At 41.1% G+C, this 121,896-nt stretch overlaps 4 protein-coding genes, 2 long non-coding RNA genes, 1 other non-coding gene and 1 pseudogene across 15 annotated transcripts; 3 read left to right on the plus strand and 5 right to left on the minus strand.

Moving 5' to 3' along the window:
* The first annotated feature begins 23,266 nt into the window (after positions 1-23,266).
* MYH7 (myosin heavy chain 7) lies at positions 23,267-57,064 on the plus strand. 2 transcript variants are annotated; one of them, XM_074234842.1, is made up of 40 exons: positions 23,267-23,367; positions 25,996-26,057; positions 26,450-26,658; positions 27,044-27,187; positions 28,674-28,830; positions 29,057-29,084; positions 29,510-29,618; positions 29,708-29,800; positions 29,906-29,969; positions 30,147-30,245; positions 30,618-30,721; positions 31,970-32,108; positions 32,822-32,940; positions 33,103-33,252; positions 33,499-33,669; positions 34,774-35,083; positions 35,431-35,498; positions 35,943-36,030; positions 36,274-36,391; positions 36,566-36,689; positions 37,112-37,248; positions 37,490-37,745; positions 39,149-39,391; positions 40,946-41,122; positions 41,631-41,776; positions 43,180-43,270; positions 45,434-45,823; positions 46,475-46,601; positions 46,889-47,007; positions 48,085-48,281; positions 49,033-49,216; positions 50,114-50,279; positions 50,522-50,646; positions 51,461-51,769; positions 52,756-52,959; positions 54,009-54,134; positions 54,231-54,506; positions 55,835-55,930; positions 56,127-56,261; positions 56,926-57,064. In XM_074234842.1, exons 3-40 carry the CDS (start codon positions 26,458-26,460, stop codon positions 56,944-56,946), a joined length of 5,811 nt encoding a protein of 1,936 aa, XP_074090943.1. In that variant the 5' UTR covers positions 23,267-23,367; positions 25,996-26,057; positions 26,450-26,457; the 3' UTR covers positions 56,947-57,064. The 2 variants fall into 2 exon arrangements, with proteins under 2 accessions (XP_074090943.1, XP_074090944.1); XM_074234843.1 differs by having other exon boundaries at positions 56,929-57,064.
* On the minus strand, positions 37,514-54,188 carry LOC141521879 (uncharacterized). The gene is made up of 2 exons (XR_012478077.1): positions 41,595-54,188; positions 37,514-38,460 (listed from the first exon to the last, which is right to left on the minus strand). It is a non-coding gene; the product is annotated as an uncharacterized LOC141521879 (long non-coding RNA).
* Positions 57,065-60,522: 3,458 nt separating the features above from the next.
* On the plus strand, positions 60,523-107,883 carry MYH6 (myosin heavy chain 6). 2 transcript variants are annotated; one of them, XM_074234840.1, is made up of 39 exons: positions 60,523-60,768; positions 63,485-63,540; positions 64,074-64,286; positions 64,924-65,067; positions 65,439-65,595; positions 65,690-65,717; positions 65,978-66,089; positions 66,441-66,533; positions 68,777-68,840; positions 69,439-69,537; positions 69,921-70,024; positions 70,147-70,285; positions 71,974-72,242; positions 73,921-74,091; positions 74,901-75,210; positions 76,979-77,046; positions 77,301-77,388; positions 77,495-77,612; positions 77,770-77,893; positions 78,378-78,514; positions 79,990-80,245; positions 81,132-81,374; positions 81,647-81,823; positions 82,343-82,488; positions 82,805-82,895; positions 88,672-89,061; positions 90,573-90,699; positions 90,848-90,966; positions 91,892-92,088; positions 92,956-93,139; positions 94,699-94,864; positions 94,995-95,119; positions 95,880-96,188; positions 97,367-97,570; positions 100,255-100,380; positions 100,976-101,251; positions 104,162-104,257; positions 105,194-105,328; positions 107,720-107,883. In XM_074234840.1, exons 1-39 carry the CDS (start codon positions 60,762-60,764, stop codon positions 107,738-107,740), a joined length of 5,889 nt encoding a protein of 1,962 aa, XP_074090941.1. In that variant the 5' UTR covers positions 60,523-60,761; the 3' UTR covers positions 107,741-107,883. The 2 variants fall into 2 exon arrangements, with proteins under 2 accessions (XP_074090941.1, XP_074090942.1); XM_074234841.1 differs by lacking the exon at positions 60,523-60,768 and adding an exon at positions 62,523-62,569 and having other exon boundaries at positions 107,720-107,882.
* LOC141521880 (uncharacterized) lies at positions 63,460-87,798 on the minus strand. 2 transcript variants are annotated; one of them, XR_012478079.1, is made up of 3 exons: positions 87,085-87,798; positions 86,488-86,571; positions 63,460-67,381 (listed from the first exon to the last, which is right to left on the minus strand). It is a non-coding gene; the product is annotated as an uncharacterized LOC141521880 (long non-coding RNA). The 2 variants fall into 2 exon arrangements; XR_012478078.1 differs by lacking the exon at positions 63,460-67,381 and adding an exon at positions 83,830-84,239.
* LOC141521877 (large ribosomal subunit protein uL23-like) lies at positions 93,146-94,685 on the plus strand (annotated as a pseudogene).
* LOC141523229 (U6 spliceosomal RNA) lies at positions 103,074-103,180 on the minus strand. The gene has a single exon (XR_012478416.1). It is a non-coding gene; the product is annotated as a U6 spliceosomal RNA (small nuclear RNA).
* Positions 107,884-109,282: 1,399 nt separating the features above from the next.
* Positions 109,283-117,290, minus strand: CMTM5 (CKLF like MARVEL transmembrane domain containing 5). Of its 6 annotated transcripts, XM_074234847.1 has the most exons (5): positions 116,308-116,866; positions 113,822-113,974; positions 112,710-112,802; positions 112,347-112,431; positions 109,284-112,198 (listed from the first exon to the last, which is right to left on the minus strand). In XM_074234847.1, the coding sequence occupies exons 1-5, from the start codon at positions 116,422-116,424 to the stop codon at positions 112,188-112,190; spliced, it is 459 nt and encodes a 152-aa protein (XP_074090948.1). In that variant the 5' UTR covers positions 116,425-116,866; the 3' UTR covers positions 109,284-112,187. The 6 variants fall into 6 exon arrangements, with proteins under 6 accessions (XP_074090949.1, XP_074090950.1, XP_074090948.1 ...); XM_074234848.1 differs by lacking the exon at positions 113,822-113,974 and having other exon boundaries at positions 109,283-112,198; positions 116,308-117,000; XM_074234846.1 differs by lacking the exons at positions 109,284-112,198; positions 112,347-112,431 and adding an exon at positions 117,051-117,290 and having other exon boundaries at positions 112,440-112,802; positions 116,308-116,435.
* Positions 117,291-118,218: 928 nt separating this feature from the next.
* On the minus strand, positions 118,219-121,046 carry IL25 (interleukin 25). Its single transcript, XM_074236233.1, has 3 exons — positions 121,038-121,046; positions 120,356-120,588; positions 118,219-118,494 (listed from the first exon to the last, which is right to left on the minus strand). The coding sequence occupies exons 1-3, from the start codon at positions 121,044-121,046 to the stop codon at positions 118,233-118,235; spliced, it is 504 nt and encodes a 167-aa protein (XP_074092334.1). The 3' UTR covers positions 118,219-118,232.
* Between the last annotated feature and the right edge of the window lie 850 nt (positions 121,047-121,896).

The following is a 121,896-nucleotide window of genomic DNA, read 5'->3' on the forward strand; positions in this document are numbered from 1 at the left end:
CCTATTGTTAACTGTATTTCTCTTCATTCTATTCCTCCTCACTCCTATTTATTCTATTCTCTCTCTCCTCAGAAGTGTGTTGTATCTGACTACCCTCTCCCATGATCTTCCCTCTCTTCTCTCACCTACACACCCCCTCCCCTCCCCCTGTCCCCTTTCTCCTATCCCTTTCCTCTCCTTTTTCCTCTTGGGTAAGATAGATTTCTATACCCTATTGAATGTATGTGTTTTTCCTTTCTGAGTATTTCTGATGAGAATGAATGCTCACCTTCCCCCCTTCCACTCCATTGTAAAAGATTTAGCTTGACTTTTTTCATGAAATATCTTTTTTTTTTAGGTTTTTGCAAGGCAATGGGGTTAAGTGGCTTCCCCAAGGCCACACAGCTAGGTAATTATTAAGTGTCTGGGGCTGGATTTGAACTCAGGTACTCCTGACTCCAGGACTGGTGCTCTATCCACTGCATCACCTAGCAGCCCCATCATGAAATATCTTAACTCATTCTACCTTTCCCTTTTCTTTCAGTACTTTCCTTTTCTCCCATTGACTCTATCTTTATAATATACTGTACTATTATATTCAGCTCTCTCCTGTGCCTTGTCTATATATATGCTCCTTCTAACTGCTCTAATAAATGAGAAGGTTCATATGAGTTATCAGTATCATCTTCCCATGCAGGAATAGATGCAATTCAAAATTATTAAACATGTCATAAATTGCCCTTCCTATCCACCTTCTCTATCCCTTACCTTTGTCCTGTACTTGAAGATCAAACTTTATGTTCAGCTCTGGTTGTTTCAACAGGAAAGTTTGAAATTCCCCTAGTTCATTGAATGTACATCTTTTCCCCTGAAAGGGGATGTTCACTTTTGCTGGTAGTTGCATTCCAAGCTCTTTTGTCTTCTGGAATATCATATTCCACACTCTATGAGCCCTTAATGTAGACGCTGCCAAATCCTGTGTAATCCTGACTGCAGCACCATGGTAATTGAATTGTTTCTTTCTGGCTGCTTGTGGTATATTCTTTTTGACTTGGGAGTTCTGGAACTTGGTTACAACATTCCTGGGAGTTTTGGGGGGAGGATCTCTTTCAGGAGGTAATTGGTGGCTTCCCTCAATTTCTATTTTACTCTCTGTTTCTAGGATATTAGGGCAATTTTTCTGGGTTATTTCTTGAAAAATTGAAGTCTAGAATCTTTTCCTGGTCATGTCTTTCAGGTAGCCCACTCAATTTTAAATTATCTCTTCTGGATCTATTTTCTAGGTCAGTTGTTTTTCCAACGAGATATTTCACATTTTCTTCTAGTATTTCATTCTTTTGGTTTTGTTTTATTGTTTCTTGATTTCTCACAAAGTCATCGGCTTCCCTTTGCTCATTTCTACAATTGAAAGAGTTATTTTTTTCAGAGAGCTTTTTTTTAATCTCCTTTTCCATCTGACCAATTCTGATTTTTAAGACATTCTTCAACTCATTGACCTTTTGGACTTCTTTTTCCCAATTTTTTTTTTTTTTGGTTTTTAACATGTTCTTTTCCTCAGTGGTTTTTTTTGTATCTCCTTCACCAAGTGACTGACTTGGTTTTCATGATTTTCCTGCATTGTTCTCATTTTTTTTCCCAATTTTTCCTCTACCTCCCTGACTTGTTTTTCAAAGTCTTTTTTGAGCTCTTCCACAGCCTGAAACCAATTCTTATTTTTCTTGGAGGCTTTTTGACTTTGTATCTTCTGAGTGTATATTTTGATCCTCCATGGGACCAAAGTAATTTTCTATGGTCAGATTCTTTTTTTTTTCTGTTGTTCACTCATTTCCTCAGCCTATGACCTGATTTTAATGTACTTACAAAGCTTTTGGGGATTTTTGGCACACACACCCAAGGACCTTAATTCCTCCAATGTCTTTTGAGAGCCTCTGACTGCTCTGGTCTGTGGATGACCACAGTCCCTCCTCTCTGCCCTGGAGTCATGAAGAGGGTCCCTGGACCCTAGATCTGAGTATGGGCAAACAGCAGTGTACTGACAGGGAGAGCAGAGAGATCTCTGCAGTCTCTTCTCACAGCCCTTACTATATGTGGGTTGAGCACTTTGGAAGCAGCTACTGAGTGGCTCCATAGGTTCCTGGGATGCCTGCATTTGTCTGGGCTCCATGCTTACCCTGGTGAAGCAGAGTTCTCCCATCAGCCCTTCAAGTCCCTCCATGATTGGACCAAGAGGTCTAGAAACCACTCTGCTGCTATGGACAAGGTGCCCCCAGGGACCCAAGCATCCTGCGGACTGTTCCTGGAAGGTTGGAGCTGGTTGGCTCTGGTGCAGTGGCCCAGCTGCACTGCAGCTCTTTCCAACCCCCATCCCCGTGAAATAGACCTTTCCCTACAGACCTACCAAGTTGTCTTGGACTGGAAAATTTTTTCGCTCTTTTTTTTCAGGCTTTCTGTGGGTTCTGTCCCTCTAGAATTTGGTTAGAGTCATAATTTTATGGCATTTGAAGTTTTGGGGGGAAGAGCTTCTGGGAATTACTGCCTCCATGCCACCATCTTGGCTGTCCCCCAAAGCAAATAATTTTTTAAAAATAGTAAAGATTAAGTCAAATGTAATCATTGTAAGTGGATTTATTTTCCTTTAAAAAGAGATTAAAGGATCCTATATTTCTCTCTTCTTGAATTCCTCACTTCCTCTTTGAAATCTGGAACATTTTAATAGTAACTATGTATAATCTCCAAAAAATCAGTTTTTTTCCAAGTCTGTATTAAAAATTCTGCTCCTATAGAAAGCATTCCTGGATTAACACTATTCCTTTCTGATTCTTCCTTTAATGTACATCCCTTTTTTATGAAAAGAGATAAGAATAAATTCCGAGATATCATTGAGTCTTAATGGGATTGCTCTTATGACATGAATATGGCAATATTAAAAAATGTATTGAAAAAGAGAATTGTACAACCATATCCCTTATAAAGTTGCCTAGCCAAAATAGTTTTGCAATGATATGTGATATATCATAATCAAATCTTGCTTTAAAAGTTATTAAATATAACTATAGTATCTTCAGCCTATGGTCCATTTATGGTATCCATAGCATTATTTCAGCAGTACTGTGCTCCTTCTGATGTCATTTTGCTCAAAATTGTGCTTTTGTGGAACCAGTGAACAACTAAATGTAACTATATGACAAGATAAGATATTTATACATTGCATGAGTGGAAAAAAAAACCTTGAAAAGATTAGGAAATTATTTTTAATTGCTGAGAAATATGAGAATTAAAGGACAAAAATAGGATCTGATGAATTCCACAAATCACTAACAGAAAGGAATTCCATGTTCAAGTTATTCAGAAATATAATTGTCAAGTTCCAGGCTCTCAGATCAAAAAAAAAACTATTGAAAATGATCAGAAAGATACATATCACATATAAAAAGGAGAACAACTTCAGTTAGAATTATGAAATCAGCCTCAGACACTTAATTACTTAGCTGTGGGGCCTTGGGCAAGCCACTTAACACCATTGCCTTGCAAACTAAAAAAAAAAATTATGAAATAAACAACAAAAAAGGAAATATTGGAATACGATATACCAAAAAACTAATAGAAAATGAACTTTAAAAATTAAGTATATACTTATGAGTTAAGGATTTTTTAACAGAATTGAAGTCTTCCAAGCATTTATAATGGGGAAGAAATTCTAGCTAGCAGAATCTTTATTTTTTTTTTTGCAAGGCGATGGGGTTAAGTGGCTTGCCTAAGGCCACACAGCTAGGTAATTATTATGTGTCTGAGGCCAGATTTGAATTCAGGTATTCCTGACTCCAGGGCCGGTGCTCTATCCACTGCACCACCTAGCCGCCCTAGCAGAATCTTTAACATGAAAACATAACAAATAAAAGAAACTTAAATTTGAAAAGTTTGAAAAGGCTGTGAAGATACAATATGAACATTTTGAAAGGAAGAGAAAAGATTTGTTGTCATTTTAGAGTCCTCACTATAAAAGTTAATGAGGGAATATTGAGAGAGAGAGAAACTTCTTGTAAATGGGGTGACATGGGTATGCAAGAAAACTTATAATTATCAATCTTATAAACATTACTCATCTCTGACCTGAGTAAGAGAATTTAAAAAATAAATGTAGTAAAAATATAATAAAGGTAGAAATATAAAAACAAGGTTTCTTAACCAGAAATTGATATTGAATTCAATAATATTGAAGAGATATCAACTGGTCACTAGGTGATTGATATGGGGGAAAGAGGGCATACCATAAAGAGGGCTCAAACCCTAGCATCAGAGGAAGCTAAGTAGTAGAATGAATAGTTTACCAGACCTGGAGTCAGGAAGTTTTGAATTCAAATTCAGTCTCAGACATTTTCTAGCTATGTGTCCCTGGACAAATCATGTAAATTGCTCCAGTTTTCCCATTTGTAAAATGAGGGTAAGGACAGAATCAAATGAGATAATAATTGTAATGCAGTTAGTGCTTTCACACAATATCTGGCACAAGGTTAGTACTATATAAAGACTAGTGATCATCATCATCATCATTATTATATATCAGAAAATGTAAATTATAGTAACCCATTACAGCATACCAAACAATCTCATATTATAAAATAAACAAAGATTCTTAAAGACTGGAAAAACTCATTTTTGGAGGAGCTTTGGGTAGACAGTTTAATTCACCACTGGTGGAGTTGTCAATTGACTCAACTGTTCTGGAAAATAATTTGAAATCATGAAAGAAAAGAGCAAATTTTTCATAATCTTTTACCTAAAAGATGTTACTTTTGGGTTATTGATAGTAAGTTGTTTTTCTTTTTTAAAGACATGTACATAAATGTTCAAAGTAGTATTTTCATAATAATTAAAATTGAAACAAAGTACATTTCCAATGATTGGGGAATTTAACACAGTTATAATGTATATGTATGTGTACTGGACTTTTTTTTTAGGTTTTTTTGCAAGACCATGGGGTTAAGTGACTTGCCCAAGGTCACACAGCTAGATAATTATTAAGCATCTGAGACCGCATTTGAACTCAGGTCCTCCTGACTCCAGGGCCTATGCTCTATTCACTGTACCACCTAGCTGCCCCTATCTATGTATGCACATTGGAACTGAATATTATAATGCCATAAGGAATAACTAATGCAATAATTTCAGAGAAACAGGAAAACTCATATGAGCTAATTAGGGAGAAAGCTGAGTCAAAAGAACAAAACACAAGATGATTATAACAATGTAAATAAAGTCAATATGGAAAGATAACAAAACTGGTCCAATATGGTAGTTAGTGATAGTGCCAAATTGCCCAAGCTAAAGGACTTTACCTTTTTTTCTCTTAATAACCAATGGTTTAATTGTTTGGATGGGGAAAGTTTGGGGTTTTTGATGGGAATTATCTGTTGTGATAAAGAAAATGTATCAATAAAATTTAAAAGAGAAAAGTATAGACATAATATGCTTCAATTTCCACAAGAATTTGATAAGGGTTCTGACTATATCTTTGTGGATGAAATGACATGATGTAGACTAGGTAATAATACAATTATTTGATTTCAGAATTGGTTTAATGATCAGCCCCAAAGGTTTTGTTTTAACAAATGCAGTTTAATTCAATAGATCATTATTAAGCTATCGTTAAATAGTATTGTGAATTAAGGTCAGCCTGGAGTGTTGTCTCCAGTAGAATGCCACAGTACTATCTATCTACTTGGTCCTGTTCTGTTTTACTAATGCCTGCAATAAATATATAGATAGCATGTTTATTAATTTTGCAAATAATACAAAGTTGAGAGGGATAGATAATCTAAGGGATGACAGAATCAGTATCTATGTTTTTGTACAAATAAAAACATGGCAGCTTGGAATGGTAGGCCAAACCTGTTAAAATTACCTTTTGTAGGGACAAAGAAAAATATATTTATGTTCTAAAAAACCAACTTCATAAACATAGATTTGGAAAAATGTCAAAAGAAAGCAGTTCACACCATTGTTGTTGCCAATATTCTAATTATCATCATTGTCTATTAGGCTACATGTTAACAGTATCATGTGGAAACCAAAACAAATTTTTTTTTGTTTGACTCTCAATAGCAATATGGTATCCAGAATGAAAGAAATAATAGTCCCGGTGATTCCTCTTTGACCTCTATGATCGCTACTTTTTTATTTAACTTCTATATGTAATATACATCTTTTGTCCTTCTACCTTACCTCTAAACTCTCTCTCACTCAACAACATTATTAGTTGTCACCTCTATGCATATTACTTCCAAATCTTTAACTCTAGCCCTAAACTCTTTCCTGAGTTTTGGCCCCTTGTGTCCATTTCTGTGCTGAACATCTCCACTCAATGTCCTGTAGTCATCTCAGGATCAATATGTTTAAAACTGTGTTTAACTTCTTTTTTCTTAAAACCTTCTCCTTCCAATAGCCTCTTCCCCACTCCCACCTCCATTTATGGCACTATTACTCTCATAGTCTTATTCAAAACATCAACATCATCTTTGACTTTTCTTTTTCCCTCCCCATGAAGTTCTTTTTTACTCACCTTACTACTGTACACAATTATATAACAACCTCCTAACCAGGCCAGCTCCCTCTTTCTCCCAACTATTCTTTATATTGCCACCAGAGTACTAGCTTGCTAGGAACCCTGGTAATATTTTAAAAAGCAAGACACATACTCTCTGAGAGGCATGAGCTATGGCAGTCAAGAATAAAGCCAGCTATAAAGGAACAAGCTGAATTACTACTTAATTCATAGTATTATGAATTAAGATCAACCTGGAGTGATGTCTTCAGTGGAGTACCACAGGGCTGTCTGTCAACTTGGTCCTGTTTGGTTAAACATGTTTACTAATGTCTTCAATAAATATATAGATAGCATGCAAATGATACAAAGTTGAGAGGGTGAGATGATCAATGGGATAAGAGAATCAGTATCTATGCTTTTGTACAAATAAAATCATGGCAGCCCTTCTTTTGCCCCTTTCCTATGGAATGAAGGTAGGGAAAAGATTTCTCTCTCCTCTCCCCCCATCATTGTCTAGACTGTCCTGCTACTTACCGTGGAGGGTCAACCATAGACCGCAATTGGAAGGTACAGAGCATCAATTGGAAAGCCCAGAGCATCTAGAGCTTGTAAGTCTGGCTCTGAGTCCAATTGTCTCATTTTACAGATAAAGGAATTGAGACCCAGGGATGTTAAGTCCAGCTAGTAATTATTTGAGGGGAGGTTTGAAAGCAGGTGTTTCTGATTCTAAGTTCTGCATTCAATTCATTGTCATATTGCTTCTCAAGAGATAGTTAACCCTGACTGTAGAATTAAGGAGCAGAGAAGAGTAGGTCCAGGGGCACCAAGCAGAGTGACCAGTCCACCGGGGTCCTGAATAGAGTGGGAGCAACATGAGGACCAAAGAAGAAAGAAAAGGAACTCAAACCCCTACCATGCTAAAAGTGTACTTGTCTAGGACACATATATTCCCTATATGTAGACTTCTCTACTAATGCAGCACGGATGTGTACCCATAATGTTCAACCAATGATGCTTGTGTGTTTATGAAAGAGAACCCCAAGATTATGGGGAATTCATTTTATAGCTATCATTTTTATCTTTGCTTGAACCTATATTGTAAACACTCACCTGTATATTTAACTTTATTAGTCAACTAAATGATACAAAATATGAAAAAGGAATAGTTAGCCTCCCACCCTCCCTAACATCCCACTCACCCATCCTGTTCCAAACTGCAAGTACAAGTTAGATTTACAGAAGGGGTCTGTACTTATACCATACTTATGTTTATATTTTTCTTCCCCCATTAGGGGTAGACTGCTAGATTATACTAGATTGTAGTGCTAAATTATAAATTCCTTAAGAGACATAAAACTGGGGGCAGCTAGGTGGCACAGTGGATAGAGCACTGACCCTGGAGTCAGGAGTACCTGAGTTCAAATCCGACCTCAGACACTTAATAATTACCTAGCCGTGTGGCCTTGGGCAAGCTACTTAACCCCCTTGCCTTGCAAAAACAAAAAACAAACAAACAAAAAAAGAGACATAAAACTGGTTTCATCTTTGTTCTAGCTCCTAGGACAGTGCCTTGCATACTGTGGGTACTTGATAAACATTTGTTGGATTGAATTATGTTGGATTAATAAAAGTATAATATCCACAATGAGTGAGGAAATGTTTTTTTCCCCTGTATTCTCTCCCAATGAAACCCTTTTGGGGTGCTCTATTATTTTAGAAAAGGACATTTAACCCATATGCCCAGAAGATGGCAGTCAGTGAAGTGACTCAAATCACATCTTAGGGGATATTCAGCTCAGAAAAGAAAAGAAAATTAACATTTTCTTCCAAAATTTTAAAGGCTGTCAAGGAAAAGAGGGAGTAAAACTTTTCTGCACTCTAGGAAAGAATTATGGAGAATGGAGTAAAAGCTATATAAGGAGGCAGATTTTGGTTTAAGTATAAAGAAAATTTGCTAATGTGTTGAGTTATCCAAAAATCAAAGGGCTATTTTAAAGTGGGTTTTGAGTTTGCCCTCAATAAAAGTAACCAAAGAGAAGCTATGCAGGGTGTCTCCAAAGCTACAAAGTTTAAAACTATGCTATGTCTGGACACACACCAGAAACACGGAGAGGATTCAGGCTTTCTGAATGGTTTGACTAAAGTGGATTACTTCTGAGGTCCCTATCCCAATCCTGGTCTAAGAGTCTGTGATTTCAGTTTCTATCAGAATTTTTTATTCTTGACATAAATATATATGTATGCCTATGTATATACATACAGACTACAAACTCCACAACTTTATTCTTTTGCAACTTACATAGATCTTTTATTGATTAGCACTGTTCTTCCAATGCAGCAGGTAGGCAATAAATCCTTATAAATTAACCACCTAATTTTCTTTCTGAAGACCCATCTCCTCCCTGCTGTTCCCCAGAGTCAGGAGCGCAGAAACCAAAGGGGCCAGAGCTACATGATGATTAGGCAGCTATGGCTGCCCCATTCTGGCCAAGGGCAAAGAGGTTAAGAACAGAGCCTGGGGACCTGTGGCCTCCTCTCTAACAGGACACAGGGCTATTAATAGGAGGAGGGAGATTAGTGAGAGATTTGGCCTGCATTGTTATCTCAAAGGAATGGAGTTTGAGAGCCTTTCTCTTAGCTTTTTCATGAATGCCACTCCTCCCTCCTCTAGTCCTTTCTATTTATCCACTCTCATTAACTCTTTCTCTTCTCTCATTTTAGCCTCTTCATTCAAATACTAAACCCTATTTTTGTCCCCTCACCCTTCTTCTTTCCCTTCTATTCTTATTCCAATTCCTGGTTTTCTTTCCCTTATACCACTTTATCTGCTTTCTCTTCTCTTTTCCCTTCTGCCTGCCTTTTTTTTCACTACTTGCCCACCTCATTTTCTTACATTTACCCTTCCTCTTCATTTTTAACCAAATCTTTTCCTTTCTTTGCTCTATATTCAGTCTTTTTTTTTCTACTTGATCCCATTCTCCAAAAGTTTCCAGATCTCAAGTTTTAACATATGTATCCTTTGTCCTCCTATACTTTCTTTTGTTTCTTTTAATTTTATTTTTTCCTATTACATGTAAAGATAGTTTTCAACATTCATTTTTATAAGATTTTGAGTTCCATATTTTTCTACCTCCCTCCCTACCTTCTCTATGACAGTGAGTTGATCTGATATGGTTTATAAATATATAATCACCTTGAACATATTTTCATATTACTTATATTGAGAAAGAAGAATCAGAACAAAAGTGAAATAATCATGAGAAAGAAAAAACCTATAAAACCAATTTTTAAATAGTGAAAATATCATGGTTTGGTCTGCATTCAGATTTCATAGTTCTTTCTCTGACTATGAATGGCATTTTCTATCACAAGTCTTTTAGAATTGTCTTTGATCTGACAGCTAAGTGGCATAGTGGATAAAGCACCGGCCTTGGAGTCAGGAGTACCTGGGTTCAAATCTGGTCTCAGACACTTAATAATTACCTAGCCGTGTGGCCTTGGGCAAGTCACTTAACCCCGTTTTCCTTGCAAAAAAACCTAAAAAAAAATTGTCTTTGATCATTACACTGCTGAGAAAATCCCAATATACCTTTTTTTTTTAGGTTTTTGCAAGGCAAACGGGGTTAAATGGCTTGCCCAAGGCCACACGGCTAGGTAATTATTAAGTGTCTGAGACCAGATTTGAACCCAGGTACTCCTGACTCCAGGGCCAGTGCATTATTGACTGCACCACCTAGCCACCCCCCCCCAATATACTTTTTAAAAATTTTTTATTTTTTTAAGGCAATGGGATTAAGAGCAACTTGCCCAAGGTCACACAGCTAGGTAATTATTAAATGTCTGAGGCAGGATTTGGGCAGGTGCTCTATCCACTGTGCCAACTGGTTGCCCCCTCCCACTATACTTTCTAAGTAATTTTATCCATCTCCCAATATCCCTTTGATTATTCTCATCAACAAACTCAGACCCCCCCTCCCCCTCTTCTCCCTGAATTTCCCCAATCCAGGTCTTGTGCTACAGGCAAGAAGTGGTTACAAGGGAACTAGCAGGAGGCCCCTGCTCCTGCTGACAATTAGGTATCATCACCTCTGGAAACCAGACACAGGACACCTCTAGAAACAAGACACAAAACATGCGAACAATAAGACACCACCTCCCCCAGCTCAGCCACAGCTATTCTTAGAAGCACATAACCACAAAAGGGCCTTAGTGTGACTCTCACCACCCCCATGGAGCCATCCTTGGCAGCCCAGGTTATAATCTCAGGGGCAGAGAGGCCAGGGGGCCAGACCGGACAACACGTGCCCCTTCCTCTGCCTGCTCAGGGCCATGAGACTCTCTGCCCTTGGGTTTGGCTGGACAAGGTCACTAACCTCACATATACCATACTGCTTCATAGTTACTATTTTCCTGCCATCCCTAATCTTTTCAATCTGCCACCTGCCTTCATTTCCCCCTGAAGAACCATTGCTCTTTCAATTCCATCAGATCCCCTGCCATTTCTTCCTTTCTTTCCCTCTTTGGTTTCTAGTCTCCTTATTGTCTTTGCCTCCCACTGAAGTCCCCTTACATCTTCAACTAGCTTCCTCTCCCAACAGTACTTCCTTTTTCCATCCCTTTCCTTATACTCAGAACTACTTCTCTCTAGTCATTTTTGTCCTATGAATTCAAAGCACAAAGATATAAGTAGTAGAAGTTGTTTTTTTCCACTCACCACTGACAAAAACCAAAAGTAGAATTCCCAAATCCATCTGAGCATGAGATTCAGTTGACTGACTAAAAATATTTAGTTTCCCAACTTTCTCTATCTCATATCTAACCTCCATGGGCCTCAGGGAAAAATACTATCATACCTTCTCTTCCCCTAATCCTCTTTTGTAAGTCCTGAAACATTCATGTTAGTATTCCTACACTTGGGTTTCCAAAATTTGTTGAAGTAGAATGTGGGGCACATATATTCCAAATACTTTTGTACTTTAATAGACCCGTGATTTCATCAGTTAGGTTACTGTCTCCTCTGATGAGTATTACAGCCCTTCTAATCCTTCTCTGCAGGTAGTTTTTGTCCATATTTTCTTACAAACCTCCAAGATTCAAATAAAAATACAGTGCTAAAAATACATGCACATACTCAGCACTGGAGAAACTGCAATGCTACCAAAGACCAGGAAAAAATAAACCAGCCAGTATTTTGCCAGTCCCTTGGTGTACTGCCAGGTGGTTTCTTCTGAAAGGTTAGAAAGTTTTCTGGTTGCCAGGCACAGGATGGGGGCAAGAAGAAAGAACTGACAAACTATGCCCTCAGATGGAGAATGCTGACTTTCTGAGGAAATAAACAAAGGGGATAAGCAAGAAGATGCTGAATCATATGGATCAGATTTCCAGACCACCAGCATCACTCCCAATCCTCCAGTCCTTTCTTTGCCATCTCAGACAGATTGATCAAGTTGACATTGCACCCTGGACTTAAAAGAGAACTCTGCACAGGCACAAACAGTCAAGAGACTGAAAGATGAGAACCACTTTTTGAAACAACTTTGCTGTATATTCCCAATTTGCACATCTGGGAGCCAAAAGTGAGAAGCCAACAGTTGGATTAATGACTGTGAGATAGGGCAGAGGAATGGCAAGAGACTAACAGACTAGGAATCAAGAGACTTAGATTTTTTTTTTAGTTTTTTTCAAGGCAAATGGGGCCCAAGGTCACACAGCTAGGTAAATATTAAGTGTCTGAGGACGCATTTGAACTCAGGTACCCCTGACTCCAGGGCTGGTGCTCTATCCACTGCACCACCTAGCCTCCCCCAATCCTTGCTATTCTTTCAATAAATTTTTGAATTAGGTAATAGATGAATTAACTCAGTGTATTGATAAGAAAACTGAGACACCGAGAAGTAAAGGAACTTTGTTCAAAATCACATGATTAATAAATAATAGGGTCTAGACTCACTCAGCCCCATTATTCTGACATCAAATCCTGTGCCTTTTCCCCATATATCATACTAATTTCTCCCCATCACTGGCTCAAATGTGTACAGGGTACTTCAAAAAGTATTACTTCAATTAAAACTGCACTTATTATGATAAATTTCACTATTATAGTCTCCTTATTACTACCAAAACCCCTGAGCATGGAATATAAAGCCCCCCCCCATAACCTGATCTCACCTTCTTCATCTGACTTTATAGAATCATGAAATTTAGGACCTGAATAGAAGAACTTAGATTTGAACCTAGGTTCCTCTCTCTCCTAATCCAGGTCTTTCCGCATACCAATACACTGCCCCTATGTACACCGTACACTTTCATGTGGATGGCCAACTCTAATGAAACAAGTGTCTCCATAGTCTCCATCGGATACACCAAGCTCACTCTAGCTTCTTGTCTTTGATGATGCTAGTTTCCACCACCACCTTTCTCTCCAGTCCACTGCTTATCTTAATTCTACCCATCCCTTCAAGGACCAGTTTAAGCCCACTTCCTCCCTGAAATCTTTCCTCATTACTTCGACTCACTGTGATCTCTCCTTTCACTGAATTCTTTTCTCCTTTAGCATTAGGAGACACAGGATATTAGTCTGCTTAGAGAGCAGCCTTCAAGTCCAAATCTTTCTTTCTTTTTTTTTTTAGATTTTTCAAGGCAATGGGGTTAAGTCGCTTGCCCAAGGCCACACGGCTAGGTAATTATTAAGTGTCTGAGGCTGGATTTGAACTCAGGTACTCCTGACTCCAAGGCCAGTGCTCTATCTACTGTGCAACCTAGCCGCCCCAAGTCCAAAGTCCAAATCTTTCTGCTAAACTTCCCTAATTTCCCTCATCACATCATTATGGAAGAATAGATAAGAGTGTTGGACTTGGAGTCAGGAAGACCAGGGCTCGAATTCCACTTTTGAACCCAGTTATATGACTGTGAGCAAATCACTTAACCTCCTTGATCCTGTATCCATATCTGTAAAATAGGGATAATGATACCTGCTATATATAATTTTGCAAAGTCATTATGAAGCTCAAATAAGATTATACAGATAAAGTGCAATGTACACTTTAAAGTGATGTATAAATGTTGGGTATTGTCATTGCTATTGTTATTCTCTGTCCTTTGCAACTTAGATTTGTTTCCCCAAGTAAATTGGAAATTAAAGCACAAGGATCATGTCAAACACATATTTGTATGCTCTGTATTAATAGGTATGTAGTAAGGGATCAGTAACATACTTTTAGATTCAGTGATTGGGGGTACACTTAAAGACTGGGAAATGGAGGACATGGGGGCCCATAGAAAGTGGAACAAGAACTCCAAGAAAGTACTTACCATTGGCAGATTCTTCTAGCACCATTGTTGACCCTATTGCTTTTCCTCTGGACAATGGCTGAGGCATATTATATCTTAGGTTCTGATTAATGGTAGGGCATGAAGAATGAGTAGTGAAGGTAGGGGAAAGGAATGATATCCCAGGAAGCTCTACTGAGGGAAAAGGGGTTACCTCTGGGTAAGGAGAGTAGGTCAGTGGAACAGATAGGAAATCCTGTCTCCCCCCCAGCAAGGGGTATACAAGCCAACTCTTAGCTCCCCAGTCTCTTGGCCCCCTCATCAAGCACATTCCCCTCAGGTCCCAATAAATCCCATGGTCTCTGCCTGATCCAGGTTTGTTCCAGGCTTGGCAACCCTAAGGGAAGTGCCCATCAGCACCACCCCAAAAACAGTCTCAATCAGAAAGAAGAGAATGGTGCAAGGCTCATGAGATGATAAAGGAGAGACATAGAGTTGGATCCAGATTTGGACTCAAGGATGAGTATGTATAGACAACAAGGCTTCAAACCTTTTAGCCTAAGTTTCCATAGTATTGACTTTAAAAGATTGTTTTTATATGTAATTGGTATAATTGCTTCATGACAGAATACTTAGCTTCCAGAACTTTCTAGACATGTCTGCACTGGATCACATGATCAAGTAGGCCTTGTGTGCCTTGATATCCCAAGTCAATCTAGATCCACCCCCACCCCCACCCCCGCCTTCATTTGACCCTTCTCCCTAGGAGATCGTTCTTCAATCAGTAGATGAGCTTGTCCTGGTCTTCTCTTGAGGGTTCAATCCTTGTTAGGCAGCCATTGGAATTTATTTTTGTCTTCTTATCCTCCCAGGACCACTTAGGCTCCCCTTTCAACAATTCAATCTCACAAAAAAGCTCCAGTCTTAAGTCTTTCAAGCCAAAGATTTCAAAAGGAATATCCTTGAACATGGCGAACCAAACAGTTCCCTACCAGTCACCATTGCAGTAAATTAGGGATTGATCTAGCCTAGGAAACTGATGATGTCAAAGTGTCCTCATCTTTTGAGCCAGCTATTCCACTATTGCAACACTATACTAAAGCAGTCGAATAAAGAAGAAAGGGATCTATATGTCCAAAAAATATTTATAGCAGCTTTTTTTCATAGTAGTCACTTAAAAACTAAGGGGTTTCTGAGGAATGATTTTTTTTTAATAAGGCAAATGGGGTTAAGTGGCTTGCCCAAGACCACACAGCTAGGTAATTATTCAGTGTCTGAGACTCCAAGGCTGGTGCTTTATCCACTATGCCACCTAGCCGCCCCATGATTTTTTTTCCATTAGAGATTTTATTTATTTTGAGTTTTACAATTTTCCCCCTAATCTTACTTCCCTCCCCCCACCCCCCACAGAAGGCAATTCATCAGTCTTTACATTGTTTCCATGTTATTCATTGATCCAAATTGGGTGTGATGAGAGAGAAATCATATCCTTAAGGAAGAAATATAAAATATAAGAGATAACATGATCAGACAATAAGATATCAGTTTTTTTCTAAATTAATGAAAATAGTCCTTGGACTTTGTTCAAATTCCATGGTTCTTTATCTGGATACAGATGGTATTCTCCATTGCAGACAGTCCAAAATTGTCCTTGATTGTTGCACTGATGAAATGAGTGAGTCCATCAAGGTTGAACATCACTCCCACATTGCTGTTAGGGTGTATAGTGTTTTTCTGGTTCTGCTCATCTCACTCAGCATCAGCTCATGCAAATCCCTCCAGGCTTCCCTGAATTCAAGTGTCCCTCCTGATTTCTAATAGAACAATAGTGTTCCATGACACACATATACCACAGTTTGCTAAGCCATTCCCCAATTGAAGGACATTTACTTGATTTCCAATTCTTTGCCACCACAAACAGGGCTGCTATGAATATTTTTGTACAAGTGATGTTTTTACCCTTTTTCATCATATCTTCAGGGTATAGACCCTGGACCAAAGGGTATGCACATTTTTGTTGCCCTTTGGGCCTAGATCCAAATTTCTCTCTGAGGAATGGTTAAACAAATTGTGGTATATGAATGGAAAGGAATATTATTGTGCTATAAGAAATGATGAAATGGACAATTTCAGATGAAAGTGGAAAAAATTTTATGCAGAGCAAAATGAGCAGAGTTAGAATAACAAAGTATGATAATTATAAAAAAACAAATTTTGAAAGACTTTAGAACTCTAAGGCAATGCAAGTATGATACTAGTGACAATGGTTAGAGAGGGGATAAATGGAGGTAGTCACAGAAAAGTAATGGCCAGGGAGATGTTATACTAAGTCCTTGAGCCAGGTCAGGCATCTCTATTCCTCTAGACTAAATCCATCACATTCCAACTTTTTTGAATGAAGAAACAGGGCATATTCACCCTGGCTGCTTGATTTTAAGCATTTATTTAATATTATTCAATATTTATTCAATGAACAATAGCAGGTCCAACAGTCCACTGCAAATCAAAAAGAATGAAGATGAATCATACCACTCATCTCATGATAGAGAGGCAATGAACTTAAAAGTAGGAACAGATAAAATTTTCAAGCATACCTAATGCTTGAGAGAATTTGTTTTGTTGGACTATGCAGTTATGGATTGAGGGGTTTTTTCTTTCTTACAATTTGCTCAATGGAGGGGTATAAAGGGAAGGACAGATTAATTTAAAATGCCAATTAAAAAAAATAAAATGGTACCTCAGTAGACCCTGCTCATTAACTAGAATGGAAAAAATGCTTAAAATCAAGCATCCAGGGAAACCATGCCTTGCTTTTCCACCCAAAAGAGTTGGGGTGTGACCTGGCTTTGGTCTGAAGGGGTGATATGTCTGGCCTGACCCAAAGCCATAATTTGACATCTCCATGGCAATAACTTTCCTGTAACTACCTCTACTTGTCTCCTACCCTCAATGAGGAAGGGAGCATCTCTACCAACACCACCACTAATTCAAAGAAAGTCCCAGAGCCCTGTCTCCTTGTCCCCAGAACAACTCTGCTAATCACAAACCCTCCCCTCCCCCTATTCTCCAGCTGCTGGCTGTCTATCTGAAAGCAGAGATTGAGGGATGGGGGGATGGGGGGTGAGTGGGTAGAAAATACAAAAGAGTTGGGAACAGGCTAGTAGACAAAGAGGGAGAGAGAAGAGCAGCTGTTTGGAAAAGGAAACCTGAGATGGTCTCTGAGCTCAGCCCTCTAATCCCTGGCTCGTGTGGAGCCCTGCAAGGGGGAAGGGGGGGGGGGGGACTTGGCCCTCCATCATCAGAAACTCTATAGGGTGCACTGGACCCCAAATTACCCATTGTCTCAAAGCTGGAAGGCTCAAGTTTCCTTTCTTCTCTGCCTTCACAGCATTTTCTCTGTCTCTATTTCTTTCTCTGAGTGTCTGTAAGCTTCTATCTCTCTGTCTCTGTTTCTCCTCTCTTTGTCTCTGCCTCTATCTCTGTCGCTCTGACTCTGTCTCTTTGTCTCTCTCTCTGTCTCTCCTCTCTCTGTCTCTGTTTCTCTCTCTCTTTTTCTCTGTATCTGTCAGCTTCTGTCTCTCTGTCTCCATCTCTCTGTCTCTGCCTGTCAGCTTCTGTCTCTCTGTCTCTGTCTCTCTCCTCTTTGTCTCTGTCTCTCTGTTTTTCTTCTCTTTGTTTCCATCTCTATGTCTCTTTCTCTATTCTCTGTCTCTATGTCTCTGACTGTCTCTATCTCTCAGTGTTTGCCTTTCTCTGTCTCTGACTCTGTCTCTCTCTTTTTTCTGTATCTGTCAGCTTCTGCCTCTCTCCATCTCTCTGTCTCTCCTCTCTTTGTCTCTGTCTCTCTGTCTCTCCATCTCTATCTCTCTCTGTCTCTCTGTCTGCTCTCTCTCTATGTCTCTCTCTTTGTCTTTGTCTCTCTCCTCTGTCTCTGTCTCTATCTCTCTCTCTACTCTCTGTCTCGCTGTCTCTGTCTCTCTGTCAGTGTCTGTCTTTCTCTCTCTGACTCTCTCTCTGTCTCTCTGTCTCTCTGTCTCTCTGTCTGTGTCTGTGTCTGTGTCTCTTTCTCTCTCCATTTCTCTTCAGCTTTCTTCTGTTTCTTCCCCCCAGTGCCTTTCCCTTCTCTTGCTTCCCTTTGGGTCTCTGTTTGCTCTTCCCCTTGTCCTCCTTTCTCATCTTCTCTAATTGCCCTAACTCTCTCTTCTACATGAAGGATAATTTTAGCTGCTTTCCCCACAACTCCAGCAAACAATCTGTGTTTGGGGCCTGACATTTGATCTCTGGGGTGGTGACACAGAGCCCAGACAAAGTAGGCACAATATAGGGAGGAGGAAAGAGGATGCCTAGATTCACCTTCCTTCCACTCTAAGCCTTATTTGGCTTTCCTCAGCTGAGTAGCCCTCCCTCCTGGACCTTTTTATTTATAGCATTTGTGGCCATCTTTCTTTTATTCTTGTCCATGACTTTTCCCCTCCCCTCCAAACCAAGCAATTCCCCCTTTCTGTTTTCCCCATATCTGCAAGGCTATTCTTGCTTGGGAAGTGAGTCCCAAAGATCCTGGGATGACTTGAAGCCATTAGCTCTGGGTTTATCCCCATATTTTAGCTTCTCCAAAAGATTTGTAAACCTGTTCAGTCTGGACAGCTGCAAAAAAGGGAAGATTTCCCTGACAAGCAGGGGTGTGAGATACTAGAGCAGGTGTCTGAGGGGCCTTGTAGGGGTCTTTAAGGACAGCAGAGATTTCCAGCTGTCTGGGATAGCTTAGGTGGAATAGAAAGACTGGGAGAAACAAATTCGATGACTCCTAGAAAGTTTCTGCTATCCCCAGTATGATTAGGCCCCAAGGTATTGGGATTAATTGGAGAACAAAAATGAGAAACCTTTCTTTTTTCCTGCCTCTCCCAGCAGGCTAATAGCTCCAAAACCAAGAATTCAACCACAAATTTCATTTGGGTAAATAAAGTTTGATAGGCCTATGTTGAATAAAATGTAGAAAGGTAAGGTCTCAATCCTATCATAAAGGAAACAAAAGACACCCATAATTAGGACACTGACTTTGAAATGAACAAGTTATCACCTGAGATCTTCTCTTGGACCTGTCCCTCAGGCTAGAAGAGAACAGGGAGGGAGGTCTCCTATGTCTGAAAAGTTTAAAGGGACAGAAGGAAAGCATTTTGGAATTCCTTGACCTCTTTAATATATTTGACCTTTCTACAAAAAGTCTTTGCAGAACCAAATTCAGAATCATTGGAACCTTTCCCAGTGTGTTTGCCACCAGCAAAGTCAACTAGATCAACCAACAATTCTATGAGGCTAATGGTACAAGTAATATGGTTTTCATTTTATGGAATGATGAAGATGATGAGGAAACTGAAGCTCCAACAGGTTAATTGAATTGCCCAGGATCACCTGTCAGTAACTATCTGATGGAGAAGTCAAAACAGGTCTCCTGGCCCTACCCCCATTATACCATCCTGCCTCTTCTCTAGATCAATCCTCTCTGATGTCCAAAGGGATAAGAGATTTTTAAAGTGAATTAATCCACACTAGATGGGAAGATATGTTCAGGTAAGGGGGCTTTCAAATTAGACCATCTGAAATATCAGACCAAAGAAAGAGCTGGAAGGGAACTCAGACATCCCATTGACACAGAGTCACCCTTGCCAGTACCAACTGTATGAAAGATCATGATATAGAATCATGGAGACATGGGACCATGAAGTCTAATTCAATCCAACCCTCTTCCACTAACAGACACTGGCTATTTTCCTTTGGAGAGGGGAGCATTGATTTCTCTGCAACACCAACTTTCCTTTCTGCCCAAGAGCAGAAACTACTTGTTAAGAAGTGGAATGGATAGAAGTAGCTTTGATGGAGAGATCTGCTAAAACTCTCCTCTATAGCCCTTTGGGGAATTCAAGGTTTCTTGGATAACAAAAGGAGAAACTGAAATTTGGAGAGATTAATTGTAATGGAAACAAGCATCCAGACTAGGAACCCAAAAACCTGGATTCTAGTCCTATTTCTGCCTCTAATGAGCTCAAGTGCAAGCTTTACTGAATCACTTATCCTTGGATCTCAATTTCCTCATCTGTAAAATGAAGGTAGCAGTGCCTGCATAGGTCTTGTGAAAATAAGAGTGATGTGGGTAAAGCATTTTGTGATCCATAAAAGGACTCTAAATAAATGTCTTCTAGCTAAAGCCTCTTCCAGTTCTGAAATTCTACAAGCCTTTATAAAGTGACTAAATAAGTTAGGGACAGAGATAGAGTTCCTATCCCTATAATTCCCACGTAACACCCTTTCTCTTTCAGAACTCCATACTTCCTTCTAGACGTCCCCTTCTAGCTGCTTTTACTATGTCACCTCTTTCCCCCTTTTTTCTCCTTCCCACCCCAGCCCTCCCTCCTCTGCTCCTCCCCAACTCCTCCATCATTTAGTTTTTTTAGAAAGATTATATTTATTTTGAATTTTACAATTTCCCCTCATTCTTGCTTTCCTCCCCCTACCCCCCACAGAAGGCAGTCTGTTAGTCTTTACATTGTTTCCATGACATACACTGATCTAAGTTGAATGTGATAAGAGAGAAATCATATCCTTAAAGGAACAAAAATAAAGTATAAGAGATAAGCAAAATTACATAATAAGATAACAGGTTTTTTCCTAAATTGAAGGTAATAGTCTTTGGTCTTTGTTCAAACTCCACCGTTCTTTCTCTGGATACAGATGGTATTCTCCATCTCAGATAGTCCAAAATTGTCCCTGATTGTATTGTTGCACTGATGGAATGAACAAGTCCATCAAGGCTTTTTTTTTTTTTTTTGCAAGGCCATGGGGTTAAGTGGCTTGCCCAAGGCCACACAGCTAGGTAATTATTAAGTGCTAAGGCCACATTTGAACTCAGGTTCTCCTGACTCCAGGGCTAGTGCTCTATCCACTCTGCCACCTAGCTGCCCTCCATCAAGGCTGATCATCACCCCCATGCTGCTGTTAGGGTGTACAGTGTTTTTCTGGTTCTGTTCATCTTGCTCAGCATCAGTTCATGCAAATCCTTCCAGGCTTCCCTGAATTCCCATCCCTCCTGGTTTCTAATAGAACAATAGTGTTCCATGACATACATATACCACAGTTGTTAAGCCATTGCCCAATTGAAGGAGTCATTTAATTTCCAATTCTTTGCCACCACAAACAGGGCTGCTATGAATATTTTTGTACAAGTGATGTTTTTACCCTTTTTCATCATCTCTTCAGAGTACAGACCCAGTAGTGGTATTGATGGATCAAAGGTATGCACATTTTTATTGCCCTTTGGACATATAATTCCAAATTGCTCTCCAGAAAGGTTGGATCAATTCACAGCTCCACCAACAATGCATTAGTGTCCCAGATTTCCCACATCCCTTCCAACATTGATCATTGTCCTTTCTAGTAATATTAGCCAGTCTGAGAGGTATGAGGTACTCAGAGATGCTTTAATTTGCATTTCTCTAATACATCATTTAATTTTTAAAAAAATTTTTGCACCATCACTTCCCAATATCTACAAGATCCATATGGTAGGTATTTACTAATTACTTGTTCCCTTGACCAATAAAATTCTCCTTTCTAATAAAAAGTACAGTTGGACAAAGTAAATCCATTCCCTGGCCATCTCTGACATCCTGTAGCTTATTCTGCACCTCCAGCCCCACCATTGTCAAGAAGTATGATTCACATTCTAAAGTCAGGACTAGTCATTACATTCAAATTACTTGCATCTTCCTTTTTGCCCATTTATTTCATCTAGATTTTTTAGTTGTGAATTTATTAATTAGCAAAAAACAAACATATCAATAGCAAAAACCAAACATATCAATATACAAAAGTTCAAGAAAAAAAGGATTGTATGAGAAGCTGTTATCTTTTGATGATGTTTCCTTCTACATTATTGTGCATAAAGTCTTCTCCATTCTGCATTTTTCATTCTGGGTCAGTCCAAACAAATTCTCAAAGTTTCTCTGAATTCCTCTCTTTTCACTGTTTTTTTTCCCCTGTATATAAAAGAAACAAAAATCATAGAGGTAGCAGGATTGGCATAGTGGATAGATGCTGTACTGAGTTTAAATCCAGTCTCAGACTTGAGTATATGATTCTGGACAAGTTATTTAACTTCTGTATGCCTCAGTTTCTTCAACTATAAAAGGGAGTTAATAATAAGCATCTACCCCCAGGATTATTGTGAGGGTCAAATGAGAAGATAATAAAAAGCATTTAGCACAGTGCTGGCAATATTTATCAAATATTCATTTCCTTTTCCCTAGATTCAAGTGAGATAATGTATTTAAATGAGTAGATACTATAGAAATATCTATTTCTCTTTCCTCTATTGCATGGATGAGGAACCTTTTTCCTGCCAACAGCCATTTGGATATTTATAACAACTTTTGAGGGCTATACAAAATTATCAACTTAAAAATTAGCCTGCTATAGTAGATCAAACAATTAATTCCTAGATTTATTGAATTTCGAGTCCCATCTGTGGTTGCCATGGCAATGGTCATTCCCCACCCCTACTTTATTGTATAATAATATTCTATTATATTCATGCACCACAATTTGTTCAGCTATTTCTCAAACAATAGGCACTTAATTTACTTCCAACTCCACAAAAGAATTCCTATAAATTTTCTTTCTTTTAAAAAAAAATTATTTATTTAAGGCAATGGGGTTAAGTGACTTGACCACCATCACACAGCTAGGCAGTTATTAAATGTCTGAGGTCAAATTTGAACTCAGGTTTTCTTGACCCTAGAGCAAGCACTCTATCCATTATGCCACCTAGCTGCCCTTTATAAATTTTCAAGCATATAAGGGGCTCTTTCTCCTATATACTTGCCTAATATAGTATTAATAGGACATAGTATATATACATTTGAGCATATACTTCCAAATTGTTCTTCAAAATGGCTGGGTCACTTTAGAGCTCTTCCAACAGTCAACTCGCTTTTGACATTCAGCTCCCCATGCTCAAGTCATAAAGTTGGAAGAAAGATCCAGGAATGTGGAACAAGGAGACTACAGTGAGGGGCAGTGACAGAGCTAGGGGCTTGAAGGGGGTAGAGATGGTGGAAAGTCTAGTCCTGGAGACTCCAGAGTGAGGTTTTGGGAGAGTCTGCCTGTTTTCTCTCCTTTCTGGTGGGTTCCCTACTCCTGCCAGCTGTGGAATGTGAGGCTTGGCCAGGGAGATATTTTTGCTCCCTTTGGAGCTGCCCCCGCCCTCTGGAACTCAGACCCTGCGAGATCTCCATGCCATAACAATGACGACCACTTCCAATTGTTTCCTATCCCTCGGGGGGTGGGGGGGGGGGGGGGGGGGGGGGGGGGGGGGGGGGGAGAACATTGCTTGGAAAGGGGGGAGGGGGACTGGGGAAAATGCTTCTGGTGACAACAGCCCTTTCTAAATCCGGCCAGGGACGGGGTGCGGGTGGGGGTGGGAGCACCCTTCAGTTCCATATATAAGGCCCCTGAGACCAGCGCTGGCTGCTTCCACATTCTTCTCTCCTTCTCTCTCTCTCTGTCTGACTTGCTAATCTCAGGTAGGAGTGGTAAGCCTATGACCTTCCTCTGATGTGCCTGGGCCACCAAGGATTGGGAAGGGGCAGAAGGTGGTCACAGGGAAGGGATTGGCTTAGACAGATAAGTCTACTGATCCCTGTGGGTCTGTGCACCTCTGCAGGTGTATCTAAAAGGTGAAGGATAATTATATATAATGATTCTATGGGATCCTATTTATGATGAGGAGGGCTGTGTGTGTGTGTGTGTGTGTGTGTGTGTGTGTGTGTGTGTGTATTTCTGAGGGAATTGTGAGCATGTGGAGAGAGGTTTTTCCAAGAAAATTACGTCCCAGGTAAACCACATGTCACATATTAAATATATTAGGTGTGGGTGGAAATTACATGTGAAATTTTATTTGTATAAATTTGTGGATTGATGTCATGATAAATTGTTTTAGAGAAGGGTATTTACAAACATGTGTCTCTATGGGTATGTCCCCTCTTTATGAAGTAAGGATAGGATAGAGAATGAGATTTTTTTTTATAATTTATTATACTTGTTGAACCCCTGAAAGTATGGAACACATAAAAACATGTATCCAGGTATGTATAATGTATTCCTATGGGTATTATGTATTAACCCCACCTGCATGTATGTATTTGTATGACATCAGGTATACATGGGATATAGATCAGGGATATAGATCAAGATTGAGATAGATATTGAAACTCAGATATAGATCTATATCCCCGAGCACATGTTTATACTCGGTGACATCCATATATGCACACAAGTAGGATTCATGTATGTGTGTGCATGCACATGCATGTGTTATATATATATATGGAATAATACTGGTCTTGGAGTCAGAAAGCCTGAATCTAAGAAAATACACTGGATTTGGAGTCAGACTATTTGGATTTGACTCCAACTTCTGCTACTTATTATGTATGTGACCCTGGAAAAGTCATCAAACCTTTTTAGATCTCGGTTTCCTCATCTGAAAAACAGAAAGCCTTAGATAAGTTGATCTTTTAAATTCTTTCCAGCTTTAGATCCCATTGACCCTATGACTTGAATAGAATTTATAATCTATACAGCCCTGAGCAAATCACTCAACTTTTCTGTCTCATTTTCTATATTTATTTTTGAAAAAAAAATATGACTCCTCTATTCCCTAGTTTCTAGGGCTGTGGGTGAAAGGTTTTGCAAACTTGAAAGCATTATAAAATCAGGAGGTTGTAGTAGCCCTAGCAGCAGTAGCTGTAATAGTAAAGTATTTTTCCCATAGCACCCCATGGAGCTGGGCAATGAAAATGTTTTTGCTCCCTTTTAACAGATGAGGGAACTGAGAAACAAGGTAGTTAAGTGACATGTCCAAAATTACACAACTAATTAATGAAGAGCTGGGATTTGACCTCTTGTTTCCTTACTACAAATTCAGCTCTAACTCCTAATGGTCATTATGTAACTATGTCAACAAGAGATATATGAGTCTTCTTGGTGAGTTTGTTGGGGAGGGATGGTGTCTGGATGTGTGACTTCCTCCTTGTGGGGAAATCATAGTGTGATAACAACTTTCACTGATGGAGATTGGCAAGACCAGTAGCATTCCCTAGAGCACTAAGAGGCTGAGGGATCAGGCTCAGGCTCATATAGTCAAAATGAATGGAAGGCAGGGTTTGAATTCAAGTCTTGCTCCAAGACTGGACATTTAGAATAATAGCTGGCATTTATATAGCCTTTAAACTTTCTAAAGCACTCTACAAATGTTAACTTGTTTGATCCTCATAATAATACAGTGAATCAGATGCTATTAAATATAAACATATATATATATGAGGAAACTGAGGCACAGAGAGGTTAACTTACCCACAGTCCAGTAGCTAGTAAGTATCTTAGTCAGAATTTGGACTTAGATCTTCCTGCTCCCAAGGGTGGAGAATTATCCATTGAGCTACCCTGTTACCCCCTAGACCACATGGCTTTTCATAGGAAGCACAATGGTGTATTTTGGAAGTACAGGTATTCATTAGAAAGTGTGTGTATATGTTTGGAACTTGTATCTGTTGGGGGGGGGGAGAGAGAGAGAGAGAGAGAGAGAGAGAGAGAGAGAGAGAGAGAGAGAGAGAGAGAGAGAGAGAACCTATAAGGAGATGTTTGTGATGGGTGTGGATGGATGGTGGGCAGTATTTGACTGGGGATGCACAGTGTGGCTTACCCTCTGAGTAGCTGGGTATACCCAAAGATAATTCAGTTTAGCATACTCTAGCTATCTTTCTGGTAGGATGAGACTGATGACTCTAGTGGTTTATTCATTAATAGCCACACTTTCTATAAACTGTGTCTGAAGGAGTGAAGAAGATTAAAACTCGAGGTTTAAGCACCTTCAAGAAACCAGCTTGCAGCTGTTGGGACTAAAGCTTTGATCTGGAGAGTATGGTGTCTGGGAGAAGGGAAGGTGAAGATGGGAGCAACAAAACTGACTACCATCACTCCCAATCCCAAGGGTTGGGGGCAGGGGAGACACACACAGGCTCCTGAGGATAACCAGATTGAAGGAAAATGGGGGGTAGGACCAGAGAAAGGCAAAACTGATGGGGTTTGTCAGGCTGTGACGTGAGGGGCCTCCTTTTCCTATCCTTTGATATTTCCTTTCTGCTTTCCAGGTCCCTCAGTAGGCTTGTGTTCTTCCCTCCTCTCCTGTAGACTCTTTTGAGGAGAAGCCAAGGTAAGTAGTTGGGAGAGGGCTATTGAGATGATAGAACATGAGAGGAAGTGAGTGGGGAAGGAAGTAGAGTCCAGCAGTCCCAGAGCTTGGGAAGTTAGGGAGTTTTTACTTCTCCCTGCCTTCTATCTCCAGTCACATCACCAAATAGTGACTTGAAAACCATAGAGAATTTACCCATGAAGGGATAAAATCAGGCAAAGGGAGAGGAGAAACCCTCCAAACCACACAGTTCAGACCTAAAGCACAAACACATCTTCCTAATGGGGGTGTCACCAGTCTTTAGGAAAGATGTGTTGTGCAAACAGGAGGTGGACCATGGAATTTAATCTTGTGGTAGAGACTGGAAAGAAAAAAGAAGAGAAAGGGAGATCACCCTGTTTGTCCCCACTCAGGTGTAGCCATGGGTGATGCTGAGATGGCCGCATTTGGGGCAGCCGCCCCCTTCCTCCGCAAGTCGGAGAAGGAGCGGCTAGAGGCACAAACCCGGGCCTTTGACCTCAAGAAGGATGTCTTTGTGCCTGATGACAAGGAAGAGTTTGTCAAGGCCAAGATTGTGTCTCGGGAAGGGGGCAAAGTCACTGCCGAGACTGAAAATGGCAAGGTAGGTCACGGGGCAGTAAAGGTCAGAGGTCCAAAATGGGTAAACTCTGTTGAATATAACCAAGACCACATCTCATGAACCCAAAGGTACCCCATTCTTCCCCTGTTTCAGGGACCTAGACTATCCCACTTTCATTTAAATAACCCCAATCTCAAACTTCCCTTTTCCTTTAGAGATCTTGATTCTCCCTCCCTCCAACCTCCAGGTTGTCTACCTCCCTCCAAAAGATCTGACCCAATTCTTCAGCCATCTCCAATCCTCTCAGCCATCTTTATCCATTCTTTCCTCAAATAATCTTAATTCCTGATATTCTTCCAAAAATATGAGAAGGAGAAATCGGGAAAGTGTATCCTGCTGATGGCAAATGGGGTGGAATCTATTGTAGACAGTGACAGTGAAAGAAGACCAGATCATGCAGCAGAACCCACCTAAGTTTGACAAGATTGAGGATATGGCTATGCTGACCTTCCTACATGAGCCTGCAGTGCTGTACAACCTCAAAGAGCGATATGCCTCATGGATGATCTATGTGAGTGCTCCTTTCCAGGACTAGCCCTCTTGGTTCCCTCTTGAGATAGTTTCTGCATATCAACCCATATCCACAATGGAAAGTGGCATCATTCTTGGCATTATCATTATTAATTCTAACTCCAGACTCTCCCACCTGTCCTCTTCCTTCTATCCCACTGTCACCACCACCCTAATTCAGGATGTGATTATCTCTTACCCAAACTATTATAATAGTCTCTTTATTAGTCTCCCTGCTCCACTCCTCCAAACTCACTCCCTTTCAACACATTGCTGTCTGATTAATTGTCCTAAAGGACAACTCTGACCACATCACTCCTGAATTCTAAAAGTTTCAGAGCTCATATCACCCAGTGAATCCAATCCAAGCTTCTTAGCCTGGTATGAAAGACTTTCTACAAACTGTCCACTGGTCTAATTTTTCCAGCTTCATCCCTTACAACTGAACTTTATATATTCCATGCTCCAGTCAAGCTAGGCTATTCATGTATTCATAAACACATCTCATACTTTCTAGGAGGAAAAAGTGTCATAATTGGGATTAATAAGATTGGAGTTCAAATTCTATCTCAGATACTTACTTGCTGTATAACCATGAGCAAGTCCCTTGTAGTCACAATTCCCCACTTATAAAATAGAGATAATAATAGAACCTATTTCACAAGATCATTATCAAAATCAAATGAAATAATATATTCAAAGATTTTAAAACCTTCAGTCAATATGTAAATATTAGTTATCATTATTTATTATCATTTTCAGCTTCTAAGTCTTTCAGTTTCTATGCCAATCCCCACACCTTCATCTTACCTCCATCTATTGAAATCCTATCCATTCTTCATAACCTATTTCAAATATAATCTCCATAAAACTTTCCCTGTTCTCCCAATTACACATTTTTCCTAAGAAAAACTTATCACATTTTATAAATTTCTCATGAACTTATTATATTCTATTTTGTATTATATTATAGCTATTTGCATATACTTTTTTCCCCTACTGATTTGTGAGTTCTTTGAAAGAAAAGACCATATCTTTTTTATCTTTATAATTTTCTCCCTCAGCACATAATATGGTGACTTGCACATAGTCAATACCCCATAACTGCTTTTTGAACATGCAGAATTCAGATGTAGCCTTTGGGACCCAAATGTTTCTGAGCTCTATGTCCAGATGCTATTATTCACTTAAATTGCATATAATCACCTTTTGGTTCAATTCTTGATAGTCATAACTTTTTCTTCCTTTAGTGAACTCAGTATTTTCCCCCTTTTTTCTCTTTTTAGATCCTTTTATATAAATATATATATATATATATATATATATATGTGTGTGTGTGTGTGTGTGTGTGTGTGTGTGTGTGTGTGGTGTGTGTCTGACATGTATGTGTGTGTTTCCCATGTTGGAATCCATGAGTCTTCTTTCCCCTGTCTGCCTCACCTCCAGCATCTCTGACCCTTCTCTCTGTGTCCCTCTTTTGGCTACAGACCTATTCTGGCCTCTTCTGTGTCACTGTCAACCCCTACAAGTGGCTGCCAGTGTACAATGCAGAAGTGGTTGCTGCCTACAGGGGCAAAAAGAGGAGTGAAGCTCCACCCCACATCTTTTCCATTTCTGACAACGCCTATCAGTACATGCTGACTGGTAAGGAAGCATCCCAGACTCTTTTGAGCATGGTCCAAAGGAGCAAACTCCTATTACTCACCTCCTTCATCCTCAGAAAGAAGTGTAGGAAATCGGGAGATATTGGATGAAAGTCAAGGACAGTGTTTAGTTGGGTGGAGGAGGACAGAAACAATGTTAGACAGGATGAAGAAGTGAGGGTTACTTCTGCCCTTCCTGACACCTTCCTTCCATTTTCTTATGGCAGATAGAGAAAATCAGTCTATCCTCATCACGTGAGTAAACGTTTTCCTATCCTGGTCCTCTCTAGAATCTCTCCCTACTATCCAACCCCAAATCCAGGATCCCAGATCTAATGTTTAACCATTAAACCCTCTTTTTCCCTCTTCACTCAACTCCATCTCATCCTCTCTCCTTTAATCATTCCTTTCTAGTTTCCCCTCTCTTTAATTCTTCCCTTTTCTTCTACGTCATCTCATTTTTTTTCTACCTTCATGTTTTCCCTCTTCTCTTTCCTCCCTGCTCTCATTCTCTCTACTTCTTTTTCTGCATTCCCCTTGTCTCCTCTCTCCCTGGCTCATCTCTCATCTTCTTGTTAAACCTTTCCTTCCCCCTCCTCATCTTTCTGGTCCCTTGAATACAGTTGGTGTATACTAATCCTTTTTGACTGGTCCATTTGACCAACTGATTGTCTCCACAGTGGAGAATCCGGGGCAGGGAAGACTGTCAACACCAAAAGAGTCATCCAGTACTTTGCAGTCATCGCAGCTATTGGGGATCGAAGCAAGAAGGACCAGACCCCAGGAAAGGTTGGTTTGTCAGTGTCCCAGGGAGTTATAATTCAGAGAAGGAGGGCTGACATCCCTCACCTCTGACTCCTCTCTCTCATTTGCTCTAGGGTACCCTGGAGGACCAGATCATCCAAGCTAACCCTGCCCTGGAAGCTTTTGGCAATGCGAAGACAGTGAGGAATGACAATTCTTCCCGCTTTGTGAGTAGTACTTGCCTCCCACTTTGGGACTTGGGCATGACCTTTAGGATGGCCTTTAATCTGAAACTTCCTCTTAATTCTCTTACACTTCTCTCAACTCCACAGGGCAAATTCATTCGAATCCATTTTGGGGCAACCGGGAAGCTGGCATCAGCTGACATTGAAACCTGTGAGTGATAGGAGTTTTTCAGGGCTAACCCCAGCCTGCTCCATCTGTGACTATCTCTCTTGGTCTTCCTATCCCTGGCTCTCTGTGATTATATTTATCTCTTTTTCTTCCTCCTCCATCTATTCTCCTGTCTCTCTCCTTCCTTTACCATCCTTTTTCTCCCTTTCCCTCTCTCAGACCTCCTGGAAAAATCCCGGGTTATCTTCCAACTCAAATCAGAGAGAGATTATCACATTTTCTACCAGATCCTGTCCAATAAGAAGCCAGAGCTGTTGGGTAAGTCAGAGTTCTTGAAGAAGATAAAACCTTTTCTGGGACAGCATGTGCTCCTCTCCATTTGTGCTTGGTTTTTGTGTCTATTCTTGCCTGGTGGTGCCTCATTCACCCCCTCTGCTGAGCTGATTTGTTTTTGTGTCTTTTTTTGGTTGCTTTGGGTTTTGGGGGACAAGGCAATGGGGTTAAGTGACTTGCCCAAGGTCACACAGCTAGGCAATTCTTTTGCGTTAGAGGTTAGATTCAAACTCAGGTCCTCCTGACTTCAGGGTCAAGGCTCTATCCACTAGCTGCCCCTGCTGAGCTGATTTGAATGGGGCTGTGGGAGAGGCAGGGGCTGGCATAGCTTCCTAACTCATATATCTTTCTCTCCAGACATGCTGCTGATTACCAACAACCCCTATGATTATGCATTCATCTCTCAAGGGGAGACAACTGTGGCTTCCATTGATGACTCTGAAGAGCTCATGGCCACTGATGTGAGTGAGGGGTAGGGGAGAGTGGGTCCTGGAGTTCCAAAGAATTGGAACAAGTGGAGTTAACTTAGTTCCCTTAGACCATTCTGGGGGCCAGGATTGAAACACTAGAGCTCTGTAGAGAATCCTATTGGATCAGAGGATAAGAGCTGGACTTAGAATCAGGAAGGCCTGAGTTCAAATTCAGCCTCAAATACTAAATTGTGCCTGAATTCTGAGCAAATCATTTAACTTTTATCTAAGGTTTCATTCTCTGTAAAAAATGAGAATAATAATTATATATATATATATATATATATATATATATATATCTCCTAGGGTTATTGTCAACATTAGATATGTTTTATATATATATATGTATGTATAAATATATAATGTATAAACATATATGTATTAACATATATATATATATATATACATATATATATATAAAACCTTGGAGTGCTACATAAATGCTAGGTATTACTATCATTATCATCAGGTAGATTAGGTTTGCCCTGTGGCCTTGAGATAATAGGATCATTTGCTTATTGTAGGAAAGGACTTTAAAAGCCATTAGCCCAAGACCCTGATTTCAAAATGGAGAAACTGAGGCCTAGAGTGACTTTCCTAAGGTCAATCAGGTAGACCCCTTCCTTGATGTGGGTAGACAAATCCAAGCCCTCTGACTATAATCTTGAATTCTTTTCACTGTTACCAACTATTTTGTCACAGCCCTGCATGGGAGACTGGTCAGGGAGTATCAAGATTAGACCCCTCCTCTCCCCACCTAGCTAAGGAGTCTGTTGTTGGCCTAAGCAAGTAAGATGAAAAACAGGGACTCAGATAAGGCAGGGGAGGACTGACCAGCAGGTAAAGGTTAGAATCCAGGAGACCAGGCTAGACCTGTAGGTCTAGGCAAGAGAAGCAAAGGGAAGAGAGAGTCCAGGTCAGCAAAGTCTATGTCACTAGCAGGGAGGCTAATACAGCACTAGAGAAAAGAGCTTTGACAGCTGATTCAACAGGAGAGACAAGATGTTTTTCCCTCTGCTTCCGAGCTCCCTGCTAGGTAAGGAATACCTCATCCCATAGATATTGATTCCATCCAAGAGGAAGTCCAAGGCCCACAGGAGGAATCTTGTTCTTGAATGAATCTGGGACAGAGAAGTTAGGCCTAGTTCACAAACCTGATGGACATGCATTTATCAGGGACCTTGCAGAAAGCTGCCCAACTTGTTTTAGAGGAGTGTCAAATCTTGTGCTTATCCTCAGAATGCCTTTGATGTACTGGGCTTCACTCCTGAAGAGAAGAACTCCATCTATAAGCTAACAGGGGCCATCATGCACTTTGGGAACATGAAATTTAAGCAAAAGCAGAGAGAGGAACAGGCTGAACCAGATGGCACTGAAGGTGAGAAGACTGGCAGCTTGGACTCTGGCAGTAGCCTCCTTATTGTTCCCTAATCAAATCTCTCCTCTCTCCAATCTGCCCTCTTTACTGCTCCCAAAATTTTCCTAAACTATAGGTTTAATGACATTACTTCTTACTCAATAAATTCCTTTTGCCTCTAGGATCAAATATGAACCCCTTTTGGGGGGCACTTAAAGCCCTTCACTGACTGGTGCCGAACTACCTTTCCAGACTGACTACCCATTATTTCCCTTCACCCTTTTACAATCTAGCTAAACTGCCTTTCTTACTCTTCCTCACACTTAAGACTATATTTCCTTCCATCACACCTTTACCAGGCTATCCTCTATTCCTGGAGTATATGTCATACTCTTAGATCCCTTAATTTCCTTCAAGATTCAAACTAAGAGCTATTTCTATACAAAGTCTTTCCTATGGAGCCTTGGTTTCCTCATCTGCAAAATGGGATTAATAATAGACCTGCCCTCTAGGGTTGTTGTGAAGATAACATGAGATAATATTTATAAAGCATTTTTTCAGATTTTAGAATTATATAAATGGCAACTATAATATTAGCTATTATTAATATCATTATCTCTAGTACATAGTAGGTAGTGAATAAATTTTTTTGATTGACTGCTTCATGAAGAAACAATTGAGTTGATCTGAATGAGTCAGTTCTCACCATCTATCTCCCATGTCTTTCTTTCCAGAGGCTGACAAATCAGCCTACCTCATGGGCCTGAACTCAGCAGATCTCCTAAAGGGGCTTTGCCACCCAAGGGTGAAGGTGGGCAATGAATACGTCACCAAGGGGCAGAATGTCCAACAGGTGAGTCTTCTCCTAAGGGCAGTAAAATCATGCATTTTAGTGGGATGGACTGGGGCTGTCTATTCTTAGGATAACAAATTTGATTTCCCTAAATCTTGACTACTAATTCTATCTACTCTCTCTACCCAAATCATTGATTTCCTTCTCTTCTCTTACCTCTAGGTGGCATATGCCACTGGCGCTCTTGCCAAGGCTGTCTATGAGAAGATGTTCAACTGGATGGTAACAAGGATCAATGCCACCCTGGAAACCAAACAGCCACGCCAGTACTTCATTGGTGTTCTCGATATTGCTGGCTTTGAGATCTTTGATGTGAGTGAGAGGAATGGCAATAGCTCTGCTGCCTTCCCTCAACTGGAGGAAAATGATAATAATATTTGTCATCAAGAGTCCTCCATAATCTATCTCTGATTTTTTCAGCCCTCTTTGCTCCCCAACAAATCAGTCAATTGCAATAAGCACTCTGCTGAGGGGAGGATCCTGCTCATCCCCCACATTTGCTATGTTTACTCATTGACTGAGTGACTCACCTGTTCCACTCTCTCCTTTTTACCCCAGTTCAACAGCTTCGAGCAACTCTGCATCAACTTCACCAATGAGAAACTGCAACAGTTTTTCAATCACCACATGTTCGTGCTAGAGCAGGAAGAGTACAAGAAAGAAGGCATCGAATGGGAGTTCATCGACTTTGGCATGGACCTACAGGCCTGCATTGACCTCATTGAGAAGGTGCCCAGTCCCTACCTTCTTGGCCCAGCCCCCAAACAGAGGGACAGTATCATGTCCCTGCCAAAGCATAAAGTTTAAGGACAAGAAATTAGAATCACAGAATCCCAATCCCTTATTCTCAGTTCCTTTCTTTTTAAAAAAATATTATTTTATTTTATTTTTTCCAGTTACTCAGACCCTTTCTTTTAATCCCTTCTGGAATTACTAGTATCAAGAGAAGCCCTTCCCTTCCCCAGGATCTGTGGTCTCAATCCCTCTTTAACCCTTCCTCTACATCAGAGTACCCTTTCTCCCAAACAACTGATCTATTATTATTTGTCTAAAGGAAATTTGGGGGAATGGAGCAAGGGGCAGGGAGGGTAGCTCACACTTTTCATATCCAACACTTCAAGATATTGGAGAATATGGTGATAGCAAAAAATAGTAGTGATGATGATGGTGATGATGGTAATTGAAAGGATGATGGTAATAACCATCATCATCATCATCATCATGATAATTAGTTGCCACAGTCTCAGATTTTCACATGGATATCGTAGGATTTCAAACAGGAAGAGACTTTAAAGGTCATCATAGTTCAAACTTCTTTTTACAAATAGGGAAACAGATTCAGAGAAGTTAGGTGAATTGCTTACATAGGTAATAAGGAGTAGATCTAGGATTCAAACCAAAGTGTACAAGTCCAGATCCATTGCTCTAAAATACACTGTCTCCTAGAGAATAGATTTCCTCTGTCTAGCGCAGGGATGGGGAATGGCTAATACAGGGGCATATAAGGCCCTCCAAATCATTTGGTTTGGCTCAGTCATGGAAGCAGCAGGAAGGACTCAAAATTCAAAAAATCTAGGAGCTTTTCACGGGTGAATTAATTAATTGTTTGACCAAATATAGCAGGCTAATTTTTAAGTTGATAATTTTGTTTGATCTGTGAATGATTATAAATATCCAAATGATGCTTGGAAGAAAAAAAGTTCCCCATCCATACTCTAGAGACTTTGTAATAAACTATTCAGTATTCACCTTTGGAATCAGAATTCTACTCCCCTGTCATCCTTATTTTTTCTCTTTCTTCCCTGTCTCATTTTCTTTCTTCCTTCTCCACAGCCCATGGGCATAATGTCCATTCTAGAGGAGGAATGTATGTTCCCTAAGGCCACTGACATGACCTTCAAGGCCAAACTCTATGACAACCACTTGGGCAAGTCCAATAACTTCCAGAAGCCCCGAAACATCAAAGGGAAGCAAGAAGCCCATTTTGCCCTGATACACTATGCTGGCACTGTGGACTATAACATCATTGGCTGGCTACAAAAGAACAAGGACCCACTCAATGAGACCGTGGTGGGCCTTTACCAGAAGTCTTCCCTCAAGCTGCTGAGCAACCTATTTGCCAACTATGCTGGGGCAGATGCACGTAAGAAGAATGGGAAACAGGAAGGAAATGGGAGGGAAACAGGAGGGAAACAGGATTAGTCAATGGAATCTGAGGAGATGACTCCTGGCTAAAGAAATATTGGGTTGTTATGGAAATCTTTGTATTGTTATACTCCATGGTTCACATATCCACTGGAAAATATGGATGAGAAAAGGATGCCAAAATATCAGCATTTGATCCTTGAGGGAGAGAGAATAGTCAGTTCAACAGGTTACCTGGTTGGTGAAACTGCAAAATAATAGTCAATATTTGTCATTTCACCACCCATGTTTCTGTCCTTGCCTTCATACTAAGACTGTTTCCCTTTTTGGCCATCTTCTCTACAGCTGTTGAGAAGGGCAAAGGCAAAGCCAAGAAGGGCTCTTCTTTCCAGACCGTGTCTGCCCTGCACAGGGTGAGTTCCCCCTCTAATTCACATCACATGAATCTCACACTTTCCTGATAACTAGGCACTTTTCTTCTTTCCTCTTTCTTCTTTTTCTCACCTTCTTCCTCTTATTTCCCTCCACATGTCTACTTTATCACTATTTTCTCCTCTTTTCCTACTTTTCTTTATTTCTCCCCTCCATCTCCATCTCTTTTGCCTCTTCCCACCTCAACTCCCATCTCACCTTCTCCTCACTTTCATTCTCTTTTCTTTTTTCCTTTCCTACTTTCTTTTCCCTTAATTCTGCTTCTCTTTTTTCTTTTTTCCTTATTGCCTACATGCATTATTTTCCTTTCAGTTTTTTTGGCCTCTTCTTATAATTTCTCTTTTCCTCTCATCTTTCCCTCCCCTTTCCTCTCTTCTTTTCTTTCTCATTTTGTCCTCTTCTTCCTCCTTCCTTTCTGACTTCAGGAGAACCTGAACAAACTCATGACCAACCTTCGTTCTACTCATCCCCACTTTGTGCGTTGCATCATTCCCAATGAGACCAAGTCTCCAGGTGAGACCATGACCTCCAGGAGTCCTCAACCCATTTTGGGGCATGCATTGCCCAAGGAAAATCCCTTGCTGAGACACATCCCAAATAATTATCCTAAAGGGACATTCTAGAAAAAAGGGAACTCTGTTCTCTACCATCATTCTCACCTAAATCACATGTTTTCTACCAATAGGTTTTCCATAACCTCTAAGTTTCTCTAGCTTCTCACTCATCTATCTTTTATTTCTCCTCTCTTCATCACAGGAGTGATGGATAACCCCTTGGTGATGCACCAGCTACGTTGTAATGGGGTACTTGAAGGGATCCGAATCTGCAGGAAGGGTTTCCCCAACCGCATCCTCTATGGGGACTTCCGACAGAGGTGGGTGAGGGCCCTTAGGAAAAAAAATTTGGTTCTAGATAATGGGGTAGGTCACAGGTGGGGAGGGAAGTTCCTGCTCCTATCCTTCTGGGTTGACACCTAGGGAAGGGAAATTCTCCATTCAGATAAGGACCACACAAACAATGAGATGACCATCTCCACCTCTCCCAACAGATATAGGATTCTGAACCCAGCAGCCATTCCTGAGGGACAATTCATTGACAGCAGGAAGGGGGCAGAGAAGCTGCTTGGCTCCCTGGACATTGACCACAACCAGTACAAGTTTGGCCATACCAAGGTGAGGGAGGCAGGGCCATAGAAGAGAGGACTGGCTGGGAAAATATAAGGGCTCCCCTAAGGGGAGACAATCTGAGGTCACAACTGGAAACAGAGGAAGGGAAAGGCATCCTGATAGTACTTCACTACTCACATCTCACCAGTGCCATTTTGTTTCTTCTTTTTCCTTCTATTCCCATGAGGCAGAGTCCTGTCTATGTCCCAACTCCCCTCTGGTGTCCGGAAGAGCATTCTACAAAAAAGGGAAATGAAATATGTACCACTACACTTTAGAATCTCATATATCTTCTATGATGGATAAACATCCTCAGTTTCCCTAGTTCTTTATTCCTCCCCTGCCAATTTTACCTGGGAATATCAAAATTTTTCCCACTGAGATAACATTCACTTCCCCTCTCTCTAACATACATACCTTCTTCTCAGGTGTTCTTCAAGGCTGGATTGCTAGGTCTTCTGGAGGAGATGAGAGATGAGAGACTTTCCCGTATCATCACCCGAATTCAGGCCCAATCCAGAGGGGTTCTTTCTCGTATGGAATTCAAAAAGATCCTGGAAAGAAGGTGAGAAATATTATGGGAAAGGCTTTCCAGCCCCTATTTCAACAACATCAGGGAAAATGTTCCCACAGGTCTTCAAAAAAGAAGAAACACAGTGGCAGTGTCCATAGGGTTAGTGGCAGGGGTGGGCACATCACATTGTAGGAACTAGAAGGTGTGTAGAGGATATTTTTCAGGAACCTGAGAAAAAGGGGAGTGGATGTGAGAGGCTTGCCTATTGACTCCTCTCTTTTGGTTTCCACAGAGATTCCCTGTTGATAATTCAATGGAATATTAGAGCTTTCATGAGTGTCAAGAATTGGCCCTGGATGAAGCTTTTCTTCAAGATCAAGCCCTTGCTGAAGAGTGCAGAGACAGAGAAGGAGATGGCCACCATGAAAGAAGAGTTTGGGAAGCTCAAGGATGCCCTGGAGAAGTCAGAAGCAAGACGCAAGGAATTGGAAGAGAAGATGGTGTCTTTGTTGCAGGAAAAGAATGACCTCCAGCTACAAGTCCAGGCGGTGAGACCCAAGGGCCCCTCCAGCTTTCTCATTCTCATTCCCTTTCCTCAATTTCCATCTAAGTTTCCCCATATCCACAATGTGAACATGCCCAGTGTCACTGAATCCCCCATCTTGGCTCCTTCCTCCTCCAAGAAAAAGGTTTCTAAAAGCAACACATTCCAAGAGCATTAGCAGAGAGTTCTCACTAGGCAATGAGTAAATATCCCAAAACTCCCTAAACTCCCAAATATCCCAGACTCCCAAACCCAAACATTTCACATCTCTCCTGCTTAGATCCCAATGGAACTGTGCTCTTCTAATAGGCTTATGTATCTGATAATCACATTTTTATTATCTCAAATGCTTTCCAAAGCAGCTTAACATCTAATTTTTCATTTGGTCTTCACAACAGCCCTGTAAGAAGAGATATTATAAGCTTCACTTTTCAGATAGGAAAAAAAAAGTTTCAGGGAGATTAAATTACCTGCCTCAGTAACTGCTTCAGCAAGTGGGAGGCAGAGCTGAGGACAGAACCCAGGTCACTTCATCCCTAACCAGAAACTCCCTTCTCTAGAATTAAATAATTGCCTCTTTAGGATAGTTGCAATCTGCACTGTAGGAGAACTTACCCACATTGTTGAAATCACATATCTATCGAAATAATGAATCAGGGTAATTTTTTGAAATTCTTTTCTTTCTTTTCCTTATCCTCACTCATTTCTTTTTCTTCCTACTAAATGGAAAGAAAAAGGAGGAGAGAGAGAGAGAGAGAGAGAGAAAGGATTAGATCTATATTTTCATAAATCAAGAAAATTCCCTCTAACAATGCAAGTCAGTACCTCCTCTTTTACCTATAATCTTAGAGAATTGCCTATTATAATGAGAAGATAAGTGATTTGCCCACAGGCATATACCAGTATGTGTCAGAAGCAGGATTTAAACTTTCTTTCTATTCACCAGTCAGCTAGGTGGCGCAGTGGATAAAGCACCAGCCCTGGAGTCAGGAGTACCTGGGTTCAAATCCGATCTCAGACACTTAATGATTACCTAGCTGTGTGGCCTTGGGAAAGCCACTTAACCCCATTTGCCTTGCAAAAAAACCTTAAAAAAAATCTAAAAAATCTATTCACTTCAAGAAAGCCATGCTCCATTGCCTTACTTCCTCCTTCTAAGTCACACTACCCCAGTTTCTTTCTCCTTCTGCCTTCTTTGAAACTTGGTATAAACTGGAAACTCCTGGGAAAGCCTGGGAGCGAAAGATGGTGGGGGGGGGGGGGGCTGTCCCTGTCCTCCCATCCAACAAATTCCCCTATAAAGGTTTGGCTCTCTTTCTCCTTCTCTCATCCCCCTCCTCCTTGGGTGAAGACATAGCCCCAGCTAATGGGCCTACAAACTATTCTCACCCTTGAACTTGCCCTCAGGAACAAGACAACCTGGCAGATGCAGAAGAGCGCTGTGACCAGCTAATCAAAAACAAGATCCAGCTGGAGGCCAAGGTGAAGGAACAGACAGAGCGCCTGGAGGATGAGGAGGAGATGAATGCTGAGCTCACAGCCAAGAAACGAAAGTTGGAGGATGAGTGCTCAGAGCTCAAGAGGGACATAGATGACCTGGAGCTGACCCTGGCCAAGGTGGAGAAGGAGAAGCATGCAACGGAGAACAAGGTAAGCAGGGTTTCCCACCTCCCTGATTCCAGCCAATATGACTACTAGTGGTAGCCAGGTTCTCAGGATTTTAAATTCTCCAACTGTCAAAGATCTCTTCATAAATTCATGGTCCACTCATAGAATCATAAGTTCATAGATTTAGGGTTAGAAGTGTCCTCAGAAATCATATGGTCCAGTTCCTTCATCATATAGATGAGGAAATAAAATGATTTGTTTATGATCACTCATAGAGCAACCATCACAGCATTGCACCTAACTCAGACCAGACCAATGGAACCATATCCTCTTCTTAGAGCTCTGGAAGGATGAATCTTCTACTGCTTCCCTGTATCCCTCAACTCAGAACTTGAACTCTTCATTATCTACCAAAAGAGTCTTCCTTATGGTTAAAAAAATTTTTTTAATCCTCCCCTGAAGTTGGAGAATAGGGCATCCCTTTATTTAGTTCCACAGAGCTGAAAAGAGTTTATTATATTCCTCTTTGGCCTTCTCTTTTCCAAACTGACATTGGAACTCAATAACAACTCAACAGCTTGCTATCTACAGTAGATAGAATGCCAGACCTAGAGTTAGGAAGATCTTTCTGCCTGAGTTCAAATCTGGCCTCAGACACTTATTAGCTATGTTACTCTGGACAAATTAACTCAATTTCCTTATCTGTAAAATGAGTTGTAAAAAAAATGAATGGCCTACCACTTCTATATCTTTGCCAAGGAAATCCCAAGCTAAGTCATGAAGAACTGGATATGACTAAAAACAACTAAACAACAATAATATCAATTCATTTACTTTTTCCTTAGGACTACCATTTTTCAACCTAATAAATCCCTTGAAAACTTTCTTTTCAAATTCCTTTTATATTTGCTATCTCCATCCATTTCTATCTCCTGAATTTTCCAATTTCTTCATATCCTTTTTAAAACATAGTCTAAAACTGGTCCAAAAACAGTTCACCATTAAGGAATAATTTCCCAGCTTTTTGAATCATACTCTTCATAACAAAATTCAATATCACCCTACTTTCTTTCACATCATTTCACAACAGACTTTCCACTAGGACAGCTATGGTTTACTTTACCTTAATGTCTACTTTTCCTAAATGTACATTGAGCATGTTCACATTTACTGATGCCTTCCCCTTCCTACTCCTTCCTTTCTTCTCTTGCCTCCCAGGTCACTAGACTAGGTAGGAGAAGTTATCATCATCCTACAGGAAATACATCCATATTCCTGCCTAATCCCCATCAAATTCCCTATGGAAAATCAGGAAAAAAAATTTAGGAGAGAGAGGCAAAGCTATTTCCTTTTAGTCCATTGCCTGATTTCTTTAATAACTCTGACCTCATGAACCTTACTTATCATAATACATTGAGTTTTCCCACATATAAGAAGTCATCATAATTAACCATGTTTTACCTCTGTTCCCTATGGTTTTTGGAGACACATGGTCCCCGGTATTGAATCACTAGGAACTCCCTTTGAATGCAACTTGTACCATAACTAGTGTATCACTAGTGGCCTTAATGGAATTGGGGCTTCTTGGATGCTTAGGTCAAGAACTTAACAGAGGAAATGGCTGGACTGGATGAGATCATTGCCAAGCTAACCAAGGAAAAGAAGGCATTGCAGGAAGCCCACCAACAAGCACTGGATGACCTACAGGCTGAGGAGGACAAGGTCAACACCCTAACTAAGGCCAAGGTCAAGCTGGAACAGCAAGTAGACGATGTAAGTATGGGGACTGGTCATATTAGTCAGGTCTTTGCAGGGTGTTGGGTATAACTAGGGGAGAAGGATCTTTCTTTTTCATGATACATTCTCAGGAGAGAAAACAGGAAGTAAAAAATTGAGTGAATGAATCTTAGATCTTAGTCATTAACCTAACCATTACTGTTAAAAGGGGTGGGTCAAGGAATTTCTTTTGTCACTCAGATTCAAACCCATTTTTTTCTGCCTTGTTCAGGAAGTTTGGGAGATTTGATCCACTGGAAAGGATTCAAGTCCTTAATAACATGAAATCTAATTTTCAGTAATGATTCCATATAAATTTTAGGGTTCATCTATAGCACACTGTTGATGTATGTTCAGTAGAATCCTGGTCAACATCTTTCTAAAACTGTATGCTTCCTAATCCAATATGTCCTACCCTGTGATTTCTCAATTTCTGAGGTGATTGACTTCATAAGATCTTCCATCTTACCCTGAGTTCTTGTCCTATTTTCTTTCTCCATGCCAGCTGGAGGGATCCCTGGAACAGGAGAAGAAGATTCGGATGGATCTGGAACGGGCAAAGCGAAAGTTAGAAGGTGACCTGAAACTGACTCAGGAGAGCATCATGGACCTGGAGAACGATAAGCAGCAGTTGGATGAGCGACTGAAAAAGTACAATGTCCCCCATCAACTTCCCAACCCTTATTTAGTTAGGAAAGATTATTTTTGTATGGCATCTTATATAGGCCTAAGCTCCTTTTCTACCTTCTTAAGGGGGTTATCAGTAAAGTCAAAGGCTGTCTTTTTGTTACCCTTTGCTTGTCTGACTTAATAGCCCATACATCTTCTTCTGGTAATATGTGTCTTTGATTATGTATTTTAAATAACTTCATGTACAAGAGTTGTCCTTTATCCCCACTACATATCTCTCTATTATCCTTTGAGTGAGCCTCAATTTCCATCTTTTAGAGATTGTGGTATTCTGATTCCTAATTACCTAACCTCACTAAGAAAATATCAGTATTAAATAGATGGAATCTCTTATAAAAACAATATCACAACATTCTGTGGGACTTCAGGGTTATGCCGATATAAAGTATCATTATTTTTATTAAAATCATTATTTAGAACTATGGGTAAATGAATAAATGAAAGAATAATCTTACTAGATTTTTTAATGAGAAATAATTAAGTATATAAGGGTTGAACCCATTTGACAGATTAGGAAACTCATACCTGAAAAGGTTAAGTGACATCCAAGATCATAAAATTACAGAATTAGAAGAATAGAGATCATCTGAATTAGTTGTTTTATTTTGTTTTTTTAATTTTTTAGGTTTTTTTTTTTTTTTTTTAGGCAATGGGGTAAGTGGCTTGCCCTAGGCCACACAGCTAGGTAATTATTAAGTGTCTGAGACCGGATTTGAACCCAGGTACTCCTGACTCCAGGGCCGTGCTTTATCCACTGCACCACCTAGCCACCCCCATCTGAATTAGTTTTAATGATTTTCTTCTACAAGAAACTTGGACATAATTTAGTCTGATTCCTCATTATGCATATGATGAAACTGAGGCATAACTCCCCAAAAGTTTAAGTGACTTGCTTCAGATTACATAGGTAAAGACAGAACCTTGATTAGAGCCCTGGTCTACTGACTCTCAGTAAAAATATCTTTCCTCTATGATAGTGTCCATTTCTCAATGGACAGAACTTTAAAAGATGTAGGTGATTAGGCTGCCTCTGTAGTGACTCCAGTGTACCCTGAAGGTATCTGTCACCTTTAAGTAGTTTCAGTCATATCCAAATCTTCATGACCTCATTTAGGGTTTTTTTGGAAAAACTACTGGAGTGGTTTGTCATTTCCTTCTCCAGCTCACTTTACAGATGAAGGAACCAAGGCAAAGAGGCTTAAGTGACTTACCCAGTGTCTGAGGCCAGATGTGAATATTGATTGAATTTTCCTGATTTTAGGCCCTGTGCTCTATCCACAGAACCACCTAGCATAAATAGAGAGGCCCTTTCAGGACACCTGCCTACTATTTCTCTCTCATACTCATGCCTCCCTCTTCCATAGGAAGGACTTTGAATTGAATGCTCTCAATGCAAGAATTGAAGATGAGCAAGCTTTGGGCATCCAACTGCAGAAAAAACTCAAAGAACTTCAGGTAAGACCTGGAAATGATGTGGGTATACAAATCATGAGGCACAAAAATCCTTTGTCAGTTCTTGGCTGCCCCAACCAGTCCTTCCATGAATTTCCCTACCTTTTTGGATAAGGTTGAGGACTAGAACTTCATTGTGAACCTGTCAAGAAGAAAATGACGATACACTAACAATCCCATAAGATTATCAAGCCCTTTCTTGGATGAAAAGCAGAAACTTCTATTTCATTCCATTTAGCCCCAATAAATATCATTACTACAGTGAGTTAGGTTGTGGGTGAGGGTAGCAAGTCATCACAAAATGGACACCCAACCCATCAGACAGGGTTCTAATTTGCTTTAAAGTCCAGTATTGTGGGAATTCAGAGGATGATAGGACTAAAGGAGAGATCATTTAACACAAGTCTTTCATTTTTACAACTGAGGAAACTAAGGCTTAGGAAAGTTAAGTGATTTTCCAAAGACCATTCAGGTAGTAAGTAACAAGTTCAAGATTTGATTACTGATCCAGCAGTTTTTTCCTACTAGACAATGTTACTTACTCCTTTCCTCCTGAGAGCAGTTCTATTGCCTGATATTACAAACCTCCTTAGGGAGGACATTGAAGTCTATTGATTCTGCTATGACAATGGGAACAAGTGAACTATAACTCTTGCCAGTAATAGCCATTCATACACTTGTAGCCTGTTGCCTTCCTCTTTCCTCCATCTTCAATTCCTTGAGCCAAAAAAGACAAGAAGCCCAGAGCTTTTTCTCCACATGGCTTATATTTCCCAGAATTATAGTCATAGGTATTCTTTATTTCTTTCCTATCCATTCTCATCATGACACACTCAGAATTGTCAAATTGGAAGCCCCTTAACAATCTTTGAGTCCAACCCCAGCAAGATTTATCTTTCATTTCACTATTCTTTCATTTGACCTTTATTACCTCTCATAGGATCAGAGATTTAGCCCCACTTTCTCATTTTATAGAAGAAAAAACTAAAATCTAAAGAGGTTTAATGACTTGCTCAAGGTTACAAAGGTAATAAGTAGGAGAAGATGGATTCAAATCCTCTCTTACATTCTCCCTTCCTCTCATTTTCTCTTTCTTCCAAAAATATCTATGAAAACTCAGCACTGGACTTTGCCTAGACTAACTGGTCTTCTATACAATAGCATTTGGTCAGTGACAGAATAAAGTTAGACCTATTTTCTTGATTTCTAAGAATGTGTTGAAAATGATGATAGCCTTCTCAAGAAGGGGCTGATCCTTGTTTTCATCCAATAAATCTTAGTTTTAGAGGCATTTGGACCAAAAAATGTTGAAATATGATCTTCTTGTGACCTATGGCAATCAATAGTTATGAACTTCCCTCTGGAATACAGAGAGTTTGAATTCATTCTCTGAATGAAAACTCTTTCACTAATAAAGAATATGACCTCCCTATATCTCCAAAAGTTAATGCTTCATCCTGATTCTTTGACTTTTTAAAAGTTCTGGAAAAGACTGTTGGTCCATCTGGTCTTCAGTAAAAGATACAATACTTTCCTTCTTCCATTTGATATGCTACAAAAAAATATTTTAAATGACAGTTGCAGACAATCCTCTTCAAGAGTTAGGTTTTAATACTTTTCATTGTGTAAGCAGTGTGTTTTCCTCCACAATCTTTTTTAAAAAAGTGAATGAGGGTCTCTCACAAGATGATTTTTAGAAGTGTTTATATCCTACAGAATTTGGACCCCAAGAAATACTTTAGTCAGATACTTTGGACTTTAAGTCAGAAAGACCTAGATTCCTATTCTACTTCTAACACTTACTAGATGTGGAAGTCACTTAATGTCTGAACCTCAAATGAGAGTTGGGTTCAATGACCTTTTAAATCCCTTCTAGCTCTAAATTTATGATCCTATAGTTTTTTTTCCCTAAGATGACAAATGAAGGGACAGCTAAGTGGTGCAGTGGATAGAGCATGGACCCTGGAGTCAGGAGAACCTGAGTTCAAATACAGTCTCAGACACTTAATAATTACCTAGCTGTGTGACCTTGGGCAAGTCACTTAACCCCATTGCCTTGCAAAAACTAAAAAAAAAAAGGTTACAAATCAGAATTCAGATGCTGATATGGGAGTTACAAAATGGAAGACTCTGCATCTCTGAGTAAATAATGTCTTTTCTCCCCAGGCTCGAATTGAGGAGCTGGAGGAAGAGTTGGAAGCAGAAAGGACAGCCCGGGCCAAGGTGGAGAAACTTCGCTCTGACCTATCTAGGGAACTAGAGGAGATTAGTGAGAGGCTAGAGGAGGCTGGTGGGGCCACTTCTGTCCAGATTGAGATGAACAAGAAGAGGGAGGCTGAGTTTCAGAAGATGCGGAGGGACCTGGAAGAGGCCACACTGCAGCATGAGGCCACAGCAGCCGCCCTGCGCAAGAAGCATGCAGACAGTGTGGCTGAGCTGGGAGAGCAGATCGATAACCTGCAGAGGGTCAAGCAGAAGCTGGAGAAGGAGAAGAGCGAGTTCAAACTGGAGCTGGATGATGTCACCTCCAACATGGAGCAGATCATCAAGGCCAAGGTGAGAACTCTGTGTAGGGGTTGTGCATGACTGGATCTCTCACTCAGTTTCCTCTCTCTAGCTTCAACTATTTACCATCTCCTCTTTATTTCATTTTTTCTTTCTTTATTATCTCACGTGTGTTTCTTCTCACTCTTCTTGATAGTTTCTTCTCTCCTTGATCATAAACAGATAGGTGGCATAGTAGACTTGGACTCAGAAAGACGAGTTCAAATCCAGACTCAAACACTTATTAGCTGTGTGATGCTGAGTAAGCCATTTAACCTCTGTCTGCCTCTGTTTCATCATCTGTAAAATAAGGATAATAATACCAACTAATCTCACAGGGTAGTTGTAAGAATCAAATGAGTTCACCTATGGAAAGTGCTTTACAAATCTGAAAGCATTATATTATATAGAATATTATATGTGTAAATAATATATATTATTCTAAATGCTAGCTACTAGTCTCTCTTCTTTCATCTTCTTACATTTCTCCATTCATTGCCTTCTCTTTTTCCAACTGTTTCTTTTGTTCATTAACTCCTTCCCTTAGTGCTTTCTGGCTATGCTTCCTCCACTTACCATTTTCCGTGAATGCTTCACCCTCAGAGCCCAAAGCTTTACACCAAGTCCCTACCCTCCATTCTTCATTGCTTTCTCCATTCTCAGGCTAATTTGGAGAAGATGTGCCGAACCCTAGAAGACCAAATGAATGAGCATCGCAGCAAGGCCGAGGAGACACAGCGTTCTGTCAATGATCTCACCAGCCAAAGGGCCAAGCTGCAGACAGAAAATGGTGAGGCTGGGCTGGGCTGAGCCAGCGCACTCCATGAGGGGTGAATACCCTCCCCCCAATATGAATGGACTTGGACCACCTCACCCCCTTATATTAGTAGGTAGGCCCATCAGCAACCTGCACACACATGTGTACACACATACACACACACACACATATAAACACACTACAACTCCCTGTTCCAAATCATTCCAGAGATCTGAGACTGTGGGTCAGGAGAAGGGTTTTTGAGAGAAAAGGGGATTACTAACCATCAGGAACTTAATGTAAGCTCCTTGCTTCCCCAGGTGAATTGTCCCGCCAACTGGATGAAAAGGAGGCTCTGATCTCCCAGCTGACTCGAGGCAAGCTCACCTACACACAGCAAATGGAAGATCTCAAGAGGCAACTAGAAGAGGAGGTCAAAGTGAGTCTAGGACTTCTCATTCATTTCCAGGACCCTAAATATTCTTGTGGAGGAAAACAGAAATTAGCAATTTCCTCAACTCCCCCATTTCCCTCTCACAAGTCCCAAAATGAGACCCACTGTCTGCCTATTATTTCCCCAGACCTCCTAAAGGAAAGTATCCCAAAGGATATGTGGCCCTTGCCACTCCAGGAACCTCTCAGTTCTCTCAGACTCATTCGCCAGCTTGGGTTCTATAGAAGACTCTGTTTCCAATAACTGAGTTTGAAAGACTTAGAAATAATCAAGAAAATAAGGAGAATTAAGGATGAGAGGAAATAGAGAGCCAGCAAGAATGGGTACAGTCTTGATGGAACATGAAGATGCAACACTGGCCCTGACATCAAAAGATATAGCTTTGAACCCTAGCTCAAATACTTACTATGGGGTTTTGATTTTATTTTGTTTTGGGGTTTTGGGTTTTTTTTTTTTTTTGCAAAGCAAGATTTGCCCAGGTCACATAGCTAATAAATGTCAACTGTCCAAGGTCAGATTTGTGCAGGGCTGATGCTCTATCCACTGAGCCACCTATCTGCCCCTCAATTACTTGCTTTGTGACTTTAGCCAAGTTTAATTATGTCTCTGGGTCTTAGTTTCCTCATCTGCAAAATAAGGAAATCAGATTAGGATCTTGAAGTATCTACCAACTCTAAACAAAGAGAAACCATAGAATAAAGGATAGTGATGAACTTGTAGTAAGGAAGATGCAAGCTTAAAATTCACCTCAGTTACATCCCAGTTATTTGATCCTGGCGAGCAACTTAATCTCTCTATATGCCTCAATTTCCTTGTCTGTAAAATGAGGGAGTTGTACTCAATAATCTTTGAAGTTCCTTACAATTCTCAACCTATGAACTTATGACACAGAGTAAGTTCTGAATAAATATTTGTATATTTGTTTAATATATTGACTGGAGCAAAGGACTAAGGACAGACTGAGAAGTTAATAGTCAGGAACCTGAAGGGAAAAAACCATCCTGGGAGATGAAACATAGGATTTGTCTCCCCCCCCTCATAAATGGTACACACTTCTTCTAGGCAAAGAATGCCCTGGCACATGCTCTTCAGTCAGCCCGTCATGATTGTGACCTCCTAAGGGAGCAGTATGAGGAGGAGACTGAGGCCAAGGCTGAGTTGCAGCGTGTCCTGTCCAAGGCCAACTCAGAGGTGGCACAATGGCGGACCAAGTATGAGACAGATGCCATTCAGAGGACTGAAGAACTGGAGGAGGCCAAGTGAGTCCGGGAGTCTCCCCAACCCCTTTGTCACTAAATAGAGCTCAGGCAAACCGTGGGGTTCAGGGCTCTTCAAGAAATTCTTTCGGGGTAGGAAACAAGCCCCTTTCTCCCATTCTGCATTTCTCCTCTCAGGGAAGCTTTTTGCTCGTATTATGTTTCAGATTTGAATATAAGACGAACAAAAGGTTTGTCTGTGTTCAGAGAGTTACAACATGTAGCAGGGAATTGAGTCCTGGGAAGGGCTGTGTGGCAGGGTTTATGAAATGAAGCAGGAAATGTACTTTCCCATCATATTTTTTAATCTAAAACTTTATACTAGATTATAAAGACATCTCATTTTAGAGTGTGGTGTTGGTCTTCCTTATCAAGTCAATATGATAGTTTGTCAATTCTGTGTGCTCTAGATGGGATTATCTAGTCTAGGTTGCTCTAGTATGTGTTTTGGATCACTCCAATGCTCTTAGTTCCCCTTTTAGGCACTATGCCATTTGAATGTTCTCTTGATCACTCTGACACCACTGATGACTATTCTAGGTTTCTCTAAGGATTCTAAAGCTTCCAGGAGAAACTGGTCTTGAGTCGCTGTTGTTGCCTACCTCACTTTGCTATCTAGCCTCAGGATGTTCTAGGTTTCTCTAACAAGATTCTAGATTAATCAGATGGCCTTGCAGGCCATATAGGAGTGCACAGGAATCATTTCTCAGAAGGTTCATGCTGCTTCCCTTTGCCTTCCACATGCACTGGGCAGGAAGAAGCTGGCTCAGAGGCTGCAGGATGCAGAGGAGGCTGTGGAGGCTGTGAATGCTAAGTGCTCATCCCTGGAGAAGACCAAACATCGACTTCAGAATGAAATCGAGGACCTGATGGTGGATGTGGAACGGTCCAATGCTGCCGCTGCTGCTCTAGACAAAAAACAAAGGAACTTTGACAAGGTGAGGATAGGATGGAGAGGGACTGCCACAGGGTCAGAGGGCTGATCTGGTCATTGCTTTAGAGTTTGAAGAGATGTTAAATGACATGTATGAAAATGCCATCATCCTTAGATGAGGAAATGAATTTGCCCAGTCTCATGAAGGTATCAGGTGGCAAATCTAGGTTTTAATTCCAGGTGCTTTTACTCCAAATCCAGTCTTTTTTTTACTGAGTGGACCATGCTACAGTTGGAGAAAGAAAGAAAGTCAAAGGGTAGAATCTTCATGATAGGGCTCAAGCAAAAGCTAGATAAGAGTAAAAGAAGTAAATAAAGACCATAGAGAAGCTGAATAATGCCCAAAGAGAGCATTGGGGAGAGGCTGCCAAGGTTGTGGGAGAGTAGATGGGAAGCTAGGAATGTCAAGGAAGATGAGGGCAAGGAAGGTAAGGATGTAGGAGGAGTGGAGATGTGGGTGTGGAAGGAGGCCCCAGGAATGGGGAGGAGAGAAGTGGAGCCTGGAGACTTTGCTTTTGGTCCTTGTTTCAGAGAACCTTGGACAAGGTGTGGGAGAAAAGGAAAGGGAAAAGAAACTAGGAAAGAAAGATGAGGAGGAAGATTCAAGTTAGGGAGATTCCAAGTAGAGAGATGGGGGAGAGGAAGAAGTAAGAAAGGGAAAAGAGAAAGAATGAGATGAAAAAGAAAGATTGCATTTGAGGGTCAGATGAAAGGGAATAATTTGCTGTAAAGAATGACCAGGAGTATCTCCCCTGGGGATGAAGGAGACAGTGCTGTGGAATAGACATACAAGTCAAGATCATGACTCTCTCTATACAGACCTCTTGACATGGAGCTGATAGAACAACAGAGAACCAGCCCTGGGATCCTGTCCAGTGATCTGGTCTCTGTTTTTGTCTAGATCCTTGCCGAGTGGAAGCAGAAATATGAGGAGTCTCAATCAGAGCTAGAATCATCTCAGAAGGAGGCTCGTTCCCTCAGCACTGAGCTCTTTAAGCTAAAGAATGCCTATGAGGAATCCTTGGAGCATCTGGAGACCTTCAAGAGGGAAAACAAGAACCTCCAAGGTGAGTCAGGGAAGGACCAGGGCAAGAGGGAGGCAGCAGCAGATGTGGTGATGAGCTGGCCCTGTAACCTTTATCTCCTGCTCACTTGTTCAACTGATAGCTCAGGAAACAAATGACATATGTTGGTCATGGCTCTCCTGGGGAATCCTGATGATTCCTGCAGCCAAAGACTCCTTCCCCCTGCAGGATCATTCCCCCAAACCCCCAACCCTATAACTGGGTCCTCTGTCTTTGACCCACAGAGGAGATCTCAGACCTGACAGAACAGTTGGGTTCCAGTGGGAAGAGTATCCATGAGCTGGAGAAAATCCGGAAACAGCTGGAGGCAGAGAAATTGGAACTACAGTCAGCCCTGGAGGAAGCAGAGGTGAGAGAGAGCTGGGTCTCCATTATTCCCATCTTCTCTTTATCCTTCTTTCCCCTGGAACTCACCCACATTTTCTCTTACATCTCTTTCAAATTCCACTCAACTATCTGTTTTTGTATCTATCTTCTTTTCCATAATGCCCAGACTGTAGTCTTACAGGTTTTGACCTTGAAAATTCCTTAAAGCTTAACTGGTCCAACTCTTTCCTTTGACAATTGAGGAAATCGAATCCCCTAAATAACTCTCTCCAGATCATCCAGATAGTAAACAGCAAAAGCTGAGATTCAAACCCAGGGCCTCTTTCTTCTCCTTGAATCATGATGTTTCTGGATCCTCTCCTTTCTCATAGTAGCCTCCCTTCTTTTTACTTTGTTATATTACCTCCCTTCTAGTTGTGAAGTCTCCACCCCCTTAGATCTCTGGTTTTCTGCTTCTTCTTCTTCTATATCATCTCCACGTCCCATTCCCTTATTCTTTTTTTTTTCTTGTTTTGATTTAGTCTGTGGTTTCATTGAAATAGGAAATTTCTCAGGGAGGAGTCAATGCAGATCTGACAATCTACCAACATGAAAGGAACAACACTTGTTCTGCAATGTCTAGGCCATTGAAGGGCCAAGTGACTTGCTGAGGCTCACCCAGTCTGTGTCTCCCAAAGATGGTGTTTGAGCTGAGGTTGTCCTGTCTCAGTCCATCTCTGAATCCACTATGTCAAGCTGCTTCTGCCCCTTCCCTTAGTCTCTACCTTATTCATATTTATAACTTGTCACACACATGTCTCCTTCTCACTCTTAGCTCTTCTCTTTCCCCCTCCCAGGCCTCCTTAGAGCATGAGGAGGGAAAAATCCTCCGGGCACAGCTGGAGTTCAACCAGATCAAGGCTGAGATTGAACGGAAGTTGGCAGAAAAGGACGAGGAGATGGAGCAGGCCAAGCGCAACCACCTCCGGGTGGTGGACTCTCTGCAGACATCTCTGGATGCTGAGACCCGCAGTCGGAATGAGGCCCTTCGGGTGAAGAAGAAGATGGAAGGAGACCTCAATGAGATGGAGATCCAACTCAGCCATGCTAATCGCATAGCGGCAGAGTCCCAGAAGCAAGTCAAGACCCTACAGGGCTTGCTCAAGGTAAGTCAGCTTTCTCAGAACTTAGGCATTCCCCATCACCACTGCTCTGGAGATGGCTAGAGTGTCTTGACAACAGTTTAGTGGTTCAGCAAAAAGGACAATGGATTTGGAGATAGGGGAACCAGATTTAAAGGCTGCCTACATTACCTAGGGCAAGTCATTTAGCCTCTCCAGCTCTCAATTTCTCCAAATGTAAAATGAGGAGCTTAAACCAGATAATAATAGTAATAACAATAATTGTTGAGGTTTCTATTCAGTCATGTCCAACTCTTCATGAACCCACTTGGGGTTTTCTTGGCACTGAAGTAGTTTGCCATTTCCTTCTCCAGCTCATTTTATAGATGAGGAAACTAAGGCAAATAGGGTTAAGTGCCCAGGATCATACAACTAATAAATATCAGAAGCTGTATTTGAACTCAGATCTTTCCAACTTCAGGTCTAGGACTCTATCCACTGAGCTACCAAGCTGCCTAATAATAATAATAATAATAGCTAGCATTTACATAATGCCCACTATATATCAGACCCTCTACCAAGCACCTTATAAATGTTATCTCATTTGATCCTCACAACAATATTGGAAGGTAGGAACTATTAATATTCCCATTTTATAAGAAGGAACTGAGGCAAACAGAGGTTAAGTAATTTATGCAAGGTCACACAACTAATAGGTGTCTGGGGTCAGATTAGAACTCAAGTCTTCCTGGATCCAGGCCCAGCACTCCATACACTAGCTGCCCTAGATGGCCTCCAAGATTTCTAGTGGTCTAAATCTAGAGGATCTAGAGCCCTGGTGCCTGGAGAAGCAACTCAAAGGTAAAGGCAGAGGTGTTGGTTTCTACATAGGGAATGGGAACCCCAAGTCTTTTAACCCATCAGGGATCTCATAGCTGCTCAGGTCAGCCCAGATAGGGTCACTCTTATCCACCTCCTCAGTTGACATTACTGCCATTATCCTATCTAATGCTGATTTCTCTCATTTTCAGGACACCCAGATCCAACTGGATGATGCAGTCCGGGCCAATGATGACCTAAAGGAGAACATTGCCATTGTGGAACGCCGCAACAACCTGCTCCAAGCGGAGCTTGAGGAGTTACGGGCTGTGGTGGAGCAGACAGAGAGGGCCCGGAAGTTGGCTGAACAGGAACTCATTGAGACCAGTGAGCGGGTGCAGCTGCTCCACTCCCAGGTAAGAGGGGAACTACTGGACAACCCTAACCATGCAGAACCTCACTGGTCTCTGTCCCAAGGATGTGCTGGTAAATATTTAAAAACCAGTTCTCTGAAGAGAGGCATATGTTTAAATTTAATTTACATTACCTTCTTAAGTCTACAAATCAATAAAATAATAAATAAATCTGTAGTTGTAATTTGCTGATTTCTGCAGTTTAAGTTCTCTTGCTTCCTTTTACAATTGACTCCAGTACACCTTGGATTGTCATTTTTAACAATACCACCAGAAATTGTGGTCTAAAACAAAACCACTTGTTGGATGTCATCTCTGAGTATAACACATAATACAAAATCATATAATTTTAGAATTGGAAGGTACCACAGCAGGCATCTAGTTTGGTCAGACTCCTCCAAAAAAATAACCTAAAATATCCCCAACAAATGGTCATCCATCTTATGCTTTATAGACCTGCAATGATGTAGAGCAATCAAACAGACTTAATGGATACCTCTGTTATTTTTTTTCTGGCATCAAGCCTAAATGTTTCTTTGTCACTTCCAACCTCAGTTTCCTCTTCTATAAAATGAAGTCATTGGAATAAATCCCTTCCAGGAATAGATCCTGTGATCTTTTGATTATATATCTGATTATGCCAGGATTATTCAACTAGAACATTTTATTTATAAAGGTAGCATGGAATTGGTGGAAAGAGGACTAAACTTGGAATTGTGAGAACTGACCTGAATCTCATCTTCAATATTTAGTAGCTGTGTGACCATGGGCAACTCATTTTTAACTTCTGAAATTCTCAATCTACTCTGTAAAATGAGCATAATAATAATAATCAAGCCCACCAAGCTACTGTGAGAACAGTGCTTTGCAAACCTTAAGGAATTACTTAAACATACTAAAAAAATAAATGTATTGTTTGTGTACTTTTAGATAAAGAAACTATATACTTGTTTCAGTTCCTAGTTGGAGTAAGCCTCGAACTTACCTGAACTTTGGACACAATCAATCCAGTGAGTCATGAATTTTCTTTGTCCCTCCCCGACTTAATGTAGAACACCAGCCTAATCAACCAGAAGAAGAAGATGGATGCAGACCTGTCTCAGCTCCAAACAGAAGTGGAAGAGGCAGTGCAGGAATGTAGGAATGCTGAGGAAAAGGCCAAGAAGGCCATCACTGATGTGAGTACACCGTATTCTCCTGACCAATATCGCTTCATAGTTATGGTGAGCCTAGGCCTAAAGGACCCCCCCCCCCCTTCTCATCCCACACCCCAGGCAGCCATGATGGCTGAGGAGCTAAAGAAAGAGCAGGACACCAGTGCCCACCTGGAGAGGATGAAGAAGAACATGGAGCAGACCATCAAGGACCTGCAGCACCGACTGGATGAGGCGGAACAGATCGCTCTCAAGGGTGGCAAGAAGCAGCTGCAGAAGCTCGAGGCCCGAGTGCGGGAGCTGGAGAATGAGCTTGAGTCGGAGCAGAAACGGAATGCAGAGTCAGTGAAGGGCATGAGGAAATGTGAGAGGCGCATCAAGGAGCTCACCTATCAGGTGAGCTAAACAATGACTTTAGAACTGGGTGTTCTCAGCTCCCTTAATCTAGACCAGTGTTATCAAACTCAAATAGAAATGGGGTCACTAAACCATACAGAAAGCTCCTTGCAAACTGCAATATTGACTTAGAAAATCACATATCAATATTATCTGTGTTCTCCAACTACTTGTTAATCTGGTTCAACTGCACTCAAGAGTGTTGGGTTGCATGTGACCTAGAATGCTTGATCCCTCTTATTTAGATCCAGGTCCCCAAGATAAAGTAAACTTTTTCTCCTTGGCCTACAGCATAATTAGCTCCTTCCTCATGGGACAAAGCAAGCAGCTAATGCCTAACCCGTGCCACAACTCATAGTCATATTTCATATTATTAGTCCCTAGAAACCCCAACCCTATAAACTCAACCTCATAGCGGGGCATCATGAGAATATGCCCCAAATTCTAAACAAAGTTCATCCAATGTAGAACAAGAAGTAGATATAATCATCTAAAGAACTCTAAACTCAAGACCCTAGAAACAACACCTGAAATACTTTAAATCCTCTAAATAAGAACCAAAGGCAATACCACTTTCAATTCAAACTCTAAGCTTTTGTTCTCTAGAATCAGTTTCTGAAGGAAGTTCTTTCTTCCATAACTAAAATGCCACTATGCCTCTAGTGCAAGACTAGTGGTGCTGCTGTGGTGCTGTACCACATTTATGTGACAATTTCACTTTAGGAAAAATCTCAACATCATATCTTGACTTCAAACCCAGCCTTTACACTAGAGCTAAGATCCTTACCTGGGGTCTGTGAATTTATTTTTGAAGGTTTGGGGGGTTTTTTTAGGTTTTACAGCTAGGTAATTATTAAGCGTCTGAGGCTGGATTTGAACTCAGGTACTCCTGACTCCAGGGCCAGTGCTCTATCCACTGCACCACCTAGCAGCCTATGTGAATTTATTTTTAAAAATATTTTGATAACTGTATGTCAAAATAATTTATTTCCTTTGCATTGTATGTATTTCATGCATTTAAAACATTTCTCTGAGAAGGGGTTCATAAAACTGCCAAAAAGGTCCATGACACTAAAAAGATTAAGAATATCATCTCTAGAGCCCAAGCCCAGAACCACATCTTTTTCACTGGACAAATTTCAATTCATGCCTACCATTGCCCTCTGTTCCTTTTTCATGAGAGTAGGAAGATTATGATGGTAGTAAATTAAAAGTAGAAAAATGGTAGTTCCCAATGGAGAGTTTAGTGAAAAATAGTAAAAGGATTAAAAAAAAACCTAAGGGACAGTGGACTCTCTAGTGACTTCTTCATCCCTGTTCCCTGGCAGACAGAGGAAGACAGGAAGAACCTGCTTCGGCTGCAGGATCTGGTGGACAAATTACAACTGAAAGTCAAGGCCTACAAGCGGCAAGCTGAAGAAGCGGTGAGTGCCTACTTCATGGGAGTTGGAAAACCTAGGGAGGGAACAAAGGAGATAGGAGTTGGATCAGGGTAGCCTAATTGAAGTCCAAAATGGAAAAGGAGTTGGTTCCCCAAACCAAAAGTTGCCTAAAGAACTCCTTATATCCTTACCCCACCCCAATCATTTCTTCCTGATCTTTTCCTTGCCCCTGCCACAGGAGGAACAAGCCAATACCAACCTGTCCAAGTTCAGGAAGGTCCAGCATGAGCTCGATGAGGCCGAGGAACGGGCTGACATTGCTGAGTCCCAGGTCAACAAGCTTCGAGCCAAGAGCCGTGACATTGGTGCCAAGGTAAGCCCCCTTGTGTAGGGTACTCCCTATTGCCAGGCATTGGACCTCTCATACCCCATACTCCTCATAGCAAACACACTCCATCTGGACACCCCTGCTTCCTCAGACAAGGTACCTTCCTCAAGGAGTATCCTTCATCTGGCACCCTGCACACAGCTTTCCCCACAAGGCTTTTCAGACCTTGGGCTTCTCATCCTCTAGATTTCTCAAATGTTGGGCTCCATACCCCAATAGACTGAGACTCTCTTTTTTGAATCTAAACACTGTTAACTAGCTGTATCACCCTCAGCAAATCATTCCTCAATGACTGAGCCCCAATTTCTATTTCTGTAAAATGAGATTTGACTAGATTTTTTTTAAAAGTCCCTCCTAACTCTAAAATTCTATGATTTATAAATCTCATACTCAGGTTTATCATCATCTCTGAAACTGAACCCAGAGCAACCCTTGAGATTCTTGATCTCTGACATTTTGACCCTGTAATTAAAGACCCTGTAATTAAAACTTTGGGGAACTTTTACATTGATTCCCAAGAGACTCCCAATCTCCATGTCCACAGAATGCACTATAAGTTTCATTGAGGCCCAGAACCATATCCTTTTCCCACAATCCTGATCCCTGACTTCCTTCCCTCAGAACTGACTCGGACTTTGTTTCCTTCCAGAAGGGCTTGAATGAGGAGTAGCCAGGCCACAATGTCCTGCACTGACCTGGAGGTGCAGTGATTGGCCCATTCGACTCCATGGTCCCTGTACAATAGACCCTGTCTAGGAAGTAGAATAAAAAATTCTCCTAGAAGCTGAGACATTGCTTCCTGCCTTTTCTTTTGCGCCACCTTACCCTAATGTAGATAATGTGGGAAGACAGGCTGAGTTATTGGGAAGGAATAGCTTCAGTGGTATAAGTTAAGTGGTACACATATGTGTCTACCCATTTGAATGGATGTCCACTTCAGTTGCTCCCTTCTCCCTGCCCTGGGATCAGACAAGATACCTAGAGATTGAATTCTTTTCTAGATCTCTAGAACATGAAATGAGGTATCTTGAAACAGTAGAAAGAATACTGACTCTGGATTCATGGGACCTGAGTTCAAATCTTACCTTTAATATTTAAAAAATAATATGTATGACCTTGAACTAGGTCTTAACTGTTCTGGCCCTCAATTTCCTCATCTGTTAAAAAAGAGTCCAAATCATTTCTGGTTCATGGTCTATGATCCTATGAACAGACCAGAGTCTTCCTGATGTTCCTTCCTGACTGGAGGCCTTGCCAGAAAATGGGACCCATTCTAAAGCTTGAAGAGAATAGAGCTGCTCTAGAGTTTGGTCAAACTCTAAAGAAAGTTTGGTCAAAATATAAGACTATCTTGGCTCCATCATAGTATGGGACTATAGATCCTTCTCTGAACCTAGACCAACCATATTGATTTATGTACACATCCATTATCCAGGATTAATAGATCTGGAGAAAACAGTCATCTGTTCATTGCATTCCATTTTTTTGTCAGATATGACATGACCTTTCATATCCATTGTCTTGTTTTGGTCCCAAGGACATTGAAAAGTTGTGAACCCTATAAGCTAGTTCTCCTGAGAAGGGAATAACCTTCCAAGTTCTAGTGAAAATCATTGTAAAGGGCAACAAGGACTCAAAACCAAGATATGATGGGGACCATGTTGATCCCTCACCTTTCATGACATTCTATGTTTCTTAGTGAGATAATTACTATCCTACCCACTCCAAGAACCTGCTTAGGGGACTCCTACTATCCTCTCTGCTCACCCTGTATCTTCCTTGGAGTATAGGGGAATCTTCTTTTCTCTACCAGAAAAGAGGAGTACAATACATAGCCAATGGGTCAAATGTACCCAAACAGATTCCTGTGTGCAACCTGAATCAGATTTAAGATGTAACTGGGAGGGGTGGCGTAGTGGCGTAGTGGATAAAACACCGGCCTTGGAGTCAGGAGTATCTGGGTTCAAATCCAGTCTCAGACACTTAATAATTACCTAGCTGTGTGGCCTTGGGCAAGCCACTTAACCCCATTTGCCTTGCAAAAATATAAAAAAAAAAGAAAAAGAAAGATGTAACTGGGAAATATTTATCAAAAACAAAGAAAAATACAATAAAACCTAGATAATATTACATTTTAAAGCCAGATCAATACCCAGCCTACAGGGTTACTAATTATGGCTTAGTGGCCCCCCTTTCTATGTGAGTTTGACCCCATTGTTCTAGGACACTACATACTTTTTTTTACACTCTTATTCTCCTTAAGCTCTATACCTCTCCTAGACCTTCCCTTGCCCCTTATAGGGTGGAATAATGTTCTCTTGATTCATGAGGACCAACACCTCCTGAGAGAGATAGAACAGGTATGTCAGAGAATAGAGGGATGGTGGAAGGAGATTTCAGGGGAATGGAAAGTTGGGTACATGGTCCCTGAAAAGGATGAGAACACAAACAAAGGGATGAGCACCAAAGGCCTTGAATGAAAGTAAGTTTTGATTCTAGCTCTGCAGAATAGAAGGGATAGAAGGTGAAGGTGAATTCCAAAGAAATTCTCTTCTATTACTCCCCTCCAATTTGCAGCCCTAGAGATGTAACTAAGTCCTCAGTTACCCAAGTAGTACAAGAGCCCTGTGATAGAGGCAAAATGGCTTATAGGTCTCCCACCTAAGAAAGAATGCTTCATTGGAAGAGGGACTTCATAAAGTGAGACTAGAGAAGGCATTCTTAACCCTAGAGATCCTGGATAGATTTTATGGAGGAACTTAGATGGGAAAAAATTACATCTTACAGAAGTCCTTTCTTATGAATGCAGGCAACAGGTAGCATAATAGATAAAGCACTGGGCCTGGAATCAGGAAGACCTGAGTTCAAATCCAACTTCAGACATATAACTGTGATCCTGGGCAAGTCCCATACCTTCCATTTACTTCAGTTTCCTCACCTATAAAATGGGAATAACACCTATCTCCTAAGGTTGTTGTGAGAATCAAATGAGATAATTCTTATAAAATCACTTAGTACCTCTGTCTGCTGCAGTATCCTCAACTGTAAAAAGGGGACAATAATAGAAGCTACCTCCCAGAGTGGTTGTGAGGATCAAATGAGATAGTATTTATAAAAAAATCTTAACACAGTGTTTGGTTCTTAATATATTTCCTTTCCCTCTCCCTTACTAAGTATTATTCTGAGAAGGGACCCATAGACTTCACCACTTCTAAAGGGAACCATGACACAAAATAAGTTAAGAACACCTGGGGACATGAGTGGAAAGGTAAAGGAGAAAACTAGAGAAACAAAAGAGCCACAGATAAATAGAGACAAAGGGTAGTAAAAAAAAAATATTAGATTTAGGGAGGAGACATTCTAATATTAAATGACCTTTTCTTTCTCTTTTTCTACATTTTTTTTCTCTCCTTGATTCCTCCTTATCTTCCTCTTTTCTAGCATTCCCCTCCCCCAATCTGTTTCTGCTTCTCTCTTGGACTCTATATCTGACTTTTTATTCTCTCTCTCCACAACGAAGAGATTAAAAAGCTCAGAAAGTGGGAATTTGAGTAGTGAAAGTAGAGGGTGGGGAGAGACAGAGAGAGAGACAATCAGAGACAGAGAGAGACAGAAGAAACAGAAGGCAGAGATAGAGAAGAGAGGCAGAAAAGAGAAAGAAGAGGTTCAGTAGAAAAGCTAATTGCTTTTAAATAGCAATATTTTAATAAGAAAGGCTAGATAGAGAATAGAAGCAAAAGAAGAAAGAAGTATGGAAAGATAGGAGGGATACAGGAGAGAGAGAAGAAAGGGAGAGGAAGAAATGGAAGGGTGAAAGAAGATACATAGAGGTTGATGGGAATTGGGAAGGGCAAGCACATAATCCTGGATCATATTAGAGGGAAACCTCACACTTCAGAGAAAGTCCAAGTCATAGTCAGGGACATGGAATGGAAAGATAAAGATAGAGTCAGAGTGAGAAAGAAAAAAACAGACAGGAAGATAGAAACAAAGAGAGGCCAGCTGAGTCCCACCAGTGCAAAGATGGGAAGCGTGTCCTATAGGACGTAATTCCCTATTCCCCCCCTTACCTGTAGCTCCAAAGGGCTGCTTTCAGGACCTAACTCTCATGCTCCTTCCTAGTCATTGAGCAGAGTGAGGGAGAGGGTTTGGGAAGAGAGAGACTAGGAAAAGGAGGAGGAGGAAGCCTTGATGAAAGGAAAGGAGAAGGGGTGGGGGTGAGGGGAGGCAGGGACCAGGAGTGGAAGAGCAGAACCTCTGAACCAGTTTAACCCCTCCCTGTCCTCTCTCTCTCTTGCCAGGCACCAAGATCCTATACACCACCCATTCAATCACCACTTTCTCCTCCTCTACCCTCAGACCTTCATCTAGCCCACCAGCTTGCCGAGGATATGGGGTTTCTTGAGGACATACTCTGCTCTCATTGCCCTGATCTAACGTCAACTAACCTGGCACTCTCAGCCTCCTTATCGTGTACCCAAGCTGATGGGGGGTAAGAACAAGTAGTGACCTATAGAGCCTGGGCTAACAGCCCCTACTGTGACATAGAATGACCCTGAGTCTGGAGAAAAGGAGAATTTGGTACCTCAATAGGGAGGTAAATAGGAATTTGAGGTGCACATCTCCTGAAATTGGAGGGATCTGGGATTCATGCTGGTTGGCTAAAGAAATTTGTGAGGGTACATGTGAGGGGCATACATTTTGTGAAGGGGCATTTCGTATATATAACCTTTTGGGCCAAAGGGGTACATGTTCTTGAGTAAGTAAAGGGGTCTTGGAGAGCTGGGAATAGCTGTGAGAGAGTGACTACAATGGAAAATTCCTTTATTCTGGGGTGCTGACCTCGGCTTCCCTCCCTCTCTCTTTCACACCCCTGGAGCTATATTGAGAGGTGACAGGGGATAGGGGATGAGAGGAGAGAAGAGTCTGGGGAGAGTGTCCTGGCATGGGTTGGGAGGGGGTAGAAGTCTGGCTTAGTTCCCTGGACACAATGTGTACTTCGTCACAACAGACATGGTCTGCTGTGGACTGACACCCACGGCCTCAATGGGGCTCATCCCAAGGACATAGACAAGGACATAGACAAGGGTGTTCAAGAGAAGGTGGGAAGCGGTGATGATAACATGCCCCTGGAGGAGATGTAAGGGCAAACAACCTGAAGAAAGGAAAATAGGGATCACCAAGGTGTCTTCTTGGTGAGAGGGAGGGAGCAGACATAAAGGTTCCATCACTCTGCCAGGAATGCCAAACTCAAAGCCTGGGTGTTAATCTCAAAGCATGAAGGCTTCCCAGTCATTCCCACTGGCACCTGTGTCCCCCCATCCTGCCCCCACCTGCTCCAAATGAAAGGGAGTCCCTCATCACCACCCCTATCCTTTAGACCCTAGGATTAGCACCTCCAGACTTTCCCCACCTCCCAACTCACAGGGTTGGGTCAGAGGGACAAGAGGTAGTAAATGTGAAGGTGCCTGTCTTATTGTACTCCTGAGTGTGAGCTATAGGTATGAAAACACACATATGGAAATATATCCATTACCCAGAGTATTGACTATACATTAATATACTGGAAATATTGGTTAGTAACAATCACAATCCGAAAAGATTTGAAGGGGGGGTTGGAAGGGCATGCGATAGCCATTCCCTCTGGCTCCAGAGCAGGGTCAAAACATCCCAGGGTGCCAGGGAGACAGATATAGGATCTGCTTGATAAGTAAGAGGTGGAATTTTTTATCCAACCCTGAATCAGAGAGAAGGGCTAGGGGTCTCCCCTACTTCATCTTGACCTCCTGGCACCAACTTAAAGCTTCTTCACTAACTTGGGCAAAGAGAAAATAGGGTTCTGTGGTTGGAGAGTGGGGTGGGGGGACAAGCATCTGAGCAAACAGGGGAGAAGGTGACCCACAATGAGCTTACTTTACCACACCCACCCTTTGGGTTAAAAATAACCGAGGTAAGGCTTATGCAGGGAGAGAGGATGGTGTTGAAAGAAGACGGCTGTCTTACCATTATCAGCCCATCAGCCCCTCTGAGGTGAGGAATGCAACCAAGGCCTAAAAAAAGGTCCCAGAGCCAGGGGGCTGGGGCAAATCACCTTTCATGGGCAAATCTGGGGGCCTGGCTGTCCTGCCATCACCTAGAGGGCAAAGAGAGCAAGGGAGGAACTAGGAGGAGAGAGGGAGGGAGGAGGGTCCCTCACAATAGGTCCTAATTTGGAGAGAGGGAGGGGGGGCAGAATATAAAGGAGATAGGGAACTCTGAGGACACAGATGCTGAACAGTCTGCTGTTGGCTTAGGTAAGCAGGGGATGGTTGTTCCCCGATTCCTCTGTTCACCTAGAGAGGGTGGAGGGGGAGTACTGACCTCCTTGGGATTGGAGGGTTGATAGTGGAAGGTAATGGGATCAGAAGGGAAAGCACCCTCACTCATATGGAGTTCCCACTCCATTCTGGATATCTCCACTGGAAAGTTTCTATCTTCATATAATTTCTGGCTATGGGGAGGAGGGTGGTCCTGGCACAGCATCAGAAAACAGTGACCCTTGGAAAAACTTTATTTTAAGAGAAAATAATCTTTAAAAAGTGAAGAAAAATTCTCTCTCTCTCTCTCTCTCTCTCTCTCTCTCTCTCTCTCTCTCTCCTCCTCCTCCTCCTCCTCCTCCTCCTCCTCCTTCTGCTTCTTCTACCCATTCCCATCTTGACCCATTTATTCTATTTTCCTACATCAATGTCTCTGTATGTGCTTTACCTCTCTGTATTTCTCTTTTTGAATTACTTTCCTCATTTTTGCCCTCCTATTTCTACCTCATCTGTCTCTTTATCTTTATTTTTCCCTGGCTCAATATGCTTCCATCTCCTTATCTGCCTTAACATTTCCATCTCTGATTCCTGTCTCTCTCTCTCTCTCTCTCTCTCTCTCCACCCTTACCTTGGGATCTTATAATTTTTTTTATCTCCACCTTTCTATTCTTATTCCTCTTTTTATCTTCATTCTCCATTTCACTGTTTCTTTGTTAAACTGACCATCTCTTTCTACTTATCTCTACATCATGTTTATTGATTATCTTGGTCTTCTCTCTGTCTTCTTTTCTCTGTCTCTCTGTCTCTCTTTTCTTTTCTTCCTGTCTCTCACCTCTCTGTGTCTCTATTCCTCCCCACCCCCATCTCTCATGTGATTGTGTCTCTGCCTCTTCATTCTTTATCCCTAACCAGGACGCCACATCCCCAGTGTCCAGGATTCTTCTAAAATCTCTAAAAAATCTATCCAGGTAAGAAACAATCTTTCCTCTTTCCCCACAATCACAGATAGAAATGTGGGGGGGGGGGGGAGCCTGAGTTGCCCAAAGCTCCAGAAATGTGTCCAACCCATTGCCTCACCTCATTCCTTAGTCTCATGTTCATACAGTGGCCCCTTCTTTGGCTTCAAGCTCATTTAAAGAAAAAAGTAAAGTAGTAGACCTTTGAAGGACAGAGAACTAATACATGGTGCTGGTCAGAGCAAAATATGGCATCATGGATGAGCTAGAAGGGAGATGGAGGTCCATCATCCTGGGAGAAGAGAATCTCCAAGTTCAATATTATCCCTTGAATATCCCAGAACTGAAGTATCTTGGGCCCCCCAGATGTGTTTGAGTCCACTACTTCTATGGTACCACCTGCTGCTCTCCAGAGCACTGAGTCCTTTGTCCTTGGGATGACATTTGGGTCACAACTGTAGGCTCTGAGCTGTAGGCTAGAGTGCCACCAACCCTCTCTCCTCTCCTTTTCCTGATACAAAAGTGTTCCTCTCACTCTTTTCTAGTTTGCTGCGAAGATGGGTGATGCTAATTTGGCTGAGTTTGGGCCTGCTGCCCAGTACCTACGCAAGTCTGATAAAGAGAGGCTAGAGGCACAAACCCGGCCCTTCGACATCAGAACAGAGTGCTTTGTGCCCGATGACAAGGAGGAGTTCGTCAAGGCCAAAATTGTGTCCCGAGAAGGGGGCAAGGTCACCGTCGATACAGAGAATGGCAAGGTAAAAAGGAGGGCCAAGAACAAGGAGGGGAAGAGAGGCTCCTGGGATTCTTTGTGGGGGCAATATGGAGCTAGAAAAGGACAGAAGGGGGAATAACTGAGAAATCTGGGTTCTGTTGTAACAACAAAGCAGTGGATCTCATTGACTCATCTTCTAAGGCTGGTACTAGGAGAATCATAAATTGATTTGCACTGAGCCATTCCAGCCTTTTACTCCATCCTCTCTGATGACCAAAGGCAGGTATTTATGAGACAGTTAGACAGTGTTAGAGATAGCTCTCTGACCAGTTAACCCAAAAGCTGTGGTTAATCAGGAAAGAGGAATTGGAATTGGAAGAATTGGAAGTCTACATTCTGGAAGTGGGCAAGAAGAAGAAAAGCTAAGGACCCAGGAAAAGTATGAAAAAGGGATGAGGCAGGAAAGATGGAAGAGAGTTGGGGGACAGCAGATAGATGGGGAGGTAACAGATGAGGCCTGAGGTATCTAAGGGAAGAGCCTAGGATGGAAGACCCTTAGTCAACCACACCAGCAGCTGCAGTGTCTAGGTACCAATAGAGGCAGAGCCTGGCAAAGTGACATTGGGAAGGGCAGGCAGAGGGATTACCAGTGTCACATCTGGGTTCTACTTTCCTGCCAGACGTTGACATTTAAAGAAGATCAGATCTTGCAGCAAAATCCACCCAAGTTTGACAAGATTGAAGATATGGCCATGCTGACTTTCCTGCATGAGCCCGCTGTGCTTTTCAACCTCAAGGAGCGCTATGCAGCCTGGATGATCTATGTGAGTGCCCACAGCTGTGGCTATTATCCAGTATCCAGACTAGGGCATTGTGTTACAGTGCCAGTCTTATATCATCCCAAGCTAAAAGGTTAAATTATCCCAAAGGGCAACCAAAATGGGACATGAGCCCTGTTTCCTGTCTTTCAATGGGTCCCAAATTAAGTCTGGACAGTGTGGAGGTATTCAAGACATGTGGTCAAGAATCAGTTCCCATCTTATGGAGTGTTAGAAATCCCATCTCCATCCCTAAGCCATGTTTTGCTTGTTATCTCCACCATTTCTGAATCAATTAGTCTTTCCACCTTCCCCTTCTCTCACATACCTCTGTGCTGTTTATGACCCTCCTCTCTGTGTCCCTCTTTTGATTGCAGACCTACTCTGGCCTCTTCTGTGTCACTGTCAACCCCTACAAGTGGCTGCCAGTGTACAATGCAGAAGTGGTCGCTGCCTACAGGGGCAAAAAGAGGAGCGAAGCTCCACCCCACATCTTCTCCATTTCTGACAATGCCTATCAGTACATGCTGACAGGTGAGAGACTCCCTGAACAAAGAACCCTTTCTACTTCTTCTAGTTCCTTTCTTATTTCAGAATCTTAACCCTACCCTTCCTTCCTCCTTTTCAGACCGGGAGAACCAATCCATCCTTATCACGTGAGTCTCCATCGTCCCCCTAGCCCAAGCCCACCCACTTTCCTTCTTGTGGGTGGGTGGGTTTCAGGGAGACCAAAGAACTGGGAGGAAAGAGGGTGTGTCTAAAATATGGAGGGAGATGAGTGATAATTTTGAAGAGTTTAAGGCAAGTCAAGATTGTGATCAATGGAACACTGGGGTAAGATGAGAAGGGAAAGGGACAAACTCCAATGAAAGGTGATTAAGATTACTTAGTTCTAATTAGTTACTGTTGCCTCCAGTGGAGAATCCGGGGCAGGGAAGACTGTGAATACAAAACGTGTCATCCAGTACTTTGCCAGCATTGCAGCTATAGGGGACCGTGGCAAGAAGGACAGCGCCAATGCCAACAAGGTACCCATGGGAATACAGATTCTTGAGGGATAGTACAGAATGGTCCAGGACATTAGGACTGCACTACCCAGAGGGGACAGACAGTCCCTTCATTCAAAAACAAATTACTGGGGCTATACCACAGGCTGGACTTCCCTTCCATTGCAATAGGTACTGAGAAGGTAAAGAGAGAGAGGTAGGGCAGTATTCAGGAGCCCTGTCTGCTGTAGCCCCATGACCACCCTGGCCTGGTCGTCCACCCACCCAACACTTCCCATTCAAACCAGATTAGACTCTTCAACCCCATCTTCTACAGACCTAGACAAAATTTGGAGTACAAACTTTTGTTGAGGGTATCTCCTTCTTCTACAGGGTACCCTGGAGGATCAAATCATCCAGGCTAACCCCGCCCTGGAGGCCTTTGGCAATGCCAAGACTGTGAGGAATGACAACTCTTCACGTTTTGTAAGTAATATTGACTAAACAGTAAACTCTCAATACCGTACCTAATAAAGAAGCCAAAGTTGTTATACAGCAGGGTTATCCAGCCTGGAACTAAACTAAGTCAGGGCACCTGGCCTGAAATATGTCACTAGATGCTTTCTAGCTTCAAGAACTTGGGCAGACCACTTAATTTCTCAGTTTCCTCATCTATAAAATGGGCTTCATAATGTGTGCTTATTGACCTCACAAGGTGGTTAAGAGGCAAGCACTTTGGAAACTTTAAAGACCTATATAAGTATTGAAGAGGCATCTACTGTAATAGATATTTAACTACCCTTGGATCCAGGAGGACCCGGGTTCAAGTCCTGATGCTTACAAGACTGGCTGTGTGACTCTGGACAAGTCATTTAGCTTCTTATCATTCTAAGAAGCTAAGACTACATGCTGAAGAAAAGATACCTAGTAAGGGGAATTTCCTTATTTGAAATTTCCCTATATAAGGAGTAGGGAATCTTTTTTCTGCCAAGGACCAAAACTTAAAAATTAGCCTATTGTATTTTGGTCAAGCATTTAATTAATTTGCCCCTAAAAAGCTCCTAGATTTATTGAATTTCAAATCCTGCCTGTGGTTACCATGGCAGCACCAGATCAAGTGATTTTGAGGGCCTTATACAACCTGTGGGCCAGATATTCCCCAAACTTGCCCTACACCAATGAAAACACAAGTTCAAGTCCTATCCCATAATATGTGAATTCTATTTTGTAATATATTGGTTTGGGCTTATAATCAGAGACCTGTAGATACTCACCTCTGATGTGCCAGGCCCCATACCCTTCCCAATTCATCCTGACCATCACTATTTTAGGACCTGGATGAAAATAGAGAAAGGGAAGGCTCTAGGTCACAGTTGAAAAGTGGATAATTAACATGCAGAAAATTGGGAGTTGATTCTAAAAGCACTTATTTCTCTAGTGACTTTCTTTCTTCTTCTATTTCAGTTTTTCTTTTGTTTTTACATCATCTTCATTTCCAAATATATCCTCTTTTTCCTGTCCCCATTCTTGTAACAAAGATTTTTAAAAGGAAGAGGGGAAAAGTTCAAGAAAACCCACCAATACTTAGGAACATGGGTTGATTTTATTTTATTTTCAAGGCAGTTGGGGTTACAGGTACAGCTAGGTGGCACAGTGGTTAAAGCACCAGCCCTGGAATCAGGAATACCTGGGTTCAAATCCAGCCTCAGACACCTAATAATTGCCTAGATGTGTGACCTTGGGCAAGCCACTTAACCCCATTTGTCTTGCAAAAACTTAAAAAAAATAAAATGAAATAAAAATAAGTGATTTTCCCAGTGCCACACAGAAAGTGTCTGATGTTAGATATGAACTCAGGTTCTCCTGATTCCAAGACCAGGACTCTATTCACTGTGCCACCTAGCTACTCCTAGGATCATAGATTTAAAGCTGGAAGAGATTTCAGAGGTTTTATTTGTCCAATCTCTTCACTTTACACTAAGCTGAGACCAGAGAAGTTTAATGACTTAAAATCAGGACTTGAACTCTAGTTACAAAATAAGGACTCTTTTTATCCTAACATGGTGCCTTACTCATTTTCTCTGAAAAAAATATGTACCATTCTACACCCCTAGTTCCCCAACTCTGCAAAGAAAAGATGCATTTTTTTTCAGTTCCTCTCTAGTGCCAAGCTTGGGTATAATAATTACACAACTTTCAATTTGACTTTTTTTCATTCCTTCCATTTATATCATTGTCCTTGTGCTTTGGGTTTTCCTGATTTTGTTTACTATACATCAGCTCTCATGTATTCCCAAATTTTTCTGAATATGTCATATTCCTCATTTCTTATGTACCACAATTTGATTAGCCACCCTCCAATGGACATCTACTTTGTGTCTGTTTCTCTGCTACCACAAAAAAATTGTTGTAGCAAATGTATATGTGGAGGACCTGTTTTCCTGTCTATAACCTCCTTGAGATATACAACTTGAAGTAGAGATGGCTCTGGGTCAGATTATCCACATCTCTGGAATGACTTTGCATCCAAAGCTCTCATACAGCAATTATCACACTACTTCCTAGGTGGAGGTGGGTCTAGTCATTATTTTTTGGCTATTTTTACTTAGGATCAAACAGTACACTATGATGAGTAGACAGGGTCTATGAGGTGGAAGTAGCCTCTCCTGATGATTTGACTTTCTACTGTATTTTCTTCTTCCTTCTCCTCTTCCTCCTCCATCATTCAGGGAAAATTCATCCGGATCCACTTTGGAGCCACTGGAAAGTTGGCTTCAGCTGACATAGAAACCTGTGAGTGACTAAATTACCTCCACATTCTTCTGCCTATTTTTGTACATCTCCATCAACCTTGGAGCTTTCTTAATTCTTTCTCTGTAATTCTTTGTCCTCTCAGTCATAGACCCTCTAAATCTGCCTAATTCTGTGTCTGAATCTCATCTCTCCTAACCTATCTAATTCTGATTCTGTATCATTTTACTAGTATTTCCTAGTGTTTCTATCACTGCAGCAGTATTTCTCTTTATGCCATTATTTCCCAGTCACTTTATCTCTGTATTTCTCATCCCCTTCTCTGTCTGTCTCTGTCTCTTCTCTCTCTCTGTCTCTGTCTCTTTATGTCTCTCTCTGTTTCTCTCTGTGTCTCTCTCTCCCCCTCTGTCTCATTCTCTGTCTTTCTTTGTGTCTCTCTCTGCCTCTCTCTTTCTCGTTTCTCTGTCTCTATATTGCCTCTCTTTCAGTCTCAGTGTCACTTTATTACTCTGTCTTTCCACCTTCTCTCTGTCTCTCCATCAGTGAGTTTCAGTCTATCCCTGTCTGTGTCTCTTGCTCTCCCTTCCTTTCTGTGAGTCATGTCTCACCCAGCTTCCTTATCCTATTTGCCCCCTCTCAGACCTCCTGGAAAAGTCCCGGGTTATCTTCCAGCTAAAAGCAGAAAGAAACTACCATATCTTTTACCAGATCCTGTCCAACAAGAAGCCAGAACTTCTGGGTAAGGCTCTGACCCTGAGTTTTCTCTCCTGAGCATCACACACACACACACACACACACACAGACAAAACACAACACATTCACACAGTTCAAGGGAAGGGAGAGATGAAACTGCCTCTGGGAGAGATCTTCTAATGCCTGAACTCTAATTCACTTACTCATGGACTCTTCTGTCTCTCTCCCTCTCTTCATTTTGTTCTCTTTTTACCTCTTTCTTTCCTTGTTGTCTTGTTTTTCTTCTCTCCCTCCCTTCCCCCTGCCCCCATCCCTCTCTCTCCCCTCCTCCCTCTCTGTCTCTGTCTCTCTCTGTCTCTCTGTCTCTCCCCCTCCCCACTTCTCCCTTGCTCCTGTCTCTCCTCTTGATCTGACAAATGACCCGGACAGACATGCTGCTGGTCACCAACAACCCCTATGACTACGCCTTCGTGTCCCAGGGGGAGGTGTCTGTGGCCTCCATCGATGACTCTGAGGAGCTCTTGGCCACTGATGTGAGTGGGTGGAAGCTGGGCTGGGGTGGGGAAGGGGATAGAAAGAAAGGCCCAGATGCTCCAGAGCTTTGCTTTGAGACTAATTAACCTGGTCTCTCTCTCCCCGATCCCCACCCACCCAGAGTGCCTTTGATGTCCTGGGCTTCACTGCAGAGGAGAAGGCTGGGGTCTACAAGCTGACAGGGGCCATCATGCATTATGGGAACATGAAGTTCAAGCAGAAGCAGAGGGAGGAGCAGGCAGAGCCAGACGGCACAGAAGGTATGAGGGATCAGTGGAAGAGCTCTGGGCTACCGTGGGGGAGATAGAGGTTGGAGTAGGGGGAGGGGGAGAGATTGAGAGGGGGAGGGAGAAAGGAGGGGTGGGGGAAAGAAGGAGAGAAGGAGGGAGGGAGAAAGAGGTTTGGCTCCAGTATACCTTAAAATCTTAGGAAATTACTTGGAAACCAAAGATTCACACTGCCAATACATGTCAGTAGCAGAACTCAAACCCAGGCCCTGCTTACTCTTAAGTGTGGCTCCCTAACTACTACCTAATGCTTCCAACCAAGAATTAGCATTAGTTCTCAGCTCGAAGCATAATTATAGTTCTTGTTTATACATCACTTTAAGGTTTACAAAACACATTACACATATTATCTCTGGGGAAGCTAAATAGCACAGTAGATTGAGCACTAGCCTTAGCCTGACACTAGTTGTGTAACCCTGGGCAAGTCATTTAATCCTGATTGCCTCATATGAAGGAAAAAAATAAAGGAAGATAGTTATATTATATTATCTCATTTGAGCCTCCTCAGCCTAGGAAATACTTACTATTATTATCCCCATTTTACACAAGAGGAAACTGAGGTTGAAGGAGGTTATGACTTCCCAAAATGACACAACTATAGTTCCATGGCAAGATTCAAACCCAAGTCTTTCTAACTCCAAATCAACATTCTTTTTTCACTGTGCTCTCTTGCTGCTTAGTTTCCTCAGCTGATCCCTCCATTCTGTAGGGGTGACAAAGAGAGTGAACACAAGCTCAGACCAATATAACTATTTGTTTAACTGAGCATTCATGAGACTAGCTATCAGGAGTTAACAGTTGCTCATAAGCTAATAAAATGTTTAACAACCATCTTTCTGGAAAAAATGTAGGCAAGGCACAAAGTTTAATCTTCATTATTAACATTTTTTCCATCATTATCTTATGTCAGATAACCAACAATTGATAAATGTCAGATAATACATTAGGAGGATCAAATGGGTGGATAGAAGAGTCTAACCACTTTGGTGCCAACAGATAGCAACTGACTGCTTCTTGGATACTCTACTGTTAAGCTCTTTGGGATTATATTTAAGAAATATAACTCACAGTCTTAGCCCTCAAACATCTTACAGTTTAGGGAAAAGAAGGAAGGAAAAAAGCACTTATTAAGTACCTACTCTGTACCAGGCAAATACCTTATTTGATCTTCACAACCACCACAGGAGGTAGGTGCTATTAGAGAACATTAATACACAGGAAATACTTGATTCAATTAAGTTCAATTACCATTTAATAAATGTCTACTGGGTACTGTGTGGATAAGTTCTGGAGATATAGAGACAAAAATGAAGCAGATTCTACCATCAAGGCACTTACATTATGGAGGAATAGAGGATGGCATGTGAGAGAGATTCAAACTAATCTATCATTCAGCAATTATTAAATGTCTAATGTATTCCAATCACTAGGCTATTCACTAGTTGGAGTAAGGAAGAAGAGTGTTCTAAGAATGATGGGATAGTAAGGTAGAAAATGGAAGGCAAGTAAGTAAGCAAGCAAGTCAATTTATTGGAATTTGAGAGCAAAAGGAATGCATCTGTTTAATTGGTACTATGTATCTGTCAAATATGATAAGATCATGATGCCAAGTCGGGACAGGGCTTGGAGGGTCATGGGAGAACATGTCTCTCTTCCATCAGATGCCGACAAGTCAGCCTACCTCATGGGGCTGAATTCGGCTGATCTCCTGAAGGGGCTGTGTCATCCTCGGGTGAAGGTGGGCAATGAGTACGTCACCAAAGGCCAGAATGTCCAGCAGGTGAATTACTCCATTGGGGCCCTGGCCAAGTCTGTCTATGAGAAGATGTTCAATTGGATGGTGGTTCGGATCAACGCTACTCTGGAGACCAAACAGCCACGCCAGTATTTTATTGGTGTCCTCGACATTGCTGGCTTTGAAATCTTTGATGTGAGTTGAGGGTGGAGACAGTGGGGAGAAAGTCTTGGTTAGGGGTGAATTCAGTTGTGGTACTCAGCCAAGGGGACCAGGAAATGACACATCTCCCCTGGGCAAGGAACTTCTTTTAAGCCCTAAAAGAAGTCCTGTCTCTTCCAAGGAGCCTTTACCAAGTATTCCAGCCCACATTGATTACTCCCTTCTCTGAATTCCCATTATACCAATATTCTCCCCTACACTGCTTAGCCCTGATTGATCCTGACTGCTTTGTCTGGCTCACTAATTGTTTCATGTGTTTTGCAATTATCTCCCTCACCTTTTTAAATTTGTTTTTTGTTTTTTCCTCCTCGTGTTTTTTTCCCTTTTTCTTCTGATTCTTCTTTCACAGCATGACTAATATGACAATATGATGTACATGTATAATCCATATCAGATTACTTGCTATCCTAGAGTTGGGGGAGGGAAGGATGGGAAGGAGAAAACTTTACAAAAATGAGTGTTGAAAATTACCTTTACATATAATTGGAAAAGTTTTTTTAAAAATTGAAAAAATTATCTCCCTAATAGTCGGTATTTTTATTATATATTTTTCAATTATCAAACATTTATTATTCTCCCTTCCCACTAAGAGGTAAAAACCCCTTGTAACATATACATAATCAAACCAAACAAATATCCATATTCCTATGTCCAAAAAATGTGTGTCCACAGAGGGACAGTATCATGTCCTTGCCAAGACATGTAGTCTAAGGACAAGAAGTTAGAATTATAGTATGCTGATTGCTTCTTCTCAATGCTTTTCTTTCAATCCCCCCTGGAATTAATAGGACCAAGAGAAGCCCTTCCCTTCCCCAGGTCCAACACCTGTAGGTTAAGAGATGCAAGACATTCTTCCTCATCATTCTTCTGGAATCTTAGTTGATCATTCATTTGATCAGGATTTTTTAAGTTTTTCAAAATCATTCATATTTATGATGATAATGTTATAGAAATTGTTCCCCTGATTCTGCTCACTTCACTATGCATCAGTTCATAAATATCTTCCAAGGTGTCTCTGAGACCATTTCTTTTTTTATTCCATTATAATAATAATAATAATAATAATATACTACAATTTGTCCAACCATTCCCCAGTTGATCAGTACCCCCCAAGTTTCTAGTGGTTTGTTGCTACAAAAAGTTACTATAAATATTTTTTTCAAATAATAATTTTTCTTCTTTCTTTGATCCCTAATTGAATTATAAAGTCTTCTAGGACAGGGACCCTACTCATATGTCCTTCATGAATAGGCGCCAGTACATGCTTAGAATCAGAGCCTACTAGAACTGGAAAAGAGACATTAGACAGAAAGTAGTCCAATACCTCCTTTTTTGCAGTAAAGCCCAGACAGGAGCCATTTGCCCAAGCTCACACAGCTAATGAGTTTCAGAGCTAGAATTGTTTTCCAGGTCTCTGGACACTCCAGATAATTCCTCATTCTAATACAGTTTGTCTTTCATGGTCTGGTTCCACCAACCTAGTTATCCAGTCTCATCTCATGCTACTCCTCATCACATCTATCCAATTTAATAAATACTATCCCTCTACTCTGCTAAAAAAAGTCATTGTCTATCCTATCCCACACATATGCCATGTTCACTGATTGAATGAGTGACTGACCTGTCCCCTTCCTCCTTCTGTCCCTCCCAGTTCAACAGCTTCGAGCAACTCTGCATCAACTTCACCAATGAGAAACTGCAACAGTTTTTCAATCACCACATGTTCGTGCTAGAGCAGGAAGAGTACAAGAAAGAAGGCATCGAATGGGAGTTCATCGACTTTGGCATGGACCTGCAGGCCTGCATTGACCTCATTGAGAAGGTGCCCAGTCCCCACCTCCTTGGCCCAGACCCCAAACAGAGGGACAGCATCATGTCCCTGCCAAGGCATGAAGTCTAAGGATAAGAAGTTAGAATCACAGTATCCTGACCCTTTCTTTTCAGTTCCTTCCTTTCTTTTTTTAAATGTTATTTTATTTTATTTTTTCCAATTACTCAGACCCTTTCTTTTAATCCCTTCTGGATTAATTCCCAGGATCTGTGTTCTCAGTCCCTCCCTAGCCCCTCATCTCCATCAGGGAACTCCTTTCATGCCACTGATCCAGTATTTTCAGCTTATCTGAATTCCAGTTATCATCAAAGCAGTAAATTTAGGAGTGAATCAAGGAGCAAGGAGGGCAGCTCACACTTTTAACCCCCAACAACTCAAGAAATTGGAGAATATGGTGATGGCAAAAAATCATAGTGATGATGATGATGATAATGATGATAATGATTGGGGGGACCAGGGTGGAGAAAAAGACTGGTTTAAAGATGACCTCAGTAGTCTTGAAATGGGTTTGACCTGAAATTGTTTATATTTAGGTTAAATATTAGGAATCACTTTCCTGAACTGGACCTTATTGACTTAAAGAACATTTACCCCAACTTTTTCTGCTGCCTCACTCTCAGGTCATGAGGTAGAGGTACAAGGGACTGAAATAAAATAATGAAGTCAGTAGTCAGTAACAGAGCAGGTACTTAAATATAGGAGTGGACAAGTGAACTAAGATTCCTCCTTATCTGGGGATTTATAGTTCTGTGAACCCTTGGAAGAAAATTCAGCTCCATTCCTTCTCCCTTTTCCTACAGCCTATGGGCATAATGTCCATTCTGGAGGAGGAATGCATGTTCCCCAAAGCCAGTGACACAACCTTCAAGGCAAAACTCTACGACAACCACCTGGGCAAGTCCAACAACTTCCAAAAGCCCCGAAACATCAAAGGGAAGCAGGAGGCCCACTTCTCTCTGATACACTATGCAGGAACCGTAGATTACAATATCATGGGCTGGCTGGAGAAGAACAAGGACCCACTCAATGAGACTGTGGTGGGTCTCTATCAGAAGTCCTCCCTCAAACTGATGGCAACCCTCTTTTCTTCCTATGCTTCTGCTGATACTGGTGAGGACCTAATTAGGGAAATCTGATACTGATATCTTAGAAATTCAGTGTCTAGTTGTTAAGAAACCAAGAATTCCTAGATCAGAGGGAACATATTGCTTGGAGGTGATTATGGACTATAGGAAAGAAGTCCCTAACTTCAGAGAAGGAAGGGAAAAAGAGGTAAAGCATATTGAGAAAGGAGAGAGTCAAAGAGAAAGATATGGGAAGAGAGCAATGGATGTACTTGGATAGGAAACTCCAGTCATAGAGGATACAGACTAATGCCTTTTGTGCCAACTAAATGGGAAAGGTCACTGAAGATTCCTCTTTAGGAAAAGGTCAGATGTAGGTATAGACTGGGGTGAGAGTACAGAGATGAGCGGTACTGACTCAAGGTGCCAGAGGCAGAGGTTAGGGTCCAGGTCAAAAGTATTAAGGCAATGACAGGGACCATGAGAGTATGCAAAGTAGGTGAAGAGACATGGTCTGGGATTTGGATGGAGGTGTCCAAAACTGGAGAACAGGGTTCTAATTCCCCACAGAGCTCAATACAATTTGTATTACTCAGCTCATTACAAGTAAATTCAAGTTTTATTACTGGCTGGGCAAGTTAGACTAGATTTACTTTCTAACTTTCCTTAAGTAAACTTACTTCCAAAGGCCAACAGCAACATTTTGCTCAAGGGAAGGAGCAGTTTCTGAGCCCTATCAATCAAACAGTCAACTACATTTATGATGTGCTAGGATAGAAAGATAGGAAAAAATCAACACCCCAATCTCTGCCCTGAAGGTGTTCATAGCATGCAAACCACTAAGTACAAACAGGATCTATAGGGATCAATTGGGGATAGTCTCAAAGGAAAGGATGGGGAAGGATGATTTGTAGAAGGTGGGATTTTAGCTAGGACTTAAAGGAAACCAGGAAAGCCAGGAAGACAGAGATGAGGAGGGAAAGAATTCAGGTACAGGAACCAGCTCGAAGTTGGAAGATACAGAGGTATGTGACTGGATGGCAAGGCTGGGTCACTGGGAGGATGGGGGTATCCTTGACAGTAAATAAAGTTAGAAAGAGGGGAAGGCTTGAGGAGGAAAGGTAATGAGAAACTATATCAGATTACCTACCATTTCAGGGAGAACAGGGACAGGAAATTTGGAACTCAAAATATTTTTTTAAAAGTTTAAAGATTTGTTTTAACATGTAATTAGGGGAAACAGTATCTTAAAAAGAGAGATGTATGAAAGGAATAGTAAAGAATATTATTGGATCAAAGATAACACGAAGGAAATAAAGTATAAGATGAATGGGAAAAAACAAGTTACCTGGGCTTTAAGAGTCACACAAGATTTTATATTTGATCCTGGAGATAAAGGGGAATGACTGAAGTTTATTGATTAGAGGAGGTGATAGGGTCAGACCTGCACTTTAGGAAGATGTGACAACTGAGAAAAGGACGGATTGGAGTGGGGAGAGATGAGGCAGACACACCAGACAGCAGGCTATGTTGCAATTGTACAGAATAAGGTAACAAGGGCCTATAACAGGATAGTGGTGATGTCAGAGGAGAGAAGAGATGTTAAGAAGGTGAGGGGAAAATAAAAGATGACATCTAGTTGTAAGTCTGGATGAATGGGAGGATGGGGATATCCTTGATAGTAAGAAAAGTTAGAAAAAGGGGAAGTCTTGAGGGGGAAAGGTAATGAAAAAGGAAACATAGAGAGGGGAATGTGTAGGGTAGAGATAGAAAAAATGTGCCTTCCCTCCCTGATTCTTTCCTCTCTTCAATAGCTGATACCAAAGGCAAAGGAGGCAAGAAAAAAGGTTCTTCCTTTCAGACAGTGTCAGCTCTCCACAGGGTAAGAAGGGTTAGCCACTGTGGGTGGAACTGGGAGTAGAGGGAAAACTTGGCTCTAGTTGGGCAGGGTAGGTTGGAACTAAGAGAAAAAAGTTGTTACATGCAAATTCTGCACACGTCATATGTAAACTCACATTTGTTGGTATTGAGTCAACATAGTTAAAATTTCAGTGTTGCTGAAGCTGGGCCTTAGGGTGTCCAAGAAATGACTCCTATCATCTTTACTCCTCCTTGATAACTGCCATCTATCCCCAGGAGAATCTCAACAAGCTAATGGCCAATCTAAAGACCACCCATCCCCACTTTGTGAGATGCATCATTCCCAATGAGAGAAAAGCTCCTGGTGAGTAGAAAATAGGAAGGCAGTTAAAAAAGGATGGATGATAGGGAATGGTCCACCTTGGTTTATTCAGAAATGTAACTTTTATCCCATCTTCTTATGTCTGCAGGAGTGATGGACAATCCCCTGGTTATGCATCAGCTGCGTTGTAATGGAGTGCTTGAGGGAATCCGAATCTGCAGGAAGGGATTCCCCAACCGTATCCTCTATGGGGACTTCCGACAAAGGTGGGTGAGGGCCACCAGGTATTTGAGTCTGGAGGGTGGAGTAAGTTAGAGGTGGGTAGGGCTGGTGGTAGAAGATCTTGTATCCAGAAAGCATCATTTTCCATTTAATCAAGAATCACACAGAGAATGAGATAACCATCTCCACCTCTCCCAACAGATATAGGATTCTGAACCCAGCTGCCATCCCTGAAGGTCAGTTCATTGACAGCAGGAAGGGGGCAGAGAAGCTGCTCGGCTCCCTGGACATTGACCACAACCAGTACAAGTTTGGTCACACCAAGGTGAGGGAGGCAGGACCACAATGGAGAGAACTCTCTTGGAATGTATAGGGATTCCTTAAAAGGAGAGGGTGTGAAACCACAGCAAGAAAAGCAAAGGTTCCCTCTCCCCACCATTCTCAACCCCACTTTCCTTTTCTTTCTTTTCCATCAACCATCCAAGTCCTCTGGCCTCTAGTCCATTCTCTAATGTTAAGGATAGAGCAGGATAGAATCTTAGAAAAGAGATTTAGATGCTTCATTAATCCTCTTTCATTTCATTTCTTTTTTTTTTTGCTAGTCTTATCCCTAACCTTTCCTTCTCTGCCTTGTCCTCTTACTACCCCCCCGCAACTGCCCCCATTGGAAAAAAAAAGATCTGCAACGAAATCTCCCAGCTCCACCAATCTTCCCTCCTCAATTCCCTCTTAGGGGAATTGGGATAACTTCCCATGAAGGTAACCTTACTCTTTCTTCCTTATCTCCAACATGTGAATCTTGTCTCTAGGTGTTCTTCAAGGCTGGGCTGCTTGGACTGCTGGAAGAGATGAGAGATGAGAGATTGTCCCGCATCATCACCCGAATTCAGGCCCAGGCCCGGGGTCAGCTGATGAGGATCGAGTTCAAGAAAATTGTGGAACGAAGGTGAGAAGGGAAGAAGGCAGGGCAAGAGTGAAGAGAGAGAGAGAGGCATTGGGGAACTACTGAACCCCTGAACCAGAGACCCCAAAAGCTGTCTAAATAGAATTGAAGCTAGATGACCACCAGGTGGTGCCATACATAGTGCTAGACTGGGTTCCGATATGCCTCAGATATTTAATAGTCTTAGGCATGTCATTTAATCTCTCACAGATTCCGTTTTTTTATCTGTAAAAGGGATAATCATACTACCCACCTCTCTAGGATTATTGTGAGGACTAAATGAGATAATTTATGTCAAATGCTTTGCAGATTTTAATGTACCATATAAATGTCATCTACTGATCTTAGGATACTAGAAGTTAATCATGAATTCTAGGACTACAAGGACATTGGAAGTCTAGTTCTTTATGAGTCCATCTTGATATTCCTCTCTGTCATCAGTTATCAATGAGGGACATTGCTATTGAAATATAAGAAGTTTCAGTACAAATTCTCCAGGGGGTGACAGCCTGTGATACCCAGGAAAATACACTATGGTGGGTAGAGTGCTGGACTTTGGGTCAGAAAAGACCTGACTTCAAATCTCATCACACCTGTGTGAGCAAAAACAAGGCACTTACCCTCTCTAAAACTCACTTTCCCTTTCTGTAAGATGAAGATGAGATACCAATTTTATAAAGGTATTGTAAGGATCAAATGTGATCACATATGAAAAGCAATTTGCAGATTTATAGTCCTATATAAATGTCAGTTTTATTGACAGAGATCTTCTCTTTTCTATGAATATATCTATCACAAAACATGTATTAAGTATCTGCCTACCTAGGTTTACTCCCTCACTCAAATCCAATTCATGTTTTTATCATGGCATTACCTCCCTGATGTCATGGTTTTCTTTGAGAACAAAGGATACTTAAGGATACATGGGATACAAAGAGAGCAAGAAAATATGCTCCTGCTCTTGAGGAATTTATAATCTTTCTTCCTTTCCTCTCAATGGTAGGAGGTCTCTTGAGACTAAGGAGTCTTTTTAAATTTTTTTTTTTACTTTTTATTTGGCATTTCATTTTTTTCCCCAGTTATATGTAAAAATAATGTTTAACATTCATTCTTAAAACTTTGAATTCCAAATTCTCTCCCTTCCTCCTTTCCTACCCCTCTTCATTGAGAAGGCAAGGAATTTAATATGGATTATACATGTGTAGTCATGCAAAATATCTCCATAATAGTCATGATGTAAAAGAAAATATAGACCCCCCCAAAAAAGACCCCTCAAGAAAAATAAAGTAAAATGTATGCTTCAATCTGTATTCAGCAACCATCAGTTTTTTCTCTGGGGATGGATAGTATTTTTCATCATATATATCCTTCAGAGTTGAGACTAAGAAGTCTTAGTGGAAGGTAAAGCCTGATTCATGGGATTGAAGGACAAAATTAATGGGTTCATGATACTTCTTACATTGACTTTTCTCTCTCAGGGATGCTCTCCTGGTGATTCAATGGAACATTCGGGCCTTCATGGGGGTCAAGAATTGGCCCTGGATGAAACTCTACTTTAAGATTAAGCCTCTACTGAAGAGTGCAGAGACAGAGAAGGAGATGGCCAACATGAAGGAAGAATTTGGGCGCATCAAAGATGCCCTGGAGAAGTCAGATGCTCGAAGGAAGGAACTGGAGGAAAAGATGGTGTCCCTACTTCAGGAGAAGAATGATCTGCAGCTACAAGTCCAGGCAGTAAGACCACTTGGTCCTCCTTGATCTTCTCCAAATTCCTTATCCCACCTTCACTTAGGAAACAACCCAACCTCCTATTTCAGGGAATGTCCTAGAACGACCTCTGAGTTATAAGTCTTTTTCTAATCTTCCCTCTTCATCTTTCTTCTTGTTTTATTTGTTTTTATTCTGATCCCAACAAATACTCAATAAAATAGGCATTTCCATTTACACACTGAAAAAGAAAAAGAAAATTACTCATGAAACTGCAGGTTCATGTTGTGTATAGTTTGCTTGTTTTTTAAAATATATAATAGGTTCAGCCTGTTTTTGTTAAAGCTGTCTTAGCTAATTTGTGCTTCTTTTCTTTGATCTCTTTCTCTGTATTAAAAAAAAAGATGCTTCATTAATCCTCTTTCAATTCATTTCTTTTTTTTTTTTGTTAGTCCCCCTATCCTTTCCTTCTCTGTCTTCTCTTACGACCTTCCTCCTCCATTGGAAGAAAAGAAAAACAAATCCTTTGTAGTAAAAAAATAATTCCCACCTTGATTAAATCTAAAAAAGTTTGCCTTATTCTATACCTAAAATCCATCATCCTTCTGTCAAATATATAATATGCTTCACCCTTAGTCTTCTGGAATCATAGCTGGTCAACATTGATCAGAGTTTTTAAGTCTTGTTTTTCTTTATAATCTTGTTCTTATTGTATGAATTCTTCTGATTCTGCTCGCTTCACTCTGCATCAATTCATTCATGTCTTTCCAGACTTTTCTGAAACTATCCACATTGACTTTTCTTAGGACACTAAAATATTTCATTACATTCACATTCCATAATTTGTTTGGCCATTCCTCAATTAGTTCCTCTCTTTAATCTCTCATTTTTTTTTCTATGCTCTCTTTCTCAGGAACAAGACAACCTCAATGATGCAGAAGAGCGCTGTGACCAACTTATCAAAAACAAGATCCAGCTGGAGGCCAAGGTGAAGGAGCAGACAGAGCGCCTGGAGGATGAGGAGGAGATGAATGCTGAACTCACAGCCAAGAAACGAAAGTTGGAGGATGAGTGCTCAGAACTAAAGAAAGACATTGATGATCTGGAGCTCACCCTGGCCAAGGTGGAGAAGGAGAAGCATGCAACAGAGAACAAGGTAGGTAAAGGGTCCCTTCCAATTCCATCCTAGACCTCCTTGGGACTCCATATTGGCCTCTGCCATAGCACCAGGCCACTAGTAACATCCATGATCAAATGTGCCTTTCTCCCAGTGGTCTATAAGATTAATATAAGCCCTGATATTGTACCTGACAAAACCTCTTGGTTTTATAATATTCCAAGATAATATCTTGGAATCAGCTAACTGTTTAGGACCTACCAACCTTTGACCACAATGATGACTGGGAAATGGGGTTCTTATTCCCACAGGTGAAAAACCTGACCGAGGAGATGGCTGGATTGGATGAGATCATTGCCAAGCTGACTAAGGAGAAGAAGGCCCTGCAAGAGGCCCATCAGCAAGCCCTGGATGACCTGCAGGTTGAGGAGGACAAGGTCAACACACTGACCAAGTCCAAAGTCAAGCTGGAGCAGCAAGTAGATGATGTGAGTAGTTTTGACCTTATCCCCTTATGTCTTTCCAGTGGTCAAATGGACCCCACATGTCCTAAGAGGTCAGGGGCTATTCCTTTTCATTCCATGTATATCCTTGGGAATGTTATCCAATCTCCTTACATCTTTGGACTAGATGGCCTTTAAAATCCCTCCTACTTTGAGATCTAGGGAATCCTATGATCTTTAGCACCTTGCACATGGCAAAATTTTAATAAGTATTTGTCAAATTGAATTAAATAAAATCCACTGAAAGAAATAAAATAAATTACACTGATCTTATTCCTGAATCTTCTTCAGACTTTATCCTTGTTTCCTTTGGAATCTTGACCTCAGGTCTCATGTACTTATGGACAAGAGCTCTAGGAACTTTGGGTCTTAGGTTAAGCTTGAGAGAAGAAGATTCTACACAGTAGATTCTTGATCTTAACTGGATTAGTCTCTAACTATGAATCTATCTCTATCTCTCTGTGTCTGTGTCTCTTCCTTTCTCTGCCCCTGTCTCTCTATCAGTTGGAAGGATCCCTGGAACAGGAGAAAAAGGTCCGGATGGACCTGGAGCGGGCAAAGAGGAAGCTAGAAGGAGATCTGAAGCTGACTCAGGAGAGCATCATGGACCTAGAGAATGACAAGCAGCAGTTAGAGGAGAAACTTAAGAAGTATGAGCCTATGCTGGGAAGGAGGAACTATTTCAGATAGAGGGCATGTCAGAAAAACAGAACACCCAACCTCGCAACTGCCTCTATTTCCTCAAGGGTGTCAGGGAATGACGAATGCAATCCCTTCCACAGGGCAGATTTATCCCAGTCATTCCCCTCCTCCCTATTCACACTCCCTGAAAAAAAACTGGCATTGATCATTTGCTTCTGGGGGGGGGGGATACTGGGTAATCCCAGTGTCCTAGAACAGGGGAAGAAAAGAAACAAAAATTAAGGAGGAGGAATGCCCAACATCCATTAACTACCTTTATTCCAGGAAAGAGTTTGACATAAATCAGCTGAACAGCAAAATTGAGGATGAGCAGGCAGTGGCTCTCCAGCTTCAGAAGAAACTAAAGGAAAACCAGGTAATTGTCTAGACAGCTAGATTCCTAGCCCTGAGGGGGAATTGAAGAGTTTGGATGTCTCAAAGAAGACACTTAAGACATTCTAGGATACAGACTCACATAATATATCATTATATTAGGGCAGCTAGGTAACTCAAGATTAGAGTCGGGAAGATCTAAGTTCAAAACTGGCCTGGGACACTAACTGTATGACACTGGGTAAGTCACTCAACCCTGTTTGCCTCAGTTTCTACAACTGAAAAATGAGTTGGAGAAGAAAATGGTATCTTTGCCATAAAGAGATCACAAAGAATCAGATACAGCTGATAAACAGTAACAACATCTATTTTTTAAAGGTAGAAGATCTCAAAAGGAAATCTAGTATTACAGATGAGATTCATGGAGGTTATATGACTTAACCAAGTAAGGGTCAGAGGAGGGATTTAAATGCAGGTTCAATGATTAGAACTAGGGCCCTTCTTACCAAATCACAGGACATTCTCTCCTTGAACCACCTCAAAGTTAACTACCAAGGGCCCTCATTCACTTTCTTCTTAGTTTTTAATGACTCAGTATTTTTTTAAAAAGTAGAACAAGGAAATTTATAAACATGAAAAAATAAACACTTTTTCATTGTGTCCTTTTCCAAGTCTATTTAAAATTTTTATTAATTCTGGCTTTGTTTTCTTCTCTTTTAAAAAATATAGTAACATCCATGATCAAATGTGCCTTTCTCCCAGTGGTCTATAAGATTAATATAAGCCCTGATATTGTACCTGACAAAACCTCTTGGTTTTATAATATTATATATATATAATATAATATATATAATATATATAATATATATAATATAATATGATAATATAATATTTATAATATAATATAATATTATAATAATTTTATAATATTTATAATATTATAATATTATAATAATTTATAATATTACAGTCAATGTATTTGCAGTTCAGGTATTGCTGGTCTAACATTGCATTATTTTATCTTTCCATATATCTTTATGAGCAGATTGTATAGGGAATATATCTGACTGCTACCACTGACATCTCATGCATGATTCACTCCCTCCATGAGGTGAATCTTCCCTCTAGAGCAATCACTTACCCAAAAGTACTCTCAGGCATCCACAGGAGGGATGCTGCCATCCATCTGCTGTTGATTTGGCCAAGATTCTCCAATTTGGCAAACATTTTTAGGTACCTATTGTGTGCCTGTCATTCTGCAGATAGTAGGGTCACATAGGTGCCAGATGTGGACAAAATGACAATCACCTGCTAACAAGTGTATTGACTCCTTGAAGTTACAAGCTCATTTTGTCCTTTCTTGGGTACAAATCAGACTGGAGGTAGCCTGGTAGAGTGAGGATAGGAAATTAGAGCATTAAGGCAAAGACCCACTATAACAGCAATAATATTTGCATTTATATAGCACTTTAAGATTTGCAAAATACATAATAATAATACTAACATTTATATGGTGCTTACTATGTGCCAGACTCTATTCTGTGTTTTACAATTATTTTCTCATTTGATCCCATAACAACCCTTTATTCTATATTATTTCCATTGTATATTGAGGAAACTGAAGCAGACAGAGGTTAAATGACTTGTCCCAGTCACATAGCTAGTAAATGTCTGAGGTTAGATTTGAACTCAGGGCTTGCTAACACCAAACCTAAGACTCTATCCACTGATCCACCTGCCATTATCTCATCTGATCCTCACAACAACCCTCTGAAGATGCTTTTATTATTTTCATTTTATAGATCAGGAAACTGAGACTGTTAAAGGGAAAGTTACTTTCCCAAGATTATTTTATCCACTCTAGCACCTAGCTGACTAGCATTTACTGACTAGATGTCCATGGGCAGGTTATATAACCTCTATGAACCCTAATTTCTATAACATGAGTATTAATATGGAAAGTCCTAAAGTCTTATGGCAATTTTACATTTATTTGTTGTTATTTTTGCTGTTGTTTTTAACAGTTTTAAACTGCATCAAGACTTTTTGGACACTGTATTTGTCCTACCAGCTTCTTAGGCTTTTAACTTAGTCAGTGGAATGTTGTGAGTAAAACACTTAGTAGCCAGACAACACTGCATAAAAGTTAGCTATTATTATCTTCCACTTAAGTCCTATTGGACACCCCATCATGATATGGAGGTGACCCTAGGTACTGGAAGACTATGCCAGGAGAACACAGGCTCCAGCAGGTCCAATCAAGTAGGAGACAGACTGAATATTGATTAACCCGGCAGCAAGTTGTAGCTATCATTCAAAACCCCCCCCCTGGGGGGGGGCGGGGGGGGAGAGAGAGAGAGAGAGAGAGAGAGAGAGAGAGACTCATCATTACCAATAAGTTGACCACCAAGTACTCATTGTTTCTGACCATAGCAACTCAATAAGATCATTTACTGAAGCATGTTTGGCGACAGGTGGTTGGAGAGGGTTCTGATCTGTATCCAGAAAGAGAACCCCATCCTGATGAAATTCCAGATTTTTTGGAGTAGTGTTGAATAATGATGAAGAGAGACTTTGGAAGGGGACATAGAGAACCTATTGTCCTTTTAGTACCCAAAGAAAGTAGGAAGCATTAATTTAACACCTACTACGGGGTAGGCCCCTAAGCACTTGATAAATGATATACCATTTCATCTTCAAAACAACCCTGGGAATTAAGTGTTATTTGTATCCCCATTTTACAGTTGAGCATACTAAAGTAAAGTGATTTGTCCATGGTCACAAACTAATGAGTGTCAGAGGTGAGACTTGAACTCAGGACTTCCTGATTCCAGGGGAAGGATCTCTATCCATGAGGCACTCACTACCTTAATCCTTCAAAGGGCTACCCAAGAGGGTACACCGCCAACAATCTTTCAGGACTAAGTACAAGCATTTCCACTGAATGCCAGAGTAATGAAAACAAATGTCTCAGGCATTTGGTCAAGTTCATAGATCTTTCTCCTGGGATACTCAGTTCTATTTTAAACGAAATCATAAGATCATAGGGCATAGAGTTGAAAGGGACTTTAGATATCCATTCCATTAAACAAAAATAATAATAGCTAGTATTTATGTAACACGTTTAAGTCTTGCAAAACCCCTTACAAATATAATCTCATTTTTTTAACCTCACATCCTGAGATGGGTGTCAATGTTATCCCCATTTTACAAATGGGGAAACTGAGGCAGACATAAGTTAAGTGACTTGTCCAGCTAGAACATATCTGAGGTAGGATTTTAATGCAGTTCTTCCCCATTCCAGAACCAGAACTTGATCTGCTGTGCTACCTAGCTGTCCAATTTTTTTACTGTATTAAGTGCCTACTATGTGCCAAGCATTATGCTAAGTGCTGAGGATATAAATACAAAAGTGAAACAGACCATTAAGAAGCTTCATTCTAATGATCATCCATCTAATCCAATCTCCTCCTTCCACCCACCACCCCAGACTTCCATACTACAGTGAGAAAACTGAGTACTGAGTCAAGTACCCAGAGAAGGGACATGACTGACCCAGTCACATGGTCATAAATAGTAAAACTTTGAACCCAGGTCTTTAGGCCCCAGTTTCAGTGCTATCCATCTCTACTTACCTCCTTTGCATCCTCTAGGTGTCTCCATCTGGTCTCCATCTCCACTTCACTGATTGATTTTTTTTTTTTGGTTGTTTGTTTTCTCTGGAATGGGAAAAAGAGCTTTGTTTTTATCTCCTCCTTCTACAATTATAGCTTGAATGTTTTGAGTGCTTTAAAGTTTACAAAACCCTGTTCTCATAACACTGAGGTAGGTTGTACAAGTGTCATTATCATTACCCCTTTGTATAGAGGAGAAAATAGAGGTTCGGAGAACTTAAGTGACTTGCCCAGAGTTGGAAAACCTAGGGAATATAAGAACCTGAACTTGAGATCATCTATCTTTAAGAGCAATATGCTCTTTCTGCTTTGCTATATTGTCTCTCACTGGAAGAAATAGTTTCCATTACTTGTTCTATGCTGTAGAACAAAAGCATTCTCTTCTCATTTCAATTTAGATGCTCCCCTCTGCTGGGAAGTGGGAAGAGTGGCTCTCCTGCTACTAGTTTCTATGACATTGAAAATAAATAAATATATACCCATTGGAAATCTACCCTCTGCTGACACATAAAGCCATAGAGTTTGGACATTAACCTAAAGGAAAGGATCATATCTCACCCTCTGCTTGGTCCCTGCTTCAGCCAAAGAATAAAGTAGTGAATGGGACAAAGAACAAAGAACATAGATTTTGGAGTCAAAAGATCTGAATTTGGGTTCAAATTCCAGAATGTACTAGTTTCATAACCTTAGGCTAATTATTTACCTTCACTGAACTTCATCTTCAGCTGTAAAATAGAAATAATAACATTAGTATTATCTTCCTCATAGGATTGCTTTGGGGAAAGTGCTTTGTGAACCTCAAAGCTCTAGATAAATGTGAGTTGACCTTTAAAAATGAAGACTATACATCGCTAAAATAAACATAAAGTTAGTTTTATTCCAAGTACTCAACATTAGAAAGAAAATCCTGTGAAAGTTCAAAGAAGTCAGCTCAAGGAATAGTTGGGGGCGGGGAGGGGAGGAATCAATGGTTAATTGAATTATCTGGTTACCTGAGGATAAACAAAGTCACTTTTTGTTTTAAGTCTTCATGCAAATCTATAAAGAATGTACAAGCCCATTTTCTTGCCCTGGGAAACAAAGCATAATGAATCTCATATAAATTTTCCCTGGTAACTCAGATATTAAACTATCTTAGGGTCATCTCTCTGAACACAAATTCTCATCGTATTATACTACAGTTATAGAAAGCATAAGAAATTGGATTGAAGCTATAGCAAACCAAGGACAGTATTACTTTGTTTTTAAGTCTTTGCTATTTTTTATTGTTGCTTGATCACTTCCCCTAAAAGTAGAGGGCAACAAGATTAGTCATTGAAATTTGGCATTAAAATAAAAACCACCTGCATAATCAGAATTCCAAATGAAAGGAATGCCATTTTCCAATGATTTAGATTCTGGGTTGGAGATTCTAGGCCATGGCATGGCAAAGAGATCATCTCTCAGGAGTTTATATGCCAGTTCTAATACTGTGCAACCATGGGCAAGTCATACTACTTCTATGAGCCTCAGTTTTACTATCTATAAAATGTGCATAATCATACTTGTACTATCAACTTTCCAGGGCAGCTAGGTGGCACAGTGAATAGAGCACTGGCTCTAAAGTCAGGAGTACCTGAGTTCAAAGCCAGCCTCAGACACTTAATAATTACCTAGCTGTGTGGCCTTGGGCAAGTCACTTAACCTCATTTGCCTTGCAAAAACAAACAAAAAAAACCCCCTACTATCCAGTGTTCTTGGGAGAAGAAAGAAAAAATTTGTAAACTTAAAAATGTTATATAAATGTGAAGGTATATTCTTTTTTTTCATTTCTAGTATTAATAAGGATTACCAATGTTTTCTAGATGGGATTGGACTCCATTCTGTTCTAGAATTAATGTCATGTTGGTGAAAAGTTGAATGTCTAAGAATTTATTGCAGTCTTCTCTTCTTTTCTTTTATCTTTTTTTGTTTTATTCCTGGTCTTCTTTTCTAACATGACAGGTTCATTTATTCTAGTCTCTTCCTAATTCAGTGAGACTTGAGGTCCTTGAGTTAGCTTTTGACCAAAATTATCTTTTCTCTCCTCATCTAGATAACAGATTTCTCCTTTTGAAGATAAGGTTCAGGTCTTCTTTATTCAACTTCTCTTCTTTCTATCCCCAGGCTCGAATCGAGGAGCTGGAGGAAGAGTTGGAAGCAGAAAGGACAGCCCGGGCCAAGGTGGAGAAACTTCGCTCTGACTTGTCTAGGGAACTGGAGGAGATCAGTGAGAGGCTGGAAGAGGCTGGTGGGGCCACTTCAGTCCAGATTGAGATGAACAAGAAGAGGGAGGCTGAGTTTCAGAAGATTCGGAGGGACCTGGAAGAAGCCACACTGCAGCATGAGGCCACGGCGGCTGCCCTGCGCAAGAAGCATGCGGACAGTGTGGCTGAGCTGGGAGAACAGATTGATAACCTGCAGAGGGTCAAGCAGAAGCTGGAGAAGGAGAAGAGCGAGTTTAAACTGGAGCTGGATGATGTCACCTCCAACATGGAGCAGATCATCAAGGCTAAGGTGAAGAGGAGGAAAAGAGAGTCCAAGTGTGAGGGAAGGAGAGAGAGAGAGAGAGAGAGAGAGAGAGAGAGAGAGAGAGAGAGAGAGAGAGAGAAGGAAAGAGGGAGAGAGAGGGGCTGTATGTGGCTTGGTTTCTTTTCCTCATCTTCTCTGATTGTTTTCTTCTCTTGTCCCCTGTTTTCTTTTGTCTCTCTCTTCAACAATCCAACAAACATCCATGATGCTCAGAGAACTGTAGCTAGTTGCCAGGGATCAAAGATTAAAAAAAAAATATCTCCCTACACTCAAGAAGCTTATGATCATACAAAAGTGATAGGGTGATTAAAGTCATTGAGGGAATGCTGTGCCTCTTCCAGCTGTATTTGGTACTCATTTGCCTAGTCTGAATATATATACTAGAAAATAGAATGTGATCTAGACAAAATATTGAAAAGAAAATTCGTTGAGAGATTGCCTTGTTTGTTCCTCATTAACTTTTAGCATCAGTCTTCTAATATAGGAATTAGACTAAATGATCCCCAAGACCCTTTCCTTGGTATCATGGAGTGGTGTCATAAAAAAGTACTCATTTGAGAGTCAGAGTTGGACTTCATTTGTAGTTTTACTATCTATGTGACCTTAAGCAAATTATCTACCTTCTCAGTTCTTTAATTTGTTCGTCTGCAAAATTCCAGTTGGATCACTTCTAAAAGTCCTTTTAGTCTCCTTCCTTCATCTCTCTCTTTCTCTCTGCTCACTTTTTACCATACATGCTTTTCTTTTTTCCCTCCTTGATACTACCTATCCTTCTCCTCAGGTATTTCATCCTTTTTCCTCTGTAAATATCTCACTTAACCTCTCCTACCATTCCTTTCTCTTTCTCTATCCAACTATTTATAGAATACATTCATTTCCATTTCCCTTTCTTCCTCTGGAACAACTCAGCTAGTAGAATAACCATAAAGTTTGATACTATAAGAGCATCCTTATGGTGGTGGTTTGATTCCAGTTCAAAAGAGGTGCTAACATTTTTCTTCCCAGTAGAATGGGAGCCCTTAGCAGGGACAATTTTATTTTTGTTTTTTGACTTTGTAACTTCAGCGCCTAGATCAGTATCTTGTCCATTTTCTTTGAGACTCTAATCAATTTTAGGGTTTCCCTCTACCAAAGCAGATTGTCAGCTGTTCTGCAATTTACAGAGTTGTCCAAGTTTAAATGGTTTGCCCTGGTTTCCTCATACTGTATGGATAGAGTAGGACTTGCCCCCATCTTCCTAATTCCAAGGACTGTACTCTATCTACTCTGCCATGGATCTCCTTCTTTTGTGCCTACTAGATACTTAATAAATTGTTGATGAATTGAATTCAACTGAACTTATTTCTCCACTATTCTCTCATTTTAACCTATAACTCTTTCATTCTCTCTCTTCATTTGGGTCTATCTCTAGATTATTCTAATTGGCCCCCCCCAATCCATCTTTAACTCCTGTGACACATGTTCCCTGAGCCTTTCTTTCTCTCTATTACCCACAGACAAACCTGGAGAAAGTGTCTAGGACTCTGGAGGACCAGGCAAATGAGTACCGAATAAAGCTGGAAGAGGCACAACGTTCCCTCAATGACTTTACCACCCAGCGAGCCAAATTACAGACAGAGAATGGTAAGTGCCCTTCTCTTAGGTCCTTCTCTGCCACTCTTTTCAGATTATTTCCCACCACTCTCTGACTCTAACCCTCCCTCTGCTATGATTCTCAGCTAAGGTCTATTCCATTCTTCACATATAAAAATCTTCATTCCTTCTGCTCTAGGTGAGCTGACTCGTCAGCTGGAGGAGAAAGAAGCGTTAATCTCCCAGCTGACCAGAGGAAAGCTCTCCTATACCCAGCAAATGGAAGACCTTAAGAGACAATTGGAAGAAGAGGCCAAGGTAAGTCCAGGGTGGGGAAAAGGACTAGGAGACCTGCGCATGTCTGGTGTTGACCAAGAGTAAATGAACCTGGGAGTTTAGGGCAGACTTTTGGGGCTACAAGAACACATTAGTCACAAAAACAAAAACAAAAACTACACAACATGTACAAGGGGATCTTATAGTCTAGTTCTAGCCCTAGTAGCTTTTAGTTATGTGATCTTGGGCAAACTGAACTTCTCTCATCTCGGTTTCCACATCTATAATTATAATGTTTTATATATATGTAAGGCATTTTACAATTCATGAAGCACTTTTGTATACATTATTTCATTTGATCCTCAACAAAAGCCTGTCACACAGGTAATGAATTATACACATCTGATAGATGGGGAAACAAAGGCCAAGAGGAATGAAATGACTTACTCAAAGTTACACAGCCAATAAGTGGTAAAGCCAAAATTAGAAACCAAGTCCTCTTGATAGGAGATGACATATTAGCAAAAATACCTAACTTGGAGTTAAAAACCCTGGGTTGATTCCCTGCTCTGCTACTTATCAACTGAATGACCTTCACTAAATTTGTTTTTTGGAGGCAGTCAGGATGAAGTGACTTGCCCAGGGCCACACAGCTAATAAATGTCTCAGTACAGATTTGAACTCAGGTCCTTCTGACTCCAGGACCAATGCTCTCTCTACTGCACACCCTAGCTGCCCCACAGTTGTATGACCTTGAATAAATCATATAACCTCTGTTTCCTCATATATAAAATGGAATTAGAATAAATTATTTCCAAGGTCTCTGCCAGTTCTAAAATTCTCCGATTCTCTGAGTTTCAGGATCAGAGTAGAGTTTACAAATTGGAACAGAGAATTAATGCTTTCCTCCCCTCTAGAGAAGTTAATCAAGATCTTCCCATCTCTCCCTTCCTCTGCTTTTCCATAGGCAAAGAATGCCCTGGCACATGCTCTTCAGTCAGCCCGTCATGACTGTGACCTCCTAAGGGAGCAGTATGAGGAGGAGACTGAGGCCAAGGCTGAGTTGCAGCGTGTCCTGTCCAAGGCCAATTCAGAGGTGGCACAATGGCGGACCAAGTATGAGACGGACGCCATCCAGAGGACTGAAGAGCTGGAGGAGGCCAAGTGAGTCCTTAGGACCTCTCCTAACTCTACCACTCTGGCACAAAATTCCATTCAGCTCTAGAGCACAGGGTTCTGAGCAAATGAGACTGCAGTGAGTGATATGGATGAGGAAGAAGAAAAACTATAGATTGGTGATTCTGGAAAGATAGACAGGAGGTCAGGTCTGGGAAGTCTCAGCCCTGATATGTCAATTATAACCCTACTGTGGTCCACAAATTAAATCCTTCCCAGTTCTCCAAGTGAATTCATCTGCCAGCTCACAAAGCAGAGACAAGGCATCCGAACTTATAGCAGTGGGGAGAGTGTCTGACTAGGAAGAAGGGTTACAAGATAGGAAGTGATGACAGGATGAAGGGGAAGAGGAAGTTAAGGAGAAATAATAATGAAATCCTCAAAAGGAGGGAAAGAGAGGCTTTCTAGAATCAAGAATGATCAGGTAATGAATGGCTAGAGAGAGAATCTAGCTCCAACTATCTGCCCCTCCCCCCTTGACTGGAACTAGCTCACTTCCTGTGACAGGCGAGCTTTTGGCCCGGGTTATGCCTAATGCATGTGTATAAGACGAGCAAAAAGCTTGTTGGTCGGAGGACCCATCATCGGCCTGGGTAAGTACTCTCGGGGAGGGGCTGGAATCAAGGTAGCTCCAGTCCTAGAATCAGTTCTAGACATTTGAACCTTCTAGAATGAGATTCTCAGTGACTTTGGTTCTCCAATACTAGTTTTCCATTTCTCTGCTGTGTATTCTAGGTTATTGTAGAAAAATGGCTTATTTTCTTAGATGGTCTTGTAACCCTAATAGCTTTCCCAAGAGCTCACAATGATCCTTCATAGATTTATTACCACTCTTTTTCCCATTGCTTCCCTCAGGAAGAAATTGGCCCAGAGACTACAGGATGCAGAGGAGGCTGTGGAGGCTGTGAATGCTAAGTGCTCCTCTCTGGAAAAGACCAAGCACCGACTTCAGAATGAAATCGAGGACCTGATGGTGGATGTGGAGCGGTCCAATGCTGCTGCTGCTGCTCTGGACAAGAAACAGAGGAACTTTGACAAGGTGAGGATGGATGAAGAGGATCAAAAGACTGATCCAATCACAGCTTTAGCATTTAAAGGGATGACATAGGACATTTATGACAGTGCCTTCATTTTACAGAGGAAATGAATTTACCAGGATCACCAGTAAACACAGGGCTCAATTCCAGATGCTATGACTCCAAATCTAATCCTTTTTACAGTTAAAGATGGAAAGAAAGACAAGAGGAATAGAATCTTCACAATGGGGTTCAATCAAGAGATAAGTGAACAGAAGGAAAGAAGGAAGAGAAATCTATATTAGAGTAAAAAGGGCCAAAAAAATCATAAAAAAGCTGGAGTGATGCCCAGAGGGAAGAGCCCAGGCATAGAGAAGGAGGGGGAGAGAGAGAGAGAGAGAGAGAGAGAGAGAGAGAGAGAGAGAGAGAGAGAGAGAGAGAGAATTGAGGAGAGGAAACCAAGGGAATAGGGAGATGCATAGCTAGGAGTGTCAAGAAGATGAGGGCAAAGAAGGAAAGGATGTAGAAGAAATGGCGCAGGAAATGAGGCCATAGGAATAGGACTGAGGGAAGTGGAACCTGAAGACTTTGTTGAGTGTGCTAGTCCCCAACCTTTGTCCTTAACAAGATTCAGAGAAACTTGGACAAGGTATGGAAAAAAAAAAGTGGGGGGAAAAAGAACTAAGAAAGAAAGACAAGGAGAAAGATTCAAGAAAGAGAGAATCTAAGTAGAGAGATGGAGGAGAGGAAGAAAGTAAAAAGCCCAAGAAGGAGAAGGAATGTGGTATAATAACACTGTGAAAAAAAAAGAAAGATTTTATTAGAGGAGTAAATGAAAGGGAGTAATTTGCAATAAAAGGAACAGGAAAAACTCTCCTGGGGATGGAGACAGTGCAGTGGATAGAAATGCAAGCCAAGGACCCTTTCCCCCAAGATAGCGCCAAAGGCCAAGAAGGAGGCCATTGCCCCCCCCAAGACAGAAGCCAAGGCCAAGGCCTTGAAGGCCAAGAAGGTGGTGTTGAAGGCCATCCACAGCCACAAGAAGAAGAAGATCCGAACCTCACCCACCTTCTGGAGACCCAAGATGCTGAGGCTTCAAAGGCAGCCAAAATACCCTCGGAAAAGTGCCCCTCGGAGAAACAAGCTTGATCACTATGCCATCATTAAGTTCCCCCTGACCACAGAATCTGCTATGAAAAAGACTGAGGATAACAACACCCTGGTCTTCATTATGGACATCAAGGCCAACAAACACCAAATCAAGCAGGCCGTAAAGAAGCTGTATGACATTGATGTGGCCAAGGTCAACACACTGATCCGGCCTGATGGAGAGAAGAAGGCCTATGTCTGGCTTGCCCCAGACTATGATGCTTTAGATGTTGCCAATAAGATTGGAATCATCTAAACTGGCCAGCTGCCCTGCTTCTTCACCCACAATAAAAAGTTTTCCAGGAAAAAAAAAAAAAGAAATGCAAGCCAAGGTCATGAAGTCTCTAGCCCAGAACCCTTGGAGTGGAGTTAATAGAACAGCAGAGACCCAACAATAAGATCTGTTCCTCCCCCACCCCATTTTTTTGCCTAGATCCTTGCTGAGTGGAAGCAGAAATATGAGGAGTCTCAATCAGAGCTAGAATCATCTCAGAAGGAGGCTCGTTCCCTCAGCACTGAACTCTTTAAGCTAAAGAATGCCTATGAGGAATCCTTGGAGCATCTGGAGACCTTTAAGAGGGAAAACAAGAATCTCCAAGGTGAGTCCTCCAAGGGAGGGATATGTGTAAAGGAAGGAAGAAGCAGCAGCTTAGGAAAGTGTTGAGGAAGGGCAGTGGTATGATAGGGAGACCACAGTCCATGAGGCTTTTCCATCTCTATCTTGCTCAGAGGAAATCTCAGACCTGACAGAGCAACTGGGAGAAGGGGGAAAGAATGTTCATGAGCTGGAGAAGATCCGAAAGCAGCTGGAAGTTGAGAAATTGGAGCTTCAGTCAGCTCTAGAGGAAGCAGAGGTAAGAGAGAGTCTCATTTCTTCTTCTTCTTTCTATCTTTTCTTCCTATGTCTACTAAAACCCCACCACCATCCCCAAGAATGAATGGAAACCATTTCAATCTAACTGCTCAATGCATTTATTAAAGTCTATCTCCTCTTTTGGCTCCAACCTGGTATTGCTCTCTCCCTTCCTCTTAAATTCTACAACCTTATCCTCTAAGAAAAGTTTCCCCCATGTCTCACCTTCTTCCAAGGATGCTCCAGGACAGCTAGGTTGAGATGTCATATTCTATATGGTTACCTCTAAGGAAATCATGATAGAGGCTTCACTAAGGAAAACAGATGATGATTTCAAAAATATTCTATCAGAGGCAATGAAAAACAACTCATTTCAATGGATAGTTACAATTTAATTTACAGTCATATCCTCATTTGACAGTCATAACATCCCCTGTGAAGTAGATCAGGCTGATTTTTTTTTAATTTTTATTTTACAGATGAAATAACTGAGGTCTAGAAAGTCAGTGGTAGAAATGTTACTAGAATTCAGGGCTCCTCTCCTAGGCTACCTTCTACTACATCACTTTTTCTAGGCAGTATATTTCTCTACTCTTGACAACATACTTCACATCTCCTTCCCTCTTTATATCTTTCTTGTAATGTTTCCATAAACCTGTCATTCCCTATGTGTACTATTGTTGTCTATCCCTCCCTCTTTTTGCATGCCCCTTAAACATTAAAAGTAGCTTTCAGCTCCTTTCTCCTCTTCATCCTTCCAGGCTTCCTTGGAACATGAGGAGGGAAAGATCCTCCGGGCACAGCTGGAGTTCAACCAGATCAAGGCAGAGATTGAACGGAAGTTATCAGAGAAGGATGAGGAGATGGAGCAGGCCAAACGTAACCACCTCCGGGTGGTGGACTCTCTGCAGACATCTCTGGATGCTGAGACCCGCAGTCGGAATGAGGCCCTTCGGGTGAAGAAGAAGATGGAGGGAGACCTCAATGAGATGGAGATCCAACTCAGTCAGGCTAACAGGGTGTCCTCTGAGGCCCAGAAGCACTTAAAGATAGCCCAGGCTCATTTAAAGGTACCGGAATGAAGATCTTAAAAGAAAGTGAAACTGAGGCCTCTGGACAAGTGAGAAATGATAATAACTGGTATTTATTTAGTGCTTTAAGGTTTACAAAGCACTTTAAGTGTATTATCTCACTTGATCATCACAATAATACAGAGGAGGAAACTTGAGACCAAGAGGTTACATAATTTATGGATGCCTCACAGCTAGTAATTTGTAGAGGCTTCAAACTAGGGTCTTCTTGAACCTTAAGACCAACATTACTTCCATTTTACCATCTGCCTGCATTTGTTATCAACAAAGTATGGCAGCAGAAAGTGGAAGATGGCAGAAGGGAAGAGAGAAATAAAGACAAATAAGATTAACATAGGTGAATGGATACTATCTACTCAAATTGGATCAGGACAATGTCAGTAGAGACTTAAGAGAAAATAGAGAACACTATGAAAGAGTTGGATTGGATAATGGCTCAGTTCTCTACTGGCTCTAACATTTGATGATTCTGAGTATATCCCAGTTCTCTTCTTTAGGCTGCCTATCTAACCTTCAAGCCACTGATAAATGAGGGAATGTGGATCAACCAGGCTGCATTATAGAATCAATTCAACCAAGATGTGAGTGTATGGCAGGAGGACTAGGAGGAAAGAAAGGGGCAAGATCATAGATTTAGATTTGGAAGAAAATTTAGAAATCATTTAGAATTTTTTAAACATTAATAAGCATTTCTTTTCTCTTCCTCACACTCCCTCCCCCATGGGGGAAGGGGCAAAGTTCTTGAAACAAATATACATAATCAAGCAAAATTAATATGCACAAATGTATGAATATCTTAGAGATAATTTAAGGCAAATACCTCATTTCACAAATATTAAACTGAGGCCTAAAGAGGCCAAGAATTGTATATATGGTCACAGAAGTAGTAGGTAAAAGATCCAGGATCTCTGCCTCTAAATCCTACATTCTTTCCACTGATTCATGATTCCCATCTCCTCAGGAAATATTTTTCATCCTCAAACCCCCATCCCTCTAGAAGTAGGAAGAAAGTGATGGGAATGATCAGTGGCATAGAGAAGGTTTGAGATAGTCTACTCTGTTGTTGTTCATCCTTCATTTTTCAGAGGACGGATGACATCACAGGTAATGTCTTGACTCATGTGTGATTTGGGATTTAAGGGCTCTCTCCTTTATAGGACACCCAAATACAGCTGGATGACTCCATCCGGGCCAATGATGACCTGAAAGAGAACATTGCAATTGTGGATCGAAGAAACACCCTACTGCAGGCAGAGCTGGAGGAACTTCGGGAAGTAGTGGAGCAGACAGAGAGAGCCCGGAAGCTGGCAGAGCAGGAGCTAATTGAGACCAGTGAACGGGTACAACTGCTCCACTCCCAGGTGAGAGGCTCACTATGCAGGTCAAATCCTGCTGGATGTCTGCACCCAGAACTCCCACAGCTCGGAAAGTTTAAATGTTATTCCACCTCCTACCAAGCCAAGGACTGGAAAAACATTGTGGTGCTGCTCCTTCTAGGGAAAGCACCTACTTTAGTGATATGATCTAGGATAGTTTTTTCAACCCAGTTTTTATGATATCATTATCTAAAAATAATAACACATTTGTATGGTTCTTTGTGGTTTGTGAAGTACTTCTTTCACAACGACCTTGTGAAAAAGGTAGAATCAGACTCAATTTCCTCCTTTTATAGATGGGGAAAGTCAGTCAGAGAAATTAAATAGACCAACCTAAGTCACAATTAAGAAAGATCAGAGATGAAGCTAGGTGGCTCAATGGATAGAGCACTGGCCCTGGAGTCAGGAGAAATTGAGTTCAAATTTTTTTCAAATATTTAATAATTACCTAGAGCTAAGATTTGAGCAAGGCTATCTCACAAAGCATTGTCATGCAGAGCCACATATTTCAATCTTCTTGGTAAGAATTCAACACCTTTTCAGTCTTTCCTAATGCCCTCGCTGATTTCGATTAACCAGAACTGCTATTATGTTTTTATTCACATGGAACCTAACTTAAGGGAAAAATACTTCTCACACAACCCAATGACCACAATCAACCTGTCATTAAGCATTTGTTATTTACCATATGAAAGGAGTTAAACTATGGGAAAGATGCTTTTTACAATGGAACAGTTCACTCCACCAATCCCAGAGGATCATAGATTTAGAATGGATTTTGAATGCTATTAAATTCAATATTCTCATTTTATATATGAGGAAATTGAGATGTCTCCATAGCTCTGTATCTCTGAAGTTGAGAGAGTTGCCCAGGGTTACACAACTAGTAAGAATTTGAGGGGAGATTTGAATCTAGTTTTCTTGACCCCAATTTCAGTATTCCATCCACTAATCTGTTGAGTCCCTTTCTAGACTCCCTCAGTCTTCCCCAGGCCAGCATTGAAGAGGTGGGAGACAAGGGAGACAAGGAAGACAAGTTCTCCCTTTATACATCAAGGTCTTCAAGGTCTCCATTTATTTGCCAAATAGTGCTTAAATATCCTTCCCATCTCCAAGCCACTCCCACTCCCGTGGCACTTAGTAAAACAAGGCTCTGGTGCTCAAGGACACCAGGTGATGAAGGTTCACAGTACTCCCACACACAACAGTCCCTAACACTAATCCATGTTAGTTCTCTCCCCATAAGGATGATCTGATTTCCCTGAATGCATTTCCCCAATAATGAGGTTCCCTGCTAATCGGAGATGCCTGCCAAGTGCTTGTGCTGCAAGTCTCTCCTAGACCTGAATGTGACCTGGGATTCACTCATACCCTAGATATCACAATTAGGGGAGAAGATTGTTAAGAGAAGTAAAGTTTAGAAAGATTCATAAACTTTCCAGGATATGAACTGTACCCTGATCACTTGACTTGACTGGGCTAAGCACAGAAGACCCTAGCGAAGGAGACCAAGAGGGAGCAGTTGAGCTACTGGTCAATGGTGTCATCATTCTGGGTCAATACCTAAGTTGAATTCACCTATGATTTGACAGTAACTCTGATTAAGACAGTTATCTTAGAGTCCTAGAGAGACAATAGGATATAGTGGAAAGAGTGCTGGACTTTGACCCAAGGGAATCTGACTTCCTATTCTCACTCTATCACTTACTATTGCTTTATGAAAATGGGAAAGCCATTCTGAATCTTATTCCCTCATCTATAAAAGAAGGATAATAGTGCTCACAATTTCTAACTTGAAGGTTTCTTGTTAGAAGAATACTTTTTAAACCTCAAAATGCTATTGTTATAAGGAGTTCACCAATCTAACAATCTGGAAAATAATACCTTTTAATCAATGGTTTGATCCCTTTCTAAATAATACTAAAGACCAGTCCTTCATTCTAGTACCAAAGTATCAGTCATTCATTTTTTCTGTAACTATAGCTCCAGACATTTTAATAGGGTTGTTTCCATGGAATAAAATTAGAGCATTTCCTTTTAAGCTTTTCTGTTCATTCCTAAATCTCTTTGACAATACCAACATGTTCATATCAAGACAAGAATACCAAGACAAGGCTCTCTTCTACTTAAGGTCTTTTTCCAGTGAAAACGGTGGTGCCAAATTCAAATGGATATATATATATAAAAGGATCCTTGAGGGCCATGTTTTGACTTGGAAAACCACATATTAACATTATCTGTGTTCTTATTGTATTTTTATTTACTTTGTTAAATATTTCCTAATTACATTTTTTTTTGCAAGGCAATGGGGGTTAAGTGGCTTACCCAAGGCCACACAGCTAGGTAATTATTAAGTGTCTGAGGCTGGATTTGGTACTCCTGACTCCAGAGCTGGTATACTCTATCTACTTCGCCACCTAGCCACCCTCCTAATTACATTTTAATATGTCTTGGGTGCACTCAGTAGTGTCAAGGATGGCATTTCTGTGTTAAACTACATTACCATGTTCAACAACTCTGTTCTAGTACACATTCAAATGTCCTCAAAAGACTTTCCACAGTAAAAAGGAAGAAAGGAACATATATAGAGAAAAAGAAATGGCCTGAAACCATGACTTCATCAGAAAGTCTTAAATCCTGTTCCTTATTTTTGCTGCCCTCTCTTCTAGAATACCAGCTTAATCAACCAGAAAAAGAAGATGGAATCAGACCTGACTCAACTTCAGTCAGAAGTGGAGGAGTCATTGCAGGAGTGCAGGAATGCTGAGGAAAAGGCCAAGAAAGCCATCACTGATGTGAGTTTACTAGCTTTGTTCTCTTGCCTCCTATATTTTCTACTGGTTCTCTGGTGAAGAGGCAAAAATGAAAGGATTAATCCCAAATTTCCATGACCCTAGTTTGAGTGACTTAGAAGGACTGAGGAGAACTGAATGCAGCTCAATCAAGAAATTATGGATAAAGGATTTCGTTGTTTAGAGAGCTATGACCTTTGATATCTTTGCCTACCTTTTATTGAACAGGCATCTTCTGTACCAGAGCCCCAAGAAGTAGTCATCCAACCTCTACTACAAGTCCTTGAGTCCTGAAAAAAAACACTATATCTCCAAAGTCAACCTATATTCCATTTTTAGACATATCTCTTCATTGTTGGGGAATTTCCCCTTAAAATAAGCTGAAATATGACTTTCTAAAAGTTTCATCCATTGTTCAGTTTTTCCCATGCAAAAGCAACTGCCAAATGACAGTTCTTTCCTCCAAAGGATCATGACCTCTCTAGCTTAATTCCAGGGTGAGACCAAATGTTTTGAAGAAGCAAAGAATAGAACATGAAATATTGGTCATCCTTAGGGGAGAGTCTTAGTCATTCATTTTGTTTTCCCCACATCCTAGGCAGCCATGATGGCTGAAGAGCTGAAGAAGGAGCAAGACACTAGTGCCCACCTGGAGAGGATGAAGAAGAACATGGAGCAGACCATCAAGGACCTGCAGCACCGACTGGATGAGGCAGAACAGATTGCCCTCAAGGGTGGCAAGAAGCAGTTGCAGAAGCTCGAGGCCCGAGTGCGGGAGCTGGAGAATGAGCTTGAGTCAGAGCAGAAAAGAAATGTTGAGTCGGTCAAGGGCATGAGGAAATGTGAGAGGCGTATCAAGGAGCTCACCTACCAGGTGAGAATACATAGGGAGTTCTAATTTTCAAGATGGCAACTGCAGAATCTCATCAGAGCGTCTCATTGTAGGACACAGAGTGTTCATTCAGTTAGAGTCACATCCAAATCACTGTGTTCTAGAAGACTGAAACTAGAATGAGTCTTCCAGGAATGTAATGTAACTCCACTATCTCTAGAATCTGCTACTTCATAAAGAAACTTAATATATAACAGATAGACAGACAGATAGAGAGAGAGAGAGAGAGAGAGAGAGAGAGAGAGAGAGAGAGAGAGAGATGGGTAGATATAGGATTTATTAAGTGCTTACTATATCCCAGTCATTGAACTAAACTCTAAGAATGCAAACAAAAGCAAGCAATATAATCCCTGCTCTAAAGGAGTTTACATTCCCATGTAGGAAGACAAACACTTAAAAAGAAAATAAGGAGCTAGAAACCTGGAGGACATGAAACATCCTAGAAGAGTGGTGGAAACCCAGACCTGAGAAAGATAAGGCCAAAGTTGACTTCTCAAAGCCCCAGGTGGCTCCAGTGTAGAATTCCTTTCCCATGTGGGGAGGAAGAAGAGTTGATAACCAGTTTGGAGATGATGGTACAAGTGGTCAAATACAGAGTACATGACTGGAAATATTCTAGAAGTATTTTAAAGCCTAGAACTCCACAAATATTCTACTAGTAAAGGAGAAGTAAATAAATTTCCCCTTCCTAGACCTATTTTCCTGAGAATCCTATTAATTAGCATTGCCCCAAGTTTTTGTATGATTCTCATTGTTACCATGAATGCCTTAGTGTCACATCAGGCTGAGTAGTAACACATCCCACTTTACACTTGCTTTTCAGGGAAGAAGGGAGAGGCATTGCCTGACTGAACTATAATAATTCAATAAAAGTCAGAAGTTACAGAAAATTCTGAGACAACCCAAAAAGTTACTAGGTCAGAGGAAAGAAAGGACTTAGAAAAACAAGATCTAGACTTTCTCTGGACCTTTTTCAGTGACATTCAAAGTTTCTCATATTTATCTTACTTTATCTCATCTCACTTCTCAAAGTCCATTATCCCACTTGGCAAATGAGAAAGCACAGAAAAGAAATGATACATAAGCACATCAGAGATAATACTGATAAACCTAGATCTCCAAAATCTCAGCTCAATGAACCTTCTCAGATTATGCTATGAAGAGTCCATAGACTAATGAGATGGGAGGGAGAAAACAAAAAAGAAAAATAAGAGGGAGAAAAACAGTTTGAGATTCTTCTGAGCTAGTAAAAAAAGTAAAATACATTGGGGTAATGTTCAACAGGGTTCTTAGTGGTTATAGAGGACAGAGATCCTCTATCTAGAAAAAAGGAGATGCCTGGAAATAATATTACCTTCATTAGATTCTAGATCAAGAGTTTTTAACCCAGGGTCCCTAGACCTCCAAAGTGTCCATGGACAGATTTGCAAAGGGAAGAGGCATATGAATTTTTTAAATTAATTTTTATTAAAGATATTATTTGAGTTTTACAATTTCCCCCCCAATCTTACTTCCCTCCCCCCCACCCACCCTCCACGGAAAGCAATCTGTCAGTATTTACTTTGTTTCCATGTTGTACCTTGATCCAAATTGGGTGTGATGAGAGGGAAATCATATCCTTAGAGAAGAGACAAGAAGTCTAAGAGGTAACAAGATCAGACAATATGATATCTGTGTTTTTCTAAATTAAAGGGAACAGTCCTTGAACTTTGTTCAAACTCCACAGCTGCTTATCTGGATACAGATGGAACTCTCCTTTGCAGACAGCCCAAAATTGCTCTCAATTGTTGCACTGATGGAATGAAAAAATATGGAACACTTCATGAATTTGCATATCATCCTTGCGCAGGGGCCATGCTAATCTTCTCTGTATCGTCCCAATTTTAGTATATGTGCTGCTGAAGCGAGCACATAAATTTGTTTTTTAATATTTTGAAGTCAGTATTTCAACATTCCCCACTATGATCCTATTATATGTTGTACATTTAAAAACATTACTCCAAGAAGTAGTGCCTAGACTTAACCAAACTGCCAAAGGGGTCAAAAATACAAAAGAGTTTAAGAACCCCTGTTCTAAATGATTTTTATTAATTCCCCCTGCCATCATATTTTCTGTTCAAAACTTCTCTCCAGAAATATCCATTTATGATTCTAACCCTAACCTCAGCTCTACTCACATCAAAATTATTCCAGTTGTCCTAGAATCTAAAACTACTTGAAACCTCTTCCCAAACTCCTCCAGTGTCCTGAAAACATTTAAAATGGACTTTCATCCGCCAAATTGAAGTACTAATAACCCCATATTGTCACTCCAGTCTATACTTTTGCCTTGGTGCTAGAGTCAGATGTAATTGCCTTTCCATCGACATTCCAGTTCCTTCCATGCTAAAACTAAAGCACAGAACAAGGTACTTTTTGCTAACTGATTAGAACCTGTTCATAGCCTAGGTGCCTGGAAGGAGGATGGAAGTATGGATAGGAAAGTGAAGACAGAGGGAAGGGAGTTTTTAATATGATAATATCTATAAAGTGCTTTGTCACTGTTGTTCAGCCGTTTTTCAGTCATTATTGACTCTTCATGACTCCATTTGGGGATTTCTTGACAAAGATATTAGAGCAGCTTGCCATTTCCTTCTCCAGCTCATTTCACAGATGAAGAAACTGAAGCAAACAGGATTAAGTGACTTAACCAGGGTCACACAGTTAATAAGTATCTCAGGTTGGACTTCAGATCTGGTGCTCTATCCACTACAATACCTATCTGGTCCATGCCTAGTAAATAGTAGGTGCTCCATAAATGTTTATTCCCATCCCTTCAAAGCCTACTCCCTTTGTTCCCTGCCATGAATCTCTGTCCTCACCCCCTAAACCAGCTTCTTTTCCCCCATGCAGACGGAGGAGGACAGGAAGAACCTGCTCCGCCTCCAGGACCTGGTGGACAAACTACAACTGAAGGTCAAGGCCTACAAGAGGCAGGCTGAGGAGGCGGTAAGCAGGCTCCCCACAATGGAACCAAGAGTTCAATTCAATTCAACTCACACATTTATCAACCATCTACCCTGTTGACCAAAAGGAATAATAATAGCTCAGATTTTACAGGACTTTACAATTTATAAAAACACTTTCTTTACTGCCACCTTGTTAAGAAAGTTGTCTGAGTATCATTTATCCTATTTAATAGATGAGAAAACTAAGACTGTTTAAGTGACTTACCCAAGGTCACACAACTAATAAGCGACAGAATCTAGGTTTAAACATAGGTCTTCAGAGATCAAGTCAATGCTGTGTCCTCTTTACCTAAGTACAGATATGATCAAAAAAATGTGACTTCAAGAGAGGCAGAATTAGGATTTGAATACACAAAGCAACCCCAGGATTAGGAAGGCAGTATATGATTGAACGTCAAAAATGTATAAGCATTGTGGGCAGTTTAGGCAGAGAGAGATCAGCATGTGGGTGAATGGTCAAGGAAGGCTTCTAAACTGAGGACCAGAAACCTAAACTGAGCTCAAAAGATAGACTAGAATTTAGAATAGAAGGATTAAGGTTGACATCCCAAGTGAAAGAAGCAGCATAAATAATAGAGCAAAGTGGAAATATTGTATACAGGAGATTGTCAGTTGTCAATTATATATACTATTGGGTGTGTTCAAAGGTAGGAGGTGAAGTTGGTAGGTAAGACACTATCTGTAGAGGTCACTGAGGAGTTTGGACTTTATTTTATGAGTAATAGGGAACCACTAAACATTTGGGGCATGAAAGTGATGGAATCAAAGATGTCTGAACCTGAATTAGAGACTTCAGTCGGGGCAGTGGACCCAAGTATTCAGAATATGAGGAAAGATGGACCCTCAGGATGGAGGTGGCTTAAGATCCTCTTAGATCCTTCTGTCCCCTTCTACTCTTTTCTCTCATCTGTTACAGGAGGAACAGGCCAATACCAACCTATCCAAGTTCCGAAAGGTACAACATGAACTGGATGAGGCTGAAGAACGGGCTGACATTGCTGAGTCTCAAGTCAACAAGCTTCGGGCCAAGAGCCGTGACATTGGTGCCAAGGTAAGCCTACCTCATGGACAGCCCTGCCAGATACCTTCATACCCCATGAAATAAGACAACATGAGGCTCTTTCCTCCCACCCTTAAGCAGTATTCTTCCATATCCCAATCTTCATTCATGAATCAGAAACCCTTTCTAGAAACCCTAGTTTAGTCTATAAGACCCCAATTTGTGATTCCCCAAGACACGCTCCCTGGGTTCTTCCTAACTTCTTTTTTTTTTTGTAAGGCAATGGGGTTAAATGACCTGCACAAGGTCACAGAGCTAGGTAATTAGTGTCTGAGACAGGATTTGAACTCAGGCCCTCCTGACTCCAGGGTCAGTGCTCTATCCACTGAGCCACCTAGCTGCCCCCAAAAGTATTTATTTGGTTAGTTAGCTTTTTGTAAGCAATGGAATTAAGTGACTTGCCCAAGGTCACACAACTAAGCAATTATTAAGTGTCTGAGACTGAATTTGAACTCAAGTCCTCCTGACTTCAGGGCCAGTACTCTTTCCACTGTACCACCTGGCTGACCCCTTAACTTCTCATCCTTTGAAGGAATATAGGAACCATGACAACTTTCCAACAGAGTTGGTCCCAGAAAACACAGAATTAATTCCTGACCATCCTAGACTATCTCCCCTACAATTCTAATTATACAGTCCTGACAGCCAAAAGACCAGCTTCACTGGGGAACTGTCAAGCTATAGCTATATATTCCAAAATGCCAACAGCCACTATACTTGCCCATCTGTCTTCCTATGGCACCTTTTTTCTCCTCTTTTCCCTTTCTTCAGTACCTTTCATTGTTCTTTAGAAAGGTTTAATTAACGACAAGAGTTTGTATCTGATTTTACAAAATGGTAGCCATTATAAAACAGTGAATTTAGAGTTAAAGGACCTAAATTCGAATCCAAATTCTAATACTGACTAGCTGTGTGATTTTGGCCAAATTACTTAACCTGAGTCTCAGTTTTCTCAAATGTAATGAGACAGAGTCAATTAGATGACTTCTAAGATCCATTTCAACTCCACATCTATGATCCTAGGGTTCAGAACCTTAAACAGCACAATTCATAACCAGTTTTTTCCCCATCTTTAACTGAATGGAGAACTGATCATCTCTAAATTATTCCAGGTCTCTCCCACTCTGGGGAAAAGGCTCTAGCTGTAACCTCATGCATTTCTGCCCCAACTAGCTTCCAATCCACCCCCAGATTTTTTCCAGTGGCTCATAAATAATCTTCAGCTCCTCCCCTCAAAACCCATATAGTTCTAAAGTTACAGCCTCATGTTAGCATAGTCCTGCCCAGGTGACTAATATTTAAAATGGGATATCTAGGTACACGATATTTAGAGTTGATAGTAGAGTGATCCTCCCAAGAGTGATCCTGTAAACTTGGGTCCCTGACCTTTTACTTCCAGAGAGAAATTTTTAAATCCCTAAGACCTTATGGCTTCTATTAGGGATAAGCCATGAGATCCTGGACTCTCAGGGAACTTCTCCGCCCAAGAAAGAAAGAAAGAAAGAAAGAAAGAAAGAAAGAAAGAAAGAAAGAAAGAAAGAAAGAAAGAAAGAAAGAAAGAAAAACTTTTGACCCCCTCCACAGAAATATCCTTAATTTGTGTGTATTTGTAATTATGAGTTCCCTATGGATCCACTGAACATTTGGGGCAAAAAAGCAATGGGATCAAAGATGTCCTTGGACATAGCTAACAAAGCTATTACTTTTCACTCCCAGTAACCCCCCGCCATTGCACACACATCTTTTGAGTCCCACACCCTCTAAATTAATAATGAGAACAGCTAGGTGGCACAGTTTTAGAGTGTAAGACCTGATGTCAAGAAGACACATCTTCCTGAATCCAAATTAAGTCTCAGACATTTACTATCTTTGTGACCTTGGGCAAGTCATTTAATCCTGTTTGCCTCAGTTTCTTCATCTATAAAATGAGTCAGTTAAGAAGTAGCAAACCACTCCATTATCTTTACCAGAAAAAAAAATCTCAAAAGGAGCCATGAGGAGTAGATTAAAAAATGAGTAAATAACAAAACAAAAGCATTTATTTAGCTCTTTGGGTTTGCAAAGCTTTATAAATATTATCTCATTTGATCTTCACAGCCACTCTATGAGTTAAGGATTTTATTATTATCCCCATTTAATGGATGAGGAAAGTGAAAGAGGATAAATGACTTACCTAGGGTCCCACAGCAAGTGTCAGAGGCAGGATTCAAATCCAAGACCTTCCTGATTCCAAGCTCAGTAGACTAGGAACCACACCATTTACTTATCTTAGATACTTACTGAATTCTGATATACCATATCCCCAATATCCCCTTAAGAACTGTGGCTATTATTTTCCCTTCTGTCAGATATCCCTTTCACCTCTCCTATTCTCTTCTATAGAAAATGCATGATGAGGAGTAAGCCTCCTCCCTACAACTCAAGCAAGGCACTCTGTTCTCCTTCACTCCTGAGGTTCAGAATGACCAACGCACAATAAACTTATACTTCAGATCCAATGCCTTTGTCCTTTTTGTCTGCTCCCTGTCTTCTCTTCCATTACAAGAGACCTAAGGATGCCCTTTACCAAAGACCCATCCTCAGGGGCAGTGGTGTCAAGCTCACATGGAAATGTGGGCCACTAAACCAACCATAAGAGTCCCTGAAAGCTGAAGATTGATTTAGTTTTGAAATGTAATATTATTGGTTTCATTGGATTTTTATTAGTTTTGTTAAATATTTCCCAATTACATTTTGGTTTTATGTTTGCTTTTGACTTTTTTTTTTAACAAGGCAATAGAATTAAGTGACTTGCCCAAGGTCACATAGATAGGTAAGTGTCTGAAGTCAGGATTTTAACTCAGGTCCTTCTGTCTCCGTGGCCTGTACTCTATCCATTGCACCACCTAGTTGCCCCTCCCAATTACATTTTAACCTGGTACAGACCATACTCAGGAAAGACTTCATGTAGAAGATGGTACTTGGACTGCATCTTGAAGGAAGAAAGGAATTCTATGAATTTGAGAAGAGGAAGGAATGTGATGCAGCATGAAAAATATATAATACTAAGACTCAGGGATGGGAAATGGAGTGTTCTAGGTGAAGAAAAGAGACAGGTCCAGTCTGGCTTAATCTTAAAGCCAAGGAGGGAATATAGTATATAAGAAAGATGAGAAAAGGTTGGAATCAAATGATAACAGATTGAAAACAGAAAACTTTGCATCTTATCTGAGAGGCAATTGGGAGTCACTGAAGTTTACTGGGGATGGAAATGACATGGTCAGATAAAGAAAATAATTTTTGATAGCTATGAGGAGGTTTAGAGTCTAAGGACAAGTAGACTAATTAGAGATAAGTTTGTGAGAAAAGATCCCAAAATCTAAATTAGAAATAAATTTATTAATCATTTGGTAGCCTCTCATTTAGGCTCTGGAAGGTTTACATTAAATAGAATTTAGACAAAGTTACCAGCACATGAACCACATGTACGTTTAGAGTAATCACCCCAGGGGTTCACATGGACTATCTGTGCCTGACCTGTGGTAGAGCATTCCAAGCTTGTGTCAGTATGAGCAGTCACAGTTGGATACACTGTTATTCATCTCTAACATAGAGATGTCATCTTGCTAAGAGGGCATCATGAAAGCGAGGGAGACCAAGATAGATATGAGTAGCTGTAAATTTTCAGTGAAATTTTGGTGAAGCTAAAACCCAAGGAAACCCAAAACACAAGCTTTGTATGGATCCATTGTAAGTCCCAGGTGTTGTAACCCCAAACAAGAATGCTTTGGGTAGATCCAGAACCGGGGAGTACCCAAAATATCTTGTAACCATCTCCAGTCTTCCTAGAGACTTACTGGGGTCAGGCAAGATTATAAATATAGAAAATCTTTAATCACCCAGGTATGGATTACAGCAATATAAAAAATTTTCCAAACAATATAATAAATAATTTTTCCCAATGAAGAGCATTGCAATAATCTCTGTGATTGTTGCTGAAGGCCTGAACTAAGATATTGAATGTATAAAGGTCTGATTCAAGAGATGTTGGGGAGTTAGAACAACAGGATTTACAATTAATCGCATAGATATGAGTGAGGAAGAGAGAGAAGACAAGAATAACACTGGCTTGTGAACTTAGCAAGATTGGTGATGCTTTCCAGAGAAATAGGAAAGTTTAAAAGAAGAGTGAGTTGAAGACAATAACAATATTACTTCTAATTCTATCTTTATTGAATTGATTGCTTGTCATCAAAATTCTTCACATTTCTTCCCACCTACATTTCTCCTTCACATTCTTCCCCCCACGCACCAAATCATATTTTCGCCAAGTGTGTTCCTTTCAAAGTAAGGTATCCCCTTTCTAAAGTCATATCCAGTCATGAATTCTACCCTCAGTGATACTTGTGAGGTCAGATTTGGTTTCTTTGCCTTGGAATTTCTAGATTGCCTCTTTTGTCAGTCCTATCATCACTAGTTCTTTTCTTGAATTTTTGTCTTCTGAAAATTTCAAGGTATCTTCTGTTTTCTACCCTTATAGCCACTCTTAGATGGCTTAGCTTGGAGAATATATCTATCCACTTTACCCTTCCTCCTTCCTTTTCAGTTTTAAGCTTTAAATTGACAACCTTTTAGGTAGTAATTTGTGATCCTTTATTGAATCTCTGGTTTCACATGAGTTCTAGCTCTCCTCAACCCAGTTCAGTTCTTAAAGTTTACAGCATCTAATTTTATGACTAACATCCCTGCCCAAGGTTTTTCCTAGGAGCAACATCATTTGACTCAGTTTTCTGCCCAATCAGGATTCTCCTGTGAAAATGGAACTTGAGTCTTTTCTCTCTGAGACTAAGGGTTCTTAATCTGGGGTCTGTGAACTTGTTTTCTTTCTTTTTAAAATATATTTTGATATCTGTATTTCAATATGATTTACTTCCTCTGTATTTTATCTTATACATCTAAAAACATTATTCTTAGGAGGGATCCATCAGTTTCACCAGTCTGTCAGAGGAATCCATGACAAAAAAAATGCCAAATCCCTTCAGCTCCCTCATATAAGAATTCAAAGGTAACCAGACGTTTTAAGATGAATTTTATTTAAATTGACAGAAAGCATAAAGCATTCAAAGCTAAGCATTTAAATAGTCAATATCACTTTTCTTCTTCATCCAATGAAATGCCATCTTTTCTAAGGACTACCTGGAACTTTAGAATTTAATACTCTTTTATGTCTATCCCCAACCTAAAGGTTTTGAAAGTACTTGTCTTAGAGAATGAACCTCCACCTCTCTTAGGAAGATATACAATCCTCATAGTTCTACCCTGGATGAGAGAACAAGGGTGACACTCTCAGCAATAGGAATTCAGGGCTACTAGGAAATCTAGAAATCCTCTACTTTGCTGGATATTACTTTTCCTTAGGATCAACACAGTCTTCATGTGTGAAGTGACTCAGTATCTTCATGAGTCGTTATCAGTGAAGAGATAGATCCTTTGTTAGTTCTTCCTCTCTTTTCATATCTCCATCCCCTATAAGTTCTTTTTCTCTCTGCCCTGTTCTTCAGAACACTCCACCACCTCTCCAGAGTTTCTGGTATCTCCAGTAGGTTGCAGCCCCTCATTTCCCTAATTTTTTCTGGGTCTCATTCTGATACAATTTCCCCGATGCACATGTTGGGTTTGTAGAAGGGCTATTTGGTTATACTAGACTCTCTTCAGGGAACTGAGTCCATATCTATATGGAACCCCTGTCTCCTGTTTATCCCTTCATGCACACATGCACCTTCCTCAGGAGATACTTATTTAAAGGTGAAACTCAAAGGCATAGATTTCAGTAATGGGATATCAACTTATTATTCCTAAGTGTCACTAATGCCAGAAAAAAAAAAGGAGACATGGTGCAAAGGATTCAAGAAAGATGGAATATACATCTTTTCTAGAAAATTCATATATTCCAGAACTTACAAAAAAGAATAAGAATATGTATCTAGTGAGATATATTTGAGTACACCATCTATAAATGTTTTTTACCATTGCTTTGTTAGGAGCACTTCATCCCTGGACAAGAGCATTTTACATTCATCTTTTATTGGTTCAGATATCCAAATTGTTTTTCTCTGACATCATTTTCTTAACCAGTTATTCGCTATCCAAAAGGAACAAAACTTGCTCACTGTCTCTGTCTCTCAATCAATCTTTCTCCTCTCTCTCTGGAACTTTTATGCAATTGTTTTTTCTTTGCATATCTGCTTCTCTCTGTAGGAGCTGGATCAACACATTTATAGAAATAATTTTTTTTCTCTATTGACCAGATCTGCAGCTTTCTAGAAAAATAAATTTCCCCCTGTCCCTTGTTAACCCCCTCTCCCCTTTTACCATCACATACACAAAAGTTCACATTTACATTCACACACACACACACACACACACACACACACACACACACACACACAGTCTCTCAAGGAGGAAAAAGCACCTCTCTACATTCAGAACTTACCTAACTCACTGGGAAAGAGACAGACTCAAACCCAGGATTTGACACCTTTAATTTGTGAACAGTCCTTAGGATCTGAGGACTTGCCAGATTCAACCCCTTCCCCACCTTGTCTCCTGTCTTTCTTCCCTTCCCACCCAACCTCCAGCACCTATCTGCCTCTGGTCCAATGATAATCTGGAACTTGCTGCTGGAGCACTGGCTGAATATTCAAGATTCTGTGTGCTTCTTGGTCTTGGAGGGAATCGCAAAGAGCAGGACAGTTGTCCCCCTGCTTATTTCTCCTTAGGCTGGATTGGCCCCTGAAGATCCAGCAGGTTTCTGAGACTTTTAGGAACTACAGGATTCATGATAGAAACCAGAACTTATGCAATTCACTCACTACTGGTCTCCTGGAAAAAATAACCAGATTGAGAGTAATGAGGACACAGCCTAAGGCTCTCCCCTACAGTACCCCTCCTCTGTTGAAAAGGGCCAGTAGAGGGCTGGGGAAGAAGAGAATTGATTGGTTCTGGGCTGTAGGACAACATGCCTACTCACCCTGGGTGGGACTGGGTGCCATCTCTGCCTGGTAGATCTTGAAGGCATCATAGACAAAGACAAAAACAACGATAACACCAAAAACCTAGGGTGAGGGGAGGGAATGATGTGAAATTTGGGGTAAAAGCAGAGGTTAAAAGATTAGAGAATAGAGGAGGAGAGTGAAGGGAGAAACAACGGGCAAGAGGCAGTATGCCTCTGGGAAGAAGAGGAAGAGGAGCCTCCTTCCTCAAGGGACAAAGAAGGTTTGGGCTTTCAGCCAGGGGTACCCTTTGGGGGACAATGATCAATAATGCCTGGTAAGACAGAGGAATAGGAGGAGCACAGATAGACTAGAGGGCTATGAAGTGAAAGGACACTCACAAAAGCAGCAATGGCAGGTCCCTCTCGAGAAGCTACAGCCGCGAAAGACACAACAAGGAGGATGACTACAGCACTGACACATCGAAGAAAGTCCTGGGAGGTAGAGAAGAATAGAAGTTGGTCAGACAAAAGGGTCATTGGGGAGGGGGACAATGGTAGGGTCAATATTGAGGAAACTGTGAACCCTGAAGTAGCACCCAAATTTCTTTTTCATCAATGAGCCAACTCATTCTAACTGGTAGTGAAGAAGCTGATGGAAAAAAGTTCAGAAGAGATCTACTGGCAAACCCTAACCCCCCCCCCCAACTCATGGTCTTCTGGGCTGCTCTAGTTTGCAATAGGGCTTACTTATTGGAAAGAAACATGGAGTTACTATACATAGAGGATCCCCACACTGACCAAATGGAACAAGAAGAGGGGCAGAAGTAAATCTACTCCAAATTAATCTTTAGTCTGCTTGATACTGGACCTCAGGTTCCTTCATTAACTCCATTTCTCCTAAGATTCTAACTGTAGGGACTGGACACCTGAGGTGGGGAGCAGGGATGGGAGCATTGAGAGAAGGAGTAGAAGTAGAACTTCAAGAACTTCTAGCCTCATATCATCTTCTCATTCTGCCCCCTACCTTGCTATGTTGTCTTGGACAACTCACACGTCTCCTCTGGGTCTGTTTCCTTTAGGCACTAAGATTTCTATGTTCAAATGACTTATATGCATATTGTCTGTAATCATATGTAAATGAATTCTGTTATTTCTAAGTCAAGTGTCTGAGCACTTTTCTCTTTTAAAAAAGATGGCATCTGGCAGCTACGTGGCACAGTGAAAAGAGCACCGGCCTTGGAGTCAGGAGTACCTGGGTTCAAATCTGACCTCAGACATTTAATAATTACCTAGCTGTGTGGCCTTGGGCAAGCCACTTAACCCCATTGCCTTGCAAAAAAAAAAAAAAGATAGCATCCCCACCTGGTCCCAAATTCAGAAGTTAGAGGTGGAAAACAGAGTTTGGGTGCAGAGATAGAGAGGGTGGCTAGATTGGAGGTTGACCTGGGCAGGAATACCAAGGGAAGATGGTTTGGAGGAGTAGAAGTAAAACCGACTGGGAGAAACCTCACCAAACAAGGCCAGTTGAGGCGTTGGAAACGCTGGTAGTACTGTGTAGCATAGAGGAAGATGAAGGCCAATGTGATGAGAAATTCAAGCAGTGGAGCTGCCATGTAGGCTGAGATGGAGGCAGCAAAGCACATGGCCATGATGAAGGTCAGAGCCTGTAGGGCAGAACCATCCTTAGAGCTGCAGGCAATGGAATCTCCAGTGCCCTGGAAGTGTCCAGAATCTCATATCACCCTCCCTCACAACCATCCCAATCTAGGCATCAGCCTGGCTTTCTCCATCCCAGGGGAGAGACCCAGCCTGACAAGAATTGTCAGTAGAATAATACAAATGAAAAAAAAACTGTGGTTTTTTTTTTAATCTAAATTCTGCCTAATTATAATGATCAATGTTGACCTGAGAAAAGACATGAAATGCTCCTTTCTCCTTTCCTTGGAGAGGTAGAGATACTATGGGTACAGAAGCTATATATACAGCTGGATAAGATTTCTCTCTCAGTTTTACTTGATTGTTTTTCTTTGTTTCAAAAGAAAGCTCTTCAGAGGGGATTCAAGATAACAAGATAGTGCTGGAACTATCATGCCAAATTCAATGTAAACTTTTTTTTAAAAAGCTACACATAATAGAAATTCACAGTGCTGTTTATAATTATTTTCTGTTCTTTGCATTAGGAAATGTTTGTCTTTGTTGGTGTTTGTCAAACTCGTGATAGTAAAAAAAGAAAAGCATTTTAAAAATACATTAGAGGGATGTATATCTGTTATGGGGACTTTATCTGTAAATGACCATAAAGTAAACACAAAATTATTTAATAAAACTTTTTTTTGTAATGAAGTTATCCCTCCTCTCTCTGCCATCACCCCCTAACCCCAAGAAGGTAAAGCAGAAACCAAGATATCAAGTCTTTGTCTTCCTTTCTACCCCTCTCATTGAGATATACTGGTGCCTCCAGGGAACAGTGAGTACATAAATCAGACAGATAAGCAAGGTCTGACTGGATAAGGCTAATGTTTCTAAGGCTGATTCCAAGAACTTTGGGAGAGACATTCACAAGATGCAAGGGGGGGGAAGAGCCTTGAACTTGAAACTGGACACAAAATAACTTCAAAAGTCCCTGAGAGCTTTACAATCTATGAACTTTTGAGCCCCTCCCCTTTCCTTGTCTAAAACAAAGGCTGCTCACTAATGCCTAACATTACTTAGTTCAACACTCCAAAAATCTTTGATTTCATCCTCCCAATCAAATCAGATCAAAATACTTCTATGGGTCTGTAAACAATTCCATGGGCTACTTTGTTAAAAAAAATCATCACTTGGTAACCAACTTTCTGGTAAGGAAACCCCTTTGAGATGTTAACCTGGTCCTCAGATAACCAATATAGTCTACCAGCTAGTCAAAACTTGTATCCATTTCTACAAACTATGATATCTATAGATATTTGTTTTCCCAGAACCTAACTAGGATGTTGATGCTACAATCTTGCACTGGGTGCCAACACTGAAAAAGTTTGCAACATCATTTTAGTTATCACCATTAGCAAAAGCAAAAAAAAAAAAAGTGTACCAAGTTTTTGAGAATAATTATGTAACATTAGAAGCCACCAGATGGCAATTTTCCCCTTCCCAGTTAGGCCACAGATTAGTTCTTTTTCATCCATTTCCATCCTCTCCATCCCCCAACTTCTGCTAATGGCCTCCCAGCAACAACTTCAAGGTGTCCCAGGTTTCCATGGATGTTGTCCCCTCCCTCCTCAATTTGACTGTTTCTAGGTGTTTTGTTGCAAAACAAAAATAATTCTAATGTTTTTACAAAGGACAAAGTTTCAAACCCACAATAATCAACGAAATTTAAGATACAAATGATCCTTAAAGGGGGACTTAACTTTTCACTAAAATGAAAAGGGCTGTGAGACTCTAAGTAGATTGATTAGGGTGAGGAAAGAGAACATGAGGATTTGGGGCTCAGAAGAAAAAAAGGGGGAAAAGTAAAAGGAAAAGAAGATTGGAGGCAGCAGAGTCCTTCTTTGCTTCACAACTTTGCCTAGAATTAGCCTGGCATGAGAGATTTTTTTTTAAAGTTCCCTAAATAAGGGAGTACCTGACTTAGCTCTGTTTCAGTCATTCCCATTCTCTCCTGATATTAAAAAAAAACCCAACTTTTCTTTTATCTAACCTCAATTGGCAGATGAAACTAAAAGAGACACAAAGTGACAGAGAAAGAGAGACAGACAGACAGAGCCAGGCAAGAGACTGGAATTAATTTTTTGATAAGGATAACTCGTGTGAGAAAGAATGTGAGAGGCTGAGCTGAGAGATGCACCAGGTGGGGGCAGGAGGCAGCAAAAAGGGAGTTAGGTAGAGTTTGAGTGAGTCTGGGAGTTGAGAGCCCTTAAGGAAAGTAAAGCAAAATCAAGAGAAGAGAGGAGAAATGAAGGAAACGAAGTGATGAGAGGGGAGAGGGATGGAATGGGGCAGGGCTGAGGATTACCAGCTCGACTTCCAGAAGGATGCCTTTGGGGTTGGTGAAAAAGCTCTTGTCGATAGCGAAGCCCGGAAGCCCCGCAGCTCCTCTCTCTTCTGGAGGCTTGTCTCTGGCACTCAGCATCACTGCAGAGTCTGGGGGCAAGACAGAAGAGTGAGAGACCCGGGACTACAGATGAAAAGGATGAGGAGTCTTCCCTCAGGCCCCAAAAAGGAAACCGGAAATCTAGATTGGGGAGGGGGAAGGAGAGAGTGAAAGGTTGAGGGGAGGAGAAAAAGAAAAAAGGGAAAAGGAAAATTTGACTTTAAAGGCTCACCAAAAAAATGAGCTTAAGAAAAAACTGAGGAGGGGCAGAGGTAGCTGGGGAAAGGAGGAGGCATACCGGACTGGTCAGGAAGGGTAGCAAAGGGAGGGGGGCCTGAGTGAGAAAGGGGGGTAAAAGTAGAATTGTTCTGAGTGAAAGAAAAAATTGCCCCAGGGCCCTGGAAGATGTCCCTAGTAGTATCAGGGAGATAGGAGGAGGAGGAGGGCCAGGTGGTTAAGGATTGGGGTGGAGAGAAAGACTTAAGCCTTCCCCTTTCTCACAGTCAACCCCCTCCCCGAAGAGAAGTCCAGAGAAGAGGACTCAAAGAAGGAAGCAGGCAGGGAAATAGTAACAGATAATTGTAATTTAAGAGGGGGTTGGAGCTCTCCAAAGAAGTGAACTCAGGGAACTTTGGTATCATAGATGAATAGAATGACTTTCTTACTCCTTCACCCATCATTATCACCTCCTCGCCAGCCCCTTCGCTCTTCTCCTTCTCTCTCCTTCCCCACCATGGGGGAAGCTGGACCCCAGCCCAGACTATCCCCCAGGCTCGGGTTGTGGCCTGCCGGTGGAACCCGAGGACAAAGGGAGATTGTTGGGGAGTAGGGAAGCAGCACTGGGGAACAAGGAGCCAGCTGTGTTCAGGAGTGGCAGTCTCAATGCGCCTCTGTCTCTCCTCCCTGCCTGGTCAGGGCCAGCTTGACCCCCACCCTGGGTATGTGAGGAGAAGGAGGCCCAGGGAAGGGGGGAGGTGGGGGGGGGGGTTAAGGGACAAAAAGAAAGGGAGAGATCTTAGGAGGGGAATTCTGCAGGCCCCAGAATGAGAGATGGAGTGCAGGGGGAAAGAGGAAACAAGAGTGGAGAGATTATTGGGGGACAGGTAACTGTGGGATGCTGGGAAAGACCTAAGATTGGCTGAAGGATAGAGGGTGGGGAGAGGGCGGCCAGGGAATGCAAAAACAACACGAACTGTTTTCATTTCCAAAAATATTTATTTCAACAAGTCCCCAAATGTTCTACCAGAACTGTGTCTCTAGAAATGCCCAGATGCCTTATTCCATAGTATAACAAGTCGGCTCTCAAAGAGCTTAGCGGGTGCTAGCTGATTCGGAGAAGGGAACCAGACTATTTGGGGGCAATAGGGAGAGGTGGGAAGGGAAGTGAGCTTGTAGGGGTGCGGAACAGAGATTGAGATGGGCGGAGCTTGTCTCCCGCAAGCTTCCTCGCCCCAGAGCAGGCAACTTCGTCTCCAGGAAGTCTGTCTGGCCCATGGGCAGTTTCCAGGACTGGGGTTGCAGGGAACATCTACAGCTACCCACCCAGAAAAAATGGAGATCACCCCCAGAATGCTCCCACCCTCTTTCCAGGGCGAATGCTCGTACCCCAACTGAGTTTTCCTGTTACCTTCCCGCGAGAGTTTAGTGAGTAGGTGAGTTTGGCAAAGGAAAGGAACAGGAGTTCCAGGCTTCTGGCCCCGGAACAAGGCAGTTGTACTAATGACCACAATTATCTTCGCCTGCGCTCCAAGTTTCCAGGTGAAAAACCTGACAACCAGAAACTGGTGCGCCTCCAGCATCCCCGAGGGCATGGACCCGGGTCTCTGTCCTGGCGCCCAGCTCCCGGGCTAGTGGCTGATCCGAGGCAGGACACAGACACAGGCAAAGGAGACAGGGTAGACCTTCCGCTCCAGGTAATAGCAGTCACTTCCCTGCTGCTCGCCGTGACAGGGACATCGGCGCCGGTAAAAGACAGTCTGGTTGTGCCAGAGAAGCTCAGAGTTCCCACGGGAGTCCATGAAGGAGTTTTTCGACAGGGTGAAACAATGAGGACACAAGCAGCGGGCATGATACAAGTCCTGGGGAAGCCGGTTCTCATCCCGGTCCAACCTGTTGGGATAGTAGGTGCCATGAACCCAGATGGAAAGAAGCCCAGGAATTCACATTTAGGAGACAGAAATGGAGGGAGGCGTGTAAAGAGGTGAGGGGAACTGAGGAGACCCAAACAGCTCTACATAATGGTCTATTCTAGTCGGCTAATAGGCGGTTCACTATTGCAACAGGATCCAAGGCATTCTGGATACAAAGGCGATTGCATGGTAGTAAAGGGAGAGACCCCCATCAGCTTGGCTTGCAATCCCACTATAAGGGACTCTGGCTTCCACTTGGGTTCCCTAAAAATGACTCCAAATCCCAAATTTAGCCGCCTAAGAAGCCTCCAGTCCATGGCTTATCTTGTGCCAGGGCTTGGAATTTTGTTTTAATTGAGTCCCCAAAGTAGTTATGGAAAAATAATGGACAGGCAACATATTGTAATGTAAAGAACTCTGAACTTAATCAGAAGACCTAATATTGAGTCCTATGTGACATGGGGATGTCACCAAAACTTAATTCCTCATCTACAAAATGGAGATAATAATGCCTTCATTACCTACTTCACAAAGTGGTTTTAAGGCAAGTACCCTATTAACCCTAATTAAGAAATTAGTTATTATTTTATAAAAATGTGAATAACTGGGGGACCCATGTGTGATTTTGGCCCAGGTCTTTATTTCATGAAGTCCCTTTTCCACTCTTCCCCAAACCGTTAGGGCTAGGTCAGAGCTCCCTCTGGAGTTAGAGGAATTAGTACAGACTATGGGAAGAGATTCATTCATTCATTTATTCTTCCATCCATCCAACAGACTCTGATTACATGGAGTAGGGGATATACCCAAATTTATCTGCCACCGTAATATTTTCCAGTATAGTGCCACCAAAATATTTTTTGTCATGAATTTCTTTAGCAATCTAGTGGAAGCCAATAGACCTCTTCTTTGAGTAATGTCTTTAAATATATAAAATGCAAAGAATTATAAAGGAAATTTATTATATTGAAAAACAGTTACCAAAATAGGGGGTCTTTTTAGTTTTGGGGGGGGACTAGGCAATGGGGTCAAATGACTTGCCCAAGGTCACACAGCTCAGGTAATTATTAAGTGTTTGAGGTCATATTTGAACTCAGGTCCTCCTGACTCCAGGGGCAAGTGCTCTCTATCCACTGAGCCACCTAACAGCCCCTAAAATATTTTTTTAAAGGAAACAATTAGATGATCCTTGCTTAATTAAGAATTCTTAATGGTCTAGTGAAAAGATAAGACAAAAATATCAGTAACATATTTTTATATATTAATAAAGATATTGGGAGAAATAATATTAATATTCAAAGATTTATGATTTATCTAATATGTCCCTACCACCAATACAGATCACAGCTCCCTCACAGCTTAACAGATGGTCATTGAGAGTTTTTTGTGCCTGAAATAGTCATCATCCTGTGCCCATTCTTAGCACTGAGACTTTTCAAACAGCTGGACTAGTCTTCAGGTAACAGATCAAGTATCTGAAAGATTTCCTTCTTGGTTAGATCTACCAGAGCTGACAATCCATTCTCTGGAACCCAGGGTAACCACCATGCAATTATGTGGCCTTGAAGTAAGACTTTAATGGAGACAAAATAAGGCCTCAGATAAAGGCCACATCAGTTAATGCATCCATTCCTACCCTCCAGCCCCCACCAATCACATATAAAAAATACATGTGTATTTTTGTGTGTGTATGAGTGTGTATTTATATATGTGTATATCTATATATATATAGATATGCATATATATATATATATATATATAATGGAAATGGAGATTGGGGTTCAACAGGGATCCATGGGAGAAAGGAGGGCAGGAAGAAGGACAAGGAAGGTCAATGAACTTACTCATAGATCCAGGGAGAGATGGCCCTTGAATTGAGGGGTCCATCCTGGCTGACCTGGCAATAGGAGGATTCAGGAACCTTGAGATTCGGGAGCTGCAAGTTGCTGGAGACTTCAGGCATACTGTTCCACTTTAGCAGCTCCATAGAAACATCCTGCTTCTTGTTGCAACAGCACCTCTGAAACCTCAAGTTCAGAGCCTGGGTCCCTGCGGTCATCACCAGAATTCCAATCAACTGCAGAAATTTAAAAAAGAGGGAGGATAAGTGAGAAGAAGAGTCCCTAGTTGTTACCTTGACTTGCAACTCCCAGGACCATCCTTCTGCTCCAATTCCCAGGCCCCAAGAGACCCTCCTTTTTAGAGTCTTCCCTCTAACCCCTCCAAGACCCCAAGACCATTCCCCCCCACCTAGAATCATCAAAGATTAAAGCTGGAAGGGATTCTAGAGATATATAATCCAACCCCCTTATTTTGTAAATAAAGTCCTTAAGCCAGTAGTGCATAATAAAATCAGACCCAAATCTTCTGACTCCAAGTCCAGAATTCTTCCTACTAAACCCATGTTCTCCCCATAACTGAGAGCTCTTCTTGCCTTTATCAGCTCACCAACCTTCTTCCATCTTCCTAAACCTCCTAATCTCAAGTGGGAGGGCTTACACTAGTCTTATTATCCCATTCTCTTACCCAGTGCATGTTGAATAAAGTAAGGATACTGGGCAGAGAGATGTTGGGAAGGACTGGTCAGAATGAAGCTGATGCCCAGGGACTCCTTGTTTTATTAACCTCAATCTAATTTGACATGCAAATTCAATATTTCCAGGGAGTGGCAATACTAATTAAGTAAAATTGCTGAGGGCCTTGAATTATCTATTTTATCTCTTCTAGTGCCTAGTACTAGAAGCAATGCTTTTTTTGTTTTAATTTTTCTTTATTTTATTTTTAATTTATGGGGAAAAACAAACATTTCCACACATACTGTAATTTTAAAAAAATGATTGCACATGAAACTGCAAATTTATTACCTACAACAAAAACAATCCTTTTGAATGAAGATATGAATGAACTCATCTATGCCTCAGTTTCCTTATCTGTAAAACAGGGAGGGGAGAGTATCCAGGAAAGTAAGAAGATCTGAAACAATGTTACATGAAGATTGATTGAAGGAAATATAAAATGTATATCCTGGAGAAGATTTAAAAATGCATTAATTTCTATTTCCAAATATTTACATTAACAACTAAAAGAAAGATTATTTTTGTGTGGCAGGAGACCTCATCTCTCCTAGGAGTGGCCATTCTTTTTGACCTCAACAAGCAGAATTAGGAATAGTGAGTAGAAGTTAAAAAGAGGTAAATTTGGGTTGAATATAATGAAACATCTCCTAACAATTAGAACAGTTCAAAAGTGTAATGGGCTTGTAGCAGGGCTGGAGGAGTTTACCAGCAGAATTTCCTAACCTGGGGACCCTGAACTTGGATTGTTTATTTTTATTAAGATTTTGATAACTGTATTTGCCTTTATCATCCCATGATGCATTTATGCA

This window comes from Macrotis lagotis, chromosome 4, assembly GCF_037893015.1.
Source record: "Macrotis lagotis isolate mMagLag1 chromosome 4, bilby.v1.9.chrom.fasta, whole genome shotgun sequence".
NCBI classification, from domain to species: domain Eukaryota; kingdom Metazoa; phylum Chordata; class Mammalia; order Peramelemorphia; family Peramelidae; genus Macrotis; species Macrotis lagotis.

Coding starts and splice junctions, on each gene's coding strand:
- MYH7 (XM_074234842.1), top strand. CDS start 26,458: ATGGGTGATGCTGAGATGGCCGCATTTGGGGCAGCCGCCCCCTTCCTC. Junction 33,670..34,773: donor GCATTGACCTCATTGAGAAG/GTGCCCAGTCCC, acceptor CCTTCTCCACAG/CCCATGGGCATAATGTCCAT. Junction 41,777..43,179: donor TTGGATGAGCGACTGAAAAA/GTACAATGTCCC, acceptor CCTCTTCCATAG/GAAGGACTTTGAATTGAATG.
- CMTM5 (XM_074234846.1), bottom strand. CDS start 116,424: ATGCTGAGTGCCAGAGACAAGCCTCCAGAAGAGAGAGGAGCTGCGGGG. Junction 113,975..116,307: donor TCCTTCTGGAAGTCGAGCTG/GTAATCCTCAGC, acceptor TCTGCCCTACAG/GCTCTGACCTTCATCATGGC. Junction 112,803..113,821: donor GCCTCAACTGGCCTTGTTTG/GTGAGGTTTCTC, acceptor TCTACCTCCCAG/GACTTTCTTCGATGTGTCAG.
- MYH6 (XM_074234840.1), top strand. Junction 70,025..70,146: donor AGGAGCTCTTGGCCACTGAT/GTGAGTGGGTGG, acceptor CCACCCACCCAG/AGTGCCTTTGATGTCCTGGG. Junction 77,894..78,377: donor ACAAGTTTGGTCACACCAAG/GTGAGGGAGGCA, acceptor TCTTGTCTCTAG/GTGTTCTTCAAGGCTGGGCT.
- IL25 (XM_074236233.1), bottom strand. Junction 118,495..120,355: donor ATCTCTCCCTGGATCTATGA/GTAAGTTCATTG, acceptor CTATCCCAACAG/GTTGGACCGGGATGAGAACC.